The sequence below is a fragment of the Lotus japonicus genome, chromosome 6, assembly GCF_012489685.1.
Source record: "Lotus japonicus ecotype B-129 chromosome 6, LjGifu_v1.2".
Taxonomy (NCBI): Eukaryota; Viridiplantae; Streptophyta; class Magnoliopsida; order Fabales; family Fabaceae; genus Lotus; species Lotus japonicus.
Genome location: NC_080046.1, coordinates 11,009,183 through 11,124,661, shown reverse-complemented (window position 1 = coordinate 11,124,661; position 115,479 = coordinate 11,009,183). Strand labels below are relative to the sequence as shown.

Genomic DNA, 115,479 nt, shown 5'->3' with positions numbered 1-115,479 from the left:
TTTCTTCTTCCCTTGAATCCCATTTTTTGAATTTCAATCTAAGCTTGTAGGCATGCTAGCTTTATGCTTTTCTATAATCAGAACGGAAGTTTGTTATAGATTAGGGAACCGATTTGGGATTACCCCTTCTATCTTGACTACTAGGAATAGAGGAAGGGTTGGGGTTTGTTGGCCTGAATTTGCATGATCTAAAACCTCATATAAATGACTAAGTACACAAGGAATTGAGCTTAGCTTTTAGTATGGGAGAATTGCTTATGTGAGGAATCAATAAGTGAGTAACTAGGCTATAGCATCAAGGAGAGATTCATGAGAACATGTGCATAGAATGACGTGCTTGAATTGATTAGTTGAGCAAGGACCCAAAGCATTTCCATCTTTGTTTTTCTTATATTTTATCTTTGCTACTTCGACATATGTTTTCCTCAATAAAACAAACCTTTGAACTCAAGACTTTAACCGAATTTATTCACTCACAATCCCTGTGGTTCGATATTTAAAACCGGGTGGATTCGTACACTTGCGGATTTACCAACAGATGCCACCAAAGTCAGCACCACTAGCCTTGGAGGGTACTTAAATCTGTTTCAGGTATGAGTCTATATCTCTTATTTTAGTTCATTTGTAATTAATGTCTATGTTTGAGCATGTGACATTTTTTGTGCAATTTGATTGCTGGCATGGATATTTGAGTATTTTCCCGCCTTATTGTTTGAGAGAAATCTGAACAAGAAATATATTGAGGGACAACCAAGAGCTTGCAAATGAGTCACAAAGAGGGGGAATATGGACCTGCATGCGAAGAGGATTGTCTTGGATGACCTTACAGATAGCAGTGTCATATGGACACTATATGACGAGCATAGAGTGCATTGGCCCTTCCAGCATGTGTGTCTTTTTAGCGGGTTGATTCGGCATTCGGGCATGATCTAGCCATATCTTCCCGAGCGTGTTATGAGGCAGTTACAAATGATGCAGGATCAACCCAATTTACCACCAGCCAACATTCCCCCTGTTGAGGAGATTGATCTGAGGTTTCTTAATTTCACTCTTCACTGCGTGACTGCTCAGCATACTACAAGTCCAATGGTAACGCCTCGGCACTTCGACTGGTACAAGACAATCTCACACCGCCTTGTGGTCCCTCTTGAAACAAGAGGTCCGGTGGGAGTAACTCTTTTGGTAAGTAACAATGATTTCCCTCCAACTTGGGTTTCTTAGAATTTATGCACTAATGTTTATTTTTGTTGCATTTGTTGCTTTTAGGGTGTTCTCGAGCAATTAAAAGAGCTGAATGTTATCACAATAGACCCCAGCGAGACGCCAGATCGGATCATCGATGCAAACCAGTGTATGCGGGCTATCATACTGCAGAATTTGGAGCAAGGGGCTGATGATGATGATGACAATGGCAATGGCAGTGGAGATGCAATTCATGGTGGAGGTGGCCCTAACAAGAAGAAGAAATGAAAAATGTGTGATGTCTCTACCTCCAAGAGTAGTTAGGACTAGGGACCTAGGATTGATTTCAAGATGAATGTAATATAAGTACAAGTACTTGTGACTTAGTTTGTGTTTAAGACCAGTTAGCCATGTAGCTTGAAATTTAAGTACCTATCTAATGATGCGTTTTATATGCCTTGTTTCTGTTTAAGTATGTTAATTAGGATGTGTTGTAATGTTTCTGTTTTCTTCTGTTTTGGTTTCTGTTTTGAGAGTGCAAAGTTACTACTTCAGGTTTCTTATTTCCCACACCATTCAGATGCGTCTCATACGCAAGTTGGATGTGCGCCTCAGACGCACGTTTACAGTGCGACATAACTCTCGCTCATTCAACATGCGTCTGAGGCGCTCATCCAACATGCGTTTCAGACACTAGTGGGGCATGCGATTTATTTCAAGATTCCCGAAACTTGTACATATTTCAGCTTTTTCAATGCCAAGGCTTGTAGTGGTAGGAACATAAGACGTGCGGCCTTGTCGCTCATTGAGCATGCGGCGTAGACGCGCCCTTAAGGTGCGGTGTAGACGCGCCCTTAAGGTGTTAGTTTTCAGAAACAGAAACAGTAACAGAAACAGAAACAGAAACAGAAACATAAACATAAAGAAATGCTCTTTATTATTAACAATGTTGGATGATACATGATACATGAAAATTTCAATAAAACATACAAGTACAATGACCCCTAGACCCTATGCCCTAAACTTAGTACTTGAAAAATACAAGTACAATGACCCCTATGGGATACAATCAGGAGGATTCCAATCTTCCTCTTCTTCCGGTCCTCTTCCTTGTCTTCTCCCTCTTCTCTTTCTTCCGGTCCAGCTCCTCTTCTGCCCTGTTGGGAAATCCAGCAGTGCCACCAACTGAGCCTAGATGTTTCCATCATCACCAATGGTCTCCAAAGAGGCACTTTCCCCAGGAGCTTGGACCATTCCATTTAGCAAGTTTGGGTACTTTGAATAACCAAGGATGATCACTTCTACATTAGCAAGTTTGGCACTCTGAATTTGAAATATCACTGTCAAAGTACTCAAACTTGCTAATGTTGGGGATAATATCCACATCACCCCAACCATTGAGAACTCTAAACCATAAGAGGTATGAATAAGAAAGAGGGTAAGAGGAAGAAGGGAGAGAATTGTGTGAAAATGAAGAAGGAAGAGGCCATATTTATAGTGCTCGACTAGCATAGGTTGTAACGAAAAAACATAGGATTTAACGGATGCAATTAATAGCTTTTACCGGTTGGTGAGTTATGGTCAATGGCCGGTGCATTTTAGACGCATGTTCAAGGTGCGTCAACGGCGCACGCTCCAGAAGCGTCACTGTTGCACTCACGATATGCGGCTTAAAGAGCGACAAAGACGCGCTTTGAGGGTGCATTTGATAGGGGTAATTTCGGATTTCACAAATTTCCTTCGGTCAGAATAGATGTCGGGGGGGGTATGAATAACAATTCTCTTCTCTATATTTATTACAAATTCAATAAAAAAACATGAGAAAAAGAAAGGAAATTATTTTCTCCATCTCTCACCCAAAGAAACTCTAGTTCATGCTTCCATTGTTTTTTTTTCTTCCGAAATCAACATTAAAAACTCGTCCTCCTTGTTCCTTTGTATGTAGAAAATCAACCGCATCATTTGGAATGAGTATGCAATCTGATATTTTTTGCCTAAGGATAAACACAAATTGATTTTTTGTTAGCAAAATCTAAAATTCCATTTGAACTCTTGCTGCTAAGACTTCGACCAAAAGCTTATAAACTCAACCAGTTAGACTTTGGCCTGAATTTTGTGGTCATTATCTCTACTGCTCCTTTACCTCATCTTGCTCAGTATACAAGTTTTTCAAAATTTTGAGCAGGCACAAATTCTTCCGAGCATTTCTAATTCTACAAACTCTGTGAAAAAATCATATTCTTGTCCCCCTCAAGTAACCAAGAAACTCTTGATTTTAGTCTCCATTTAGTTTCTGTAACCCTGTACTTCTTCCACACCTCTTTTGACGCCTCACACATTTGATTTCTCAGCATATCGGTACTCTCGTTATCTTCTAGCCGTTGAGAAGCGATACCAATAAAAATTAGGTTTCTCCCTTCGAAATCATTATTATGAGATTAAGCTAGTTTAGTTAATTGATGTTACTCGTCATCTGGGCATGCTGTGTCAGTTTCATATAGACAAGTGAGATATTCTCCTGAGCTCCGCCCTCAAACAATGACTAATCTAAACATACTAACATAGGGATATAAGTCAAACTTTTTTTAGCTAGGGACGAAAGTTGAACGACTTTACATATATATGGATAACAATAGCCTAAAATAGGATGGGAAGAATATGCCTGCCCAAATCGATCTTCTAGCACTGCTTCTGACTTCAGATGTCCATTAAAATGATAGCTAACCTTAAATTATATATATATATTTTAGGACCATACGACCAACACTAATATTTACGATATAGCATCGCTCATGGCAACCATTGAGTTGCATATGCTAGAATAATAATTTTGTGACTAATATTAATTTATGTTTTAATATTTTAAATTATTATGCAACTAAAAGGTTTCATGGGTAAATTAGAGATATTTTTGTCACTAATTTTTTCAATAGTGTGTCATATTCAGTTCTTTTTAGTTCTACTTTTTCAACGTAAACAAAGAATATTGTCCCAATAGCGTTATTTTATTATGTTTCATTTTAAGAACATAACAAACAAAAAACAAAAACTCTATATTTCAATCAAATATGTGTACCAAGAGTTTAATTTTTATACACTAGCAGTGTAAAAAAAATTTACACTACCAATCAATCACATTATAAAGATATGTCACATTAATATTAAAAAAATTATATTTTAATTAAATTAAATTACTAATTTGCCACTTCGGTCGACGAACCAACTATTTCTCATGTATCAAACCTCCCAAACACAACTAATGGTTCAAAGTTTGATACATAAAGCCCAACAGTGCAATAACTAATACATTTCAACAAGGCCCAAAAGACAATCTAGAAACATCCGAACATAGAGTCTTTATAAGGATCTAGAAGAGTACTACAGGTTCAATCTTACACCGCACAAGAAGAACTTCCCTATTCGTGATCACCAAACCCTAAATCCCCATCCCTCTCAATCTTTTGCTCTCCCTCTTTTTCATGGTGTGATTGGGGAAGATCGAGCTCCAAAGTTGACTCAGGTGAAAGCTGCAGAACAACCTCTACGTCTAAGGAGAGAATGAGGCCCAAGCTCAAACCCCATCCTCCGATTGGAGATTCCACCCAAATCGCGCGGAAAGAAATGATAAAGCTCTGAAATTTTCTTTTTTCTTAAATTTGTTGCCACCTTCACTCGCTCTCACACACATCACCAGTTGCCATGATTTCCAATAAAACTTGAAACTTCAACCCTTCAACAGCGTGGCCGCAGCAAAGACACCCATTTCACTATCTCCATCAAATCTTCAGATCTGATCCAGATCTACTAATCTTCTATCCGATTAGGTATTTACCCTCTCTTACATCTTAATTAAACAATTTTTTCTTCTTCACATCTAATTCCCTAATTCAATTTTTTAACCGTTCGTTAATTGGTTCAATTTTTCTTTGGTTAGGTACTTTTTGACTCTTGTCCAAATTCATTGTGATTCATCCTCAATCTAGATTAATAAGTCATGTTTACTCACTCTCTACATGACCGCTCCATCTTTCATAAACTGTGATTTCCTAGATCTATACATACTTCAGGTAACATAACATATTTAACTTGAATGATAAGCATATAAAAATTCAAATATGTTATTGACAATTGTGATATAAAGTAAGCAATAAATCACCTCATTACCATATTGTGACAACATCCATGTATACTATCATGTCCTAATACAACATGCTCTAAAACTAATAAATATATTCAAGCTATGACAGATTCCCTATTTATATTACCTGAACTGAGTATTTTATCTTGATTATTTGTCTAATTCCACTTGATTCAGATTGCATTTTTTGTTAATCATGTGTTCTTGTATTGAGTTATATATTTCCAGGCTTATTTTCTAGTATTTATTAAAGATTAGATTTATTCAAAAAAAAAATCTCTTATTTGGCATAATGGTTTTTTTGATAAATAGTATCATATATTGATACCGTGACTAGTTATTTATTTTTATGTGTTTCAAGGTGATCCTTATAACCTTTGCCTCTCTAAACATAAATATACGATAAAATAGGTTCATTACCCTAGAATACCTCTATTCTTATTGATTGATCTCATTAGGTGTTCTTCTTCCAAAGTACAAGATTAAGTTTAGTATGTTTGTTCAAAAGGTAAACATCTCACCCTCTATTTCAAACTGTTTGTGTGGAACCTACACATGCTCCAGGTTTCAATAAATAGTGTGGGTAGATAATACGTGACTCACCTCCCATACCACTGTCTCCCACCTAAAAGATACGGTGGAAGATGACCCTAGAGTTTATTTGGAAGCACTTCATGCAAGATCATATGCTCTGCAAGACGTCTCTAGAATTAGAGATAATTTAGGCTATCTTGATTTAGAGGTTTGTTGTTGTATAATATTAAATACCGTTTTCTCAAACTGATAACAATTTCAATATTTGTTAGATTGCTTATTTATATTGCTTGATGTAGTACAATACTTACCCTTGAGTGTTTGTCTAATGTTGCTTGATTCAATTTTCATTTTTTTGTTAATCACATCCATATGTTCACCAGGTGAATATATACATGCCCATTTTTTCTTTATACTTTCTACACGTGAATATATGCATTCTCATTCTTAATGACGATATTCATATCAGCGAATCTTATATTATCACTTAATAATATATTTCAATTAAGAGTCCTTATGTTTCTACTTCCAATGATTGTTTTACAGAAGAATCGACTTTCTAAGACCATCTTGTATGAGTATGTTGTTAAAATGAAGGTTGGAATGCCTACTTTCCAGACTAGTAGGCAAGAAGGGTTGCTTGGCCGTTATGTATCATTTGTGGTTGTCAATGGTATAAATTATACCGATGATGCTACTATAAATAAGAAAGATGATCAGTAGTTCGCAGGAAGTCTTTTTCATGAGATTTATTAGTCTGTAGCATCACCAGTGTAGTTTATACCATTGACAGCCACAAATGATACATAACGGCCACGCAACCCTTCTTGCCTACTAGTCTGGTAAGTAGGCATTCCAACCTTCATCTTAACAACATACTCATACAAGATGGTTTTAGAAAGTCGACTCTTCTGTAAAACAATCATTGGAAGTAGCAACATAAGGACTCTTAATTGAAATATATTATTAACTGGCAATAAAACTAGCTGATATGGATATCGTCATTAAGAATGCGAAGGCATATATTCACTTGTAAAAAGGCTTAAATAAAAAATAGACATGTATATATTCACATGGAGAATATATGGATATAATTAACAAAAAATGAAATTCGAATCAAGCAGCATTAGACAAACACTCAAGGGTAAACATTGTACTACCTCATGCAATATAAATAAGCAATTTAACATATATTGAAATGGTCATCCGTTTGAAAAAAATGTTTAATATTATATAAAAACAAACCCCCCAAACTAGAGAGCCTAAATCATCTCTAACTCAGGGGGCATCTTGCTGAGCATATGATCTTGCATGAAGTGCTTTCAAATAAAATATAGAGTCATCTTCCTCACCATCTTTCAAGTTGGAGAAAGTGGTATCGGAAGTGAGACATGTATTATCTAACCAAACTATTGATTGAAACCTGGGAGCATGTGCAAGTTCCTCACAAGAAGTTTGAAATATAGGAAATGAGATGTTTTCCTTTTCAACAAACATACTCAACCTAATCTTGTACTTTGGAAGAAGGATACCTAATGAGATCAATCAATAAGATTAGAGGTATTATGTGTTAATGAACCTACTTTATCATATATTAATGTTTAGAAAGGCAAAATACGGTTATACGGATCACCTTAAAGAACATCAAAATAAGTAACCAGTCAGAGTATCAATATAGGATGCTTTTATGAAAAATCATCTTATGTCAAAGAAGAGGGAAAAAAATATGAATAAATCTAATCTATAATAAATAGAAAATATGCCTAGCAATATATAACTCAATTCAAGAAAACATGATTAACAAAAAATGCAATATGAATCAAGTGGAATTAGACAAATACTTATGAGAGAACACTCAGTTCAGATAATATAAATCAAAAATCTATCGTAGCTTGAAATTAATTATTATTTTTAGAGCATGTTGTATTATGACATGATAGTATACATATACACATGGATGTTATCACCATATGGTAATGAAGTTATTTATTACTTATTTTATGTTACAATTCTCAATAAAATATTTGAATTTTCATATGCTTATCATTCAAGATAAATATGTTACCTTAGGTATGTATAAATCAAGAAAATCACAGTTGATGAAAGACGAAGCGACCACTTAGAGAGTAAGTGTACATGAGTGATTGAAGAGTTGAATTGAGCTTTCAACATGACTTGTTAATCTAGATGGAGGATGGATCACAATACGTCGAGATCTCTTGGTGTCTTGCTCCCCGACCCATGGACTCCTCTGTCTCCCCCGACAAGTGGTATCAGAGCCGATGGTTGGTGTAGCCATGGTTACGGATCCTTGTGTCGAAAGTCTTCCTAGAGGGTGGCTAGGCGGCGGGTTCTGTTGAGGCGGTGAAGTGAACGGCGGTGCAAGGGTGGATATGCTTCCGCGGAGGGGGGACAATGATAATGTGGAGGTGACTCGCACTGGAGGGGGATATTTTTGAGAATTCAAGTGTGGAGTTGGAGTCCCACATTGGTTAAGTGTGGGTGAGGAGAAGACTTTTATAAGAGATGTGATCCATAAACCTAATGCCTTAAGGTTTTGTGTTAAGATGTGGCGTCGAGATCTCTTGGTGTCTTGCTCCCTGGCCCATGGGCTCCCCTGTCTCCCCCAACAATCTTAACCCAAAACCTTAAGGCATTAGGTTTGTGAGTCACATCTCTTATAAAGTTTTATCCTCACCCATACTTAACCAATGTGCAACTCCAAGTTACACTTGAATTCTCAACAAGCACTGTATGACTTTCACTAAGCTATAAACATTGTGTCCTCTACCAAGTATTTTTTAGACAACACCTTAAACCAAATTTCATTCTTTTTGAAAAAAACTTTGAATAAACTTTGCAAGAAGGGGCCTCATTATTATGACGAGCACTCTTAATTCCAAACCCCTTTCAATTTCGGGTGTATAAACTCTTTCAATTCACTCAGTTTTAACTACGATTTTTTTGCCTCTTAGCCCAAATGCAGGCTGAATCATTTTTTTATTTATATATTTGGGGGCACATCTACTAACTTAAAATGCAAGATGCAATTTCATTGTTCATAGTGCACCATTTTTTTTGTTGCAGTTGTTAGATAGTTGGGCCTATTTCTTATTTAGGCTTCTTTGGTTGAATGATAGGTTATGTTTCCATAGGTTAGAAGAAATCAATCTCTTCCTTTCTCCCTTGTACGCACGCTCGACCCTCTCCTGCTTCTACCGTATAGGCTCTGCAACATCCCTCTACTGCTTTTCCGTTTTCGACGGCGTTCTGATGCTACCCTTCCTTGAGCTATGCGCTTTCCTCTCCTCTGCTCGTCCCTATGGATATCACTTTACAGGTATTTTTCCTATACCCTAACGCGACTTTTTTACTAAAGTAGTATAATTTTAAAATGTATTTACCATTCTAGTGTAACTTTTTATTTAATTACCTAACTAGTGTAAATCGCCACTAAGAGTGGCGATACCTATTTTTTTTAATATTTTTTTTAGAGAAATCGCCACTGTCAGTGGCGACACCTTAATTTTTTTTTTTGACTTTCTACTTTAGTGACGGAAACACATTCGTCACAAAATCCTTGTTTATTATTAAAAGGAAACAGTGACAGAATACGAAGAAAGAAGTTTTTCGTCGCAAAGTTCTCAGTGACAGAATTTATTTGCAACGAAAATATTCCGTCACAAAATCCTAGTGAATAATATAAATTGAATTAGCGACGGTCAGTTGAGAGGAGAATTTCTGTCGCAAAGGAATTAGCGATGGAATATTTCTTTTTGTGACGGATAGTTTCTCTCTTTATATTCTGTCACTAATTATTTTAAATTATATACCAGGGTTTTGTGACGGACAGATATCCGTCACTAAAATAGAAAGTCAAAAAAAAAAATTTAAGGTGTCGCCACTAGCAGTGGCGATTTCTTTAAAATAAATTAAAAAAATAGGTATCGCCACTTAGAGTGGCGATTTACACTATATAGGTAATTAAATCAAAAGTTATACTATAATGGTAAATAAATTTCAAAAGTACACTAGTTTGGTAAAAAAGTCCCCTAACGCATCCCCTATTTTCTTTACAACTGTTCTGATTTGATGTTAAAATTCTCTTTTTGATTTTGAATTTGAATTGGAACTCGAATGCTGAGATTGTTTCTATAAATTGAACCCTCTTCTCCTGAAATTCCCACATTGTGTTCTAGTCTTTTGTCCTGCCTCTTAACCTTTATTTTTCTCTAATTTGATCTGCTGACTCTCTCACTCTTTGCAGGTAGGATTGTTCTGGCTTTGGGGATTTTGATTTGGTGGAGACAGATGCACTTCGAACACGACGGTGGTGCTGGTTCTGAAGGTAGCCCTGCATCATCAGGGTTGAATTAAGAGGATTCGGAAGGTGTTTCCTACTATCTGTTTCTGTTTATGGTATAGTTTTTTTCTTTGGTGGTCTTCCTTGATCATATGAGCAGATGATGGTTTTGAAGTCACTTTCAAAGCTTTTGCCCACAAATTAATTCATATGTCATTTTATTTTCCAGTCGAATAACAGTATTATGTTATGCCTCAAACGAACAAGATACATATACTAAAGTTCTGATTTGATTTGGAGCATGAGAAATTTGTTGCTATAAATTGAACCATTATGTGCATTCGTGTTCACTTTGTGTTCTCAAGCCAATGCCCTCTTTTTCTTTTGCCTAATTTTATTTTGTTGTTTTAGTTTGTATTGGAGATATGAGTCTGCATAGCCTATTTATAAGCAATGCATTGTGGATAATTGAGAAAGTCCATATACTTGATTAGTTGATTGTCTGTTGTCAGTGTTGTGGCAATCATGTTCTCATCTTAATAGAGTTTCCTGGAGTTCTGTGGCTATTTCCAGTTTGATATTCATGTTCCCGCAGAAAAGACTAGGGTTGCTCTAACTTGAAAAATGCTCACTGACTCTTGCGGAGGTAAACAAAATAGGGTTCCTCTGATTGTCTATTACTTCTTTTTACATATATAGTTATTGAATTTAGGATTGAGGACTGATTGTATTTATTTTCATATATTGCTCTTGAATTTTTGTTCCCAATTTCTGGTATCGCAACTTTTAAGGGAATATCCAATGTGTGAATTTATTTCTAATCCAAGATATAGATGTTCTTGTGCTGTATTGTTATGTTGTGCCTTTTTCTAACTCTTTTTGTGTTGAATTGTGCCTAAGATTTGGACAAAATCCACATTAGAATTAAGAAGTATAATGGTGGTTAAGTGATGCTTGTGACAGCTTTGACATTGTACGATGTCTCTCAATGTGTGGCTTTTGAAGGGTGATCAAGTTATTTTTCATCCAGCAAAATAATTTCTTCCAACAATCCACACGAGTTAATATTCCTTTTCTAATACTTCATGTAGCTTGGTCTGACATGCACTTATTGCTCTCTCTTAGAGATGTAGACAAAGTTGATTCTTCTTATGTCATTTTCTTCTACTCATTAATGTTGCTTTTGTTTCATAGTAATTGATTTGCTGATAACTATAGTTCAAACAGATAAGGACTTAGATTTAAATAGTTATATGATTTGTGATCATACATGATGGTGTTTAAATTTGATCAATGTGGTTTGAGCCCATTTCGTGAAAAATGGCTTTGATGTTGTAATGATGTAAATGGAGAACACGGGCATTCCAAATCTCCATTTGCTGGTATAAATGTAACAAAAAGGTAACTTGATGTTCATACAATTTTACAGGTAGCTTTATAGCTTTATAAATGCAGTTCAAACTTTATAGATAGTAGACTAAATCCAGTAAGAAACATTTGTATGATAGTTTGGATGCAGCTACTGATGTGAAAACAGTTTTTGATAGTTTGATTATTATTTATAAAGGACTTTTTCCTATTATTTCAAATAAAACGTTTCTATTTTATTGATTTGAATGATTTTGAAAAACTCGTGATTCAAGCTGAGTAACTGGAGATTTTTAAGACTGATGGATATAAAATTAACTACGTAGATATCTCATATGAAGAAAGATGAAGCGAGATTTGGATGGGGAAGAACCAAATTTGTTTCCAGATTGTTGAATTACACAATTTTACTTGAGTTGATTGACATCTTCAATAATTGAAGATTTATTTTCATTTTGTTTCTAAATATTAGGCCATTAAGTGATGATGAGAAAAAGCTGAATGTTCCCAAGCTGGTGTCAAGTAGATAGAGTTTTCACCTTCGACAAGGTATGCTTTTTAAGGCTGTCTTACCATGTAATCATTTGCTTCAAGTAAAATGTCTTGTAATTGTTGCCTAATGTTTTGTTCTAATCTGTTTGTAAGGTTTTTGGACCTAAAGCACAACAAAGATCAATATACGACCAAGCCATTGCCCCAATTGTCCATGAAGTTATTGATGGTTTCAACTGCACTTTCGAGATTTGCATCTTATTTGTTGCTTGGGTTGTGTGATTGGATCAAGTGCTTATTGGATTATTTGATCCCAACTGAAAAAAGCAAATGCAATGAGATGGACAACAAATTGGTTGTGGATGGCGCTAATGGTTTAGGTGGAGATTGCTCCGGAACAAGATGCAGAGGAACCATTTCAGATTTATTGCAATTAGCATTCTTTTTACTCAGGAGTCAGGACTATTAGATTTAATTATGATTATTCATAATTAAAAGATTAAGTCATGTGACTTTTTAAAATATTCACATAATATTTTGAAAGTGTCATGTTACTATTATATAATTTAATCATGATCATTCATTGTTAAATTTAACTAGGATAGAGCCCGTTTGCCCGTGCGATGCACGGGTAATTTTTTAACAAATCAATTGTTAATTATCATCATTGAGTACTTGATATATATGGAATAATACAATGGTATATTTACTAAAACATACAATTTTAATTAGTGAAACACTTATATGTTGTTATTATCTTCCATCTATGCCTTAATGTTTTATCTTACTTATAGACATCAATTGGATAACTCTGCAATATTAAGTTTAGTTCGCCCTTAACGTGTTTCAAATTTACTCAATCTATCCCTTAACGTGTTTTAAAAATATCCATCGAGTAACGGTTAACAGTTTTCTCGATCAGTCTTCGTGGATCAATGATAAAAGAGAAAACAAATGATAAAATGAATATTTTTATATTTATTTACAGGAACATGGTTTGTATTAATTGACATGTAAATCCTCACAAAAGAGGAAATTTTATTTAAAATACTATCCATTAATTCCACAAAGTGAGGTCCTGCACTCGCAAGGGAAAATCATTCGACAATTTAATAAACTGAATCAAGAAATTAACAAACTAAGTATATAAAATTTTGGAATATTATTTAAAGTTAAATTTAGTAATCAAATAAAATATTTACATATCATATTCGTATTAATTGTTATTTTTACGAAACATAACATAGACTGCATAATTTATACACTACATAAAGATTTTAGCTTCCTTACATTATACTAAAAACAAATAAGGACATAAAAATAGCAGTAGCTGTCAAGAAATATGGATGTGCTTTGTGAAAGAGATGCTGCCCTTTGGCTCCCCTGCTAGTACTCCTAAATCCCAATAGATAAGAGCAAGTAGCTCCCTATGCTTATGTACACGATACCAAAAGCCAATTGGCAACATCCATGCTCACAAATTTGCCTCATCAATCAATGCACATGCCAAATGCTGGAACGAAGACAAATATCAAAATGATCCATCAAGTTCTCCATTCACATAGTGGCATGTGTCTAATTTTAAATAAATTACATTTATTTTAAGAAATAAAATCCATGTCCTTCTTTGAATAAAGAACTTGACACCATGAACATAAAGAACATATTGATTCCATATGTTAATGTATCATTCTCATATTATTTTTAATATTTTTTTCTCACTATATTTAATGGGGTACTTATGCAAACACCCCCACCAAATTTTTAGTGTAAAGAGTCATAATGGAATAAGATGATAACATTATATAAAAAAAAATTACAAAGTTTGTAGTGTAGTACTTTTACACATGGAACCAATATGTTTTATATAAAGTACAATCATATCCAGAGGCAAAACATAAGGTTGGATACTTCATTAATCACTTAACCAAAATTCAACACCCCACCACCATCTCTTGAGGAATTATACTACCAGCCAAAGATACATAAGTAGAGTGTGGCTTGGTCAAGAAAACAGAAACTCGTCCTTGCACGCTCAATTCCAGCAACAATGCAAAACTCATAAACTCAGCAACAAACAACAAACAGCACCACTACAGGCAGGGAGACCATACATGACCTACATATTCATGTGAACAGGCAATCCAGTGGAGGTTGCATATTCTTGTGCAACTAAGAGTTTGTCTTGTGTAAAGCATGTTCCTTCTACAAATAGAGCCAACCAAAATGGAAGAGGGAAATCACTCAGCCGCCGGAGGGATGACTGCAGAAAGAATAATGAAACACTTAAATTCCAGAATACAAACTAAAAGCTTATTCAGGAGTTTCTAGTCATTCCATATATATTGCTGCATATTTAAGAAGAAAATAATATGGAAAGCACAAGCAAGTATCTTTATGATATAAAAGGGTATATCTTGTAATTATAATTTAGAAACCCGTACCTTTAATGTGCTTTTATCCTTGGCCCAACTTCTCTCCAAAAGGAGATACTCAGAAAACCAAATTGACCAGCCAATAACCTACATATATAGAATTTAGAACACATAGCAATATTGAGAGAAATAACTGACATCACATACTTCTAATGCTTTACTAATTATAATTACATGCAAAAATTATTCCTGTGATGAGAAGACAAAGAGTAATCTTCAAGGCAGGTAAATTGCACATAGAAAGTGAAACATTCAAAAAGGAATTAAATGTTATAATTTTCAAGGACTAAATCAAAATACTCTATAGCGCAGGGTACACTTTTGGTGATATCTTCTTAATCATAGAATTAAAAAAATCCAATCTTTTCATTTCAAAAGTAAAGGCCAAAACAAAGCAAGTACCGGAAGAAATTTCGATGATTTCTTCATTACAGCTAGAGTACTGCCAAGGCAACCTGAACGCTGTTGGATAATGTTAAATAAACTGTCAGCAGTTGAAGGACAAATCAAATAAAAAATGACAAATCAAAGATTAGCATCCATGTTCCATCCATGTGTTATGGCTATAATCAACCAACTATGTAAATGATTAGCATTGAAAAGGAAACATGTAATATTTGGCCTCACTTTTCTGTCTATAATAACAATAAAGAAGAAGAGAAATGTGTGATCAGAACATGATTCAAGCTAAGAAAGTATAAAGAACTCTAATCATGACTAATACCTCTTTAAAAAGAGGGCATCAGAAGCAACCAAATAATGCTTCCAAAGGGGCAATATCAAGAATCTGGACCAACAATATAGAATCATTAAAAGACATCAGTATCAGTATAACTCACAACTTCAGATGCAGTATCAATTGAGGATTTGAGGATGAGGATGGGAAAACAGCAAAACAATGGGAGTATTTATAGAGATGGAAAAGGGAAAATCCCATTACTCTATACTCTATAACCAATAAGAGATAATTAAAATATTAATAGGGTAACTATTTGCATGATCAATGGAGTTATTGGAAACGTGAGCACTTGAATAAAAGAAGTTAACCTGTTTTTACACAATTGTTGTGAACACTTGAATAAAACATTATGTGAGCTAAGAAGGTTTTAATAGATTCAAAAAATTCTCTAAAATTCTAAAATTAAAATAGCTTCATGTCTTTCAGCAATTGGCTTTCAAGAACATGTGAAGAATAAGGAAAATCCTTGCTATTAGAGGAAAAACACAGCCATGAAGGGAGAGTAAACCAGACCATAATTTATATACAACTAACTAAAACATGAGTGTGATACCAAAAGCACAATAGTATAAATTGTCCAAAACAAAAATAAAAAACGTTTGCAAACAGTGAAGGTTTTAAGATCTTCAACAGATTCTGCAATATAATATTATAAAAAATTCATAGCCCAAGACAAATTATGAATGATCCAATCTCATATTTATTGACTTCAAAGTCCTTCCACCAGTGATTCAACCACCATTCAAAATAATAAATAGTTCTGGTAATAGGATAAAGATTGAAGTTGAACTATCATCACAATCATGATTATAAACAAAGCTTCAAACATTTAATCAAGCACCAAGCTGATATTCAGATCTCTTGGCATTCTGGATCTGATAACTACTTAAAATGAATGAGATACATGAAATTTAAAGAAAACTAATCATGTAAACTTAAAAAAGTTAAAATAAGCATTCAAATAGTGATATGATCACATGAATTAGCTGCAAAATTACCTTCCTGCACAATTACCATTGTCCTTCCTGCATAATTTTATTAATTGCTCCAGCAGAACCATTGATTTACAAAAGTAGAGCTCCAGAGTACACATATCTGAGAAAATGAGAAAAGAAATCAGGAAAGACAACAAATGGCAAGAAGACAAAATATTTTGCAGAACAGTTGATAACACACAAATGAATGGTTAAATAGCAGAGCTAACTGGAAGGGGAAGGGGAGGTGAAGTGTGGTTGAATGAGATCTGAGGGGATATTTATAGGCAAATCGATATGAAGAAACAAAATAATAGAAGAGTCTCTGGAAAGCCTTCCACCTATAACCCTCCATCTACATACCTAATCCCAACTTCTGCTCAGAATAGAAATTACAGATGAATGCAAGACGTATGAGAAGTGCTAAACCAAGTACCAAATCCCCCAAAAAAATGCACATCTAATCAACTATATCAGATAAAAAATTCATAAAAAGGACGAAATTAGGAGAAAACGTATGAGAAGCGTTAAGATACAATGTGTTGAAGGCTTACCCACGTGATGGTTGATAGGGAGATGTGATGGCCATCACCGGAGAATCCGTGGGAGCACGCTGAGGGTCGTGGAAAGTAAGTCTTTTGCGCCGAGTGACGTCGGTAACCGCTAGAAATGGGGGAAATCAGTGACGTTGATACAGAGTAAGCGAGAAATCAGGGGAAAATGACGAAACGGTGCCGGCGGTGGCACGATCTGGAAAGAAAGGGAGCGATGGTGGTGGTGCTCGATTTAGGTTTTGCTGAAGGTGGCGGTGCAATTCTGACGGTGAAGAGGTGATCGGTGGTGGTGGGTTTTAGGGGAATAGAGGAGGTGGTGCGGTGGTTGTGGCTTGGTGGTGATGGGAAAAGAGGAGGTGGTGCGGTGGAGGTGGCCATGCGGTGGTGAGGACAGGACAGACCAAAGCAAGGATTCGTCATGGTAGGGGAGGAACAGTTAAGAGGGGAGAACGACGTCGTTTGCTGGCTCTAGCTGGAAAATAAAATGAGTCAAAGAAGCAGACACGTGGCGAGCCGCGATTGGAGGTCTTGTAGGAATAGTAAAAACCAAACTCAAGAATAAGAAGTAGTAGATGAACATAATTTATTGCGATTAAGAACAGTTTTCTCATACGATATATATATCAAGAACATTGATTTAGTGATAAAGAGAACAATTAAAAAGAGTGTGGTATCAATCAATTAATTTAATTTGTTAAATAGTAGGATTAATCTGTAGATTGATCAATTTATTTTAACAAATTGTAAAATTTGTTCGTGTATTGCATGTCCGTGCATCGCGTCGGTATGTTCACAGTGTGCATCCTTTTGTTAAAATCATTTGATTAAATTAAAAATTTAGAAATTAAACCCCAGCGCATCGCGCGGGTATAATCCTAGTTTAGGCTTAAAGAGAGTTTGAACTTATGTAAGTTTTATAAGTTGGCTAAAAAACTTGTTGGTAATACAATACTATATAACAATACGAATACTGTGGAAGTCATTCCTCTCACGTGCCTGCAAAGTATGACCAGAAAAAATCTCTGGACACAAGATAAAGAGGTAAAGGAGAAAGGGTTCCACTGACTCAACCCTCTAGTAGCTTGAAAAACATCACCTTGGCTTCCCATTCAACAAAATGGAGAATCTAGCAATGGATGTGCTTCTCTTAGTCAAATGAATCATCTTCAGTGAAAAGTCCATGGAAATAAGAACCATCTGCAAAATACCTCACTCAATGGATCATACGTTTTTGCCATATTCAACTTCAAATCCACATATCCTTATTTCTTGTGCTTCCAATTCCTCATGTAATGGAAAGTGTCAAAAGCGACATTGCATTCTATGTAGTCAATATGCTCGGGACAAAGATACTCAGAAAAAGGCCAATGATATATGGAAGTAAATGCTTAGTTCTATTAGCAACTATTTTGATGATATTTTTGAACATGACATTGCAAAGAGAGATGAGCCTAAAATCACCTTTATGCTTGGAGTTTTTTATTTGTAGAATTAGGTACAAGAAGGTCTTATTAAATCTACTAAAGTTTGCCCCGTTATTCAGAACAGCAAAATGATTCTTTTAAGTTTTTAGCTAAAAGTAATTTTTAAGGAAAAAAACAGGACTAAACATTACTTTAGTGAAAGTCTTTGGCATGTTCAAAATGGCAGTTGGTTTAGAAATATTTCCTATGAAAAGGAATGGAAAGCGCCGACTGTGGGGATCGAACCCACGACCACGTGGTTAAAAGCCACGCGCTCTACCACTGAGCTAAGTCGGCTAGTTGAAATAATTTCCATAAATTGTATTTATTAACCGTAAAACGGTTAAAGCCTCTAGTTGGCTAGCCCCTTCCAGACGCTCTGCATCATTCCGTAAATATACTTGGTATCGATTCAATTTTGATGAAAAATGGAGAGGGTGTTGGTGTTTAATCTCTAAACCCTGAAATATCTTAATTTTGGATTTGTAATTTCGAACCCACAAGTTAGCTTATGAATAACTAGTCCACACCATTTTGAAGTTAAAGTTAACTTATGGATAACTAGTCTGCACCATTTTGAAGTTTTTCCAAATTTCACTCATGACATGTAGGTTTGGAGTTGAGCGACCTAGTTGACTTCAAATTCCAAATAAATTCGGCTGATTCTACCGAGTTAACCTGAGCTAATAACATTTCCAATCCAAACTGATGACTGGCCAGGTCATAGCCATGGCCTAGGTTCCAGTACAAATTGGTTGAATCGGCTAGTCCGGTCCAAGCTTAATAACTATGACATGTATCCATTTTAAAAAATAAAATAAAATAGTTGTAAGGATTTCTTTGTTTCTTATGACTTCTTCCCCTTGGATCAACACATGTTGGCGTTATCATAATTTTTATGCTTATTATTGGCGTGATCAATGTGTTTGTAACTTTGCATAGTGTGAAAGCCAGTCAGAAAAAGGATCACCAGTGTAGGTTACTAGGTTCATGTTGAAGAAATCCTATGAAAAAGACTATACTCATTTGCTGCAGCCGAGTGGAGAGCATCTTCTCATTTTTTATGGCCATCACAATCCAATAAGAGGGAGACAGAGGACCATGCAAAAGGGGGAAGTCAAACAAAGAAAGATGAACATGAAAAAGGAAAGGGGAGAGTGAATGAGGGATTTTACAATGCTTTGTTTATGTTGATAGGGACAAATTTGAGCATCAGTGTGCTGTGTGCAGAAGGAAAAGAAGAGGGCAAAATAGAGGAAAAGAAAAGTCATTCACTTTATAAGCAACTATTAAATTATACGGCTACTAAGGTTTCATATGTGATTTTATCAAAAATTAAAGGAGAAAAATTTAGAATGAAAGATGCCACCTCACCCAAATGTTGAAATGAAAAAATGATGCTAACTGAACTCCTATATGGCAAGAATTCTCTCTTCAGAATATTTGCTAAGTTTAACAAGAAAGAAATGTTGGAACTGAAGAAATAAATTTCTGTAACTAATATTAAGGAATCAAAAAATGCACAGCAACCAGACATGCTTCCCCTTCATGCTATACAAAGTTCCATCTCCATATTTCTTCAACACAAGGTAACTAAGTATGTATAATGTGTCCTATATATTTCCACTTCTATTCAGGGTTCTAAATTGGAATCTGTAGCCGCAAAAGCGGCCACAACATATGGTTTATGAAGTCCCCACAAGAGCGTTGCCACAGCAATTGTGACCATTTTGACTCACATTTGTCCGTAATCTGCAACACAATCGTAACTGCAACCGCAACCACAATTTAAAATCCTGCTTCTATGAATGAAGAGGAGAAGCTGATGTACTTGGAATAGGAGTACCTTCTCCATTTGAAGAATCATTAACACTTGTTCCATGTTCTTTAGAACCTGTGCTTTTGGAATCATGAAGGTGCTCTAATGATCTCACAACCTCATCAATGTTTGGCCTAAATTTGGAATCTACAGATAGGCATTGAGATGCAAGGTGAGCTGCTTTCCACACTTCACGCAATGAGTATTGGCCTTCTATTCGGGGATCCATGACTTGTGAGATCTTGCGCTTGTTGCTGAGGTATGGCTTGGCCCATTCAACTAGATTATGCTCCCCTGATGGCCTGTTTTTGTCGAATGAACGTTTGCCTGACATCAGTTCCAGGAGAACAACCCCAAAACTGTATATATCACTCTTTTTGGTTAGGTGACCTTCAAACAAAGAACAAAGGGAAAATAGGTTAGGAGTGTAATTCACGGTCATTGGGCATATAAGAAAATTAAGGAGTAAAATTCTGGGTCATTCTTTACATTGCTGTTGTAAGATTCATCGCTATATAGAATTGATTTTTGGTGGATTATGGAAAAAGTGAATTGAATGTGAAGTGAACTATGTTAGTATACATTTATGGGAAAGTGATTTCTACATGGTATTGTTGTGAAATCCAGTTATGAAATGCCACAATTGATTATGTCCACTGCAGAAGCTACTTCATCTAGCTTCACTGCAGAGTTGATTCTGGGACTAAAATCAATTCTCCAAGTCAATTGACAACCATCTATATAACCATCTGGAAGTAATTCTGGCCTATGAAAATTAATTATAAGGCTTCCAAACATGTAACCAAACACGCACTAATGGAGTTAGGAAGACTGCAATATCCAATGGAGGAAGCAGATAGAATGTGGGGAAAACTAAAGGACAAGTTGAAAAAATGGAGGCCAACCTTTTTCTTGTAGTTTCAACCTATTGGAACTGCTAGTGCATGAAAGATTTTTGTTACAAACTATTCAAATTTCTGCATATAAAAATGCTCATCCATTATATGCAAGATATGATCATAAAATGAAATTTGAAGTGATGTGCTTCAGTAACATGCTGAATGCTGATACTGGCTTTGAAAAAAGATTGAGATACCTGTGGCTATGTACTCAGGAGCTGCGTAGCCGAAGGTGCCCATTACCCTTGTAGATACATGGCTCTTATCACCTGCTGGTCCATCTTTTGCCAACCCAAAATCAGAGAGTTTTGCATTATAGTTCTGTCATCAACAAAATGAAATTTTAGTAAGCCAGTTTAACTAATAATCACTATGATCTCTAAGGTTGTAACATCAATGTGGATTCACTTACCGAATCAATCAAGATGTTAGAAGTTTTGAAGTCTCTATAGATTACTTCTACTTCATCACTGTGAAGAAATGCAAGACCCTTAGCAGCATCAAGAGCAATCTTCATCCGGATGTTCCACGAGAGTGGCTGAAAGTAAGAAGCCCCTGCTCCAGAAACATTAGATTGAGATGAGTTTTTAAGGTCCTAACTAGAAAATGTAATCAATCAATAAAGAAATATGAAAAATGATTTCTGGAAGGAAAATTAATAACTTACTTCTAAATAAATGATTATCCAAACTTCCCTTGGCCAAAAATTCATATACCAAAATCCTGTGGTCATCCTCTATGCTGTAACCAATCAGTTTCACAAGATTAGGATGTCGCAACTGCCCTAGGTAGTTTATTTCTGTCTGCATAGTACAAGGTTAATTAGTCACGACACAATCAATGTCTAAAATACCGCCATCTATCTTGCTACATGAATGATTTTTTATTATATTTCTAAGTTCTAACATGCCTCCTCATATAAGAGTCCATTTGACTTGAAGCATGAACAATGCACATATACATGTACCTTTTTATGAAATTCAACTTTTTATCAGAATAATGAGACAACTAGGTCACAAAGGTTATGATACCACATCATGAAAGAAATATCCAAAAAAATTAAGCTGTTAGGTAAATAAAATTACAAAAACAAGAGTCCCAAAAACATGTCTTTAAGCAAAATTGACAGTTCAAAATGCAACTAAATTCTCAAACTTTGACCAAAGTTCTTAAGTGTAAAAGATTCTGCTAATTCAAAGTGTCACTCACCAGCCATTCGCTGTGTCCCTGGCTTCCATCTTGGTTAAGCCTCTTCACAGCAATGACAAATCCAGTTCCTGGTTTAGTAGGGGCAAGTGTGTGCTCATCAATCCACCCTTTAAATACACAACCGAACCCACCTTCACCCACCAAACTATCTGGTCGAAAGTTCCTAGTCGCGGTTCGTACCTCATTGAATGTGAAGCACTTCAAGTTGCTGGATTGCAATATCTCTCCTTCTGTCCGACAACTTAGAAGCACAGATGAAGAGGAGACCCTGCTGCTTAAACCATTACTCAAACCATATTCTTCTGTTTTACCATCCTTTGAATTCAAACCTGCATATGCCAAAAGAGAAACCTGGATTCAATAACATTACCCTATAACGTGATCTATACGTTCTCTTTTCACATTTGTCATTTATAACAAGAAAGGGACAGAGAAAGTGGAATAAAAGGTGTAGTAACATTATACCAATCATAATACTTAGTTTATAAGAAGTGAATGAAAAGGAATTTTCTAACTTCAAAAAGAAACCTGTATTATTGATCTTTCTCTCACTCTTTCTATAATTTTCACCAATAAAACCAATGGTTGATATATCAAGTTGGTCGAATTCTTTTGAGAAATACATGAATCAGATCTGTTAAAGTGTTATTGAATATCTTGAACCCGTTTGGATGCTGACCAATGAGCACTTATTAGAGCTGATCTAATACTCTTTTTAGTAGATAAGCTCCAATCAGTGCTTCTTGGTCCGTATCCAAAAAGACTCAATAACAAATTCGACCAAATTTTTTTAGCCAAATGTACACTAAGCAGTAAGCACTACATAACTTGTCATATGTACCATTCATTTGAAGCAAGTCCTTTTTGTGTTTTTGAATCATACATTAAATACACAAAATATGGAAAATTCCCATTATTGTTATTATTAGCTCCTTCCATCGTTAGCTAAAAAGCAGCAAAGTTTTATTCACTAACACAAGTTAGATCATTCAAATCTCCAATTTAAGCAAACAGAGCTCAGATAAAGACTGATCAATTAAACAAGTAGAAAAGGAAGGAAAGAACAGAATATCAATGATACCATTGCGAGGAGGGCTCTCAGCTTTGATCTTTGCACTAAAGCAGAACCAACCCATGAATATAGAGCTAATTAAAGAAGTCTCTCCTTGCTTTGCAGTGTAAACAAGCAGAGAAGCCACAAAAAGTAGAATTTTTCAACTTGATTCAGAGAAGTTAGAATAGGCAAGGGCTTGAATGAGAAGAGAAGCAAACATATGCACGTGTGAAGGCGTAGACTTTCCACTTGAAAGGTTAGATGTTGTCAGCAAGGACTTCAGTACCCATTTAAGACCACTGTTGTATACACATTAGAGTAGACACATTATAAACAATCTCCAATTTAGACGGCACTCCTTCCTTCCATATCAAATCATCCATAATTGTCACTTTCAAAGAAAAAAAAAAATCATCCATAATTGTTTTTTCCTTTTCCTTTTATCTTTTATATATACTCATCACAATAGTTGAAAATGACCGTTTAAACCTTAAAAATTGAAAATTCGATCTTATAAGTTACACTCTTAAGAGTCATCTAACCTTTAACACGCCCGAACCAAATAAGATCACCACAATACATAATACTTGCAGCTAAAACAAAAACAAGATTATATTCTCTTTTCTTTTCCTTTATCATTTTTATAATTTAGGTCGGTTTCTATAGTAGAGAGAGTTAAATTTTGTTAACACTTCTCTACACATATTTAGGGAGACATAAGAACAGAGAAATAAAATGAGTGGTATAATAAAAATGGACTGTAAAAAAATGGAGTACGAAGATACCATAATTCATATTACATGTTCCATATTATGAGATGTTGGTAAACTGTTGGTGGTGTGAATGAGGGTGTTGTGTGTTATAGGGTTCTTGGAAAGTTTCTTTATTAGACCATCGAGAAGGACAAAACGATAACGGGTTTTGACTTGGCCGCCAACAAATTTTTTATGATCAAGTTGCAGAACAAGAAGACCCAGTAAATAAAAAATAAATAAAGTTGGTGGCAGGCTTCCATTCTGTTCCATGGTTAGGATTTGGTTTGGATCAAGCTTTGGTCCAAGTTGTCTTTTTTCTTTTTCCTCACTCTCACTCCCGTACAAAAGGGACGGAATAATTCTAGTATAAGAGTGTGTTTGGTTCTGTGTATGACTCTTCCAGAATTTAGAATTGTATTCCAAGTTCAAAAGTGGATCACCTCATAAAAAAAAGTTTGGTTTCCCTGTTTTGTGAATCGATTCAAGTAGGACAGACTCACGTCTGACTAAAGCCTTCCACTCTTCTCCATCAGGCAGGCTGAATCAATTCTCTCAATTTAGTGTCACTTTTATGTTTCAGATTTCCAAGCAAACCATTTTCCTTCATCTTCCTTGTACCGGATTTTGCCACAATTATTGGCAACTTACCACTAGGTTTGGCAACTTAACACTACTTGCATTCTTGCAAGCTGCCATTAGGATTGACATGTATCAACTTGAAGTGACATGTTTAAACGATTACCAAGTGACAAGTTTACAAATTTAATGAAATCAAGTTAAATATCATTAATATATATAATAATTAATTTAGTGAACTTAAATTATAAATTAATTCGTACTAATATAAAGTTAAAAAAATGATACATAATGATGAAAATATTCATCCTCGTCCCCGAATGATAACTCAAGTGTTAAGAGAATTAAGAGATATGAAACATATGAGTTGGGGTGGGGGGTCCAGGGATCGAACCCTGGAGGTGCAATTTTTCTTTCTGATGTACAAAAAAAATATTCATACTCATTTTGGTAATCAAAATACGAAATTCTGTCACAGAAACCTAATAAATGTATAGAATCATAAGTCACGTCACTCAAACTCACGTTTACCAGATTCAATTCTAGAAAGATCGAATCCTAGCTAAATTCAATTATGCTTATGCAAATCCAACACACACACTAAATGGGTGGGTGAGTAACTCGCATGGTTGAACTAAGGGTAATTGCAGGTGAAGGGTCAGGGTTCAAACCCTGAGGAGAGATAATTTGTACTAATTTACTAACAACTAACATTTGCCTATAAAAAAAACACACACACTAAATAAAGCCAATATGGATAATGGATTACCAGATTTCAGTAACACAGATTACTGGACTAAAAAAGTGCACATTAGTAATCGATTTCCACCTGCATAGATTTTTGTTAAAAGCACTTCCTTTTCTCTCTTGGGTGATATCAAAAGTGGTATCCAAGTGTATGAGAGGTTGGACATGAATATATACGACTTTGTCACTTCCACAAACACATTACATAACACTTTTACATTTGATAATAGATGATGTGTGGGAGGAAGATCCGAAAAAGGTTAAAGAAGAGATGAAGACTCATTTTGAGCGACGGTTTGCAGCAAGCCAAGGGGATAGATTGCAGTTGGATGGTGTTCAGTTTGACACCATTTCACGTGCTGACAATGATCTACTAACTTGTCGGTTTGGGGAGGATGAGATCAATGATGCAGTATGGGAATGCGGTAGTGATAAAAGCCTAGGTCCGGACGATATAATTTTAAGTTCATTCATGAACTTTGGCACTTGCTTAAAAGTGATTTCCAGAGAGTGCTTGAAGATTTATGGAGTAAAGAGATATGGCCTAAGGGTAGTAATGCTTCATTTATTGCATTAATCCCTAAGGTAGATTCTCCGGTGGGTTTGAATGATTTTCGGCCAATTTCATTGATTGGGTGTATTTATAAAGATGTTTCTAAACTCCTGTCATTGAGGTTGAAGAGGGTGCTGCCCAAGGATATCCATGATTCACAGTTTGCATTTCTTGGAGGGCGAAATATGCTTGATAGTGCGATTGTGGTCAATAAAGTGCTAGAAGCAGCAAAAAAGGCTAAGATCCCAACTATAGCTTTTAAAGTAGACTATGAAAAAGCCTACGATTCTGTGAGTTGGGAGTTCCTTGAGTATATGATGGTAAGATTGAATTTCTGCTGGAAGTGGATTGGTTGGATTATGAACTACTTGAGATCAGCTTCAGTATCAGTATTGATTAATGGGAGCCCCTGTGAGGAGTTCAGAATGCAGAGAGGGCTACGCCAGGGGATCCTCTTGCTCCGTTCCTCTTTTTAATTGTTGCAGAGGGTCTGAGTGCGCTGTTCCATAGTGCTATGACATTGGGTAAATTCAAGGGATTTAAATTTGGCGAGGACTCTGATTTAGAGGTGTCAATCCTCCAATTTGCAGATGATACGATTTTCCTAGGGGAGGCCTCAACCCAGAATGTCATAACTATGAAGTGTGTGTTGAGATGTTTCGAGTTAGCATCCGGCCTCAAGGTAAATTTCCATAAAAGCAGATTAGCAGGGGTGTCAGTTGATAGAGATAGCCTTAGAAGGTATGCGACTGTGCTCTACTGTAAAACTATGAGCTTACCATTCACATATCTGGGCATCCATGTAGGAGGAAAGGCTAGAAGCTTGGCTTTGTGGGAACCTTTAATTAATAAAATGAAGAAGAGGCTCTCTTCATGGAAGCAAAAGCATGTCTCGTTTGGGGGACGTTTATGCCTCATCCAAAGTGTTCTGTCTGCGCTACCATTATTTTTCCTATCCTTTTTTAAACTGTCAGAAGGATTACTCAAGGTCTGTAATGAAATTATGCGAAAATTTCTATGGGGTGGAGCAGACCAGGAGACAAAAATTTCATGGATAAAATGGTCAGTGGTTTGTACCCCCAAGGGGAAGGGTGGGTTGGGTGTGAAGAACCTGCGGCTGTTCAATATGGTGCTCCTTGGCAAATGGAGTTGGAGATTCTTACACGAACCAAGTAGTTTATGGTGTAGTGACATCAAATCAATATGTAATTTTGAAGGGTGGAACTGGTTTGATTCCGGATTACAAAAACAGTTTCGTTCCGGGGATGCTACAAAATTTTGGTCTGAACATTGGTGTGAGGATGGCTCTATAATCTCTCTAATCAGAAACACAACACTGTCAAGGATATGGGAAGCTGTGAAAATGGAGTATGGTCATGGAATTTCAAATGGAGAAGGAGACTTTGTGGTAGAGAGGTGGTTTGGTTGGAGGAATTGTTGTAATGAGAGCACGAGTCCAAGCCATATCTTGGTTTTTAATTAGTTTATATACTCCTTGGGGTTTATCTCTGAGTATAGAAATTTTGTACTCTTTTTCCTTAACCAGGTTTTTCCAAAGGGGGTTTTTCCTGGTAAGGTTTTAACGAGACTCAATTTCTATACTCATCCCCTTAGGAGGGGGTGGGCTAGAGGTGGGTTAATCTGCTAGTAGGAGGTTCAGTGGTATTGTTACTGTAAAAGCTTTTACATTTAGCTTCTTTTGTTTTCTTATTTCTCTCCTATTTCTCTTTGTATTGTATTGGGTTGAAGTACTCCTTGTACTTCTTTCAATATAATTCCATTGACCTATAAAAAAAAACTTTTACATTATATTTGAGAGCCATTTATCAAAAGGATTCCAAATGTTCTTCATTTTTGGTCTTCTTTCTCAATTGATTGGGAATCAATACCATTGTTGTCTGCATATCTCTTCTTCTTCTTCATTGATCAATTCAAGGGTTGAATTGTGCACCATAAGGTTTAGTGTGTGAAAGAGCAAGGTTCTTGTTCTTCCTTGGTTGATAAGATTCAAGGTTATTGGTGTAATTGCTTTGATTTCTTATCATAGTGGAAAAATCGCATATGTCATGAAGACTGGATGTAGCCTCATCCAAACAGCTGAGATGAACCAGAATAAACCTCTGGTGTGATCCTTTCAACCCTTATCTCTTTAAATTCTACAATTCATTTGGGTTTTATGGTTCTTGATTGAAAATTTGGGGCTTTTGGGTTTGCATGTTAATATGGTTCAAAATTTCAAATTGATTCATTATGTGTATTGTTCTTGATTGCATGAGTCTCATGTATGGTTGAATTAGGTGATAATTTCGTTTCCGTTATAAAAATATGAGATTTGCATGGTTTGCTTTTTTTAACAAATTACCTGTTACTATTTTGTGGCAATCTATTTCCTTGGTCTAGTAATAGATTACAAGACTTTTTTGACTTAAAAATTTGTGATCTTTTTGATATGTGATAGTTTTAAGAACCTAATTCAACCCCCCCTCTAAGGTTTTATCCATTCTTAAAAAATGCTTTTAGTTAGTTTAACATTTTTTTTAAACTTAGCTTAAAAAATGTTAAACTAACTAACTTTAATACATTCACATTCATTTTTTATTACATCTCATTTTCACTTTTTTTTAGGCTTAATACATCAGAAGGCCCTGTAATTGTAAAGGGAATCAAATCCAGGGCCTAGAAATTTTTTGCATCAAATTGGGTCCCTATAATTTTTTTTTTTAATTCAATTAAGGCCAAAGTGTGCCAGCTCTCAATTTTATCCCAGCCATCATTTCCACGTGGCTTTTATTATTATTTTTTAATTTAAAAAATAATTAAAAATTATTTTTAATTCCAACTCAGTTAAATAATCAGAAAAAAAATTTAAAAACTTAATAAATAACCTAATCTAATAATCTAACTAATAAACTAATCTAACCTAATCTAATCCCAAATCTAATAATCTAACCTAATCTACATAACAAATCACCAAATTGAACCCAATCCCAAATTGAACCCTAACTGAGGAGAACGAAGAACACGATTGAGAGACTCTCAGAAACAGCTCCACGAACGAGAGAGTTGCAGGAGGGAGGAAGGAGCTGAGCGAAGGGTGAAGAACGACAAGAAGAGAAGCGAACGAAGCTTGTTGGGTCGACTGAGATGAATTCTCAGAACCACGAAGCATTGAAGAACCCAAGGCTCAGTGGTCGTTCATCCACATCTTGTCCTTCACCCTTACTTTCATGCAAGACCTGTGGCTGTGGGAAAGAGGTAATTCTCTACCGATCCAATTCCAAGAATAACCCAGGAAAGCTATTTTGGAGGTGCCCTGATTGGAAGGTAATTTCTTCTCTACTGATTCATGTATAATCATTCATCTGACCTCTGGTTCTGCTTGTAATGTTTGATTTTTCAATTGTTCCAGGAGAAAGGGACTTGTGGTTTTTTCGAATGGGATAGAGGTGTTGCTGCTGAAGATGGTATGCAGGGTTCTTCAAATCTGAATGAAGACATAAATGACATTATGGAAAAAAGGATTGCTAGTTTGAGGGAAGATGTTAAGGAAATAGTGCACAGGGCAATTGTCAAGTTATGTGAAGACATGAATGAGAAGGACAACAAAATTGAGATGATGAAGATGAAGCTGGAAAGAGAGGGATTGAAGATTAATGTGCTCTTGTTCTTTTTAGGCCTTACTTTGGCTGTAGCAGTGTCAAAGTTTTTCGGGGTGTGGTGGATTTAGGGCTTAGGTTCTTATGTGTTGTCCAAGTTGAACTTCTTTTGTCTGCATTGTATGGCTTTTGTATTTTGCCAGGATTGAATTGAATGCAAAAGGTCCTATGTAATGAATGCAACCTCCAGCATGATTTAATGCAATGCGTTTTGGTTGTTTTGAACATAAAGTATGGTCTTCAATTTTGTTATGTTTTCCCCTGCAATGTTCCATAACTCATGCACACAATAAAGTATACTTGCTGCCCTGTTTTGGCAGTATATGCACATGATGCATAATTGTAAAGTAAATGCTTAATAAACAAAAGCCAAATTGTTATAGAAAACACAACCTCAAAACATGTGAGTCTTGAACATAGCAAATGTGAGCCATAAAGCTAATACAAAAGTAATGGAGCCAAAGTAAAGTCATCCAAGCATTTCATTACAATAGTTGGTGATGTGGTCCTATGTTCCACTAAATAACTATATCTAACATAACTATTACAAAAAAAGACAGATATGAGCATCTTTTGTTGTCCTGCAGCATCATGTGCTCCTCTTTTTCTTCAGATCCATCTTCTCCTTTTGATAACTCTCTTCTTTCCTTGGTCTCCTAGAATCCAATGACCAATCTCATTGTCTGCCCCTCTCTTTTTTCCCCTTTGATTAGGAGCAGCAGCAACAGGTTTCTTGGGTTGTGCAGCAGGCTTTGAGGGCTGAGCAGCAGGCTTGGAGGGCTTAGTAGCAGCAGGCTTCTTTGGTTGTGATGCAGATCTAGCAGCAGGTTGTCCTTCATGTCTTGCCCTAGCAGCTGCAGCTGGAGATGGTGGAGGTGGTTGTGGTGCTTGATGTCTAGCTCTGGCAGCTACAGCTGGAGATGCCGGAGGTGGTTGTGGTGCTTGATTTGTAGCTATGGCAGCTGCAGCAGGCTGAGATGGTGTTGGTTGTTTTTTGGCTTTTCCAGTGGCAGGTGGTGGAGCTTGTTTTTTTGCCCTTGAAGCAGGTTGGACTGGCAATGGAGGTGGTGGAGCTTCTTGAGTTGATGGAGCAGAAGCAGACACATCTTGTGATGTAATAGAGCCAAAGACCTGTACAGAAACAAAGACATTTGTAGACATTTTTACACAACAAAAGCATAATCAGATGCAACATGGCTTAATTTTATTACCTGTGAGAGATCCTCTCTTTGTGGTTCATTCTCTTCTTCAATGTGCTCATCATCAAGTGGTGGAGATGATGGAGGCAAAGGGCACTTCCTCTGGTTGTGTCCTTTTTGGTGGCACCTACCACATGTGTAAGAACTGCCTCCTCTTTTCAATTTGGTTGTATTCTTCTTATCTGGTTCATCAGGTTCCCTTCTCCTTAATTTTTTGGGCCTTCCTGGCCCTCTTTTAATCTCAGGAGGAAGGATGTCATCTTGACTCATCTTTGGCCATTTATTCTCACCATTAATTGGGGAAATCATGTGCCCATAGCAAATTTCATAAGTTGCTCTAAGGTAATATTGATGCACATAATTCTCAGGCTTAAGACCCTTATCATTGAAGCAAGCCACAACATGTCTACAGGGAATTCCATTTAATTCCCAATAGTTGCAGGTACATGATTGCTTATCTATATCAACTATAAACTGGTCTTCAAAACCAGCATGCTCAACTTGGAATAGACCTTGAGCAACCCAAGTTGCTACCCAATTACCACTATACTTTATCTCTCTATCTAGCCTCTTCCTAGGTTTAAGCATCACATTACCCTTCCATTTTTTACTTTTTTCTCTCAAAGTAGCAAATCTGGTCATTAAATACTTCCTAATCCATTCAAACATTTTTATAAGGGGTTTGTCCTTAGCAACTAAAATGGTACAGTTGAAAGCCTCAGCCAAATTATTCATGGTTACATCACATTTAGGGAAATAAGAAAAAGCATGCCTGCACCAATGTATCGTAGGGATTGCCATCAGCCACCAGTAAGCAGCTTCATTGATTTTTTTGATTTCTTGCATTTTCTCCTCCCACAGCTCCTTATATGTTGCTTTGGATGCCCACATCAGCAGGTCTCTAACCTCAGTTCCTCCACCAAACTTCTGCTTGAAGTTTGCGTACAAATGTCTCACACAATAGCGGTGCTCTATACCAGGAAAGTCCTCAGCAAACACTTGTAGCAACCCCTAGCCAACACAATCAGATTGTAATGTAAGTTAAGTAAGGCAGCACAATCAGATAAGAGAAGTAAATATAGGCTGTAAATATAATATGTTAATTTAGGTTACCTTTTGCTTATCACTGATGAACAGCCATTTTTTCTCACCATTATCCCCAATATCCCGCATCAAATGGTTCAAAAACCATCTCCAAGATTCTTTGCACTCAGCTTCAACCACTGCAAATGCCAGTGGAAAGTATTGATCATTTGGGTCCCTTCCCACAGCAATGAGAAGGATGCCACTGTAACACCCCGATTTCGGTGGCGTCACTTTAGTAACTCAAAAATAAAATAAAGCGGAAAAGCAGTTTTTTTTTTTGTTTTGTTTAAATAAAAAGACTTGTCGAAATAAGGTCTCAACCCAATCGCAATTAACAGCGATTAATATACAAAATAAGCACAGCCCTTGCTGCAACTAAAAACATCGTCACGAGTGTCCTCAAGTGACGGAAAGTAATATTAAGTAATTGAAAGTAGTGCCCGCGGGCAAATAAGTGCGGCTCATAGTCAGAGTCACAAGCTTTATAACTACAGTCCTCCAAGAAAATAAATTAGCCCCAAACGGCCTCCAAAAGACTTCCTACGCCCGACAAACTCCCTGTGATCCTCATGGAAGAGAATCACACAAAAAGCTAATAGTCGGGAACCTACCCTGCCCCAAAATACAACTGATGAATCAGAGCTATGACCATGACAACCAAAATCAGTAACTCTAACCACCCATATCCTACACCACTATCTTCGACCCTCATCTGATCTTCCATGAAGTCCGGGTCCACGTCGAAGGCTCAGTAGTAGTCATTTCGCTCCGGGTCCTCCCCGAACGACGAACCTTCTTGAATCATCTGTTGAACGTCTGGCAGCAGGCCGACCGCCCAAACACAAACATACAAACAAAGCCACGGCGCTAGGGTCAACTCACGGAATATAGTAGATAATACAAACAGCATGTGAAGAATAAGGGGGTATGTATATATATATATATGTTGTATATATATATTTATATGTTCTGTATTGCCTACCCTAAGGTATATACTTAGCATGCTATCAAGGCTCTAATAACAATTCAATGAATAATATCTCAACAATACAATAAGCATTATCTCAACAATTCCATATTGGGCGCATGTATGCATGCAATGTCAATTCAAACGTTGATCCCAAAAATAGGCATGTCAAGTCGATCCAACCCATTGGGTCGAACACAAGGACTCGCACACGCAGTAAATGACAACGCCAAGTCGGTTCTCTCATTAGAGTCGAACATACGGACGTTGCGCGCGTCTAATGACTATCGCCGAATCGATCCAATCCCTCGGATTGAATATAAGGATCCGCGCGTGTCGAAATATTATCGCTGAATCGGTCCAATCCCTCGGATTGAACTCACGGACTCACGCGAGTTTATATGGCGATGGCTGAATCGATCCAATCCATCGGATTGAATATAAGGATTCACGCGTGCCCGAGTGACTACCGCCGAATCGATCCAATCCCTCGGATTGAATATAAGGATTCACGCGTGTCAAACGATTATTGCCGAATCGGTCCAACCCGTCGGGTTGAACATAAGGATTCGCGCCCGTTAAGCCGAAGATAATGTCGATTATGCGACAAAATGAATTAATCAAAAGAAGAAAGAATGAACTTGGAACTCATAGTTCCCGGCTAAACTTTAGATAGCCAAACAATAAACTGCTCATCGAGCGAAGAGTACCGAAGTACTTGGAAACTTATAATTTCCGGCTAAACTTTAGATAGCCAAACAATAAACTGCTCATCGAGCAAAAGAGTATCAACATACTCGGAAACTTGTAAGTTTCTTCTAAACTTGGACTCGGCGACCCTTCTCATCTTTCAAACTAATATTCAAGCTCCAAGCTCTTATCTAAGGTTGTTACCATTATTCAATGGTTTTAGAGATTGATTAATGTCTTATGAGTTTTCCTTGAGAAAATAGGTTTCTTTTAATCTTATAATACTTCCTATAAGTTTCAGGGATCCCATAATCCCAAACAATTCCTTGAGAAGGTCTCGATCCATTAAAACATAACAAGGTCCGAACTCCGTTCGTCCTTTCGAACTCTCTCAAAAATCTCATAAAATTCGGCATGACTTGCCCGTTATCCTCACTCATCAGTATCACAGATATAAGTGGAATAGCATAACTAAACCAGCGCAATCAATAAGCATAAACAGCATATTCCAACACATCCTAGATTAACCAGCAAACGGCCGAAGCCTCTCATAAAACATTTTTCCATAAAGCGATAAACAATATCCAAGCAATATTCAATATCAACACAATAACCCAGTCGAATTGATCGACGCCTACAAGGAAATAGCTAGTAAGTAAGTTGCCCTAACCTCGAGTTGTTCTAGTCTCGCGGTGCAGGTCTCGCTCACAAGCTTGTTCAGTCAAGCCCAAGGTTTCCACAAACGAACCTTAGAGCAAACAAAGCAGAAATCAATCAAATTAAGTCGACATAATCGAAACAATACTAACTAGAGTTAGACAAAGCTCAAGAAACTTCAGAGTACAACACTTAGGCACGAATGAAAGGGCTTTCCCCGAATGGATGAGTTTTGACTCGATTCAAGTTTTGTGCAAAAACACTTTATTCGCTAAAACGTGCATAACTCGAGCTACAGAACTCGGAATGACACGAAACCGGCGCCAAAATTTCGACAATTGAAAGAGCTACGCAATGGCTCAGGTCATAGAGACCCAAAAATTATTTTTGGACACGGTACCCAAGCAAATAGGTTTCGGCCACTATGGAAAATAGGGTTTTCGAACTTTTTCTTCGATCTAAATCAATTCCTAGGTATTCTTAGGCGATATCTAGGCCAGGGAAACTCTCAGAAAAATTATCGGGTTAAAAACTGTCGCAGGGGTATTTTGGTCAATATTTTTAGCTCAGAATTTCAAAACTGAATTTTCGAAAAACAAATTGGATGGGAATGTCAACAACGACGTTTATGACGACTAATCCTACTAGCACTAAGCTCAATCGTCAGTTTTAAGCGTAAAGAACGAAACTTTGCCCAGAAATGGGTATTTGATGCAAAAATTGATTCCGGCGGCATTTCGTCGACATTTGACAAAATCTAATCCGCAGAACACGCTCAGAAGCATGCAGGGAATAAGTTTAGACACTGAAATCAGCTTATTTGAACAGTTTTACAAAAAGCTCAAAACTTTGAGCACAGAAAGACATAGAAGAAGTCGACAGATCTGACGATCAGAAGTGAGAGATAGTAACTATACCTCGATGTCTTCGATTAGCAACGAACGGTGAAGCAATCGGGCAAGAAACGGCGAAAATCACTTCTCCTCTTTCTCTCCTCCAAGCTCTCGGCCACTCCCTCTCCAAATGGCAATTTTTTGTTTTTTTTTTTCATTTTTCATATTATATATAGGAAATGGAAAACGCGGAAAAATGAAAATTTCGCGATTCCGATTTTTCCTACTGATTCCAACGTATTTTAGACACAATATTCTTCCCGCTGAATCTTCTAATTCTTCAAAGAAATATCAGTATGATTTTTGGTTTTCGAGGCTTGTTTTTAATGCTTACCGGCATTAAAAATGCACTTTATGCACTTTATGATATTGACCTCGGATGCAGAAACTTCCTTCTGAAGAAAGATTTGGAACGTCGATTAGAGTGAGCGTTCGCGGATGAAATCTTTATTTGAAGCCCCGAGTAGAAAAGTCTCCATCGTCCGTCGATTTTAGGGTTTCTGAACTATCAGGGATTCCGTTTCGGCAAACTTCCGAGTATCGGAATCAGACGTTCGTACATCCTAGAGTTTCGTATCGAAACGCTCGTTTTGGAAAGGAATAAGAGAAAGTCTTATTTTCCTCTAGAAGATTTTTGGAAAATTTCCTATAGTGTTCCAAAGCTGGAAGTTTGTTGGAAATTATATTCCTATAGTGTTCCAAAGCTGGAACATAGTTTTGTTTCCTAAAGTTCTTGTCCTAGGTTTTAAATGCGAATATTAGTCGTGCTATAACTCTTATCGACTTTGATACAATCTTTAGCTTTTCTTGAACTTTCTCCTTCACAAATTCATTCCATCCATTTACCCCTTGTTCAGGTTTTCCCTTCACGTTACATCAAATTAATCGTGAAAAGAAATTTTATTCGGTTTATTCCAACTCAAAAACTTGGGTCTCACAGCCACCATATTTGGTTTTGAGGTGACATCCATCAATCCCAATAAATGATCTGCAAGCGAGCTTAAAAGCAGATTTACATCCCTCCAAACACATATAAAAACAATCAAATCTAGGCTGAAGTGTGGTGGGAATATATCTCAGAATGATAGCTGCTGTGTTTTCAGGATTCACCCTCATGAGCTCAGCTGCATAAGATGTTATCAAGGTGAACTGCTTTAGGGCATCTCCCTCAACAGCCTCCTTAGCAATTTTTCTTGCATTCCAAGCAGTCCCCCAACTGACACCAACACTGTACTTTGTCCTCATCTCATGAATAATCTCCTTGACTTGCATTACCCCATTAGAATTCCTCATTCTGTCCTCAATGACCTTTGCAATCCACTTAGCTGTTGCTGCCCTATTATTGAATGTTCTTCCACATGTGTGATCAGGATTAGGTGTCTTAATCCTGTATGTTGAAGTCCCTTTTATATTGGCACAGTATGCAATGAACCTACATTCTTCTTGCTTGCAAGCAAACCTCACCCTATTCTTGTCATTCTTCTTGTTTATCACAGTCTTCCCATTCATCACAGAGTGTGCAAGGATAGCTTTCTTAAACTCTTATGTGGAAGCAAACTCCATTCCCAGTCTGAACTTATAGTCTTTGTCAAAGTCCTCTTGCCTGAAGCAAACTCAATGTTATGTTGGGCTGCAACTTCAGAGGGAATGAAACCAACATTATTATCACTTTCATCACCATCTTGAACACCATTGTTGGGCCCACTGTTTCTGTTCACATTATCTCTTCCATCACCATCCTGTTGTACATCAAATGGTTCATCCACATCATCAAACCCATCATTGGGCAGGTTTTTACAGATTTCATCCTCACTGTCTATGTTGCTAGCACTGCTCCATTCAATGTCACTGTCACTAGAGTATACTATCCTAATGTCATCAGAATCACTATCAGCAAGACATTTTCCCTTTCCTTCTTTAGTGGCAGGATTCACTTCCACTTCAGGCACAGTAGGAGGAGCTTCCTGAGTCATAGGAATCACTCCCACTTCAGTCACTTCCACTTCAGGCACTTCCACTTCAGGCACTGCAACAGTAGGAGCTTCCTGAGTCATAGGAATCACTTTCACTTCAGTCACTTCCACAAACACAACATCTTCATCATCCAACACAGCATCTTCTTTTTGCATCTCATTCCTAACAACTTCAGGCAATTTCACAGTATGTTCCAGGTATATATCAACCACCCCCAGTATCCATTGCATACCTAGCAACTTCCATAGCATCCTTATCATCAAGTATCTTCTTCAAGCCCTTTGCTAAATTCACTTCTGAGGACCACCACAATTTGTACTTATCATCAGGATATCCCAGAAGTCCCTTCACAGTAGATTTGATGGAAAAGTAACAGAATAAATCAACATTCCCATCAATTTCAGTGGACTCTCCCCCAACATATCTCAAAGGTATGCCTATGAAATGACCCTTATGGTGGATTCTGTTTTTGATCAAACCTTCTGACATTCCTGCAAAAGAAAACCTAACCTGTAAGTATTCAAACTCATAGCAAGTAAGCAAGTAGTCAAACCTATAACAACTAAGCAAGTATTCAAACCAAAAACAACTAAGCAAGTATTCATCCCCAACAAAGAACAAGTAAGCAACCATTCATCCCCAACAAGAAGTAAGAACATCCCAAACAACATTTTAATACGCAAATCAACAACTATATTCGTAATACCTGGTTCGACCTTTCTAAATACAGCACCAGCTTCTTCGAGTTTGTTGATCTTCACCTTCTTCTTCGCTCTCTCGGTTGGAGTTCGTTGTCTTCGCCTTCTTCGATCGTGATGGTGGTGGTTGTTCTTCGATGTTATCAAGGTGTTCTTCTGCTCTCTCTCTCTCAATCGTGTTCTTCGCTCTCTCTCTCAATCGTGTTAGGGTTCAATTTGGAATTTGGGATTGGGTTCAATTTGGTGATTTGTTATGGGGATTATTAGATTAGATTAGGTTAGATTATTAGATTTGGGATTAGATTAGGTTAGATTAGTTTATTAGTTAGATTATTAGATTAGGTTATTTATTAAGTTTTTAATTTTTTTTTCTGATTATTTAACTGAGTTGGAATTAAAAATAATTTTTAATTATATTTTAAATTAAAAAAATAATAATAAAAGCCACGTGGAAATGATGACTGAGATAAAATTGAGAGCTGACACACTTTGGCCTTAATTGAATTAAAAAAAAATTTCTAGGGACCCAATTTGATGCAAAAATTTTCTAAGCCCTGGATTTGATTCCCTTTACAATTACAGGGGCCTTCTGATGTATTAAGCCTTTTTTTTATTCTATTTTTCGTCTATTTTCACATCACCTCGTATTTTTCATTTTTTCTTTTCTATTCTTATCGATCTATTTATTTTGCAAAGGAAGTTGCTGTTCTTTGTTCTAACTTCTACATTTGGAATGGTCAAAAGTGACTAGAACTGGCAAATCAGCTGTACAACTCTGTCACAAGATCATTGTGCAGAATGATTGTTAAGAGAAACACAATATGTTCAGGGCATGGAAAGCCTGACAGAATGGCAAGGACTCAATGCTCAGTCAAATCACAAATTCCTAATCATCTTCTGTCTCTTCAGTGCACACACCTTGTGTCTTCATACTACTGATCATGTTATTCCTATTTGAGCCTTCTTCATAACTTTAGCACTCACATATCAAAAGGGTGTTGTTTCCTCCAAATAGAACACACTAGGAGAAGGAAGAACACAAGGAGAAAGAAACATTAATTCTTGTGTCTGATCTTTTAGCCACAAACGCTGCCACAAATGTCAACAAGTGATGGATATGATGAAGAGGTATTAAAGACTAAGTTATGTGTTTAATTCATTTCCCTTCTCAATAAGTCTTATTTACATCTTGTCTGATATGTTGTTACTTGGTACGCAGACTTTTGTTCTCAAAGTACACATGAACTGTCAAGGCTGCATAAACAAAGTAAGGAAAGTACTCCGAAAAATTGAAGGTAAAGTGTAGAGAAAACAAAACAGAAAATTAAACTAAATTTTTATTGCATATTTGGATACATGGTAGAAAACTACGGTAAAGGCAAAATCATGATGGACACTCGCAAAAGTTAAAGCAAGTTGGTTCTGTACACTATGATTTTGAGTTCATAGTGGCTTTCTACCATGTAGCATTTCCCTTTGTTTAATAAAAACAAAAGTTAGCCTTTTTCCACTATTTAGCTCCAAAATTGATGATAACATTGATAAAATTCTTTATTCTGAATTTGGACTAGGTGTCTACAAAGTAGACATTGATGCAGAAGGGCAGAAAGCAATTGTCACAGGCAATGTTAATTCTGCCACTTTGATCCAAAAATTAGCCAAACTTGGCAAACATGCAGAGATATTGAATGCTGAATACAACCAAGAGCAAGACAGCCATGGCAGAGGCGAAAATAATGACCACACTGCCTCTGAGAATCAGGACATGATTCCCGCATTCTTTGGCAAAGATCATTGGGGACCTGAAGGGTATTATCATCAAGATATGGGTGCCAAAACCATGGAAAGCGAGATGCATCAACGTTTCGCTGCGCCATTGTTTTTTGAAAATGCTTACAATAGAGCCAATCCAAATTTCACCAGTTTCACTGAAAATCCCATGATAAGGCCTGAAAGTTTTCAAGAGAAAGGTGCAAGTGATTACTTTGGCTTAGGGAGTCAAGAATGGGCACAAAACTTCTTTGATGGATCATCAATTAGTGAATATGGTTATGAACCATCTCTTATGCCCAACATACATGGATACTATCATAGTCATCCTTTAAAGATGATGCCACTATCACAAAACTTCTTTGATGGATCATCAATTAGTGAATATGGTTATGAACCATCTCTTATGGCCAACATACATGGATACTATCATAGTCATCCTTTGAAGATGATGCCACTATCCTCCTACAATCATCTACCCTATGGAATCAACATCCACATGCAGGAGCCACCAACTAGGAATGATTTGATGATGAAGACATACATGCTTCAGCATATGGCAAATTAAAAGTATTTCTGATTTTCTTTCAAAGTTAACCCTCACTAGGATTTAGTAATTGTCTAATGACCTACATTTCCTACAAAGCACATTCTACTATTTCAGCTGTATTAAATGACTAGAAAGCACTATCAAAATAATTTTAAGCACTGTATGCTATTATTGTGTTCACTTTTTTTTTTGGTGTTGAGCAAGAAATCTCATAGCCGATAGTTGTGAGACTAATCCCTCGCCCCATAAACGGTAGGAGACTGATCAAGAAGTGTTTTCCATTCACAAGAGTTGGGAATCGAACCTCCAACTACTCCAACTACTTGTTTAAGAGACAAAGTGTTGAACCACTACGCCAATCCTTTTTGAACCCTCATATCTAAATCTGCATATATATTATGGTCCTTATACAAAATTTTCCAATACTATCCCTTGAACCACAAATATTTCATAAAACAAAGATGAAATTCAAACTTCAAACTCACTAAATATATAGTTTAAACTCTGCAGTGTTTTACATTTAGCAGAATTAACAATTCAATGTCTTGTAAAATGTATTGATTTATTCTTCTCAACTTCAACAACAAAATTGAGATGTACTAGCTAGGTAGACATGAAACTGCATCCTTTAAATTTTCTTCTAGTAAAACAGTCAAATAAACACATGTTCGAATCATATCACCAATTCAGCTATATATTTCAGCTTTAATTTTGACTTGCGGGCTCCAAATATCATCCTGGCTTTGAATTAATCTAATATGGTTGAGTTGCAACCATGTCCAGCGCTTTTGTAGTCTTTGAGTGTCCTGTGCAAAACTGCCTGCAAAATGTAGAACTTCTGATCAGTAGTAGTATCAATAAGAGTCAAAGAATCCAAATGATGGAAATTTTTTCTTTTACTCGAAAGAGTACATGGATGTCAAGAGAAGAGGAAAAACAGAGTGAAATTAATGCAATACACCAAGAGAAAATAAGTACCTGCAACCTTGACACTGAAAGTTCTGCAGCCATCTCAAGGTTTTCTGGATATTTCTGGAATGAATAAAGACAAATATCCCATTACAATTATGAAATTAGTTACTCTCAAGACTCTATTACTATATAAAGGCATTACATTGCTCCAACCAAAAAGAAGCGCAGCTAGGAGATCTCCCGTTCCCTACAAGCATAAGAACATAACTAATTAAGCTTAAATTGTAACTGAATATTTCAAGCCATTTCTGTACATGAGTGGACTAGAGAACTTGAGTGAATCAATTTGAAAGTCAATTTGTTTGGTAGAAGTTTTTCTTGAATTAGATTGTTTCCTTGGAGAACAAAATGGATAAATTTCTTCTAACACGCACCAATTCAATTAAATGGGTAAACAGTATTGTATTGATGTGCTCAAATTTAACAAGGAGCATATAGCTACTGCCTACTGCAACCAATATGTTGCCTTTTGAATCGATAACTTTGTCATCCTTGTATTTTGTGCAATGAAAAGAATGCAAATAAAGGTGATTACTGGGGCAAGAAATAAGGCTATCAGAATCATTGAGTATAGTATAAGCTGAATTCATCCATGTCTGGTTCCAAATAAACTTGTTTCATACACTAATTTTTTTTTAATCACTGAACAAGCAATTTTAGTAAAACCATATGAATCAGAGTAGTATTTATGGAATATTCATACCGTAAAATGAGCTGATATTTCTGGAATCACGATCATAAATTGTTTGGGAGGTTTGAAGGAATTGTATTACGTAATTATTATTGATACTTGACAACGTATTAATACGATGAGTTGACTAAATAATAAAATTTAAACAAATTTAAACTTGATTACAAGCATAATTACATAGGTAAATAAATAAGAATATTATATTATATTCTAACACACCCCCGCAGCGAAGCGAGAGGTCCACCGATGCTGAGACTGGAACGGAAATCATAAAAAAGGACCCGGGGTAGGTCTTTTGTGAAAATGCCCGCAATTTGATGACGGGAAAGAATATGAAGGACGCGAGCCTGGGGGATGTCTTGACACCAGACACTCTACCTCTGGCAATTGTGTTTTCCTTGGGGACAACCTCATTTCTTGGTCCTCCAAACAGCAACCCACCCTCTCTCGGACCAAGATCCTTCATAGCAAATTCTGATGCGAGAAGTTCCATAAAGGATTGACGGAGTTCATGTGATGAAGCAATGAGGATGATGCCATCAACATATAGAAGGATGTAGGCAATGTCAGTACTCCGCCGGAAGATAAAAAGAGAATGATTAGAGGTTCTATATCGGAAGCCAATAGATGAAACATAGTTAGCAAATCGCTGATCCCAAGCACGAGGCGCCTGCTTCATACCATAGAGAGGCTTCTTCAGACGATAGACATAGTCCGATCGCTGGGAGTCGCGAAAACCCAAATGCTGGTGCATGTAGACACTCTTATGGAGATCACCATGCAGAAAAGCATTCTAAACATCCAACTAATGAATGAGATAGGATTTGGAGAGAGCAATGCTGAGAACTATCCGTATGGTAACCGGTTTCACCACGGGGCTGAAAGTCTCAGCACAATCCACACCTGCAATCTGAAATCTGTCATCACCTACAAGACGAGTCTTATAACGCTCAAACAAACCATTATACTTCTTTTTATGGTGAAAATCCACATATAACGAATAACATTAACATCACAATAACGCTCAAACAAACCATTATACTTTTTTTTATGGCGAAAATCCACATACGACGAATAACATTAACATCACAATAAAGCTCAAGCAAACCATTAATCTTCTTTTTATGGTGAAAAAGTGCGAATCGTTTCAGAGCACGTGGGTCAGGTCGATAACTAACCAGATCTCGATGAGGAAGAAGATGGTGGTGGTTGGCTGTGCCTGCAGTGGTGACATGCGAGAGAACTGGCGGTGGCAATTGCGACGGTCGATGAAGAAGATGGTGGCGGTTGGCCGGTCGGAAAATGAATGTGGTGAAATGGAGAGGAAGATGAAGAAAGGAAAACAAAGTTGTAAATGAAAATGGGGTATGAGGAGGTTTAGAAGGAAAATTTGAAACAGAGGAAGTGGGGTGGTGGAGGGTTTTGGGAAGTTATTTTAAAAAGAGTATTTTGAACTTTTCTTAGTATATAAAAGGGGATAGGAATAAATGTGGAGGTACAAATAACAATTCTCATTTATATATATATATATATATATATATATATATATATATGTTTACATGTCTCTTTTCTTTTATGTTTTTTATTGTCTCAATAATCATCTTAATAAGCTTGTTCTCAAGTTTGATTTTAGGCTTAATTCCAGTTTGAGCCCCTGATATTTCATAAATGTGCGTTTTGCATCCCCCGTGTTTAAAATGTGAGGTCAAGCTCCCTGATCTATCTAAACTGTGCGATCAATGCCCTTCCGTCTATAACCGTTTGATTCCGTCGGTTGACCAAACGAAGTTGCTTCATTAAACAGAACTTGCTGACGTGGCCTACTATTGACACCACTTTAATATTTTAATATGTATTTGCTATTTGCACCCTTTTTATCACATAAAAACATAAAAGAAATAAAATAATGAAAGTAAAAAACAAAAGCAGAAAAGATATAAAACAATGAAATTAAAAACAAAATCAGAAAAGATATAAAACTTAAAAAACAAAATCAGAAAAGATATAAAACTATAAATTAAAAAAACAAAATCAACTAAATTAAGAAATTGCATCGTATTTCTCCATCTTCACCATCAACCCTTCCAATCCAAACCGTGTTGATGTATCTGGATCCAGGAAGCTCCGGCGAGAGAGATGAAGTCGTTCAGATCTATGTTGGAGAAGAGTTTGTTCTCTAATTTTCCTCTCTTTCACTCAAGCCACCACCTTTCTTCTCTGATTTGGGTCCTGGTGGTGGTGGGGTTTGATATGGGGGTTGACGAAGAGGGGGGCTTCGTGTGGTAAAACCATCAGATCCAGAGCGAGGATGAAATGATGGAGAGGGGAGAGCGACATTTAGCGCTGACGACGACGACACTGCAATTGATCGAGAACGGCGGTGACATCCAGAGGAGAAGTGGCGGAGAGTGGTGGCGGTACGGCGTGTGGTGGTTTTGTGATGAAGGAGAGAAAGATGAAGAAGAAGAAAGGTTTGAATTCTTCAAGAAGAAGAAGTGGAGCATGAAGAGGAAGAAAGGTTTCGGGGTGGTACGATGTTTTTTATTTTTCATAAATTTGTTTAGATTAATATTTTTTTAGGGTTAATTTATTTGTTTTGGGTTTTTTTGTTTTTTATATTTAATTTTAATTGTTGAGGTGTGTGTTAAAAAAAAAGGGTTCACAAAAAAATTGCTAATGATCTGTGTTAAAGTGGTGAGAATAGAAGAAAAGGGGTGTAAATAGAAGAAAAAAGTGAGGGTGGTGCAAATAGAAGTGTACTGTTGGAAGGAGTTCCGTTTGGTCAACACACGGAATGAAACAGATATAGACGGAAGGACATCGATCTCACAGTTTAGATACATCAGGGAGTTTGACCGCACATTTTAAACACGGGGGATGCAAAACGCACATTTATAAAACATCAGGGGCTCAAACTGGAATTAAGCCTTGATTTTATCTTGTTAAAACTAGTTTTTCCTTTTTTAAAAAACAAGGTTCTTTCTTATAATTTGAGAAGTAAGCTTTTAAATCAAATGGGTCGGCTAATTATTGTTTTTAAAGGGTTGGCTATTAATTTACTTTTAAGTAAATTTGAAAAAACAAATTGGCCCATAACCGGTCCGTTTGATTCGCAACCCCTACAAAGTGTTAGCTATGATGGCATGACTCATGACTCTATTCTATATAGAGATGTCAATAGAATAGAGTTACTCGTTGGCTCACTCCAACCTGCATCTTGACGTGCAAAGAAAATATAAACCCAGTATAACTCACCACGAGTTGGCGGGTTGACTTGCAGGTTGGGTAAAATAAATTAAAAAAATTTGAAAATTAGATAAATTAGATTAAAAAATGTTGAAGATGTTATAAAAAGATAAATTTTATAAAATTTGGAACCAAGCAAGCATGTGGCGCATGATACCCGTGCGCCTTCCATAAAGACGCGATGCTCGTGCTGCACAACAAGCTCCTCATATCTAATTTTGGTTATGGTGTTTCTAACGATGATAGTAAGGTGGCATCTCTTCTTTTCGTTTAGCTCAATGCTTGTGTTGGTCTTTATGTGGCATTACCTAGAGCTTTGATTGTTAGTTTTTACACAAGCCATGATAATTGGTTACCAATATGGGAATTTTTAGAAATTTTGATTGTATGTTGTTGTTATGGGTGTTTCAATAACTTACTTGAGAGACTGTTTTGTCAAAAGGTATTTGCGTCTAGTAATGTGGAATCGTAAATCTGATTTGCCTTATTACTCTGAACATGATTTTGATCTTTTTTTTTTTTGGTCAATAACATGATTTTGATCTGTCAAGGCCAAACAAACCGGTGTGTCTTTGTAGCTTTTTGTTATTTCCTTATGTAACAAAAAAACCAGTGTCTTTAAAAAAAAAACCCTGAGCCACAGCCCACATGTTGGCTCGTGGGTTAGCCCATTTAACCAGCGGGTTAAACAAGCTGGGTTTCATTAGCCAAAAGTCTCTCTGAACTGAAATTTAACCAACCTAATCCGACTATGAGCTGAGTGGGGCCGGCCTGACTCGCAGAATATAACTCATATCGACATAATGAATTATATTCTAATGGGTTTCTTAATGATTCATATTCACATTTATTTTATATTTTCATTTCATTTCCACTTCTATTTTCTATATATTAATTTAGGTAAATGCTACCATACCACAGTTGTATCATATATGAGTGATGTGGACCAATAGGAGTTGCTTTGACTCTAAACTTTGACTTCTTCATTTATTTTTTTTAAAATAACGAAAAACAAAATAAAAGATTTGTATTAATTATGTTATGGTCCTAACATTTTTGTAATTTCGTTAAGTGGTAACTCAATTTCATGAAACTTCTTTTTTGTGCATTTTAGGGTTTTCACATTCAGAAAAAGAGATTAAACTTCATCTTAACCCAGAAATCCTTCATCTTCTTCATCACCCAGAAATCCTTCAATAAAACAACTGGTATATAAAATTGGTTAATCCAATCACCAACAAAAATAAAAGCACCCTTCCCAGCAGCCCTTGACGAACAGATTGATGAACAAGGGTAGATGACCACGCATGAATAGTGAATAAGATCATAATTTTACTTAGCTTCTCACAAATTATGCAGATAGCACATGCTAAAACTCAATGTTATGAACGAATGGAAGCATATGTATCTAGATGGATATTATTGTGAACCAACAAATCAACAGGAAAAAGCAAAAATAATAGATCTTAAATCACAACTCTGCAGCTTTTAATGTGCAAAAAAATTGATTAAACAAATAACAAAGTGGACACCAAAAATTTCAACCATGCCAAAGGCTTCAGAAGAAAAAGACAGATTTGAAACCATCGATCCCTTTCCACACCAGATGGAGCACGAAGCCGTTCCCGGGTCGGGTTGAGAAAAACGAGGCGTACACCATGTCGCGGTTTGACGAGTTTCGCGAGGCGGTGAAGGCGTGCGCATCAACGATCTGAAGCCATCGAAGCTGGAGGGCGATCTCTCGAAGGTGGCCCTGTTCAGGAACAGAACGACCTGGCCAAGCAGATCTGGAACCGTCGTTTCTCTTGCGTCCTTTGTCTCCTTCATGCGTAGTGTGATTTGCATGAGAGTGGAAGGGAGATGAGATTTTGCTTTCTGATTGGGGTTTGCATCTGGTTAGTTCCATTCCTTTCTTTCTCTCATTGGATTTGGGAGTTTAGGGTTGAAGATGTGCTGAGGAGGAGGAAAGTCATTTTCAATTGATACATTAATTGAGGACTACTAAGTAAATAATGACATTAATAATAACTTTTATTTTAAAAATAATAAAAAGAGAAAAAGGTTTTTTTAATTACACTGTGAATTTATATGATTGGTACACATCATCTCATGTATCATACCCAAAGTAAGTGTTGTGGTATGGTAGTAAGCACCATTAATTTATCATCTCATCAATTATATCACCCTTCACAACTATCTTTCTTCTTCTTTGTTTTATCTTCACTCCACTTTCATTTTCACTTTTAATGAAGAATGTGAATGAAGCTTTCAAACTTCATAACCAAAGACAACTCAAAAGAAATTTTTGGCAACAAGTTGACTTCAATGCACACCAACTGAGATCTTATTTATCCAGGACAATTGAAATAGATCGAGCAACAACCACTTGTGATTAGCTTGCTCCTGAAATTGACATTTACTTAACAGCAAGCAATAGAACAGCAACAAATTAAATCAAAGTACCATTCATCATCCTATGATCAAAACTATTTACAAGCTGAATCCTTGACCCACCCACCTACACAGCCAAACCCACCGGTCAAAGTCAAACCTTATCCGATCCCCCAACTTCTTCTCCAATCAACTCACAAGCACATACTCCTATATGATATATCATATATCTACCCCAGTAGTTTGTGTATTTCGCTGACTACGGCTTCCAAAACACACTATCTCTCTCTCTCTCTATTCTATTTTCATTGATATTATAATCAGTTAGTGACTGTTTTGTGTAGCAAGCACAAGTCCACAATACCAGTATTAATCCAATAGGCGGAATATGAGAAAACCTTGTTGTGACAAACAACAAGGCCCTAACAAAGGTGCTTGGTCCAAGCAAGAAGATCAAAAGCTTATTGATTACATCCGTACTCATGGTGAGGGTTGTTGGCGTTCCCTTGCCAAGGCTGCAGGTGAGTTATTATATCATATATATATGTATTCATTTTTCTTGATTCAAACCATTCCCTTCATTGTCAGCACACACTTAACAACAGACGTTTGGATTCACAGTTAAATATTTCACAACAGCAGTGCTGAAAGACAGCTAGAATACCAAATAGTGTACATGTATCCAGCTCTCAGACACCCATTTTGGTGGCGGATTTTGACAACTAGAAAACTTCATCGCGATAATAAATCGTCAGGGAAGTGAGTGTCTGAGAAATATATACACTATTTTGAGGTACACTAATCATTAATGTTTTTAGAATCAACTCTCCCTCTCTTAAAAGCCACTTGTTTACCAGGGCTACAACGTTGTGGCAAAAGCTGTAGATTAAGGTGGATAAACTATTTACGACCTGACATTAAACATGGAGACTTTGGTCAAGATGAAGAAGACCTCATCATCAAATTCCATGCCCTCCTCGGCAACCGGTACCTTTTCTCTCATAATATTACACTTTCTCTTCAAAGTGAACCTATATAAGCAGTTTATATATAAATCACTTAAAATCATAAAAAATGGACAGAATAGAAAATATGATATTTTTTCTATGTTTCTCGTGTAGATCATGTTAAAAATTTGCTTACCTATATGAATCATGTTTTTACAACTATTATTCATTCATTACATGTTATTTACAATGTTATCCTTATATGGTAAGACTTATTTGTAGATAAGCCATTTTTGCTTATCGAGATTTCTTTTATACGAACAGACAATCAAAGTTAATTTTCTTGCCACAGATAAAGTCATATATCAATTATTTTTATCATTTTAAAGATAATATATACTTTAGAATAGGTTTTCCCCCATTAATCTATATATATGCATGTCCATGTTGGGTTACGTTTACCTTCTTTTTTTAGCCCTCTTTCCCACACAGAAGGGGTAAGGAATTGAATTTGATATAGTTGGTGTATATATGGTGTTTTTAGGTGGTCACTCATTGCTGGAAGGTTGCCGGGACGTACAGACAATGAGGTAAAGAACTATTGGAATTCTCACATCCGCACAAAGCTAATAAAGATGGGCATCGATCCAAATAACCATAAGCTACAACAACACCAACACCAAAGCTTCCCTAAAGTTTCATATGCTTCTGCTGCAGCAACTGCACCATCATCAAATCTAATTACGATCATGAACAAAGAGCAAGGAGTCCCTTTCATAAAATCAAATGGCTCTGTAGAGGAAGCAGCATCAATGGTTTCTTCATCATCCCAATTGAATCTTGACCTGACTATTGCTTTCCCTTCACCTAGAAATCCTCTTGTTGAGGATAAATCTAAGCCTAGTTCTGAGTTCACTAAGATAAGAAAAATGGATGAGGATTCACCCACTACCCTTCCTCTATTTCAATAATGATTTATTTGAAATTAAAATATACATATATATAGTCACATGCTATGGACATGAAATCGCTTTTCATTTATTTTTCTTTCCTTTCCTATCTCACCAATAAAAATATAACATGTAAGTGAAAACTGTTCCTCTCAATTATATTCAAATTATGTATTCTCTATCATGGTTAGTAATTATTTCCGTGGATCGGATGGAGAACGATACAGAGGATAAATTTATGCATGTGATTTCGCTTCCAAGTACTATGTACATGTGCGAGTGTTTCATTATTTAATTTCGATTCTATTCATGTATACTTCTAGATATATGTCTTAAGTGAAACTATATTTGATAAGGGAAGTGTGGAATTATATGAAACAAGTGTAAGACTGAAATACTATCGAGGTCATTGTACTGCTTTTGTAACCATATTTGAGACTGCAGAATTCAAATGCCAATTTAACATGATCTCAATGACAGATATGTCTAACTAGTTTCATTTTTTATTTTTTCTGGGATTGGATTCAATTGAATCCTTTTTATTTAAAACGTTAGTGTCAATTATGGCTTTAATGAAGAACATTCTCCTAGATTCTTCAAGCTTTTTCCAAACCAGCGTCTTGTTTAGGCATTATGCATGGGAAGGTTTTCAAATGTATTTGTTGAGAGGAAGCAGAAGCCGGAGAGGAAAAATCATTTCGATTTTGTTCGTTTTGCTTCTGAATCTCAAGCAAGGGAGGCTATTTGTAATCTTGATGGTATTCGGGTTACAGAGGAGGCCATGACTTCGTCCTGTCGTTCTTGGCGAGATTCTTTGCTTGGATATTCGATGGGTGGTCTTCAGGTTTTATTCTCGCTGGAGAAGGAGCTAGTGGTGTCCAACCTCGGGGTCATGCGTTGGGCGTTTGGGCTTTGGTTATGTTTTTTTTTTTTTTGATAGACAAATATTAGGTGTTAATTGTTAGTAAATTAGTTCATTCGCCAGGATTCGAACCCTGACCCTTCACCCTGCAAATCCCTTCATTCCCTTAACTCACAAAGTGAGCTACCTTTCCCCCGGGCTTCCGTTATGTGATCTTCGTTGAGATTTCTGACTGGACGCCCGTTTTTTGTGCAATATGAGTAGGTTTCATGAAATTAAATTTTAATTCTGCATTTAATAGACTTGGTGGAAAAGTAATTGATGAGCAATATTTTATTCACTTTTCATAACCTTAATTTGTCATTGTTGATGGTTGTTTGTGCTAATTGACTTTGTTTGGAATGGATTTATATTATAAGGTCTAATTTAGTTTATTATTATTTTCAGGTTATATTTGGCAGTAAGGCCATTTTGGGAATTGCGGAATGAAGATTGTATTTGTGCTGAAGTGAAGATTGTATTTCAGATTATATTAGGATCTAATTTCGAAATAATTTATCTTTAGGATTTTATCTTATTTAAGTTTGTTATTTTAGGATTTGATTTGATCTCAGCTCTATTTAAGGCTTTGTGCTGAAACAACAAGTACCTTCTACCTACTACTTTTGCAATTCAATATAATTTCATTTTTCAGTTAATATTAGGGTTATGCTAGGGTTTATGCTTTTACCTCCTATCTTCTCTAATATTTTTGTTGTCTCCGCCCCATCCATGGAAGACTAACTTCCTTGGATTGAATCCCTTTGCAAAGTATATCGTACTCTTGAGCTACAGTTCTTAATGTAGAATTCGCTCTAAATTAGTTCTCTTCATATCTGTTTCTGATCTAGGGTTTGCTTAATTATGTAGTTTTAGAAAAAAAGAGTGATACATGTTCACTTAGTTCATGTTAGTTCGTAACTGTTTCTTAATCGCTTAGCTTAGGAAACTGTGAATTAATTATCGCTTAGTTAATTAGTTCTCACGAATTAGGGAATTAATAAAGAATTAATCCTTCGTACCAATGATTGAGTAGCGATATACTGGATAAAGGGGTTCGTCTGTTTTAATCGATTGGTTAATTTGCTTACTATCTTTTGCTTGCTTACTTCAACTAAATCATAAACCCCCCACAGTGTGTGTGCGTTTTAATTTGAAGCATTGAATCTTTGTTCAAACGATAATCCTTGGGAAACGACCTAGGAGTTAGTTCCTAGTTACTACAGTTTTCTTACTTAATTATTTGCATCGGGTATGACGTCGATCAATAATCAATTTATTTTGAGTTAATGAGTAATCCATTTCTCCATATGTTTTGCAGTTGGAATATGATTTTGAGGAGAAATTTTTGGTCCACGTAAAATACATTTTAACTACTATCTAAATTTCTATTATTCCTTTACATCTGCTTCCCTTGGTGGCTGGGGCATATCCATGTTCGTTGGTTCTTTTTTGTCTCACCCAGTTCCTTGTTTTGGTTTCTTTAAAGGTATGTCCTCTCAGCTTCGTTTGGGTCGTTTAGGTGTTTCTATAATGGTGCCACCTTCTTCTCTAGGGAGTTTCCATGTGCCAAAGGGCAGGGGAAACATAACATTGAGTGCTTCTTGCGTTCCTGTTATTAGTGAGACGTGTAGAGATGTTTTTGTCGTCATTCCTACTAGGAAGAGAGGTTGTACTAGGAAAATGTCTAACAGAGGAAGAAAAAAAACGAAGCAGATAGATTTAGTTTTAGGGGACATGGAGAGGCAGTTTCATCTCCAAGGTAATCAAGGTACTCTTTTGATTATGGTTTTGGTTCAAGTCTCGCCTGTGTTGCGGATTTCTTTCCTTCTTTGTTTGTTTTATTCGATTTGGATGATATCGATCGTTCAATGCCTCATGGACCATCCCTCTCTTTGGGATACAGAGAATGCTATGGTCTAAGCGCTTTTGGAAAAGGATTCCCATAAAATTCATGGTTTAGAATCGTCAGTTTAGTTAGGGTTTAGGACGTTCAAAAAAAATAAGTTGGGTCAAAAACCACCGGACGTCATTGATAGTATCAATACGGTTTCTTAACATGTTTTGGCTCAAAGTCTGGTTATATTATCTTTTAGATATTTTGGAGGTTAAGGGATTTCGAGCATTTCATAGTAGGGGGGTTTTTAGAATCCTCGTACCCCAATCTCTTTTGGGTATCAAGGGTAATGTTTGCTGATTTTATAGTGCAATTATCTGTCAGATGCAACCTTCTCTTTTTTTAGAGGGGTTGAGAGAAGTCTTTCATATGAAATTTAGATTTTGTAAGGTTGGATTGTGTTTAAGTTGGTTCCTTGGAAATTTGCATATGCTCACATTGGATTAGCTGCAATCTCTATTATTAGATATGATCTTTTATTAAGGTTTTTGTGATTGGAATTTTTGGTGCTTGATTTGTTTTTAAGTTAGTAGGTGTTTATTTCGTAGGAGTGGGTTTTGTCTTTACATTCAGTTAATCTTGGAGAAACCAAATTATATAAATAAGGTGTAATAAGGGGACTCCGGCCCATGAGTCGACATACAAAAGATAAGCAAAAAAACAGAAAGGAAAAATAAACAAAAAACAGAGAGCAACAACAAAGAACATCGATGTTATCAAAAATTCCCTCTTCAATCAAAATTTCTTTTGCTTTCAAAAAAAAATTCTTAACTTACGAGTAAATAAAATTGAAAGTATTATGAGGAGGGGATGCACAAAAAACAAACTACTACAAACACTGTCTCATCATCGGTGCACTTCGAAGGCATCAATAAGGGATGTGAGATCAGCGATACCATTGAAGGTATTTTGATACGATGTGAGTGGGAAATGTAGCATGAATCCCTTGAGTTATGACTTGAGTGTTATATGATGCCCACATCCTCGCATGTAGGCCTAAATGGGAGTGATAAAAGAGGGATGCCCGGGATGTACCAAGCCTAAGCACTATCTCCGGCAGGAGAGGGTGTACCGTGGTCGCATAATAGATTTACCCTGTGTTGAGAAAGACGATCTAGAGAGGACAATATGTTATGTGTTTAGTGAACGGTGTCCAGTTGAGCCCATCGATTGCCAAGTCATTAACGACCATCTGCTTCTTCGATATGAGCCAATCACCCCGAACACATCTCAACCGCCTAGCCCTAGGAATCTCCTCCATGTGCTTTCGGTTGACATGGATGATGAACATAGAGGTAAGGAAGTGTTCATATATCCAACCTTGTAATGGAATAATGGGAAATATGTATGTACGAGTTGATCGTTCGAATGAATATCCATTTTGGATGAATCTCTGAAACAATCATGTACACTGCAACTCACTCTTACTCCAATTGGCATCACGAAAATGCTCCTATAAGAATACTAATGCAGTTGCACTCATGCATATGTGCCTACCGCGTTCAGGTTATGAAAGAGCGTCGGGTGGGGTATGCGCACAAAGATATTGATCTTGTTAGCAAAGAGTGTCATGTCCACCGAACGTAGCCCAGATATTTCCCTTTCAAAGTCGTGCAATGACAACATATAAGAGACATGTGTACCTGACGTGCGTATCCCGAGTTTGGTGTGCATCTTTGTCAAAGCTCGAGTGGGGAAATACATAAGAACACAACCAAACTCCCCTGTGTTAATTAGCTAAGTAGGTTATGTATATACTAGAATTCCCCTGTGTACTGCTCTAACAATTTTTTAGGACAAAGCTCTTTAAGTATAACATATAAACTTTAACAAATTAATTAAAGCATGCAGATGATGAATTCACAGGCTTCACACAATAAGACAGGTTATGGAGTACTAACCTTTATTTATGTGTGATTGATCTCATTTGATCTCCTTGTAGAATGTTCTTGATCAATGTGGAAAGTCTTCTAAGTCCTTCAACAATAGAGAAACTCTTATATCCCATTCTCGTTCCTTCTATGCTCTTTTTGATAAATATAGAGACATACTTTTATGAGCAGAGATTGGGACAAATATTTTAAGTCCTTCATCAGTCAATATAGACTCTCTTCTAAAAGTCACTTCCTTTTATACAAAAGGTCATATCTCTCTATTCCAGAGTTATATAAATATATATTAAACAAGACATCACTTCATTTAATTATTAAATCAATTATTTAATATATTACATGAGACATTTCTTATATAACAACACTTTTTTTTTTCTTTCCCAAAAACTAAATACCAATTTTATTTAGGGAGAATACGAAACTTGAGAAGAAACCCATCACTTGTAACCAAAATAAAAAGTCCAAAAGGCTTGAACCCATCAGGAAAACAAAATTACAGAATTTTCTCCAAAATATCACAGACCAATCAATATGATAAGTGGAAACACAATCCGAAATATCACAGTCCAAAAGACTTTGAACCCATCTAATACAAAATATTAACTATCATATGATTCAAGGCCTTATTTCAACCATATATAAAGGAAACACTATAAATCTATAATCAGTCCTTCTCATCAAGCTAAAGCTACGCCTACAAATACTACTAAACTAGAAATTAAACCCGTGCGTTGCACGGGTTTTTTTTTAAGTTATATGTTAAATTTATCTTCGTATATGTAATAATATAGTAAATGTATTGTGTAGTAGATAATTAAAAATAAGATAAATATATTAAATGTAATTACATTGATAAAGTTTAATAAAATATTTATTGTAAACTAATTTTTTAGTATATTAAAAAATATTTTATGTTGCTTACTAAAATTAATTTTCAATTCATTTCGTGATCATATGTTTTCATAATAGTACACTCTCTATAATAAGTAAAAGGAGGGAAATATATAATTAGAGTTGAATAACTTAGTTTGTGTTTTGTGCAAAATGATGTTTCTCTCTTACTTTTATGCATGTTTTCACCTTGAAAGCAATGTTTGCAATTGAATTTTTATGGGAACAATGGTATAGAAAATGTTTAATTATGAAAAATATTTTTGGTGATGCATATAAAAAATTATATTATTTATTGTTTAATAAGCATTTAATTAGTTAATATGCAGTTTGTAAGAAATTATATTTTTTAATTTAATTAGTTGATAAATGAATTAAGATAATAGTTTATCTTTTTGGTACATCAGAAATATATATTGCACCCTTCATGGATTGATATTTTGACCTCCCCCACCCTACCCACATGTCCTCTAGCTCTTGCCACTTAAGCTATCATTCGATGACAGATAATAATTTATCTTATTCAATATAAACTTTTTACAATTTTGAAGATAGTAAAAAATTGAAAAAACTTTATAAGTGCAATTTACAAACACAAATCGTTCTATCTGATGTATATCTATCATAGTGGTTAAAATTAACTCTTTAATCCCTAAGTTCGATCATTAAGAACTGTACTCTATGGGAGACCTTTGACTTTAATCACACTCGAGTAGAACATGATTTCCTCAGTAGATGATACATGTGGCTAAAAAACTAACAAAAATTGTAAAGACTTAGTTAAAAAACTTCATAAGCTCGTCTACTATGAATATAAAGATAAAAATAAGTGGAAATTGGGTAAGAATAATTTTTTTTTTTTATCAATTAAGAAAAATTTTAAGTATACCAAATATAATTGCATTTAGGAAGTTCATTAAACACTTTATTGTATACTACTTTTTTTTTCCTATTATAGGTGAGTGCAACAATAATAAACCTCAGGGAAAGTTAGTGCAATATGTCCATATTTATGTAAAAATCATATTAAATATTATTACCAATTTTTTTTTAATATGAATTATAATTATTATCAACCAAAAATTTCAAAATTAAACTATTTTGAAAAATGAATTTATTTGAGTTATTCTTTTATTTTTTATAAAAAATATGATATGCATAATATTTTAAATATACCTTCTAATTTTATTAATTTATTTTTAATATATTTAATTTATTTATTATCATATATGTATTTAATTAGGAAAATTACTCTATTATAATCAATAATTACTTGATAAAAAATATAAAAATAGCAATATTAAGAAGAATCATTAAATGATAACCACAATATGTAATTAATGTAAAAACTCAAGTGAGCTTTACATATATATATAGATTGATATCTCTAAATAATGATGATGACTATATATTAATGTTTGGCCAACGATTAGAGATAAGGTTAGCTTTATATATAAATGGATAATGGAAGCATTTTCTATGAATCAGATATTTAACTTTTCTTAAAATCATATCGATCACCGATCTCACAACTAAAACAAGATGTGGTACTAGTCATGGAAACGAGGTTGTATGAGTCTGAGGTTATGAGGCATAGAGGTATTGGAGGGCTACAGAATGTTTTTCCAGTTCAATGTGCGGGTCAAGGGAGATCAAGAGCAGGTGGTGTCTGTTTGTTTTGGAATAATGAGGTTGAGGTTGAGATGATATCAGCATCGCTAAATCATTTGCTATTCAATGTGATGATTCCTGAGGATAGATCCGAGATGAGGTGTTTGGGAGTTTATGGGTTCCCTGATGAGAGAAAGCAAGCGACTTGGGAGATGGTTCGCCGTTTTACCCCGGATAGCTCTATTCCTTTCATGTGTTTTGGTGACTTTAATGATATCCTCTCCCCTGCAGATAAACTGGGAGGGGATCCACCTAATGTGGAGCGTATGCAGGAGGCGTCTCAGGCTTGTGTTGATTGTGGTTTGCATGAGGTTGATTTTACGGGCTACCGTTTTACATGGTCTAATAAGAGGAAGAAACCAGGAACTATTGAGGAGCGGTTGGATTATGCTCTAGTTAATGAGGCATGGGACTCACTGTGGCCTGTTACTTCAGTTAGTCACCTTCCGCGGTACAGGTCAGATCATAATCCTATTTTTATTTTTAGCGGTACTCGGAAGCTGAGAAAGGAGATGGCTAGGACAAAGATGTTTCGTTTTGAGGAATTGTGGCTCCAGGAAGGGGATGAGTGTGCAGAAGTGGTGACAGAGACTTGGGGGCGCATGAGGGATGATTTCACAGAAAAAATTTCACAGCTCAGTGACACTCTTCAGAGTTGGGGGAAGGAGAAATTTGGGGATTTACCGAGGAAGATTTCAGAGTTGAGAGGGTTACTTGAGAGACTGCAGAGGCAAGATCAGACGGAGGAGGTTGTGGTGAGGGCCAGAGAGGCAGAGCAGGAGCTAGATGTTTTACTTGAGCAGGAGGAGATTTTGTGGGCTCAACGGTCAAGAGCATCATGGCTAAAACATGGGGACCGGAACACTAGTTTCTTTCATCAGAAAGCTTCACAGCGGCGACGCCGGAACCTGATTGAGTTGATTAAGGATGATAGTGGGAGAAAATTTGAGGATGACAGGGACATTGCTAGGGTGCTTTATGACTACTTTGGAGCTTTGTTCTCTACCTCTTCACCTGTTGGGATAGAGGAAACGACTGATTTGGTAGCCGACAGGGTGTCTGCAGCTCATGTGGGGATCCTTTCTGAGCCGTTCACTAAGGAGGATATTGAGGAGGCTCTCTTCCAGATGCATCCGACGAAGGCACCGGGAATAGATGGACTTCCAGCTCTCTTCTATCAGAGATTCTGGCCTATAATTGGAGATGATGTGGCTCAATTCTGTTTGGAGATTTTAAGCGGAACAAGATCGCCAGGTACTATTAACCGTACTTTATTGGTTTTAATTCCAAAGGTTAAGAAATCTGTGCATGCTAATTAGTTTCGGCCTATTAGTCTGTGTTGTGTGGTTTTTAAAATTATTACTAAAACAATTGCAAATCGTTTGAAACTGATTTTGCCTGATTTAATTAGTCATTCTCAAAGTGCTTTTGTTCCGGGGCGATTAATTACGGACAATGCTTTGATTGCCTTCGAATGTTTTCATTACATGAAGAATAAAATAAATGGTCGGAATGACATGATGGCATTGAAATTGGATATGTCCAAAGCTTATGACAGGATTGAGTGGCCTTTTCTAAGGTCGGTGTTGGAAAAAATGGGCTTCCCACTTTGTTGGGTTAATTTGATTATGAGCTGTGTCTCCACTGTTAATTTTTCAATTATGCTTAATGGAAATCCACAACCAGATTTTGCACCCGAGAGGGGGTTGCGACAAGGAGACCCTTTGTCTCCTTATTTGTTCATCCTTTGTGGTGAAGTGTTTTCTGCTCTAATTGAGCGTCAAGTGATGTCTTCTAGTATGCATGGAATTAAAATTGCTCGTTCTGCACCTACTATTTCTCATCTTTTGTTTGCAGACGACAGTATTGTGTATTCCCGTGCTAATGCTCAGGAAGCAGAATGTGTGACAACCATTTTGCGAACCTATGAGCGAGCATCGGGCCAGGTGGTGAACTTAGATAAATCAATGCTTTCAGTTAGCCGCAATGTGCCAGAGAACTGTTTTCATGAGCTTACACAGCTGTTGGGAGTAAAGGCAGTGGAAAGTTTTGATAAATATCTGGGTTTACCAACAATTATTGGTAAGTCAAAAACACAAATTTTTAATTTTGTTAAGGAGAGAGTTTGGAAAAAGTTGAAAGGTTGGAAGGAAAAATCACTTTCCAGAGCTGGAAGAGAAATACTTATTAAATCTGTTGCACAGGCTATTCCTTCTTATGTTATGTCCTGTTTTATTTTGCCTGATAGTATATGTGCAGATATTGACAGTATGATTGCTCGCTTCTTTTGGGGAGGTGATGTAACTAGGAGAGGTCTTCATTGGACGAGATGGGCTAATCTTTGCAAAAATAAATGCGACGGAGGTCTTGGTTTTAGAGACTTTAGAGCCTTCAATGAGGCTTTGGTGGCTAAGAACTGGTGGAGAATTTATATGTTCCCTGAATCTCTTCTGGGGAGAATTTTTAAGGCAGTCTATTTCCCTTCTTCTTCGATCTTAGTGGCGAAAAAAGGGTATAGACCAAGTTATGCTTGGTCTAGTATTTTGAAGGCAGGTGGAAAGATTGAGGGGGGATTGAGGTGGCGGGTGGGGGATGGTTCCCATATCAATTTGCTTAATGATAAGTGGCTTCCAGATGGGTCATCTTTGGTGTACAGGCATGAGGCAATTGCAGATCTGAGATTGGAAAAGGTGTCGGATTTGTTGGTAAATGGGCGTTGGAACTTAGAGCTTTTAGAGGAGGTCTTTAGTCCTTCCACAGTTCAAAAAATTGTGGCCATTCCACTTTCCAATCAAGGTAATACTGATGCTCTCTATTGGTATGATACCTCTGATGGTGTTTATGTGTGCAAATCAGGTTATAAATATCTCAGGGATATGTTTATCCGTGAAGAGGCGTCGTCCTCTTCCGCGCCACTCTTGCATGCTTCTCTTTGGCGGAAGTTTTGGGCTAGCCCAGCTATTCCTCGGTGTAAAGAGTTGGCTTGGAGAGCAGTTCAAGGTTTCATTCCGGTAAGAGGTGCCCTTGTAAGGAGAGGTATGCTTCTAGACCCTTGTTGTATATTTTGTGAAGCAGAGGTGGAGACATGTGAGCATGTTTTCCTCAAGTGCTCAGCTGTGGAGAGAGTTTGGTTTTCCTCTGAATTGGCAATACGGATGGAGAATTTCACTTCCATGGTTGAGTTTATGGTGGCGGTATTGCATGAAGATGAACCTGAGTTCACAGCTGCTGTTCAAGCTCTTTTGTATGCGATATGGGAAGCTCGAAACTCAATGGTTTTTAGAGGGCGACGCTTGGATGTGGGGGAGGTGCTTCGTAGATGCTCTACTCTCCATCCTAGGGACGACGCACAGCCCATTAACCGTCCAGAGGTAGGGGCTCGCGCAACAACATGGAAGCGGCCAGATGTGGGTTTGATCAAGGTTAATGTGGATGCATCCATCAAGGATGGGGTGTGTGGTTATGGTATGGTGGCGCGAGATTCAAATGGAGAGGTTTTGGGAGCTGCTGCTTATTATCCAGTTAATGTTATTTCCCCCTTGCTTGGAGAAGCTTCGAGTCTCCGTTGGGCGATGCAATTGGCTGTGGATTTTGGATTTCGTTCGGTGTGCTTTGAGACGGATTGTCTTCAGCTCTTTACTTGGTGGAAGAAGGGGACAACTGATTTATCTTATTTAGATGCTATTGTTCGTGATTGTCGTACTTTAATTCCTGCTTTTAGTTTTTTTGATTTATCTTTTGTAAGACGCTCTGGCAATTATGTTGCGGATTTTTTAGCGAGGAATGCTTCTGATTTCCCTGACTCTGTTTGGGTGGAGGAGGTTCCTCATGCTGCTGATCATTTGGTGATCAATGATGTAATGGCGTCATCGCCTACTTTGAGTTAATTTTATTTGAAGCCAACTTAAAAAAAAAACAAGATGAGGAATTTTCACGTATGTCTTAATTTCAAATTCGTACGCAGGTTTCTAGGTTTCCTAGTAAGAATTAGGCTTAATTGCAACTTTGGTCCCCGACGTTTACCAATGCCACAATTTTGGTCCCCCACCTAATTTAATTACATGGATGGTCCCTGACGTTGTAGGTCGTGTGCAACGTTAGTCCTACCGTTTATTTCTAAATGGAGGAGGCTTACGTGAACGTCTAGTTGGAGAGAAAAATGAGGTATGAGGAGAGAGGGAAGCACATGAGTATCACGTGAACTTACGTGAACCTTATATGAACCCATTATACCCAAATCTGAAACCCTAGGGATCTAAATCGTGTTACCTTCTTCGTTCTAGGGAGGTCAGAGGTTTGGGTATAATGGGTTTAGATAAGGGTCACGTGATACTCACGTGCTTCCCTCTCTCCTTATACCTCATTTCTCTCTCCAATTGGACGTCCACGTAAGCCTCCTCCATTAAGAAATAAACGGTAGGACTAACGTTGCACACGGCCTACAACGTCGGGGACCATCCATGTAATTAAATTAGGTGGGGGACCAAAATCGTGGTATTGATAAACGTCGGGGACCAAAGTTGCAATTAAGCCTAAGAATTATCTTCAACACCGGAAAATTTTATAAGCACGACCAAGTTAAACCAAATTTTATATGTACTTATCACCTAACATTCATATACACCTGCAAGCTTTGAGGTAGCTAGTACAATTTCACGTGGAAATGGATTCTATGTCTTGATTTTCCGTATATTTTTGTGTGGTAGATATGTCTTACTAGGGTCGAGGCTCTAAGTAAAGTAGTTGGGAAGGAGAATGGTGAAAGGAGAATTGTCCTTCCTAGAGGTAGCAGAAAACGACTGAGAATAAAAGTTGGGTTTCGTTCGTTTTCCAGTTTTTGGGCCAATTCAATCCATAAAAAGTTGGGTTTCGAATCGTATGAATGAAAATTTTGCATCAATAAATGCTTACTACTTTCATTTTGATAATATATAAATGCTACTACTTTATAGAATAGACCCACCGACAACTTCATGCTACGATCACAGCTACGGCTCACATAAATCTTTCTCTGTATTTTGGGAAAAATATGTTTTTTTTACCCCTAAAATAGAAAATTATTAATTTTAGTCACTCTTTAATTTTTTTTCTTTGCTTTCAGTCCTCTTAAAATAATAAATTATTGCATTTGTTCTTTCCATTCATACTTTAGCATTATGGAGGGATCAAATCAAATAGTTGACTACTTTATGAGGACCAAAGTCGATAAAAAATTTAGAAGGAGACTAAGTTCAATAATTTGCTAGCTTAGGAGGACCAAAAAATAGTATTACTTTTTCTTTAATAAACAAAAATTATTTTTTTATGCATAATTATGTATTATTTCATCGTATATGAAAGTGGAGACAAAATCAAAATCAAGACTCAATAACTTTTTTACGAATATATTTTTTTGGCTAACGTAGTAGTAATAACCAAGAACTTAACCTAGGCGGGACATGATAAGGAGCCGAGAGAATAAAGGGCTTCATAGCCTTATCTTTTTTTTTTTTGGGACAATCATAGCCTTATCTTATTATTAAAGGGAACATACAATAAGTAATTGAGAAATTTATATGGATGTGAAAATAGAGTACTAATCTACTCTAAGAAAATCGTGTCTAGAAGTTGATGAAAAATCTTAGGTTCACCTAGATATGGCCCAATAAATTTTAGATAATTTTGATGTTTATATATTTATAATTTTTTAGATTAATAACTAGAAACGATGGTAAGAATAAGTTCATTATCCTGTAAAAAAAAATTTCACTATCCAATCAATGAGAATTTACCGTATTGCCACATCATAATTATATTTAAACAAAAATTGGAAAAAAAAGGAAGAGAGGAAAATGGGCACAAGTGTGTAAAATATAATCATGTTTTTTTTATACATTTTCTTAATAAGCCAAAATTGATTATTAGGTGACTCAAGGGATGTCCCAATTCATTGCAATGAAAATAGACACGAGTAGAAGTTTTCTATACCTGACCAAGCAACAAATAATAAAGAAAAGAAAACTAAAGTGCCTTCTAGAATCAGGGGAAATAACATAAATTTATATCTTAACTAGAATTTACCTGATATACATCATTTTAGAGTGGTGTAATTTTACACTATATACCGATGATGATAGAATGTTGACACATATTTTTTTTTAATAATTATTATATGCTAAATTTAAAAAAAAAAATGATGTGCTGACTTGCTATTGTCGGATACATGGTCCAAATTTACATTATTTTTACCAGTTTAAAATGACACATATTAGAGGATCCGCCCAAAATAATATTCAAGAAAAAAAATAGTAGGCAATACTATTTGACTAAACTCCCTTCAAAAACAAAAATACTAAGCCACTTGGCCTTATTGTGATTACGGACTTGCGAGGTCGTGGCCCGTGGGTATATCATAATTCATAAGGTCTCAATAAGTTCGTATGTATAATTGTTTTTGGTGATTTGTATGTATATGGTCAAAGTACTCTTGTACTGACTTAAATAATCTCGTTTCCTGTTGTTTTATGAAATTTAGTTAATATCCAATCTATTCTCAATTTTATTAATTACTTTCTATGAGTTTATTCAACCGCTTATAGATATACTTGATATACATAATCCTGACTATCACAATCATGCGACTTGGGAAAAGTTTACTTATTCGATGATTAGATAAGAACATATTTTTTTTTCCAAAGATAAGAACATATGAATGTGAATGAGATGAATTTGATTGCTTTAAAATAAACCGGATCCGAGTACATATATGTTAAGGAGGGGAAGATACTTTGAATCAATCCTTGGAGGTTGTTATTTATTTTTCTCATGTATAAAAAAAAGCTAGATCAATTATATTTAAAATATTTTACCATATATTAAATATAATTTTTTATAGATAAATATGATTATATAAATAAGGATACTGTTGAGAAACATCCCCTCTCAATACAGTAACCACGTCAACAAAACCTGACTACAAGCTCAACCTCTATGCAAAAACCTCCCAAGAACCTCTAAAAAAAACCCACAACCATACGAGTATGTTTTAACAACAGAACCCAAGCCAAAGAGATGATAACAAAGTTTAAGAAACGAAATGATCTCATGAGTTAAGTCCTCAAATTGTTTAACAGGCTCTTACAAATAAGGACTTATGATCAAGGCTTTGGCACAGTTAAGCTCATTCTCAATAGATTCCAACGATTTTCTAATAGCTGACTTGTCCATGAATGTGCTTTTGTCCCTCAAATCAATGAAAGTAGGTGCAAATTTCTCAACCAGCATGGCGAAGACAACAAAAGCATCTATCTCGATTTCAGGATTCTTAGCAAAAGAAGCAACCTCATTGCCTAGCACTATATATTAGTAGCTCTGATATGAATTCCTGGAAATTTCTCTTTTCCATTCTAATCATTCATGAAAACTAACAACTGAACCCAAGAAGAACGCCATAGAGGTGAGAACAAAGCTTGAGAACCCAAAAGAGATAGAGATCAAAAACCAAAATAAAACAAGGAAAAAGCAAAGACTAGACGAGCAAAGCACATAGACCAAATGTCAGCAATGTCTCTTGTCCACCTCTAGACCCAGCATCCTTCAGGAAGAAACCCATCAACACCAGTTGGAAGGAAAGAGTGCATCGAGGCCGGAAGGTGACCGTAGCCTAAACGTGAGGCCAACACCGATGAAAGAAAAAGGGGAGGAAGCTCGGGGAAGCCCAAAAACCTGGACGAGGGAAGATTTATGTAAAATGATCATTTCTTTCTATTAAAAGATTAATAAAAAAAATCAAAATAGCAATAATACGTGGTCGACACTATACACAAATCATAATTGAAAAATAATGATTCTTATATGTAATTACGTTTTCTTAACTTCATTTTGAACTTTATTTGAATAAAATAAATTTTATTTCACCCATTAATAGGTGTCGGTCAGAGGTTAGAAATGACTGTTTGAACACCTAAATCGAAAAATTATATCATTACTATGAGGCAACCTCTTAGAGAGATTTTTGAACATCATCAAGCCTATGTCAGATATGCGAGAACTATTTACTCTGCTAAAAAAGTATTAAATATTAAATATAAATAAATTTATAACAAAAATAAAAAAATGGAATTGTGAAAAGTTTTTAACCAGTTCAATTGTAACAATTTTTACCTGATTCAACTAATTGTTTATTGATTATCACCCATTGGTAGTTAATTTTTTTCTTCAAATTGACAGATCACTTGCCGGTTTCTAAGCCAACCATTCAGACCGTTAGATACTTAGATCCAGTCAAATTTTTATAAACATGCCATTGAAATTGGACTTTAACAAATTTATTAATTTTGATGCAGCATTCTACATGCAGCTTTAGATCAGAAGGCCATTATATTCTACATGTAACTGAAAGAAGGCCGTTTTAGTCGTTGGGATCATGACATGGTTAGACAAAGCATGTATGAATTTAATAGTAACTGCTATTTTCAATCGACCAAAGTTAATAGTGACGGTCTCTCTCTATAGATGAAGAAAATTAGCTAACATGTAAGCTTTTTGTCAGCGCTTACTTGGTAAACTTACATTCAAAGTGCAAGCAAAACGAGATCAACCGGCATATAATCGCAGGACGCAGGATGCTTAGCTAAGAGGCACGGATACGACACGTAATAACACGGATATGGTATGGGGCATAAGAAGACGATGGATTTTTAAAATTACTTGACAAAATACGACTATATATAAGATGACACATAAATCTTAAATTAAAAGAATAATCAATCATTCACACTTCTCTTTCATTCACAAAAACAGTGAGAAAGAAAAAGAAGAAAAAGAAATAAGTAATATATATATATATATATATATATATATCCTCTATATATCCTCTATATGGGGGTGTATCTTATGAGAAAGGTAATCTTATGTGAGAAAATGAGAATAAATCACGATCGTTAGATCTAACAAACAACGGTTAAGATTAAAAGAATTTAATGGTCATGTGATTGTCACATGATCACTTAAAAAAGTCACATGACTTAATGTTTTAATCTTGACCGTTGATGGTTAGATCTAACGGTCGTGATTTATTCTCATTTTCTCACATAAGATTACCTTTCTCATAAGATACATCATCTATATATATATATATACTAGTCCTTTTGACCCGTGCGATGCACGGGGGATTTTCATTTTAGATTATCGCGTGAATTTTTTTAAAATATGTGTTGTTTTTATTATGTTAAAGATTAAAAGAAAAAATTAATTATATAAAAGAAAAGAAAATTTGTTTTTTTGTGATGAGTGTGTTTGTTAATGTTTTGTAAAAGCGCAGTCATTTTATTTAATTGTGGTTTTTACCCTTATTTTTCTAAATGCTACATTATTTAATTTTTTCTATATAACGATTTAATAGTTTTTGAAGTCATTCTTAACTAATTTTTTTTATCAATTTGTATTATTTTTTATTATATTTAGTTTTTTTTCAATTAATTTGTACTTTTTTGAATTTTTGAATTATGTTTTTTAAACTTTATTTTTTATTTTTGTTACTTACAAAGAATTTCAAAAAAAAATACATAAGTTTGAATGTCTTTTACGATGAATAAAGTTGTTGTTCCAATTGGTGTCCATTTTCATTCGACCTCTTAGTGAGATTGAAGAATATAACGTTTTAAATGCTTAACTGGGCAATTAATTGTGACCTCCATAAATTTTCTCATTTATAAGAGAAGAATACTTAACCTTAAAATTCAGACATCTAAATTTTAAAACTAAGAGAAACATTAATGTGTTTTTTAGTTATATTTTTCATTCCGATCATTCAAATGTTAAAATAATCAAATTAAAGAGGCAATGTTTACATGATTTTGTTTTTTCCCCTTTTTTTATCCATTGTTTTTCATTTTGGTTTTATATAAAGCAAATAGTTGAAGGGAAAATGGTTATGGAAAATGCTTTTACTTGCATTGATATCAAATTTAATTAACATTTAGACCCAAAATTTAATTTTTACAGATTAATATTAATATGCTAATTAATATATTCTATAAATCCAAACTAATTAATCATATGCCTTATGAAATTCCCCAAACTGATATCAACTAAAATACAGTACTTACTAATAAACAAATAGCTTGCAGTTTACATCGGGATATTCATTTTTTTTATATCGTGAAAATATTTAAAATCAGTTATTTTTTATTGGTTTATTGAAATAAAGTATATCAACCAAAAGAATAAAATTAATTTTAAATATAAAAACATATATTTGAAAGTTTATATTTTATTATAAATGTGTTTGTCTTTGTTTTGAATAAGCACAATAATTAAATTTATTTAGGCCCCGTTTGGAAACACAGCTTAATTAAGCGCTTATGATATAAGCGCTTATACATAAGCTATTTTAAATTTTTTTAAATGGAATTGAGATGTATGGCTGTGATTGATTCTTTAGGAAATAATTTGTACTTTTACTAAAACGTCCATGCTAAAAGTTAGACTGTTGTGCATTGAATTGTTGAACGACTTATTTAAAGATATTTGATGGATTAAAATAGCTAAATTTATTTACATGTAATAATTCATAATTTTGTATGTTCTTTTTACTGAATGTTTATTACGGGAGTTTTTTTTTTTTTTGAATGAAGTAACATATGTTCTAGGAATAATCACAAAATATTTTTTATTTCTTGGAAATTAGAATAATTACATTGAGAATAAAACTAAGAGTATATCGTTGCATACTTTCTATAAAAAGATCTTCATATGACATTCCGGAAGACTTCTTTATGAACTGTATTTGAAGTACTATATATGAGAATTGTCATCACTATCGCAAATGAGGATTTATAATCTATTTATTTGTGCTCTTTTATATAGATTTAAGCTTGTTTTAGTTTTATGTTATCCATTTTTTATTTTCACAATAAATGATAGCTCAAGTGGTAAAAGCTAAAGATGTATAGGTTGCGGAGGAAAAAGTCCAGAATCAATTCCTAAAGGATATAATTTATTTTTCCAATATACCAAAACAACTAATATAGAATTAAATGTAATATTTTAAAAAAATTATATTTGAAACCCATCTTAAAAAAAAACGTTTTCAAATATATCTTGGTACATTAAATCAGAATTTAATATTATTATCAAGTTTTATTGTAGCAATCCCAATTCATTTGTCTCCGAATGATACCTCAAGTGGCAAGAGCTAGAGGACATATAGGATTTGGTGGGGAAAGTCCAGGGATCAATTCCTGACGGGTGCAATTTATCTTTCCGATGTTAAAAAAACCCAATTTATTTAAAATAAAAAATTTTATTAACAACCTTTTTTTTGAAAGGAACCTTTCTTGTTAATATGTTATTAGTTCATAAAATATTAAAAAAAAATTGCTTTACCCAATATACCTAACATTAAAAAGCATCATGGACCAAAAATTTCAACTTTAAAAAGCATCAAACAGGCCCTTCATGTGTTCAATAGCATCCATGACATTTCAAAACACCAAAATAAGTACGCTTGGGGCGTGGGATAATTGACAATAATAAGAAAGAAATTAAAAAGTGTAAGAGGCTATACGATTTAAAAGCATGATGACACAACAAAGAATATCTTAATGAAACAAACTGGGAAAAGAAATCTGAAAAACTTATGAAGAAAAACTCAGACCGCAAAAACATACCATGCACACATAGAGAACAGAAACTCTTGCGCAACTAATGCGTAACAAATGCTGAAGGAAAAGCCAAGAAAAACTCATAAGCAACTAATGATAAAAGAAAGATTGAAAGTAAAAGCCAAATAGTGTAAAAGTCAGATAAAGAAATGCTAGTTTAGAAGTCTTCCAATCAAATGAGAGAATCATATTTCCCTTTCCTCTAATAGGAACTCAACAATGACTTTAAACCAATTCTTATTTTAGTGGTAGTATTCATCATCACATCTACATTAGCTACTTCAAATGCATTTTGCAATTGTACATGTAAAATCTTAGTTTGGTCAAAGCAATGTCACATTAATTTTGACAAAAAAAAAAGTTTACTGTTACCCTTCTACTATTGGATGAAAGCAGATAAGTATTTCTATCATTGCAAGGGACTTAATGCTTATCCCTGAATTATATCAAGATCAAAGGACCAAGGCTTGAAAAAAGCTTTCCCCACAACAGTGAAAGAGATTGGTCTTCTCCAGCTACAGAATCCCCAGTTCCCAACCTAGTTATCTAGAGAAAAATTAATCTAGCATGTCATTTTCCTGCCATAGAAGGAAACTAACATTAAAATAGAACCACAAAAGCAAGTGAACTAATAATATGAAAATAAGAAATGAAGCAGAAATTCATTCTCATAGAAGAAAATGAATAAGAGAATATGACACATGTGAATGATATAAAAAAGAGGTGAAAAAAAACGAAATCACACAATGTAGCATGAACAATAAGAAAGAAATGATATACAAAAGCAGCTTAATCAAGATAAACACCAACCAATTACCTCGTTGACTCCATCATAGAATACAAATAGGGGGCTGCCAGTCCAGAAATTCTGCTAAAGTAAGAAAAGGCAAGATTAGAAATTCTGCTAAAGTAACATGCTAGAACTTTTTTTAAATCAAGCCTCAAATGTGTATTATTATCACAAATATGAACACTAATATGAACACGCACATAGATTATATATCAAGAACACTAAATTTACTTTATCTATAATAGAGATTGGTGAAGTATAAATAACTATATCTTGTTGTTAAGATGTTAAGCAATAAGGGGATAACAAATGGAAACATCATGCATTCCTGCTTAACAACTAAAAGTTTTGTTCATCGGAAGTACTGACATTCGCCTGTGCAAATACCACATTATTCTCTGCACTGCTCAAACTATATCTTGTTGACACCGAACAATTGAATCCTGGATTAAAGGAGGCAATGGAATTGCAAGCAAAAGGAAAATAAAGAGTAACAAATGCTACACCATTTTACTATCTCCAAATCAATAAGCTTAAACATTTGCCTCAACTTGACATCCATTTCTGCACAACAGGAGGTATCATTGTGATAAGTTTCAATTTGTTAAAAAACAAAGAGCACTGAATGGAAGATAATGAAGAAAATTATATATTCTTACCTGTTTCAGAATGTGACTATGAAAATTAATAAAATACTGATAGGACAAAGGATGGATGACTATTTAAGAAAATTAAATAAGCTGATTTATAAGATCTGTCATCTGCTCGGTCTTTTTCTACAAATTAAAAAGTTGGGTCACAACAAAACCCACATAATATAAGGTCTACAACAACACTCAAAAAGAAAAAAGAAAAAGAATAATAATTGATTAAATAGAATTAGTAAGATGAAATAGACCTTATTATCATAAGGATTTCCCTTTTTCATCTTCTCATTCAGCAATGCCTCTACCTCCTCTTACAGCACTACGCTCCATCTCATCAGCTTCACTGCCATAAAAAAACATAAATCATTTATTGTGCCTTCAAATTCAAATTCACGTGCAAGCAACATAATTGATTTACATCTAATGCAACTTTTCAACATAACAGAAGACCCCGGACCAACGAAAATAATAACAAAATAAATTAAAAAATGACCTTTATTTCAAAGACATGTGAAAGATAAAAGCAAATTGGGTAGAAAACTAAAGAAAAGGTCAGCAGCACAAAAAAAAGGCTTCTCAACTAAGTTACAGGGTTGAAGGTACCTGTAAGGTCTGATGCTGGGAATCTGCGCCCCTTTTCCTTGAGATGACCCGTTTGCTTCATCAATGATCCTTTTGAAACTGCTCTTCATGCTTGTGCACCACCCCGTTTGCTTCCATACCGTTTGCTTCCATAAAGACGAAACACTTGCTTCCTACTCAAAATCAACTGCTGAAAGTAAAATAAAATGAGAAACAATTAGGAAAAGAGACGTTTTTCACCAATTGAAGCAACGATCACAACATGCATAAGACTAATAAATAATTCATCTCACCGGAGTGGAAGACGAAAAATGCGAATCACGAAGATGACAACCTCATGTCAAGAACAAACGGTAGAGAAATTAGAAGTCCGAAGTCAAAACGCAGGAAGAGACAAAAAAGGAACGGTTCTTACCGCAGTTGGAGAGAACGATCGTGCTCTACGATCTTCGCTCCCCTTGCTTCGTTTTCCACTCACCTTAGACCCAGAGAACAGAACTGAAACAGGTTTCAAATTTGCATGCATGGAAGCTTCCATGTGCTCCACATCAATTCAGCTTTTGCATCCCTTACAGTGCTCAGAAGAAAGGAAGATCGAAAACCACAATCTATAGGGTTTCCGTAATAAGAACGAAATTGACTCTGTATGTGCAAACTGAATGGGTTTTTATTCAGAGTAGAGATACTGAACCATTAACAAAGCAGAAATTCATAAAAAAATGGAAAATATCTCACCTCCAATGGTCAGCGTTAAGATGAAAAGAAGAAGAAAAACGATTTTGTAGGCGTCAGGGGCAACAACGGAGCGGCTGGAACGAATCGAAAATTGTGCTGCAGAATCCATAGAATTGTGAGAAGAGGCTTTTGAAAACGGCCTGATGTGAAACGACTGGAATGAGTGAAGAGTGAAACGGTGATGAGGAAGAGTGAACATCCAGATTTCGGAATGTAGAAACGGCTGTACAAATTGATTGCCGAAGAAAATGATAAACGGTGAAGAGTGAAAGCAATCAAATCAAATCGATGGTTAAGAATGATTTCTTAATTAAACATTCATGAATTTACAAATATGCCCATTAAAATTTATCACTCAAGTGTATTGATTTATTGAATGACCGTTTTACCCTCAAGGTTGCAGAAACTTTCCCTTTATATATAGTATAGATATGATAGATGATTTGATTGAAAATATAAAAAGAGATAAATATGATAGAGTTGGGCAACACTAACTGTGGATCAAATGGTGATAGATAGTAGAGTGTGTGTTGTCACCATTTGAGTAAGGGCTGGGCACGTGGCACTTCCCAACAAGGCCACAAGTTTCTGAATACTAAAACAGCATTGGAAAGAAATAAGATATGAAAGATTCATTACTCTCATGCAATATTTTAGTCATGTTATTATTTATCGATCTACTTTTTTTGGTAGTTGTTATTGCCACACCCGTCATCTAAAATTTTTAAGAAGAAAAAATGAGAGGTATTGATGGAGTGAAGGGCTTCATTCGATAAGTTTTGTTCTAGATTGGTTAGTGGGCGAATTCTGCAAATTTGGAGAAGATTTAATTTTCTCCGCATTATTCTAAGAAAGCCTCAAAATTTCTAATAAAATATTGTGTTGGAACATATAAATTGAAGAAGGTTCGGTTGCAAATATTGAGTAGCTAAACAATATGAGTGATTGTAAATGGATGCACAAGAAACAATGGTCGATTACTTCACCAAATTGTGATATCTCTCCAATTAGAAGACGGTGTGTACGTGGTGAGATTCTCCTTGTTCAAACAGTAGAGGAGAAAATCTTGAGGACATTGAGTCCAAGATTCAATCATTATTGTTGTAATAGAAGAGTACGTCAAAGAACCTTGAAGCATTGAAGATAGAGGATCTACAAGGTTCTCTTGAAACCCATGAACAAAGACACAATGACAGAGTCTAAATCAATCATCTTCCCAGGAAAATGGTGTGGGCGCTTGTCTTGAATAATGGCCGGAGTGGGTTCTAAGCTTTTAGGAACAATGTCACCTATTTTTTCGAGAATATTGAGGTGTGGTTGAAATGGCTGATGTGTTTGTTCTCTAGAAACTTAACTGAGAAACTATAGGTAAGATTTTACATCTGCCTTGTATCCAAATAATATAGGTCTTTGCTATTTTTCCACTATATCATTGTACAAATGTAACTTTCCCTGTAAAGTGACCTAGTGTCATGTGTGCTTATTCTTGTGTTTTGTATTATATCATTTCCATTATTTTTTTTGTCATTGTTTCTATATATGTTGTGTGGCATCATGTTTGTGTACCCGTGAATAACCTTGTTTGGGTTGTTTCTTTCTTCGCTTGCTCCTTTTCGATTCTTTTCCAACACCAACTAGTGGTGTGATAATATATTCTCTCAGTAATTTTATAATATCAATTAACGATTAAATGTTATCGTCTAGTTGGTGCTGATCATAAATTAAGTATAGACGGTGTTAAATGTTTGATGTAAGGCCCAAGTTTTTTAAGCTTATGCTAAGTGAATAAACTTCTTATTCACGATTAGGGTTGATGTAATGTGAAGGGAAACCTGAACGAAAGTTTATTAAATGAAATATATTTATGAAGGAGAAAGTTCAGGAAAAGTTCAAGGATTGCATTATGATCGATAAAAGTTATAGCACGATCGTTACACGCTTAAACCTAGGTCAGAAACCCTAGTATATAGCTAATTTTCACTTTTAGGCACGCTGGCAGTTAATTCCAAAAATCTTCAGAGAAATGTTAGAACTTATCTTTTTCCATATATCACCATCATTTCGAGGCGAAACTCTAGGATCTACGAACGTCCGATTCCAATCATCGGAAGTTTGCCGAGAACGAAACCCTGGTTTTTCAAAACCCTAGAATTTCTCGACAATGAAGACTTTTTCTATCCAGAGCTTCAAATGAATATTCTACACGCGTACACCCATTTCTCTTGATGATTTCAATCTTTCTTCAGAAGGAAGTTTTCTATTCCGACATTCGATGCAAAAAGCAACTTATCGGGTAAAATAGTTTTATACCGACTATGCTTTAGTTGCCAAAAATACAAAGAGACCTCATTTTAGTTTTGGAATTCTTTCTCCAAAACATATCTATTAATTCACGGAGAATGACGCCGGAAAAATCAGATTTGCGAAACTTTCATTTTCCCGCGAATTTCCAACCTTTATATATAGCAAAGAAAGGAAGAAAAACTCAAATTTTCCTCCATTTTCTTCATCAAGGCCGCGAGTTCTACAAGGGAGGGAGAAGAGAAGATTTTCTTCATCGTTTGCTTGATCGTCGATCAATCAGTTGCTACTTCAAGGCTTCGAGGTATAGTCGCTAATCCTTACCTCCGATCGCTTTTTCCATAGCTTTTCTGTAGAGTTTTCTGAGTGGATAGTTTATGGGTTTTTGCAAAACTATCCTGAATCTTTCATTTCTGATTCTAAACCTCTTCCTTATGCGCCCAAGATCACTTCTGCCGGGTTAGATTTTCCGTTATGTCGCCGGAATTCCGCCGGAATCAATTTGAACCTAAAATACCCATTTTTGGAGTTTTTGGTGTAAAGCTTCAACCTTTAGGCTGAAAACTATCGCCTTAGCTTAGTGCTAGTAGGATTAGTTGTCATAAACGTCGTTGGTGACGTCCCTGCAAAATTTTATTTTTGGGATTTCAGTTTTGAAAATCCTAAGTTAAAAATCATGACCAAAATACCCCTGCGACAGTTTTTGATCCGATAATTTTTCCGAGTTCAGAATACCCTTAGTTACGGCTTATGAAAGCATAGGAACCAAGTTTGATCGAAGAAAAATCGAGCCCCATAATTGCACAAAGTGGCCGAACCTATTAAAGGGGGAGGAGGAAATTTCCTTTTCCGAAAACTTGTCTTTTCGCGCTAGATTATCGTACCTTAGAGTATAGATTACTTCGAGTAACCTTAGTAAGTATTGATAGCTTAGTTTTCGATAGATTCTGATAGTATTTCTGTGGTTTTGCTTTAAAGGAACTTTTGAGGAATTTCCTGAGGAGCAACGCTTTGCTTGTGAGGAAGAGTTTGAAGTTCACCCTGGAGAATCTACAGGTGAGGGCTTCTCACTGAATCTCTAGTTAATACTTAGGGTCGATGCTTTCGACATTGTTTACTGTTTATGCACTGGATTGTGTGTGATTGGAAAATGTTTTCTGAGGCTTCGGCTGACAATGTAGATGATGAATCTACTGAATGCTTTTGAGATTGAATCTTCATGCTAAGTGCTAATTGGGTAATTTAGGATGTGTGGTGCATGCTTTATATGCTAAGTGCTATGTGTTTATTATGAGATGTATTGTTATATGACATGTTGTTGACTGTGATGAGTTAATCATGCTTTTGTAATGAAATCTGAGATTCTGATTAGTGAGGATTGCGGGCAGGTCATGCCGATTTTATTTTGAGAGTTTTGAGAAAGTTTGATAGGACGAATGAGATTCGGGCCTTGTTATGATGTGTATGGATCGAGACATTCTCTGGAGTCATTTGGGGATTAGGAGATCCCGAGAACTGATAGGATTTGCGATAAGACTAAAAGGATACTATTTTGTAAAGAAAACTCATAAGACATTAAACAACCTCTAAATCTTTAAGTAACGATAACAAACTCGAAAGGAAGCTTCGGTTGCAAATCTTAGTTTTGGAAAACGAGAAGTGTCGTCGGATCCGAGTGTTGAGAAAATTGAGAGGCGTTGAGTATGTGTTGTTGTTGTGCTGTTGGAGCAGCGGTTGTTGTTGTGCTGTTGGAGCAGCTATGTTGTTGGGCTATCCTGGGGATAAGTCCGGGAAACCGTTAGTTTCCGAGAGTGTGATACTCTGTGCTCGTTGAGCAGTGGTGACCATCGGATTGAGATGAGTCGGATGATTTGGAGATCATCGTGGATTATGTGTTGTCGTGAAGAAGTGTCTTTTGTCGCAGAATCGACTTTACCTTAGGGTAAGCTTTTAGAGACTTTAATTTACCTAGAACACGTGGCGACGTGTCGAGTGAGATTCGGAGACGTTGTTTGTCTAATCATCCTGCATTCATGCAACATTAATGAGGTATTAACACAGGACGTACTCTGGACCTCGTCGGATTCCAAAATGGTCATAAGACCCGGATTTCCGTGAAAGAGCGTCTGTAGACGTCTCTTGTAGCAGACCGAAATGGCAGATCTACGGGTTACGGCTGATCTGACTACCGCTGTCGTTGGAGTAAGAGGCACGCGGGCCGAAATGGTCCCACCGTGGCTGGTGCTAGGGCTGATCCGTTGATGTCCATCCGTTCCGGATTGCATATTGGTTGACTGGGTTAACCTGCATACATATCATGCAACATGCATACTAATTTAGTTGTTGAGTGTGATTGGTAATTGTTAAACCTATTTGGAACATGCTATCTGCTATTATTGCGTTTATGTTATTATGGAACATGCAACCCTAGGAATAATATCCCTAGCTATAAGCCTAAGTGGCTATTCTATTATCTGTATCTATCGATGTTATTATTTACATAATTCTTTGGAGTTGACCCTCGCGTCTTCTGTGTGTGCTTTGGCGGACAAACGCCCTTTGTCAGATGTCCACGACGGTCTAGATCATGATGGTTCACCCTTCGGGGGGGAACTAGAGTTGAGATGCTGGAACAGGAGCGCATCGCGGTAGCGAGAGGAGGACGGATGGTGTACTTAGACTAGGTCGTTCTGAATTCAGATTCGGGCGACGATCATGCGAGCATGTAGGTTTTAGTGCTGGTGTGAGCTCCTCGAGATGGGATTAGTGTAGGAGTAGAGTCTTAGCTCTGAACATCATTTGTTTTCTTTGGGGACAGGGTAGTTTCCCACCTATAGCTTTTTGTGTGGTTTCTTTACGGGAATCACAGAGAGTTGGTTGGACTTAGGAGGTCTTGCTTCAGGCCGATGGGCCAGCTTATTCTCAGTTTTGAGGGATGGTGTTGCGGACACTTGACCTTTCTTGTGGATTGTACCTTTTGCCTTCGGGCGTTACACTTTTCTTTCCGTCACTGGAGGTTTACTCGCGACGAGGTTACTACTACAGCGGGGGCTGTTTATATATTGTATATTAGTTCTGATTATTGTTATTGTTGGGTTTTATTTAATTCAGTCTTGTCTTAGTTATTATCAAAACAAAAATATTCACGTTTTTCCGCATTAAGTTTATTTTTGGTTACTAAAGTGACGCCACCGAAATCGGGGTGTTACATTGTGGTATCAGAGCACGGTCGAGTCTTTCGGGAGTTGTTGGGGAATAGGTCTTCTGTGCTAGGTTGTGTGACTCTGCAAAGAGTGAAAATTGATTGTCTGCAAGCGATTTTTCGCTTAAAAAAATTGATTGAAGTTATTGCTTACTCATATTGTATAGTGATGCTAGATGCTATCTTATGATGAGTACTGACTGTTTGCTTCCTTTAACAGAACATGGTGAACACTAACCAGTTAGCGGAGATGATGGCCACTATGGCCCAAGCGGTAACAGCGCAAGCCCAAGCGGTAACAACGCAGGCAAACGATAATGCCATGAGGCGTGCTGCTGAAGAAGCACGTGAACAACATCAGCGCCAGAGGGAAGTAACTCTGGACCAGAATAAAGGCCTCAATGATTTCAGGAGGCAAAACCCACCCAAGTTCTCTGGTGGTACTGACCCAGACAAAGCGGATCTCTGGATCCAGGAGGTTGAAAAGATATTCGGCGTACTGCAAACTGTTGAGGGTGCCAAGGTGGGCATGGCGACTTATCTTCTGCTCGGTGATGCTGAGTACTGGTGGAAGGCCACCAGGGGAATCATGGAAGCTAACCATGAAGAGATCAACTGGAACTCTTTCCGGACCGCATTCTTGGAAAAGTATTTTCCAACAAGTGCACGGGATGAGAGGGAGGCGCAGTTTCTGACACTCCGTCAGGGGAGTATGTCTGTACCGGAATTTGCTTCGAAGCTGGAATCTTTGGCGAAGCATTTCCAATTCTTTAATGATCACATGGATGAGCGCTATATGTGCAAGCGCTTTGTCAATGGACTGAGGCCGGATATTGAGGACTCAGTGAGGCCGCTGGGAATCATGCGATTCCAATCATTGGTGGAGAAAGCCACGGAAGTAGAGCTGATGAAGAACCGGAGGTTAAACCGGGCTGGAACTGGAGGGCCGATGAGGTCGAGCTCTCAGAATTTTCAGAACAGAGGAAGGTTTCAAAATAGGAGGCCGTATCAGCGTCCTGTTGGTAGAGGAGCGGCTTCGGGATCTTACAGGCCCATGGTGGGTGCTGCTGGTGGTTCAGGAGGTCAGACTCAGAACCGGGAACTGACTTGCTTCAAGTGTGGGAAGCCAGGGCATTATGCTCGTGATTGTCCCGACACGAGACCTCAATGCTACAACTGTAACAAGCTGGGGCATATTGCGGCACAGTGCAAGGTACCAAAGGCGGAACCAACCGTCAACACTGCGCGAGGGAAGCGTCCTGCTGCAAAGGCGAGAGTCTACACCATGGATGGTGAAGATACTGAGGGGGTCGATGGACTGATTAGAGGCGACTGCGAGATTGACGGTAACCTCCTATCCGTACTTTTTGATTCCGGTGCAACGCATTCATTTATCTCTAGGGAATGCGCGATCAGATTAAAACTTCCTATTACTGCTTTGAGCTTCGATCTGATAGTTACTACTCCTGCCAAGACTTTACTTGCTAATTCAGCATGCATGTATTGTTCGATAACATATAACAATAGGATCTACCAAGCTAACCTAGTATGCCTAACTCTTAAGAACCTAGATATTATCCTAGGAATGGATTGGTTGTCCCGCTATCATTGTCTTTTGGACTGCAACCGAAAGAGAGTGGTATTTCCTGATTCGGATCTTTCTGAGTATCTATCTGCCAATCACATTGGCGTCTCTTTGAACGAGGGATCTCAAGAGTATTCCGTTCTGCTGAGCTTGGAGAGTAAAGGGAATCCGGGAGTTGATAGTATTCTAGTGGTGAAAGAGTTCGCAGATGTTTTTCCTGGCGATGTACCTGGATTGCCGCCTGTACGCGACATTGAGTTTGCTATAGACATCGTACCGGGAACATGGCCGATTTCGATTGCACCATATCGTATGGCACCTGCGGAGCTAGTGGAATTGAAGTCCCAACTAGAAGATCTGTTGTCGAAGGGATTTATTCGACCAAGTGTTTCACCTTGGGGAGCGCCAGTCTTATTAGTGAAGAAGAAGGACGGGAAATCGAGACTATGTGTCGACTACCGACAATTGAACAAGGTAACCGTTAAGAATAGGTATCCGTTACCTAGAATTGATGATTTGATGGATCAACTGCGAGGAGCTACAATATTCTCGAAGATTGACCTGAAGTCGGGTTATCATCAAATCAGGGTCAAGAACGAGGACATCCAGAAGACGGCATTCAGAACCCGTTATGGACACTATGAGTACTTAGTGATGCCATTTGGGGCGACAAATGCACCGGCAATATTCATGGCTTACATGAATATGACTTTCCATACATTCTTGGATCGATTCGTCGTGGTGTTTATTGATGATATTCTGATCTACTCAAAGAATGCTGAAGACCATGAAGAGCACTTGCGACAAGTTTTACAAGTGTTAAGGGAGAAGGAGTTGTATGCCAATCCTTCTAAGTGCGAGTTTTGGCTCGAAGAGGTAAAATTCTTAGGCCATGCGATCTCTAAGGAGGGAATAGCTGTGGACCCAGCAAAGGTAGAGACCGTATTGTCATGGGAACGGCCAAAGACTGTGACTGAGATCAGAAGTTTTGTCGGTTTGGCGGGATACTATCGTCGCTTTATCGAGAATTTCGCGAAGATTGTTGGACCTTTGACTCAACTGACGAGGAAGGATCAACCTTTCGCATGGACTGAAGCGTGCGAAACTAGTTTTCAGACGATGAAGGAACGGTTGACGACGTCACCTGTACTCGTCTTACCGCAACCGGAGGAACCTTATGAAGTATACTGTGATGCTTCGCATCAAGGTTTGGGATGTGTGCTGATGCAACATCGGAAGGTGGTTGCTTATGCTTCAAGACAACTGAAGGTGCATGAGAAGAATTATCCAACTCATGACTTGGAACTAGCTGCAATCGTATTTGCGCTGAAGATTTGGAGACATCACTTATATGGATGCAATTTCACCATATTTAGTGATCATAAGAGCTTGAAGTATTTGTTTGAGCAGAAGGAGCTGAACATGAGACAGCGTCGGTGGATGGAATTTCTCAAAGATTACGAGTTCACTCTGCAATATCATCCTGGAAAGGCGAACGTAGTTGCTGATGCCTTGAGCAGGAAGATGCACATCTCGTCGATGATGGTGAAGGAGCTGCAACTGCTGAAACAATTTAGAGATTTGAGCTTGGATGTGAGATTGTCCGAAGGGGAACTGAAGTTCGGAATGATCAGAATCACAAATGGATTGATGGAAGAAATCTGAGACCAACAGTTACAAGATGAGTTTCTGCTCGGGAAAAGGAATTTGGTAAGTCAAGGTAAAGACCCAGAATTCAAGGTAGGAAGTGACAACATCCTACGGTGCAAGGATAGGGTTTGTGTGCCTAACAACCCTGACTTGAGAAGATTGATTATGGATGAGGGTCACAAGAGCAAATTAAGCATTCATCCTGGAATGAAAAAGATGTACCAAGACTTGAAGATGAATTTTTGGTGGCCAGGAATGAAAAGACAAGTGGCTGAATATGTAGCTGCATGTCTGACATGTCAGAAGGCAAAGGTGGAGCATCAGAAGTCTTCAGGTATGCTACAAAGCTTGGATGTGCCAGAATGGAAATGGGATAGCATATCGATGGATTTCGTGGTAGCTTTGCCAAGAACTCAGAAGGGCTACGATTCTATTTGGGTAATCGTGGATCGACTGACTAAGTCGGCTCATTTCGTACCGGTGAGGACTACGTACAACGTGGAGAAACTATCAGAGTTATATATAGCGGAGATTGTACGACTTCACGGAGTACCGACAAGTATTGTATCCGATCGAGACCCGAAGTTTACATCACATTTTTGGGGAGCTCTTCAAGAGGCTTTGGGAACGAGGCTGAGACTAAGTTCTGCTTATCATCCGCAGACTGATGGACAGACTGAGAGGACAATCCATTCGTTGGAGGATTTGCTACGCGCTTGCGTATTAGACAACAAGGGCAGTTGGGATACCTTATTGCCATTGATTGAGTTCACATACAACAACAGTTTTCATACGAGCATAGGTATGGCACCGTATAAGGCTTTGTATGGCCGCAAGTGTAGAACACCTTTGTGTTGGTACCAAAACGGAGAAAATCTGTTGGTAGGACCGGAACTTCTGCAACAGACAACTGAGAAGATCAAGCAGATCAGAGAGAAGATGGAGACTTCTAAGAGTAGACAGAAGAGTTATGCCGATCAAAGGCGCAGAACTCTGGAATTCGAAGAAGGAGATCATGTATTTCTGAGAGTTACTCAGACGACGGGAGTTGGTCGAGCAATCAAGTCAAAGAAGCTTACGCCCAAGTTTATTGGACCGTATCAGATCACTCGTCTAATTGGACCAGTCGCATATCAGATTGCACTACCTCCATTTCTATCAAACATTCATGACGTATTCCACGTGTCACAACTGAGGAAATATATTGCGGATCCGACACATGTTATCGAGCTGGATGACATTGAGTTGAAGGATGATCTGTCTTTCGAGACACCGCCAATTAGCATCGGTGACACCAGGATAAAACAGTTGAGAGGAAAAGAGATCGAGTTAGTGAAAGTCATTTGGAATAAAGACACCGGTGATGCGACATGGGAGCTGAAGGAGAAGATTCAAGCACAGTATCCAGAACTTTTTACTAACCCTTAAGTTTCGAGGTCGAAACTTTCTTTTTGGAGGGTAGTAATGTAAGGCCCAAGTTTTTTAAGCTTATGCTAAGTGAATAAACTTCTTATTCACGATTAGGGTTGATGTAATGTGAAGGGAAACCTGAACGAAAGTTTATTAAATGAAATATATTTATGAAGGAGAAAGTTCAGGAAAAGTTCAAGGATTGCAGTATGATCGATAAAAGTTATAGCACGATCGTTACACGCTTAAACCTAGGTCAGAAACCCTAGTATATAGCTAATTTTCACTTTTAGGCACGCTGGCAGTTAATTCCAAAAAATCTTCAGAGAAATGTTAGAACTTCTCTTTTTCCATATATCACCATCATTTCGAGGCGAAACTCTAGGATCTACGAACGTCCGATTCCAATCATCGGAAGTTTGCCGAGAACGAAACCCTGGTTTTTCAAAACCCTAGAATTTCTCGACAATGAAGACTTTTTCTATCCAGAGCTTCAAATGAATATTCTACACGCGTACACCCATTTCTCTTGATGATTTCAATCTTTCTTCATAAGGAAGTTTTCTATTCCGACATTCGATGCAAAAAGCAACTTATCGGGTAAAATAGTTTTATACCGACTATGCTTTAGTTGCCAAAAATACAAAGAGACCTCATTTTAGTTTTGGAATTCTTTCGGCAAAACATATCTAATAATTCACGGAGAATGACGCCGGAAAAATCAGATTCGCGAAACTTTCATTTTCCCGCGAATTTCCAACCTTTATATATAGCAAAGAAAGGAAGAAAAACTCAAATTTTCCTCCATTTTCTTCATCAAGGCCGCGAGTTCTACAAGGGAGGGAGAAGAGAAGATTTTCTTCATCGTTTGCTTGATCGTCGATCAATCAGTTGCTACTTCAAGGCTTCGAGGTATAGTCGCTAATCCTTACCTCCGATCGCTTTTTCCATAGCTTTTCTGTAGAGTTTTCTGAGTGGATAGTTTATGGGTTTTTGCAAAACTATCCTGAATCTTTCATTTCTGATTCTAAACCTCTTCCTTATGCGCCCAAGATCACTTCTGCCGGGTTAGATTTTCCGTTATGTCGCCGGAATTCCGCCGGAATCAATTTGAACCTAAAATACCCATTTTTGGAGTTTTTGGTGTAAAGCTTCAACCTTTAGGCTGAAAACTATCGCCTTAGCTTAGTGCTAGTAGGATTAGTTGTCATAAACGTCGTTGGTGACGTCCCTGCAAAATTTTATTTTTGGGATTTCAGTTTTGAAAATCCTAAGTTAAAAATCATGACCAAAATACCCCTGCGACAGTTTTTGATCCGATAATTTTTCCGAGTTCAGAATACCCTTAGTTACGGCTTATGAAAGCATAGGAACCAAGTTTGATCGAAGAAAAATCGAGCCCCATAATTGCACAAAGTGGCCGAACCTATTAAAGGGGGAGGAGGAAATTTCCTTTTCCGAAAACTTGTCTTTTCGCGCTAGATTATCGTACCTTAGAGTATAGATTACTTCGAGTAACCTTAGTAAGTATTGATAGCTTAGTTTTCGATAGATTCTGATAGTATTTCTGTGGTTTTGCTTTAAAGGAACTTTTGAGGAATTTCCTGAGGAGCAACGCTTTGCTTGTGAGGAAGAGTTTGAAGTTCACCCTGGAGAATCTACAGGTGAGGGCTTCTCACTGAATCTCTAGTTAATACTTAGGGTCGATGCTTTCGACATTGTTTACTGTTTATGCACTGGATTGTGTGTGATTGGAAAATGTTTTCTGAGGCTTCGGCTGACAATGTAGATGATGAATCTACTGAATGCTTTTGAGATTGAATCTTCATGCTAAGTGCTAATTGGGTAATTTAGGATGTGTGGTGCATGCTTTATATGCTAAGTGCTATGTGTTTATTATGAGATGTATTGTTATATGACATGTTGTTGACTGTGATGAGTTAATCATGCTTTTGTAATGAAATCTGAGATTCTGATTAGTGAGGATTGCGGGCAGGTCATGCCGATTTTATTTTGAGAGTTTTGAGAAAGTTTGATAGGACGAATGAGATTCGGGCCTTGTTATGATGTGTATGGATCGAGACATTCTCTGGAGTCATTTGGGGATTAGGAGATCCCGAGAACTGATAGGATTTGCGATAAGACTAAAAGGATACTATTTTGTAAAGAAAACTCATAAGACATTAAACAACCTCTAAATCTTTAAGTAACGATAACAAACTCGAAAGGAAGCTTCGGTTGCAAATCTTAGTTTTGGAAAACGAGAAGTGTCGTCGGATCCGAGTGTTGAGAAAATTGAGAGGCGTTGAGTATGTGTTGTTGTTGTGCTGTTGGAGCAGCGGTTGTTGTTGTGCTGTTGGAGCAGCTATGTTGTTGGGCTATCCTGGGGATAAGTCCGGGAAACCGTTAGTTTCCGAGAGTGTGATACTCTGTGCTCGTTGAGCAGTGGTGACCATCGGATTGAGATGAGTCGGATGATTTGGAGATCATCGTGGATTATGTGTTGTCGTGAAGAAGTGTCTTTTGTCGCAGAATCGACTTTACCTTAGGGTAAGCTTTTAGAGACTTTAATTTACCTAGAACACGTGGCGACGTGTCGAGTGAGATTCGGAGATGTTGTTTGTCTAATCATCCTGCATTCATGCAACATTAATGAGGTATTAACACAGGACGTACTCTGGACCTCGTCGGATTCCAAAATGGTCATAAGACCCGGATTTCCGTGAAAGAGCGTCTGTAGACGTCTCTTGTAGCAGACCGAAATGGCAGACCTACGGGTTACGGCTGATCTGACTACCGCTGTCGTTGGAGTAAGAGGCACGCGGGCCGAAATGGTCCCACCGTGGCTGGTGCTAGGGCTGATCCGTTGATGTCCATCCGTTCCGGATTGCATATTGGTTGACTGGGTTAACCTGCATACATATCATGCAACATGCATACTAATTTAGTTGTTGAGTGTGATTGGTAATTGTTAAACCTATTTGGAACATGCTATCTGCTCTTATTGCGTTTATGTTATTATGGAACATGCAACCCTAAGAATAATATCCCTAGCTATAAGCCTAAGTGGCTATTCTATTATCTGTATCTATCGATGTTATTATTTACATAATTCTTTGGAGTTGACCCTCGCGTCTTCTGTGTGTGCTTTGGCGGACAAACGCCCTTTGTCAGATGTCCACGACGGTCTAGATCATGATGGTTCACCCTTCGGGGGGAACTAGAGTTGAGATGCTGGAACAGGAGCGCATCGCGGTAGCGAGAGGAGGACGGATGGTGTACTTAGACTAGGTCATTCTGAATTCAGATTCGGGCGACGATCATGCTAGCATGTAGGTTTTAGTGCTGGTGTGAGCTCCTCGAGATGGGATTAGTGTAGGAGTAGAGTCTTAGCTCTGAACATCATTTGTTTTCTTTGGGGACAGGGTAGTTTCCCACCTATAGCTTTTTGTGTGGTTTCTTTACGGGAATCACAGAGAGTTGGTTGGACTTAGGAGGTCTTGCTTCAGGCCGATGGGCCAGCTTATTCTCAGTTTTGAGGGATGGTGTTGCGGACACTTGACCTTTCTTGTGGATTGTACCTTTTGCCTTCGGGCGTTACACTTTTCTTTCCGTCACTGGAGGTTTACTCGTGACGAGGTTACTACTACAGCGGGAGCTGTTTATATATTGTATATTAGTTCTGATTATTGTTATTGTTGGGTTTTATTTAATTCAGTCTTGTCTTAGTTATTATCAAAAAAAAAATATTCACGTTTTTCCGCATTAAGTTTATTTTTGGTTACTAAAGTGACGCCACCGAAATCGGGGTGTTACATTTGAGAATTGTTATTCAGACCCCTCAACATCTATTCAGACCTAAGGAAATACTAGATTCTCGAAAATACCCCTTTCGAACGCACTCTGAGATGTCAGCGTGTTGTTGCACTTTTCAAAGAGCAGTGAAGGTGCACCATGAACAAGCGTCGTTGACGCTCGTAGAAGGTGCGCTAAGTTATTACCATCAGGTTTTATCGCACGTTCTGAATGCGTCTGAGACACATGGTCAAAGTGCGGTTGAGACGCACTTGCAGTACGCGACATATAATAGAAACTTGACAGACAATAACAGAAACAGAAACTAAAACAGAAACACACACACAACCATAAAACAGAAACAGATAATGGCAATGTTCCAGGAAATTAAACAGATAATGGCCATCTTACATTATTATAATAATGTTACATTGTTACATTATAACAACGACCGCAATTTGCAAATCTATTACAACATAAATAAACTAGCTATCAACGAGATCTACGACTTCATCGCTCTGCGGTATGTTCTCCACAAATCTAGCCATGTGATCCAGGTATGGTCGCTCCCAACCACGAGCTTCAACAGTACAATGATAGCGCCATTGTGGATTAATCAACGACAAAGGAAAGTCACTTGACATTTGCGCCTAAAAGATGATGATTTATATTGTTAATTAGCTAATAATGTTATGTAATGTGAATGTATACTAAATATAATAATGAAAAGTACCTTCACCCAATGGTTGTTGTTGACAAGGAGCAAACATACAATCTGGTACTCTGACGGATGTGGCACTGGACCATTGAGAGAAGGTATGTGAAGCCCCTTAGCTGACAAGGTCACGAACAAAATCTGGTACAATGTAGCAATAATGTGGCCTATATCAAGCATGCTTAACCACTTGTCTATTGTTGCAATCTCTAATGTAGTCAGATTTTGAGGGTTGACACTCTTCAATGCCAGCAGCATGTTACCTGGCTTGACTTTGTTGTCAACCATTTTAACCACCATATCATTTTCTTCACTTGTAAGGCGACCGACATAGGCATGGCCATGCAGATTCTCAGCTGGTTTATGGTTGTGGTCTCCACGTACAACAATCAACCTCCACAAACCATCTTCTGATGTACGTCTCGCCTTGTGTAACATCCCGATATGACGACTGGCCTCACGCTAACAACATGAGTCTTTTCAGCGCCCTTTGTCTTACATTAGTGGTATCAGAGCCGACCTCTCCCAGTACGGTGTGGTTCGGGGACGAACCAAGCGGAAGCTGGTGGACCTGTGACACCCGGGGCCGACGAGGGCGGGGAGTGATCGCCGGTGTAGTGAGGCACGGACAAGGAGCGGCTCCTGGCAGGCTTCTAGGCGGAGGGGCACATGAATGAACCGATCTCGCACCCGAACAAGAGGTATTCCGAGACTGTTTAGGTATGGGACTATACTGTTGAGGATGGAATAAAAGATTTGATTGGTACTACTCATAACAACAAGATGCATCTTCTTTTCGGGAGCCCAACTCATAAAACCTTCATGGTTAAGTGTGCTTGCCCTGGAGCAATATTGGGATAGGTGACCTCCTGGGAAGTTTTCTCGGGAAGCGCGTAAGTGTGGACAAAGTGCGCTGAAAAGACTCGTGTTGTTACCGTGAGACCAGTCGTTAGATCGGGATGTACACCTTGAGCCTGAACGGACAATAACATTTCTTGGTTCATGTCCCCTTCCGCTTCAACTCAGGCTTGTACGGCTCGTACTTGCCACCCATCTCGCACCCCAATATAGCAAACTGTCTACTTTTACTCCCACGACCCTTGCTCCCGCAATCAGACCTTCTTATAATGATCACAAAGCCTAATTGCTTTCCTACAGCTTTAACCATACCATATGCTCATCCCGAGTAGCAAAAACCTGCATACATTCAGACATATAGGTATCATATATAAATTGAGGACAATTCAACTATACTCATTAGTGAAGGTATATGAAAATACGCTGTCTGTGGTAAATTGCTTTGTGTAGTCCGCGGCAATTGGCACATCATCGCTGGCATTTACGTTGGCTAACTGTCTTTTTTCCACTTTGTTTTCAGGTACCTTTTCTCTAGGCATATCCACTTCATATGATTCAGGGAAACTCATTCTGAAATGAACAGGTACACAAACGATTTACTGGTTCTGAACTGAAATTAATCGCCCTATGAACATGTGTCCACGCCGCACTATAAGCGTGCGACGTCGACGCTGTTTGATGGTGCGTCAATACAAAAAAATCAACGACAAAGCGTAGTTACAAACTGCGTTGGAGACGCTCTATGACGCACTCAACAAGACTGTTACAAACGCGCTTGTAATGAGAGTTTGTAACGCACGTTTAAGACGCGACAAATCTGAATCGGGAAATGCAGCAGTTACCTTTACAGACGACGACGAACAGTAGCAGAGAAGAGACGGCGACGGACGGTAACGACGGTGTTGGCGGACAGCGACGACGAAGACGATGGCGTCTGTGGTGGTGGGAGCAGAGGAGAGGTTGATGGGTTTGGAATTTTTTTTTCATTAAGGGCATTTTTGATAATTCACACATTTTGGGGGGTTTGAATAGATATAGGGAGAGGGTGGGTCTGAATAACAATTCCCTAAATGTTTTGTCTGCTTGGGAGTTATTTATCTCAAAAACTTTCTTTCTTTGCGACAGATTGAGTCAAAAATCTAAAACTTTATGCTAGAAAAATAAGTTGTTTCAGAAATCCTACAAAGTTACCTTTGAAAAATCTTTTATGTGATTTCTTCCCTGTATTCTCTTTCTTCAAAGTAATAAAACATCTCATACTTAGGAAATATGAAAATCTGAATTGAAAATCTGCTGATTTGCAATTTCTATTGTATGAAAAAAAGAATTTAAAAACTGTATTTTAATGTGCCATCAATCTAAAATACATAGAGGTGCTGGCTTGTTGGGATGTCAAGTGTGAGTAAGAAGTCTCACATTGGAAGATTAGAGGAGTAATGAACACTTTATAAGTGAGAGGACCCACACACTTAATCCCTTAAGGTTTTGGGTGATAGATATGGTGTCCAATCCACTTGTGATTTGCTCATGTTAGCTCAATGTGGATGATGCCCCCGTTTTATCCTCTTGCGGCCCAACAGTTGTATCAGAGCTGATGGTTAGTGCGATCAGGTGGTGTGTCCCGTTGATGGATATCCAACGGCGGTGCAAGTACTTGTAGGTTTCCACTTGAGATGGACTCACACTTGAGGGGGAGATTGTTGGTATGTCAAGTGTGAGTAAGAAGTCCCACATTGGAAGATTAGAGGAGTAATGAGCACTTTATAAGTGAGAGGACCCATACACTTAATGCCTTAAGGTTTTGGGTGAAAGATGTGGTGTCTAATCCACTTGGGATTTGCTCATGTTAGTCCAATGTGGATGATACCCCGATTTTATCCTCTTGCGGCCCAACATGGCTGAGCAAGAGCTAAGCCAAACACTTAACTCCTTCGTTATTTCAAAAAATGACGCTCTTGCCAAAGTTTTGGGGCCAAATCACTTTGGATATGTGCGAGGACAAGGTGTGAGAGCTCTTCATAGTATTGCCTTGATCCACTACCATACAATCTAGTGGAATAAACTCTAGCAGTTCAACTGAATATGCTCAACTAAATCAAGAACTTAATTTTCTGAAGACTAAGTTAGCAGCCTCAGATGAGAATATTAAGACACGGTAAACTATAATTTTTGCACACATGCAAATGAAGGAAGGACATATCACTGCAAACTTGGGACCTTTGTTTGGGAATTTTACTAAAATGGTAATAATATTATATTCTTACAATTGTTATGAAGTACAATTTTTACATTTATGGTTAAGTTGTCATGTGATATACTCTTAATCACACAGTTTATATCTTTCACTAGATTAAGGGAATGAGGAGGTTAATCCAACACAATAAGGAGGATCTTCATTAGGTAGCAATTATGTTTGAAAAATATATTGTGTTTTAAACTTGTATAGAACATAATATTCTTATGTATTCAGAATTTCATACTTGGAGGAAATTATGAACAAGGTGTTCTTAGCATTTTGTGGTAATTGCGTTGTTGTGGTTGCCAAGGCATTCTTAGCTTTTAAGTTGGGTTACGACAATAGCAAGACTTTGATTGGTAAATCTTGGCACTAGGATAATGGTTACTTTTTCTGAGACTTGACACTTTCATATTATAGAGAATATAATGGTCACTTTTTATGGGACTTTTGTATTATAGAGAATTTAATGGTCACTTCTTTGACTTTTATATAATTTTAGCATATGAAATTTATAAAGAATCAAAATTCCTCTTTTCAAGTTGATAGCAATATGATTCAAGAACATGAATTTCACTCCAATTATAACCATCTTCCATTAAAGCATTTTGTGGCTGTCCTTGTGGCGGTCTTAAACCACCAGAACTTATCGTGACATGTAAAACTAGCGATTGGGTAAAAACCGTCACAAATACAGTTGTGGCATCCGAGAAGGTAGTGGAAACGGTGATTGCCACGTAAATGTTTAGTGGTAGCCACCACAAATTGAAAAAAAAACCGCCACTAAAAAATACTCTTTTAGTTGTGTTAGTTTTTTTGGGCCTTTAGCCCAATTTTATGATTAAAAAAAGAAAGTTTATTTACTTTTTATCTTAATCTCTCCTTGTGTATGATACCTTGAGTGAATGTGTGTGATTCATAAACCCGTGAGTGAGGTGTTCTAAATCATTATCATGTCCTTATCGTTTATTTTTAATTTTTACACCTCTACTAATTTCTGCAAAATGTGAACGTCAAAAGATGCCAATATTTGGTTGATGGTTGGTCGAAGCTATAAGCCTCTATACCCCTATTGAAGTTTGATTGGTGCATATTTTCATTCTCGTTGAAGTGAGTGTATTGTTAGGTTATGGTCTGTTGAAATGTAGGATCGTCGAATCTTGAAATTATAGAAGTCAAATGTCTGTTCTACCCGAAGAAATGATTCATAAAAATGATTGGAAATATTGTGAGGAAGCTTTTGGGACAGAAGCCCCCATAATCATTTTCTCATTTGGGAGTAGTATATATACATTAATTAGAATCATTTAAAGATTTGGAACCTATCATTTTCATGTAAGGAATATTATTATTCAATTATTTACATTTGACCTTGCTGCTGCTTAGTAGAAGACTGGTTAACTGCAGACATTAAAGTAGTTGTTTGGTGAGATTACGGTAGCGTTTGGTAGACCGAAGGGAAGGGAACGGAACAGGATATTTTGAGTCTGTTATGTGTTTAATATGTTTTTAAAAGGGAACGAAACGGAACAAAAGGGTCTTGGAATAGAACATTTTGGTTCTCTAAAAAATTGTGGAACAGAAGGGAACAGCACCGGGGGACATTCAAATAAAATATAAAATTGTCCCTAGGTTTTTTTCTTTCATCTTCCCTTTTCTATATACTTCCCTCTTCTATTTCACATCAAGCCATCTCTGCTGTCTCTCCCAAATTTTTTTTCTGCATCAACAACTGCAATCTAACCGTTGTATCAATTCCGATCACTTCGGTTGTTAATTCGATCCAATTTGTAATATCAATTGCAATTCGCCCAAGTTTTGGCAACATATATTACCATCCAATTCGTAATTTCAATACCAATTGCAAATCGTTATAATATCAATTGCAATTCCCAATTCGATCTAAATTTCTTCTTCCTTCTTCTGGCAACATATATTACCATGGCAACATATATTACCTCCTTTGTTGGTTTGATATGGATTAATCATGTTTGTTTGCATATATTAATCTGCCAACATAACAAAAGTCTATTAATGTGAAGAACATAGTGGTGGTGTGACCTATCTTTCATACAGTATTATACTAATTTTAAATAAAATTAATTTAATAATAATTTACGTAATAGGAGATGAGGTTAAAAAAATATATACATAAAAATTATTCTATTTAATCCATTTTTTATGTTTGATTAAATATTACACATGATAGGGGTATAAATGTAATTAACTTTGCGATCCTGTTCTGTGTGTGTTGTGTTTGCCAAACACAGCACACAGAACATTACTGTCCTGTTCCATCCTGTTCCGTTCCGTTCTGTTCTATCCCGACTTGTTCTGTCACCAAACGCTACCTACTTAGATATGCCCGTGGACTGGCTCTTGACAGGACTTGGCTACTTAGTAGGTTAAGGTTCAACGGTTCACTAAACTTGTACATTATTATTGCCTTTTAGTGCAGCCATTGTTTTGTTTAAAATATTTGGTCACTGTGGTTAAATTAATACAATTTTACAAAAGAAGACAAAAAGAAAAAAATTGATTCCATGAATGATCAGTGACAAATATTACATTTTGATTTATGCCGACAGAAAATGATAAAAGAAGAAGCTGTCAAAAAAAAGAAGGAAAACTGAAAGTAAACGACAGAAACGCAGATTCAGAAAGTCCATATTGGAAGAAGAAAAAAACACAGTTAATGTAATGCAAGAGTATTTTTATGATACATGTTTAAAAAAATTTGTACAATTAATTCTCAAGTTATATTATAATTTTGGGAAAATGCTGATGTGGTTAGCTTAATTATGGATTTCAGATTCTTATGAAAGAATAGCGTCCAAATATATTATAAATGTGTCACAAACATGCATTGTTACTTTGTTAGCTCTGTATTTGAGAAGCTGGTTAACTAGAAATAAATTATCAATCAATGAATCAGATAACTAACTGGGTTATGACTGTTTTTTAACAAGGTTATGACTTATTATGATAACTAAAACAATATTTCTAAAAAAACAGCTAAAATTGCCCTTGCTCTCGATTTATAACCACTGAATTGACAACCCCACCAAACTTAACTGTATTCGGCGTGTAAAAATCTATGGCTTCACACTACTATTTAATATACAAAGTCCTTCATCGTTATTTGTATTGAATCCCTACCAAATGTCGACTAATTTACACCCATCCATTCATTTGATTCTGTCTCTTATTTGTTTTTATGTGATACAAGTATCTTAATTTTTTTACCAGATACTAATAGTCAGTAGATGTGATATTAAATCTCTTGTTCCACAATCAGCGCTAACAAAGTTTTTTCGTTTTTATGTTTAGACATCATTTTGATATTTGTTTGGCTAAATCTCTAAATGAGAGTTTTTTTTTTTTTGTTACAAACAGATTTGCAATCGAATCCTTAAATTTACTTAAAAATATTAAACAATATGTAACCGTCAAAATAACCACAAGTTTGAAACTCTTGCTTCTTATGTAGCACTAATTAACATATATGTGACAGCTACATTATATATACTATATATATAGTAAATTTATATATATGTATTATCACCACCCTTTGTCTCTAAGAAAGAGAGAAACCACAGTCCATAACAGTATAAAAAACTGAAGAAAGAAAACAAAGAAGGAAGTGATGGGAAACGCCATGGGAAGGAGCAAAAAAGCAAAGGTGATGAAAATAGACGGTGAAACGTTCAAGCTGAAGACTCCTGCTAGAGCACACGACGTCGTCAAGGACCATCCTGGCCACGTTCTCCTGGATTCACAATCAGTGAAGCACTTCGGGCTTCGGGCCAGGCCGCTGGAATCGCACCACGAGCTCAGGCCCAAGAAAATCTACTTCTTGGTGGAGCTACCCAAGGCGGCTCAGCCCAAACCACCGCCGCTACCGAGGAGGGCGCAATCAAGTGGTTTGCGTAGCATGAATGGCATGAGCGCTAAGGAGAGGCTCGACTTTCTCATGCTGTCAAAGCGCAGCGTTTCGGACCTCTCCTCGGCGAAGAGAGCCTCATCTAGTGGGCCCGCCGGCCTGAATGGGTCGGTGAGCATCAAAATGAGGCTGCCCAAGGCTCAGTGGAAAAAGCTCAACGAGGAGAGTAACGACGGAGATGAAGTGGCGGAAAAGATCTTGAGTTTGTATATGGGGAGCCAAGCCACCGTGGAAGGTGGTGGAACAGTGGAGGACCACCACAGAGAGCTTCACAACGATCACACGCCGCAAAGGGTATGTTATTAATTTTATTACATTCTTTCTCCGATCTTTGAAATTTTGGTTTGCTGTTTTGTTTCCTAAGCATTCAACTTGAGCAAATTGCATGATGTTGACGTGCAAAAAAGTTTTGTTTGTGTGTAGATAGATACAAAGATACGGTCCTTAGCTTCAATTTTCTTTCATCTTAATTTGCGGATTTTATAAGTGCTTATATTTTAAGGAAAATGCAATCGCAATACGTACATCATGAGATGTAAATCTAAAAGTTTTCTTGTTTTGTTTTTGATAATAATGCATTCAACTTTAATTTTTATTGAATGATGATAGTTAATTTAATCATATTAGTCTTAATAATCAACACATACTACCAATCGATGTACACTAGAGAGATAGAAAAAATAATATATATATATATTTTTCTTGCGATATACATATTTTTCTTGTTAATCGAAAGCGAGATAGAGAGAAAAAAAAATAATCAAAGAGAGATAAACTATTTCACGACTGCCGGGCAGGACACCAGTCACATGCTGCATAGATCAGCAGAGGTCCACTCTTGGAGATATCCCCGAGGAGGGTAGTCACAATCTGAGATTTTACTGACTCAAGGGAGATTCAAACCCTCAACATAAAGGAACATATCATAAGATATATGTACTATTTGGTAGAACAGATATTAATATCATTACTGTGGCAACGAGTACGGGAAGGATAAATTTGTAGGGTAAGGATGAATTTGTAAATAAGTTGACATATTATTTAATGACTAATTAACTATATTCTGATCATCAAATATACGTAATGCAAGTTATCACTTTTTTTTTTGAGACTTTGCAAGTTATCACTTTAATGGATTATATTTTGTATTAACTAAAAATATTTGGGTGGCTGTTAGGGTGCAAGTGTGTCTTAGGTCTTGCACCATGCAAGAGTAGAAATAACCCATAATAGTGGGTAAGGTGACTTGTTGCTAAAAAAAAATAAAAAATAGAAGATTACGAAAAACACCCTTCAAATCATTCTTTCTCTCTCTGCAACAACCCAGATCTCCTTTCTCTCCCTCCTCAGGCTTCATCACCAGCTCACTCCCCCTTCCCTTTCCATCCCCAACTTGCAAAGCCACCAGCCTAGACTGGAAAGGTAGGAACACAGATTGTAGCTTTGCACCACCGCGATCGACGCCGAAAAAACGCATCGCAGGCGCAGGAAAAACGCAGAATCTAGATCCTTGCATCCCTTCGACAACCACTGCGAAACCAGAAGAATAAATGGAGTTCATGACCAAACCTTCAATTTTTAGGTTTCGACCATACTTTGCTGGATCTGTTCGATCTGCTTCCCCTGGATTTGTTTCTTGCAATTCCTTCTTGTGCGGCTATGTTATGGGTTCTGCAATTTGGTGATGTGTGATTTGGATGACCCACTTGCTCATCCCAAATCTGAAAATCCGTTGGCCAAAAGCACACAGATCTGCGATTTGTTTTACACCTTTGGTTTCTGGGTTTTTGCTCTGAGTTTTTTTTTCTGTGCTAAGTGTGCTGTTTTTTTATTTTGATGGTTTGTCCAGCTTGATTTGATCCAGTTAAATTAAATGACTTCAATGATAATGTTGTGGTTAAAGTTTGCAATCCGTCTCTTGTAATCTTACAAAAAAAAAATCCCAGATTCAATGATGTGTTACAACTCAATATTCTTTTGTCCTTTGGTTTCATAAATATGATATATACAATGCTGTGTTGATGGATAACAAAGAAAAGGGGTGAGTGAAAATACAAAAAGAAGAGGAGGAAACAGGACCACCGCGCCAGAATCCTAAGGCAGCCGCGAGGTGGTTGGTCGGAGTTGCAGGTGAAGAGATCAAAGAAGGTTGAGGGAGAAAGGATGAGGCACACAATAAGGGGCTTTAGTGTCATTATCAAATTAAAATTTAAAAAATTAAACAATTCATTTAACAGGTCATCCAGGTTTCTCATTCTCCACCATGACAGGTGTTGTCATCCCATTGGCCCTGACATGTATGGCATGGGTGCAAGACCTATCAACTATTGCACCTTATACATCACCAAATATTTGAATGTCAAATTTTGACATTGTCTTCTTTTCAGAAAGATTTGACATTGTCTAACTTTTTTTTTTTTTTGAAAAGTGACATTGTCTAACTTAAGAATCAAAAGGTTGTTAATCAGATTTAATTTATTATTTAAAAGAGATTAGTCTTATCATGAAGTAAAGTATAACTGGGAAAATTTCATTTATCTACTTATATTAATGGTAGGGAGCAATCAACTTTAACTAGTTGATGCTAAATTGCCAAGGAAGTTAAGAAATTAAAATTATATATAGTGCAAATCTTAACTGCTCGGATCGATGAATAGTTTCGGTTTTGTCTTCTATTTCTTGATGTAGTTTATGAGGTTTCTTCTTCTTTCTTTCTTTTCTGGTTAAATATAAGGTTTCTTTTTTAGTATTTTCTACCATTTTTTTTAGCATATCTCACACCGAACTCAGTTTCCATTTAGTTTTGAACCATTAAATATAAAATCGTGACAAAAGTCAGTTTTTTTCTTTCTTTTTTTTTACGTTACATGTGTTCATATTTGTTAAGAGGTTATCTATAGTAAAATATTAAAGTAAAATATGATTATTCATATGCACTTATATGTGAATTGAGAAGAATTTGTTAGGAGAGACATATTATTTTATTGTGATATTCGAGCATCAATAGATTAGTCTCATGACTACCAGCTACGAAGATACCCTAAGAACCAAAATATGTTTTGCTCAAAATAAAATCTTGCAAATACTTCTTTCTTAAAAAATAAATAGTACAAAAGAAATGATTTTATCGACAGCGTAGCCCCCTTTTCCTTTCTTCTCTACCTTTTAGTTTTCGTTTTAGGGTTTGCTCGGGTGGGCGCCGTGAGGCGGCAACCCTCCCTCTTATTTCCCTTTCGTTTGTCTTCCTCTTTCGCTCTTTCGTTAGCTTCCTGCTCTTTCACGTTTCAAAGGGGACTTGCGAGATCCATTTTTCGTCTACAATGGCTCGGCGTTCGGATCTGGTTTCTGTGCAGATCAGTCTTCTTGTAGATCTGAAGCAGATCGTCTCTGGTTGCAGAAGATGTGTGTTTCAGGTGTTGCCTCATCCTGGTCTCTACCGATCCTGCTCCGCTCGATTTGCTTTTTTTGTATGTTCTGATTCTCAACACACACACAGTGAAGACCCCTTGTTGTGTTATTCAAGTTCCATGTCATTTATCAAGGTTTTTGTTGGTGGTTTTTTATTCAAGCCTGCGAGAAGCTTTTTCTCGCTGAGGAGAAGTTCTTGATGCAAAGGTTATTGTTGACCATGATTCGCAAAGGTCCAGAGGTTTTGGCTCTGTAACATATGCTACCAGTGAGGATGCATCTTCTACCATTCAAACCCTCGATGGTCAGGATCTTCATGGTCGGAGGATATGGGTAAATTTCCTTTTAGCTGCGCTGGCTCCTTTCGTAGCCGCCCATCGCTCCTACTTCTTGTTGTCGTTGTTCGGTTCGGTTTTCTTGGTTCTGTTTGTCATGGGGGTGTTGGGGACTAGGGTTGTTTGGTTGTGGGTTTTTGTTTCCATAGGGGTTCGGTTTTTGGTCAAGGTATGTTTGCGGTGGTTGAGCTTAGTGGCTCTTCGGCGAGACTCTGTGGATTGTGCTAGCGGTGGCGACTGTGATGGTGGGGTTAGGGTGTTGCTGGAGGCAAAGTTTATGCTCCTCATTTTGGATTTTTGGGTTCTTTGCAGGTCGCGACAGTAGTGTTTCATGGAGCGAGTTTTGGGTTGGCCTTATGGCCCGTGATTTGTGGTTCATACCTCGGGTTTTGGCGATTCCCTATGGATTTGTGCTTTGAAAATGGACGTTTCGTCGGCGCTCCTCTTTGTCTTGGTTTGTTTTCGGTGTTGTGTCATTCTGGATCTTATGCTTTCGATTTTTGGTCGATGTCCCGTTCTGATTTGTGTCCCCTCGAATGACAAGATGCCTATGTTTTTGTTGGGATATGTGGCTTGTTCTTCATCTCGGTCCCCGACAGTTGCCTCTTCTCATCTTGGTTTGTTCGGTGCTTGATCCAAGTTTGGATCCTTGTTGATTGCTTGGGGTTTATCCTGCATTTTGTGCAAGTGCTTTTAAGGTGATGTATTTCAAAAGTTTTACTTGTTGGTGCACCAAAGCAATTTGATTCCAAGGTCTTTTGTCCAATAGCGGGTATCAATTTAGCTCGTCCTAAATTGTTAGTTTTTTAGGCTATCCTATGTACTATTGGAGGGGACTATGTTCACTTTGTTGAGTTTCGTTTGTATTATCGACCAATTTTCATCCAATAAAACTTTCAACTTTAAAAAAAAATGATTTACAATTTGCTATAAATAATGAAAGACGTTATCATTATTATTTCGATTAACTGTTTCATAAATAATTTTATTAGAAAAGACTTTTGACTCTATTTTTACTAAAAAAAAAAATTCAAATAATTTATAAATATGAAAATAAATCATGTACACAAAATTAAAATACGATATTTCATATCATATTACATAAAAATTAATTTTAATGTCTTGGGTTTTCAGTATTTCTCAAACCTTTTTCTGTTTTTATCAACCACAATGCATGAGGGTAATAATTACAAATTTTATCAACCCTCAAATTTGTTAGAGAATTCTAGCTGAGAGAAGTGTACTCAAACATTTTTTATCGGCCAATTTTTTTTTTCTTTTAGAAAGAGGTTTTTATCCTTTGTAGAGATCAAACATGCACATGCATTTACATGTTTTTCAACTGTTATCACTTGAGTTTTCATTTGATAATGATGATTGAACATGACTTGCCATCATTTACATTTGGCATACGCCTATGAAAAACACACGTTGGAGACTTGATGAAACGTGTATGCGAAAACCTCAAACAAGTAGAACATAATTTTTATGTAATTACCTTAATTACCTAATGATACTTTAAGTTAATGTGTTCTTTCTTAATATGAATTTTCACTTTTTCAGAAACGAGTGAGTTTCTACCCGGTGGAGCAAGAAGAAATTCGAGAAGAAGCAACTTAATATTAGTGCATGTTTGATTATTTTAGTTCATTGTAATTTTTCAAGCGTGTTCAAACAAATACTTAGTCACTTGTGAATAGCAGTCCTTCCTTGTAGTCCTTTAAGCCGGAACAAGCCTTAGCACAACACTAGGATGTTGGGTGCTTCTGAAGCAAGTTAATTAATTTTGTCCTATACATTTGAATAGTTGTAGTGCTCAGATTTGGTTTGACATTTACGCATTAGCTTACCCAAAAGTAACTTTTTTTTAGTTAATTAAAGAAGAACTCTGTGAGTGGATTGGGTGTTTGGCTCACCATTCACGCAGCTCAAACGGGTTTTTAAGTAACACTAAAGTTATTCCAGATATTATAAAAATTCTTCAGGGTACAGAGTGGACAATTGAAAAGTGTGTCCATCAACAAGTACCGAATTCACAAAATTATGTTATTATCCAAACAATCAAAATTGTTCTGTTCATTAATTATGTTATTGCCATTGGTCAATCAATCAGCCAAATCCAACTGAGTAGAAGGTGAAAATACATTAAACAAGGAGAAAACCAATGTCAAATGCAAGACCCACCCTTGGCATTTCATCTTAAAAACAATCAACAATAAATTCTACTGTAAGTTCCAAATTAAATTTACAGAGAAAAAGAAAGTCAAGAAACAAAAGAGCAGGGTCTTTTTCTCCATAGAGCATGTCACAAATGCCATCTCAAGTTTCATTGTCTTCTTACCAAAGCTATGATACCTGTCAAAAGGTCTTCTATTGGAATCTTAAATCGAGCATTACATATGAGATAGCTTTATTAAAAACACCATGAATTAAATATGTTTGTCATCCCTATTCGTCTCTCAATTAATTTTTCATGAATTTACTTCTTAACTTGTTGGCGTATGAGGTTTTCATCATCATTCAAATGGCTCGAGGAACTAAAACCACACCCGCCAACAAGTTAAGCGGTGTAAACCAATAAAAATTTAATTGAGGGGTGAAAATTAATAATTCACTTTAGTTCTGGGATGAAAAATATGTTTAATCCCAAAAATAAATTAACTCTGGCGAAACATGTTCAAGTGTGCATAAGATTAGGTATTACCCAGCTACCCACAATGATATCAGGGTATGCATATTTATCTTGGTGCATCAATTGTGCACAATCAAGATGGCACACACGGTTTACATGCTGCATCAATTTAAATTTCATATATTTTCCATGCAAAATGGAAACACTTCCGAGAGATGAGAGAGAGAGGAGTGAAAGAGAGAGAGGGAGCTGGAGAAGTAGGTTGGACTCGGGTGGAGGGTCGAAGACATCACCGGAGTGATCAGGTTACTACATTCTTCTTCACTCATTTTCCTGACAACTATGAGGAGAAGGGTATGTGGGGAGTATTTCAAAGGTTTGGAAAGGTAGCTGACTTATTCATCCCAAAAAGAAGGAATAAGGAGGGACGGAGGTTTGGGTTTGTTAGGATGCTGGGAGTCAGAGACCCTGAAGGCTTAGCGAGGAAGATAGATCAAATTTACATTGGGGATATGAAACTATATGTGAATCTTCCTAGGTTTGGAAAGGAGATGGGAAGAGATAGGACCCAAGGGAGAGATAACATCATGTTTCACAGGGGTGGCCGGGACAAGGCAGTGAACAAAGGAGTTTCAATCTTACGAAAGGAGAGTAAACGGAGTGAAAGTAGCGGTGCATCGTACAAGCAAATCTTGTTAAAGACTGATGCAAAAGCAGGGAATAGGGATGAACTGAAGGACTCAAGGCAATCACCTGGGGTGTGGAATTTGGAGGATTTGCAACTGGAGGGAAATATAGAGGAATGGATGGAGAGAAGCATCGTGGGCACCCTAAAATCTCCTGAAATGATTCAAGCTGCATATGACTGTTTTGTATTGGCAGGTCTTCATTCGGTACGAGTTAGATACATGGGTGGATTATCAGTCTTGTTGACAGGGGAGGCTGGCGTGGAATTAATGGACATCATCAAGGATTCTGGGGAGGGTTGGAAGGAAGTTTTCGAGGACCTATCCCCATGGAGTTCTTCATCTGTGCCGAAGTGCAGAGTTCCATGGATCCGGTGTGAAGGGCTGCCAGTGCAATTTTGGAACGTTTCAAGCTTTGAGAAGGTTGTTAAGTCTGCTGGGAAGCTTATCTCAGTGGCTGATGAAACTAAATCTTTTTCTTGTTTAAGTTTTGCACGACTTCGGATCAAGACAGACTCGCTTGAACCTATTTTCATAAACATGAACATAAAGATCGGGGATATGGTGGTAGGTGTTCGACTTGTTGAGGAGATTGGCGTTTGGGAGGCTGTTCACCTTCGTTGCTGTGAACAACATGAGAGTACTGATTCAGAATCTTCAGCATGGTCTCAATACGAGGATGATGGGGGGTTTGATGAAGATGAAGGTGATGACGTGATGCACACCGGAAATATTGGCAGAGACAAGTCTCAGGGGAAACAGCCGGAATTTTCATTGCTAGCGTTGGGAAAACAAAAAAATGGTGCTTTCGATGATAAGGAATTAAATGATCATGATGAGGGAGCAAACGTCGAAACTGATGAGAATTTTAAAGGTCAAGAATGCAAACAAGAAACGGCTTTTGATTTAAATGGTGGGACCACTGTCATGGCAGCAGAGAAGAATTTAAAGGAGGGAGAGTGTCTTGCTCACGTGGTTGTTAATGAAGATGTTGGGCCCTCACAAGCCGTTGTGGCCCAACCCCACCAGCTTCTTGAAGTGGACCGGGCAATTGTGGCCTCAACTAATTCATGCCAATTTGGGTCGTTGGGTCAACATGAGGAATTGGTTTCTGAGCAACAAAAGGAACAATCTGAACCTGACTTGCGTGAACCAGAAAATTGCGATTCTGTATCTTTGGCTTCAGAGGCTTCGTTCAATCCGCTGGGAGACGAGATTAGCTCTACAAAGGTCAATAGCAGAGGAGAAGCGGTGGTTTGGAAGCATCCTTTTCGCAAAGCAGAAAGCTTTTTGAGTGTGTCTCAGGGTGGATCTTCCACTGGTGGTTCCTCTTTAAATTGCCCAATTGCAAGAAAGCAAGTCCGTCAGAAATTCTTCCCGATGTGTGCGTCTTTATCAGACTCTGCAATTGCAAATTGCAACCGAGGTTTCTGGATAAGGAATGGAGAGGATGAAGCTAGAAATATTTGGGACTTTGGTAAAATGTTGGGCGTTACTTTCTCTGGTGATGAGAGAGAGATGGTAAACAAATTGATGGATTTGGAAAACAGGGATGATGCAGCAGAATCAGAGCAATCAAGAAAAGAGGGGGGTGGAAATCAATCTGGTTGTCAATGATTATTCTTAGCCTAAATTTGAGGGGGTTGGGTAGTGGCCTGAAGGTGAAGACAGTGAAAGGTATAATCATGCAATTTAATGTGGATCTTGTGTGTTTGCAGGAAACAAAGCTCCAAGAGGTGGATGTGGGAAGATGTAGCAGAATTTGGGGTGATGCTGATTTCGACTGGGATTATGTGCCGGCAGTCAACAGAGGGGGCGGCCTTCTGTGTATATGGAGGAAAGGATTATTCCATATATCAGGTTGTGTCAAGAGCCAGCATTTCATTTGTATCAGTGGGAAAAAACATGATGAGGATTTAGTGTACTCTTTTGTTAATGTATATGCCCCCTGCGATAGGTCTGGGAAAACAGGTTTATGGGACTCTCTGACTAATTTGAAGAATGGTATTGTTGCTGATATCTGGTGTGTCTTGGGAGATTTTAATGCTGTTCGCAAGCCGGATGAACGGAGGGGTCAAGGGTCGATGTCAGCTACTCAGCGCAGTGAATCTGCAGAATTTAATGAATTTATTGAGGATATGGAATTGCTAGATATTCCATTAATTGGTAGGAGGTATACATGGATTAGACCGAATGGATTGCAGATGAGCAGGTTGGACAGAGTTCTTGTTTCCCCCAGCTGGCTGGATCGTTGGCCAGGTTCTGTTCAAGAGGTTTTGCAAAGAGATGTGTCAGATCATTGTCCTCTACTTCTTAGAGGATCCGTTCTGAATTGGGGTCCAAGGCCTTTTCGCTTTCTTAATTGCTGGTTCGATGATCAGAGGTTTAAAAGCTTCGTAGAGGAGACTTGGAAGGAAGCTCAGGTTGATGGAAGAGGCGCTTTTGTATTGAAGGAGAAGCTAAAATTCCTGAAAGATAAATTGAAGACCTGGAATTTTGAAACATTTGGTGATCTGAATAAAAGAAAAAAGGAGGTGGTTGAGAAACTAAATGATTTGGAAAAAAAGGCTGAGCAATCTGTTCTTAATGACGCTGAGTTGAAATTGAGAAAGGCATACGAGGCTCAGTTCTGGAAGTGTGCCAAGCAGATTGAATCGTTAGCATGCCAAAAATCGAGGGTGCGGTGGGTTAGAGAGGGAGATGCAAATACTAAGTTTTTCCATGCCATGATTAATTACAGGAGAAAAAAAAATTCACTGAATGGGTTGTTTATTAATGGAAATTGGTGTGAAGATCCGCCCCAAGTGAAGGAAGAGGTTAAGCAGTTTTTCTCTCAAAAATTCAGAAATACACATGAGATGCTTCCAACTCTTGATGGTGTACCGTTTAAATCCTTGTCTGATGAGGCATCAAGATCTTTGGAGGTTTCGTTTTCGGAGGAGGAATTGAGAGAGGCCGTTTGGAGTTGTGCGGGAGAGAAGAGCCCGGGTCCGGATGGGGTGAATTTCAGGTTCATCAAGGCCTTCTGGGATATACTGAAGGGGGATTTTCGGAAACTGGCTGATGATTTTTCTGGTAAGGGTAGCTGGCCAAGAGGTACAAATTCCTCTTTCATTGCTTTAATCCCTAAAGTGGATTCCCCACAAGGTTTGAATGAATTCCGCCCAATCTCTCTAGTAAATTGCATGTATAAGGTTATTTCAAAACTGCTTGCTAACAGACTTCGTGGGGTGCTAGCAAGCGTCATTGATAGCTGCCAATTTGCTTTTGTGGGGAATAGAAATATGTTGGACAGTGTTCTTATTGCTAATGAGGCAGTTCATGAGGCGGCTAGGAAGAAGAAGCCTACTTTCTTGTTGAAAGTTGACTTCGAGAAAGCGTACGATTCAGTGAACTGGAATTTTCTATCATACATGCTAAAGCGTTTGAATTTTGGGGATAGATGGAGAAAATGGGTTAAGGGATGCCTTGAATCTTCTTCTATTTCAGTGTTAGTCAACGGCAGTCCAACTGAGGAATTTAAAATGGAAAAGGGACTGAGACAGGGGGACCCATTGGCTCCATTTTTATTTATTATCATTGCAGAGGGGTTAAGTGGTTTGATGAGGAAAGCTGTTCAGTTGCAGAAATTTTCACCCTTTCGTTTTGGTTCTGAATCTGGTCCAGAGGTCGCTTTACTACAGTTTGCAGATGACACAATTTTTGTAGGCCAAGCTTCAATTCAGAATATCTTTGCTGTGAAAAGCATATTACGATGCTTTGAGATTATTTCTGGACTAAAGGTTAATTTTCACAAGAGTAGGATTTCAGGAATCTGTGTTGAGGAAAGGCAGTTGCATAGCTTCTCTAATTTGCTTCACTGTCAGCAGATGCATCTACCTTTTTCTTATCTTGGTATGCCGGTGGGGGGCAATCCTAGGAGACTTTCGTTCTGGGATCCGGTAATTAATAAACTAAAGAAGAGGCTCTCAAAGTGGAAGCAACGTCATCTGTCTTTTGGTGGAAGAGTATGTTTGGTAAAATCTGTTTTATCTTCAATTCCTTTAAGATGCCTGCAGGGATTATTGCTAAATGTAATAGTATTATGAGATGCTTCCTTTGGGGGGGCTCGGAGGAAGGGAGGAAGATAGCTTGGTTGGAGTGGTCTAAGGTTTGCAGGCCTAAAGGGGAAGGAGGTTTGGGTATAAAGGACCTTAAGTCCTTTAATCTTGCCCTCCTGGGGAAATGGAGGTGGAGGATGTTGCAAGAACCAAATAGTTTATGGTGCCAAATTCTGAATGAGAAATACAGAGGTCCTCTCCATCAAAAGGATTCTCCTTGGTGGAAGGATTTGAATTCAGTTTGTTTTGGGGCGGAGTGTGGGCGTTGGTTTAATGAGGCGATTTGTAGAACGGTTGGGGATGGTAGGGATATTGCTTTTTGGGTGGAGGATTGGACAGGGTCTGGGAGCTTCAAGAGTATTTTCCCGAGACTCTTTCTGTTATCAAGCCAAAAGGAAGCTTCCATCTTGGAAATGGGAAGGTGGGTTGGTGATGCATGGGTTTGGGATTTTAAATGGGAGAGGGTGCTGCTAGATAGGGAATTGTAGAGGGTGTTAGAGTTGGAAAGGAAGACTGGAGGTTTTTCCCCTAAATTGGGTCAACGGGACAAATGGGTTTGGGTGAAGGATGAGTCAGGAGTGTATAGTGTGAAGTCAGCGTATGCTCTAATTCATGATGATTCTGTTGCAGAAGATAGCTGGGTTTTTAACAAGCTTTGGAAAGCAAAAGCACCTTCTGGCTTGATTGCTCTGGCTTGGAGGGTTTTGATTGATAAAGTGCAGACTAGATATGATCTTAGCAAGAGGAATGCTCTTCCAGTTAACGTTACTACTATTTGTGTCCTATGCGCTTCTGATGCGGAAAATAGCTTTCATCTCTTTTTTAATTGCCATGTCTCGTGGAGAGTTTGGTCTAAGTTGCTTGACTGGTTGGGGATCCAATTTGTATTGCCATCATGTGCTGTAAACCATTTCAGTCAATTCTGTGGTGTGTTGAGGGGAGGAAAAAAGGTTTCGCAGGCTCTTATCTTAATCTGGATTGCTGCTGTTCATTCGATTTGGCAGTGTAGAAATGGTTTAATTTTCAGGGGGGTTTCAGTGGAAATTGGCAGCCTAGTGGATCTGGTGCAATACAAGGTTTGGCTGTGGTTATCTTTGCATGAAAGGAGCTTTTCCGCTTCTGTTTTTGAGTGGATTTCGAACCCTGCAATCTGTATTTTTTCCTTATACTAAGTGGCAGCAGCTGGTGATTTTCTATGTTGGATTGTGTGTTTGCTTGAAGGGAAGTACTTTAATCTTTCTAGTGACAGATTTTCTATGTTGGTTTGTGTGTATGATGAATCATGTTTTGCTGTGGCCGTTTGCCTTGGCTGGGAGAATAATTATTATCTTATTGTTTCTGTATGGCATTGGTTTTCATCAGATGAAGGTTAGTAGGTGCACTATATCTATTAGTGGGAAATATATATTGAAGGGTATTAGATGGTTTGGTCTTGTCTTGTCTGTGATAGCATGTGGAGTGCAGGGAATTGTGTTTCTCGTGAGCTCTATGTGTGGAAATTTGCTGGTGGAGTTATTTGATGGATTGGTCATACTACTGCTCATTTCTCTTTGGCTTATTCGTTGGAGCTGCTCCTCTTCATGGCTCTGTTGTTGGGTTTGGGTGGGTGTTTAGATTTCCTTGTAAACTTCCTTGAAAATTACTCTTGGCTTTTTAAAACTAGTACTCTTTTTCCTTGCTAGGTTTTCCCAAGGGGTTTTTATCCTAGCAAGGTTTTAATGATGTTTGTTTTATTAAGCCCATTTTCAAGGAGGTATTAGGTGGGTAGTTTCTCCATTTCTAGGGTCTTCGATTTTGTTTATGTTTGTGTTTGCTTATTTTTTCTTTTTTTTCTCCTCTCTTCTTTCACTTTGTATTGGGTTGAAGTACCCCTTGTACTTCTATTCAATATATTTCTCATTGCCTATCAAAAAAAAAAATGCAAAATGTTCTGAAAGTGGTTTTCTTTTCTTCCTCTACCGTCTAATCCATCAATTTCACAATATATATGAGGTATCAAGTGAAAGTCTAGCTCAAGGTACTCGAAAATATACTCAAAATAACCCAGATGAATGACTTGTTCTCAGCAAATTAAAAATCCATGCCTCACAACAGGGGGATTTGGGAAAATAACATAACATATCATCAAGTGATCCTAAAGTTATATATCAAGATCAATGATAGGCATAACCAATTTCAATCTTCATTGAAAAACCAAGAGTTTGTCAACTAGAGGATTAGGTCCCCGTTAGTCCAACCTTCCATTGCAAGAGTTCACATTGCTTACAAATATATATATGCTTTAAGCTTGTCTACGAAGGAGAATCATTGCTTCATGGAGGATGCTTGGGTTGTATGGAAAAAGTTAGCTAAGAGGGTGTCATTGAAGGTTTCCTTATTTGTATGGCAGTGGAAGAGAAAAGAAGACGCTACAAAAGTGAATTTGATAAGGTGTTGCGTTGGGTTAGGAGATGTCGGGATTTGTAGTATGTGTGATGAGGAGGAGAAAGATGCAAGTCATCTGGTAAGTGATACAACGCGAGGGTTTGTGTTGGGTGCTGCCAGAATCTGTCTCTTCTCTACTCCTATCATGGAGAGCGATGAGAACTTACAGTGCGACATAGTGATGGGATACGATCCCTTATGCGCTTCTCTAGTCAATTTGGTTGGCGAGGAACAATCTTATATTCACTAATAAGGTTGTGGAGGGGGAGTTTTTCTAGGATATGCATATGGTTCGTTTGTTCTCATGGTTTAAGGCTTGATGGAAATCTTGTGCATAGAGCTTAGACCAATTTGTTAGGGGATTTTCCTACATCAGAGTTGCAAAACAAGTTGTGGGTCGTTCAAGGCTTTCGTGGGTTCCTCAAGTGGCTCCACACTCGAAGTTTAATGTTGATGTAGAGTTCAAAGGTAACCTGGAGTTGAGTAGTATTAGTGGTGTGTTATGTGATCACAACAGCCATGTATACTAGGCTATTTTGGTAAGCAGATGGGTGTCTTGTGTGCTCATGAAGCGATAGTTCTGGCTATCTTGCATGCGCTTCTTTCTGTCAGCGATTTAATTTTTATACTGTCACTATTGAGAGTGGTTCCTTGTTGTTTGTTCGTTGCGTGACGCGCGCGTGCATCACCAAGGTCATGGCGAATGATGAATTCTTTTGTCTTAATAGACTATCTCATGCCTCTGGTTGGTTTGAAGGGGGGGAGGGGAATATGTATGCAAACTATTTAACAAACTATGGGTGTAGAGATAGGGAGGGTATGTTGATTGTTTGTCATCATGTGTAGATATCTATACTCTTATATGAGAATGTTGTTCTCATATTTTATCTTCATTTTTAATACGATTTCTCTAGTTTTTTTTAAATAAAAAAAATTCTCAAAAGCTCTAGAGTGGGTTAACGCTAACAGCAGCTGAAGCCCTAAAACCACGTAACTAAAGATCGAGTCTGGAATTTGCCGATACGATGCACCAAGGTTTGACAAGGGTGGCATCTTCAACTCCTGATGACTACATAAAGTCAGTCAAGATTAGTGTAGTAAGAGCATCTCAAACCACGAGACGCAAACTAAGAACCCAAACCACAATAAATAGATTGAGGCTACGATTTTTTTTAGATAAGAAAAATTGAATTAATGGAAGTACAAGGGGTACTTCAACCCAAGGTAATTACAAAGAGATAAAAAAACAAAAAGAAGAAACAACCAGAAATCAGAGCAGGAAAACAAACACTCCCTAACCAATCGTTCAGCAAAATAGATTGGACCAAAAGAAAAAAAGGAATGAGACAGGGCCTAACATAAGGAGAGAACCCAATCGCAAAACCTAGGGAGGAAGATTGTATAGTGGATAAAATTTCCAAAACAGTAATATGTAGAGAAAGAGAGAAACAATTCACTCTTATAATTGACTTGGAGTAAAATTGATGAATGGCTTTGGGTAGTGCTGCGGTACAATTATTGTAGTGGGTGGTGTTTTTAATTCCCTTTATGTTTTGTCCCAACTACTTTATTCTGTGTATTGGTTTGCACATGGAAAGAATCCTGCTCCCCCCCCCCCCTCCCCCTCCCCATTTTGTTTTCATGCGTTTGTCCCTGTTTTCTCCCCTGTTGTGGAGGTTTCTAGGCTTTGGGCCTTTTGTATAGCCGTTGGGCTTTGGGCTTTTTGTGCCCCTTTATGAATGAACAAGTTTTCTTTGACCAAAAAAAAAAAGTATAAAATGGAAGTGACCAAAAAAAATAAAAGTATAAAATGGCTTTTAACTTCACGCTGTTTATTTACTCTTATACTTTGATTGTGTTTATTTTGAATATTTTGTTAGCTATGGTAATCTGAACCTAGAAACGCATTTTACACATTGGACTCCATTTTTTTTATTAAATGCCAAGAAGGAAGTATTGTTCAATTTGGACACTTATATTTAACGTGAAATTGGTTATGAGAATTTACACCCTTATCCTTTTTGAAAATATGCTTCCCCTTATCATTCTTTTTTTTTTTCTCATTACATTGGTTTTGGATCAATTTGAACAAGGTTATGGGTAATAATTGTGCTTCACCATACAATGATAACTCTTGCTTTTGAAATCTAGGAATGAAAAATTTAATAATCATAATGTTTTGAATGCTAATTCATTCTATTCTCAATAAAATTCAAATATTTTATTGAGAATTGTGACATAAAATAAGTAATAAATAACTTCATTACCATATGGTGATAACATTCATGTATATATGGATACTATCATGTCATAATACAACATATTATAAAACTAATAACTACTTTTAACTTGTCATAGATTTTCTATTTATATTATCTGAACTGAGTGTTTTCTCTTGAGTATCTGTCTAATTCCACTTGATTCAGATTTTATTTTTTGTTAATCATGTGTTCTTTAATTGGGTTATATATTAATAGGCTTATTTTCTATTTATTATATATTACATTTATTTTTTTTTTTTTCTCTTCTTTTTCATAAAATGTTTTTCATACAAAGCATCCTATATTCAGACCGTGATTGGTTATGTATTTTGATGTGCTTTAAGGTGATCCCTATAACCTTGTTTTTCCATTCTAAACATGAATATGATAAAATAGGTTCATCAACATAGAATACCCTCCAATATTATTCATTAATCTCATTCGATATCATTCTTCTAAAGTACAAGATAAGGTTTAGTATGTTTGTTCAAAAGGCAAACATATCATTTACTATATTTCAACAGGAACCTGCAGATGCTCCCATGTTTCAATCAATAGTGTGGGTAGATAATATTTGTCTCACTTCCCATACCATTTTCTCCCACATGAATGATGCTAAGGAAGATGACTCTAGATTATATTTGGAAGCACCTCATGCAAGATCATATGCTCAGCAAGATGTCCTTAGAATTAGAGATGATTTAGGCTCTCTAGTTTAGGAGGTTTGTTATTGTATAATATTAAATACATTTTTCTCCAACCGATAACCAATTCACAATATATTAAATTGCTTATTTATATTGCTTGATGTAGTACAATGTTTGCCCTTGAGTGTTTGTCTAATGCAGCTTGATTCAAACTTCATTGTTTGTTATTTAAATCCATATGTTCTCTTGATATATTCATGGCCATTTTTTATTTTAGCCTTTTTACATGTGAATATTTTGCATTCTCATTCTTAATGATGATATCCATATCAGCTAGTTTTATATTGTTAGTTAATAATATATTTCAATTAAGAAACTTTATGTTGCTACTTGTTATGATTGTTTTACAAAAGAGTCGACTTTCTAAAAGCATCTTGTATGACTATGCGGTTAAGATGAAGGTAGGAATGACTACTTACCATACTAGTAGGCAAGAAGGATTGTTTGGCTTTTATGCATCATCCGTAGTTGTCAATTGTATAAACTACACCAGTAATGCTACTAAAACAAAGAAAGATGCTCAACAACTAGCAACAAATCTTTTTCATGAGATTTATTAGTTTGTATCAGCACATGCAGCTAACTTTTGAGCATATTCTTGTTTATAGTAGCATCATCAGTTTAGTTTATTCTATTGACAACCACATATATTACATAAAGGCCATGTAACCCTTCTTTCCTACTAGTCTGGTAAGTAGGCATTCTTACCTTCATCTTAACCGCATATTCATACAAGATGCTCTTAGAAAGTCGACTCTCCTGTAAAACAATCACACGAAGTAGCAACATAACGACTCTTAATTTAAATATATTATTAATTGATAATATAAAATTAGCTGATATGGATATCGTCATTAAAAATGAGAATGTGTATATTCACGTGTAGAAAGGCTAAACAAAAAATGAGTTGTATAATCACACAGAGAACATATGGATATGATTAACAAATAATGAAATTTGAATCAAGCTGCACTAATAGACAAACACTTAAGGGTAAACATTTTACTACATCTAGCAATATAAATGAGCAATCTAACAAATAATGAAAAGATTATCAGTTTGGGAAAACGATATTTAATATTATACAATAACAAACCTCTAAATCAAGATAGCATAAATCATCTCTAATTCTAGAGACGTTTTGCAGAGCATATGATCTTGTATGAAGTGCTTTGAAATAAACTCAAGGTTCATATACCTCAACATCTTTTAGGTGGGAGAAAATGGTATGGGAAGTGACACGGGTATTATCTACCCACACTATTGATTGAAACCTGGGAGCTTGTGCAGGATCCACACAAATAGTTTGAAATAGACGGTGAGATGTTTGCCTTTTGAACAAGCATACTAATCCTAATTTTGTACTTTGGAAGAAGAATACCTAATGACATCAATCAATATGAATAAAGGTATTCTAGGCTAAGGAACCTATTTTTTCATATATTTATGTTTAGAAAGGAAAAACGAGGTTATAGGATCACCTTAAAACACATCAAAATAAATAAACAGTCACAGTATGAATATATGATGCTCTTTATGAAAAATATTTTATGCCAAAGAAGAGGAAACAAATCTGAATAAATCTAATCTTTAATAAATAGAAAATAAGTCTGGCAATATATAACCCAATACAAGAGCACATGATTAACAAAAAATACAATCTGAATCAAGTGGAATTAGACAAATAATCAAGAGAAAACAGTCAGTTCAGGTAATATAAATAGGAAATCTATCATAGTTTGAAATTAATTATTAGTTTTAGAGCATGTTGCATTATAATATGATATATATATATATATAAATATATATATATAGATGTTATCACCATATGGTAATGAAGTGATTTATTACTTATTTTATATCGCAACTCTCAATAAAATATTTGAATTTTCATATGCTTATCATTCATGATAAATATGTTATGTTACCTTAGGTATACATATATCTTGAAAATCACAATTGATGAAAGATGGAGCGACCATGTAGAAAGTGAGTAAACATGAGCGATTTAAGAGTAAAATTGAACTTTCAACATGGCTTATTAATCTGAATGGAGGATGAATCACGGTAAATTTGGACAGGAGGCCAAAAGTACCTAGGCAAAGAAAAATTGAAGCAATTAACAAACGGTTAAAAAAGTCGAATTGGGGAATTCGATGTGAAGAAGAAAAAATGTTTAATTAAGATGTAATAGAAGTTAAATACCTAGCGGATTGAAGATTAGTAGATCTGCATCAGATCTGAAGATTTGATGGAGAGAGTGAAATGAGTGTCTTTGCTGCGGCCACGCTATTGAAGGGTTGAAGTTTCAAGTTTTATTGGAAACCTTGGAAACTGGTGATGTGTGGGAGAGCGAGTGAAGACGGCAACAAATTTAAGAAAAGAGAAAATTACATAGCTCTATCATTTTTTTACGTGTGAATTGGGTGGAAGCTCCAACCAGAGGATGACATTTAAGCTTGGGCCTCCTTCTCTCCTTAGAGGCAGAGGTTGTTCTGCAGCTTTCAACCGAGTCACCTTTGCAGCTTGATCTTCGCCAACCGCACCATGAAAAAGAGCGAGAGCAAAAGATCTTGACTGAGATTTGAGTATTTGCGATGGGTGGGGTTTTGGTGTTCTCAAATTTCTATCTAGTTGGTATTTGGTTTAGAGGGATGAGATTTAGGGTTTGGTCATTACAAATAGGGGAAGATCATCTCGTGTGGTGTAAGATCGACCCTGTAGTACTCTTGTATATCCTTATAAAGACTCTATGTGTACATCTCTTTGGATGATTCTAGATTGTCTTTTGGGCCTTGTTAAAAGGTATTGGTTATTGAACTGTTGGGCTTCATGTATCAAACTATGAACCATCAGTGCGTTTGTAAGGTTTAATACATGAGAAAAAGGATGATTGGTTGACCGAAGAGGCAAAAGTTTTAATTTAATTTATTTAAAATTGTATGAGTTTTTTAATATTAATGTGGCATATCTTCATAATGTGATGGTTGGTAGTGTAAAACTTCTTCGCACTACAAGCATATAAAAATTAAACTCTCGGTACACATATTGGATTGAGATATAGAGTTTTTGTTTGTTTGTTTAATATTTCTTTAAAATGAAACATAATAAGAAGGCCTTATTAGGAAAATATATATACTTTGTTTTCGTCTAAAAGAGTAGAACTAAGTAGAACTGAATATGACACACTACTGAAAAATTAATGAAAAAATATCTCTAGTTTACACATGAAACATTTTAGTGGCACAATAGTTTAGAATATTAAAAAGTAAATTAGTGTTAGTCATAAAATTATTATTTAAGCATATGCAACTTATCGGTGGAGATGGGTGATGCTAAATCGTAAATATTAGTGTCGGTCTTATGGTCCGACAATATATATTGTAACACCCCGATTTCGGTGGCGTCACTTTAGTAACAAAAATATACTTAATGCGGAAAAACGTGAATATTTTTTTTTCCGATAATAACTAAGACAAAACTGAATTAAATAAAACTCAAATGCGAAAACGACAGAGCTAATATACAATATATATAACAGCCCCCGCTGTAAGTTGCAACCTCGTCACGAGTAACCTCCAGTGACGGAAAGAAGAAACATGTAACGCCCGTAGGCAATATGTACAAACCAAATATAAAGGTGAAGTGTCCGCAACACCATCCCTCAAAACTGAGAATAAGCTGGCCCATCGGCCTGAAAAGACCTCCTAAGTCCAACCAACTCTCTGTGATTCCCGTAAAGAAACCACACAAAAAGCTATAGGCGGAACTACCCTGTCCCCAAAGAAACAAATGATGTTCAGAGCTAAGACTCTACTCCTACACTAATCCTATCTCGAGGAGCTCACACCAGCACTAAAACCTACACGCTGGCATGATTGTCGTCTGAATCAGAATCCAGAACGACCAAGTCTACAAACACTATCCGACCTCCCCTCACAACCGCAATGCGCTCCGGTGCTGGACTAACGGGCTTTGGGCCCGAACCATGATCATCAATGATCGCAACGGTGGGTGTGCTGGACTCTGCTGAATGCACTCCCACAGGCTCCTCCTCGGAGGGGTCCTCATCATCCGAAGACGACGGTGGCGGCGGTGCTCCTCCTAATCCTGGTCCGCAGTGCACACCAGGTGGCAAGTTGAAGCTGATAGTGCTCCTCCTCAGCACTCCTTCCATCAAGCGTCCTTCCCTATCTACCCTATCCTCCATGATCCTCCCGGAATAGGTCGCGCGATGGCTAGCGGGGTCTACCACCCACGAACCGGGGTCATCCTGGTCAATCATCTCGTATCTAATCCCCCCCCGAAGGGTGGACCATTGTGAACCAGTCCGCAATGGACATCTGACAAAAGGCGTTGTCCGCCAAAACACACAGAAGACGCGAGGGTCAACTCCAAAGAACTATGTAGATAATAAAACCCAATAGGTACAGATAAGAAATAGTCACTTAGGCTTATAGCTAGGGATAACATCCTAGGGTTGCATATTCCACAAAGAACATAACGACAATAATAACATTTAACATGCATCAGGTAAGATTAACAATTATCAATCACACTCAACAACTAAGTCAGTATGCATGTTGCATGACATGATATGACGGTTAACCCAGTTAACCACATGCATTCCGGAAAGGGATGGACATCAAACGGATCAGCCCTAACACCAGCCACGGTGGGACCATTTCGGCCCGCGTGCCTCTTATTCCAACAACAACGGTAGTCAGATCAGCCGTAACCCGTAGGTCTGCTATTTCGGTCTGCTACAAGAGACGTCTACAAACGCTCTTACACGGCATTCCGGGTCTTATGACCATTTTGGAAACCGACGAGGTCCAGAGTACGTCCTGTGTTAATACCTCATTAATGTTGCATGAATGCAGGATGATTAGTCAAACAACGTCTCCGAATCTCACTCGACACGTCGCCACGTGTTCTAGCTAAATTAATGTCTCTAAAAGCTTACCCTAAGGTAACAGTCGATTCTGCGACAAAAGACACATCTTTCAACAACACACATAACTCATGATGATCTCCAAATCATCCGACTCATCTCAATCCGATGGTCGAAACTGCTCATCGAGCAAGAGTATCAACATACTCGGAAACTATCAATTTCCCGGACTTATCCCCCGGATAGCCCAACAACACAGCTGCTCCAACAGCACAAGTGCATCAACATACTCAATACTTCTCAACTCCTCAACACTTGGATCCGACGACACTTCTCGTTTTCCAAAACTAAAATTTGCATCCGAAGCTTCCTTTCGAGTTTGTTATCATTATTTGAAGATTTAGAGGTTGTTTAATGTCTTATGAGTTTTCTTTTCAAAATAATATCCTTTTAGTCTTATCGCAAAAGTCTTATAAGTTCTCGGGACCTCCTAATCCCCAACTGACTCCAGAGAATGTCTCGATCCATACAACACCATTACAAGGTCCGAATCTCATTCGTCCTATCAAACTTTCTCAAAACTCTCAAAATAAAATCGGCATGACCTGCCCGCTATTCTCACTATTCATAATCTCAGATTTCATTGCAAGACATAGTTAAATCAACACAGCCAACATACATGTCATTTATCAATACATCTCAGAATAAACATGTAGCACTTAGCATATAAAGCATGCACCACACATCCTAGATTACCCACATAGCACATAGAATGTACGTCAATCTCAAAAACATTCAGTAGATGAATCATCTACATTGTCAGCCGAAGCCTCAGAAAACATTTTTCCAATCAAACACAAACAAGTGCATAAACAGTAAACAATGTCGAAAGCATCGACCCTAAGCATTAACTAGAGAATCAGTGAGTAGCCCTCACCTGAAGATTCTCCAGGATGATCTTCTAACACTTCTTCACAATCAAAGCCTTGCTCCTCTGGGAATTCCTCAAAATCACCTTTAGAGCAAAACCACAGAAATACTATCAGAATCCATCGGAAACTAAGCTATCAATACTTACTAAGGTTACACGAAGTAGTACATACTCCGAGGTACGATAATCTAGCGCGAAAGGACAAGTTTTCGAAAAAGGAATTTTCCCCCGCCCCCCTTAGAGTGCTCGGCCACTTTTGGTAATTGTAGGGTTCGATTTTTCTTCGATCAAACTTGGTTTTTATGCTATCATTGGCTGTAACTAAGGGTATTCTAAACTCGGAAAAATTATCGGATCAAAAACTGTCGCAGGGGTATTTTGGTCACTATTTTTAACTTAGAATTTCAAAACTGAAATCCCAAAAAGCAAATTGGATGGGGACGTCACCAACGACGTTTATGACAACTAACCCTACTAGCACTAAGCTAAGGCGATAGTTTTCAGCCCAAAGGTTGAAGCTTTACTCCAAAAATGGGTATTTAAGGCATAAATTGATTCCGGCGGAGTTTCGGCGACATAACGGAAAAACTAATCCGACAGAAGTGATCTTGGGCACGTAGGGAA

At 37.1% G+C, this 115,479-nt stretch overlaps 7 protein-coding genes, 1 long non-coding RNA gene and 1 other non-coding gene across 17 annotated transcripts; 4 read left to right on the top strand and 5 right to left on the bottom strand.

Moving 5' to 3' along the window:
* Positions 1–6,606: 6,606 nt before the first annotated feature.
* On the bottom strand, positions 6,607–16,251 carry LOC130724897 (uncharacterized acyltransferase C428.14-like). The gene is made up of 7 exons (XM_057576163.1): positions 16,190–16,251; positions 15,177–15,239; positions 14,855–14,936; positions 14,462–14,539; positions 14,141–14,280; positions 12,099–12,180; positions 6,607–6,765 (listed from the first exon to the last, which is right to left on the bottom strand). The coding sequence occupies exons 1-7, from the start codon at positions 16,249–16,251 to the stop codon at positions 6,607–6,609; spliced, it is 666 nt and encodes a 221-aa protein (XP_057432146.1).
* A 2,156-nt stretch (positions 16,252–18,407) lies between these two features.
* On the bottom strand, positions 18,408–18,479 carry TRNAK-UUU (transfer RNA lysine (anticodon UUU)). Its single transcript has one exon. It is a non-coding gene; the product is annotated as a tRNA-Lys (tRNA).
* Positions 18,480–19,658: 1,179 nt separating this feature from the next.
* Positions 19,659–23,460, bottom strand: LOC130723501 (receptor-like cytoplasmic kinase 176). The gene is made up of 6 exons (XM_057574574.1): positions 23,191–23,460; positions 22,110–22,438; positions 21,568–21,703; positions 21,313–21,455; positions 21,098–21,221; positions 19,659–20,391 (listed from the first exon to the last, which is right to left on the bottom strand). The coding sequence occupies exons 1-6, from the start codon at positions 23,243–23,245 to the stop codon at positions 19,985–19,987; spliced, it is 1,194 nt and encodes a 397-aa protein (XP_057430557.1). The 5' UTR covers positions 23,246–23,460; the 3' UTR covers positions 19,659–19,984.
* Positions 23,461–25,247: 1,787 nt separating this feature from the next.
* On the top strand, positions 25,248–26,270 carry LOC130724896 (uncharacterized). The gene is made up of 3 exons (XM_057576162.1): positions 25,248–25,308; positions 25,472–25,653; positions 25,749–26,270. Exons 1-3 carry the CDS (start codon positions 25,248–25,250, stop codon positions 26,268–26,270), a joined length of 765 nt encoding a protein of 254 aa, XP_057432145.1.
* A 12,442-nt stretch (positions 26,271–38,712) lies between these two features.
* LOC130724893 (uncharacterized) lies at positions 38,713–39,952 on the top strand. Its single transcript, XM_057576161.1, has 3 exons — positions 38,713–38,742; positions 38,834–38,909; positions 39,186–39,952. Exons 1-3 carry the CDS (start codon positions 38,713–38,715, stop codon positions 39,950–39,952), a joined length of 873 nt encoding a protein of 290 aa, XP_057432144.1.
* A 7,535-nt stretch (positions 39,953–47,487) lies between these two features.
* On the top strand, positions 47,488–49,328 carry LOC130726905 (transcription factor MYB3-like). Its single transcript, XM_057578228.1, has 3 exons — positions 47,488–47,755; positions 48,092–48,221; positions 48,726–49,328. The coding sequence occupies exons 1-3, from the start codon at positions 47,623–47,625 to the stop codon at positions 49,150–49,152; spliced, it is 690 nt and encodes a 229-aa protein (XP_057434211.1). The 5' UTR covers positions 47,488–47,622; the 3' UTR covers positions 49,153–49,328.
* An 18,864-nt stretch (positions 49,329–68,192) lies between these two features.
* LOC130726328 (uncharacterized) lies at positions 68,193–71,058 on the bottom strand. Of its 9 annotated transcripts, none has more exons than XR_009014794.1 (8): positions 70,783–71,058; positions 70,463–70,702; positions 70,341–70,381; positions 70,069–70,237; positions 69,717–69,808; positions 69,188–69,594; positions 68,846–68,899; positions 68,193–68,606 (listed from the first exon to the last, which is right to left on the bottom strand). It is a non-coding gene; the product is annotated as an uncharacterized LOC130726328 (long non-coding RNA). The 9 variants fall into 9 exon arrangements; XR_009014791.1 differs by having other exon boundaries at positions 68,846–68,896; XR_009014788.1 differs by having other exon boundaries at positions 68,846–69,382; positions 69,478–69,594; positions 70,783–71,057.
* A 14,152-nt stretch (positions 71,059–85,210) lies between these two features.
* Positions 85,211–85,878, bottom strand: LOC130724892 (uncharacterized). Its single transcript, XM_057576160.1, has 2 exons — positions 85,459–85,878; positions 85,211–85,375 (listed from the first exon to the last, which is right to left on the bottom strand). The coding sequence occupies exons 1-2, from the start codon at positions 85,876–85,878 to the stop codon at positions 85,211–85,213; spliced, it is 585 nt and encodes a 194-aa protein (XP_057432143.1).
* A 6,219-nt stretch (positions 85,879–92,097) lies between these two features.
* LOC130726240 (uncharacterized protein At1g66480-like) lies at positions 92,098–98,057 on the top strand. Its single transcript, XM_057577477.1, has 2 exons — positions 92,098–92,771; positions 97,784–98,057. The coding sequence occupies exons 1-2, from the start codon at positions 92,181–92,183 to the stop codon at positions 97,838–97,840; spliced, it is 648 nt and encodes a 215-aa protein (XP_057433460.1). The 5' UTR covers positions 92,098–92,180; the 3' UTR covers positions 97,841–98,057.
* Positions 98,058–115,479: the final 17,422 nt, after the last annotated feature.

Coding starts and splice junctions, on each gene's coding strand:
- LOC130724897 (XM_057576163.1), bottom strand. CDS start 16,251: ATGGTTCTGCTGGAGCAATTAATAAAATTATGCAGGAAGGACAATGGT. Junction 15,240..16,189: donor AATGGTAATTGTGCAGGAAG/GTAATTTTGCAG, acceptor TTGTTGGTCCAG/ATTCTTGATATTGCCCCTTT. Junction 14,540..14,854: donor AATCATCGAAATTTCTTCCG/GTACTTGCTTTG, acceptor CTATATATGTAG/GTTATTGGCTGGTCAATTTG.
- LOC130723501 (XM_057574574.1), bottom strand. CDS start 23,245: ATGGGTTGGTTCTGCTTTAGTGCAAAGATCAAAGCTGAGAGCCCTCCT. Junction 21,704..22,109: donor AGGGACACAGCGAATGGCTG/GTGAGTGACACT, acceptor TGTACTATGCAG/ACAGAAATAAACTACCTAGG. Junction 20,392..21,097: donor TCCTGAGTACATAGCCACAG/GTATCTCAATCT, acceptor CTTTGTTTGAAG/GTCACCTAACCAAAAAGAGT.
- LOC130724896 (XM_057576162.1), top strand. CDS start 25,248: ATGGATAATGGATTACCAGATTTCAGTAACACAGATTACTGGACTAAA. Junction 25,309..25,471: donor GACTAAAAAAGTGCACATTA/GTAATCGATTTC, acceptor ATTTGATAATAG/ATGATGTGTGGGAGGAAGAT. Junction 25,654..25,748: donor AGGATGAGATCAATGATGCA/GTATGGGAATGC, acceptor AGTGATTTCCAG/AGAGTGCTTGAAGATTTATG.
- LOC130724893 (XM_057576161.1), top strand. CDS start 38,713: ATGTCAACAAGTGATGGATATGATGAAGAG. Junction 38,743..38,833: donor GTGATGGATATGATGAAGAG/GTATTAAAGACT, acceptor CTTGGTACGCAG/ACTTTTGTTCTCAAAGTACA. Junction 38,910..39,185: donor AGTACTCCGAAAAATTGAAG/GTAAAGTGTAGA, acceptor AATTTGGACTAG/GTGTCTACAAAGTAGACATT.
- LOC130726905 (XM_057578228.1), top strand. CDS start 47,623: ATGAGAAAACCTTGTTGTGACAAACAACAAGGCCCTAACAAAGGTGCT. Junction 47,756..48,091: donor TTCCCTTGCCAAGGCTGCAG/GTGAGTTATTAT, acceptor CTTGTTTACCAG/GGCTACAACGTTGTGGCAAA. Junction 48,222..48,725: donor CATGCCCTCCTCGGCAACCG/GTACCTTTTCTC, acceptor TGGTGTTTTTAG/GTGGTCACTCATTGCTGGAA.
- LOC130724892 (XM_057576160.1), bottom strand. CDS start 85,878: ATGTTACACAAGGCGAGACGTACATCAGAAGATGGTTTGTGGAGGTTG. Junction 85,376..85,458: donor ACAACAACCATTGGGTGAAG/GTACTTTTCATT, acceptor ATCATCTTTTAG/GCGCAAATGTCAAGTGACTT.
- LOC130726240 (XM_057577477.1), top strand. CDS start 92,181: ATGGGAAACGCCATGGGAAGGAGCAAAAAAGCAAAGGTGATGAAAATA. Junction 92,772..97,783: donor ACGATCACACGCCGCAAAGG/GTATGTTATTAA, acceptor TCACTTTTTCAG/AAACGAGTGAGTTTCTACCC.